General features: G+C 34.0%; 4 protein-coding genes and 1 long non-coding RNA gene across 10 annotated transcripts in view; 3 read left to right on the forward strand and 2 right to left on the reverse strand.

Annotated features, from left to right (window-relative positions):
• The window catches only part of LOC125667097 (uncharacterized), a 73,710-nt gene extending 63,139 nt beyond the window's left edge, over nt 1–10,571 (reverse strand). Inside the window, exons 1-13 of the mRNA XM_056154127.1 lie at nt 10,469–10,571; nt 9,646–9,767; nt 8,643–8,809; nt 8,255–8,439; nt 7,785–7,910; nt 7,068–7,289; nt 6,187–6,335; nt 5,520–5,631; nt 4,852–4,973; nt 4,435–4,629; nt 3,956–4,187; nt 3,517–3,636; nt 125–292 (exon numbers count right to left, since the gene is read on the reverse strand). Coding sequence (XP_056010102.1) covers nt 125–292; nt 3,517–3,636; nt 3,956–4,187; nt 4,435–4,629; nt 4,852–4,973; nt 5,520–5,631; nt 6,187–6,335; nt 7,068–7,289; nt 7,785–7,910; nt 8,255–8,439; nt 8,643–8,809; nt 9,646–9,743 — 1,896 coding nt within the window. The 5' untranslated portion in view covers nt 9,744–9,767; nt 10,469–10,571. The remainder of the gene's footprint in view (nt 1–124; nt 293–3,516; nt 3,637–3,955; nt 4,188–4,434; nt 4,630–4,851; nt 4,974–5,519; nt 5,632–6,186; nt 6,336–7,067; nt 7,290–7,784; nt 7,911–8,254; nt 8,440–8,642; nt 8,810–9,645; nt 9,768–10,468) is intronic.
• Nucleotides 10,572–10,912: 341 nt separating this feature from the next.
• On the forward strand, nt 10,913–34,626 carry LOC125667102 (beta-secretase 1-like). Its single transcript, XM_048900460.2, has 11 exons — nt 10,913–10,962; nt 13,452–13,803; nt 15,242–15,330; nt 15,557–15,773; nt 16,691–16,825; nt 19,426–19,560; nt 20,883–20,984; nt 25,169–25,327; nt 28,371–28,455; nt 30,536–30,682; nt 31,610–34,626. The coding sequence occupies exons 2-11, from the start codon at nt 13,537–13,539 to the stop codon at nt 31,837–31,839; spliced, it is 1,566 nt and encodes a 521-aa protein (XP_048756417.2). The 5' UTR covers nt 10,913–10,962; nt 13,452–13,536; the 3' UTR covers nt 31,840–34,626.
• Nucleotides 34,627–42,483: 7,857 nt separating this feature from the next.
• LOC125667057 (inversin-like) lies at nt 42,484–115,789 on the forward strand. Of its 6 annotated transcripts, XM_056154135.1 has the most exons (32): nt 42,485–42,632; nt 51,341–51,394; nt 51,525–51,651; nt 52,770–52,936; nt 54,232–54,405; nt 54,631–54,696; nt 55,566–55,667; nt 55,936–56,034; nt 57,654–57,729; nt 58,035–58,141; nt 58,786–58,951; nt 60,489–60,696; nt 60,921–61,001; nt 61,344–61,440; nt 62,626–62,732; nt 65,375–65,492; nt 66,904–66,995; nt 67,796–67,993; nt 70,315–70,317; nt 76,100–76,228; nt 79,295–79,441; nt 87,596–87,733; nt 92,691–92,794; nt 93,143–93,229; nt 93,732–93,869; nt 96,764–96,811; nt 104,698–104,930; nt 106,274–106,461; nt 107,600–107,722; nt 112,311–112,406; nt 114,065–114,335; nt 114,430–115,789. In XM_056154135.1, exons 1-31 carry the CDS (start codon nt 42,606–42,608, stop codon nt 114,294–114,296), a joined length of 3,732 nt encoding a protein of 1,243 aa, XP_056010110.1. In that variant the 5' UTR covers nt 42,485–42,605; the 3' UTR covers nt 114,297–114,335; nt 114,430–115,789. The 6 variants fall into 6 exon arrangements, with proteins under 6 accessions (XP_056010106.1, XP_056010110.1, XP_056010105.1 ...); XM_056154131.1 differs by lacking the exons at nt 70,315–70,317; nt 76,100–76,228; nt 104,698–104,930; ... (3 more) ...; nt 114,065–114,335; nt 114,430–115,789 and adding an exon at nt 77,277–77,327 and having other exon boundaries at nt 42,484–42,632; nt 96,764–98,796; XM_056154130.1 differs by lacking the exons at nt 42,485–42,632; nt 70,315–70,317; nt 76,100–76,228; ... (4 more) ...; nt 114,065–114,335; nt 114,430–115,789 and adding exons at nt 48,938–49,055; nt 77,277–77,327 and having other exon boundaries at nt 96,764–98,796.
• Nucleotides 65,968–79,296, reverse strand: LOC125667059 (uncharacterized). The gene is made up of 3 exons (XR_007367000.2): nt 77,411–79,296; nt 66,605–66,673; nt 65,968–66,150 (listed from the first exon to the last, which is right to left on the reverse strand). It is a non-coding gene; the product is annotated as an uncharacterized LOC125667059 (long non-coding RNA).
• A 1,763-nt stretch (nt 115,790–117,552) lies between the features above and the next one.
• LOC125667016 (uncharacterized) lies at nt 117,553–119,307 on the forward strand. The gene has a single exon (XM_048900296.1). It carries the CDS (start codon nt 117,553–117,555, stop codon nt 119,305–119,307), a length of 1,755 nt encoding a protein of 584 aa, XP_048756253.1.
• Nucleotides 119,308–125,055: the final 5,748 nt, after the last annotated feature.

Genomic DNA, 125,055 nt, shown 5'->3' on the forward strand with positions numbered 1-125,055 from the left:
TCTGAGACACGAACATTTCCAAATATGATGGCCTGGGACAAATAAACATTGTACAGATCCACTGTCCGAGTTAGGGAGAGGTGTATCAATTTCACTTTCTTTCTCATGCTTTATACAAACTGACCTTGATTCTCTCTTGCAGTGCTCTGACCCAGAACAGACGACTTGCAATGGGAGGCATGTTGGCATGCAGAGGTGGGCTGATGCTGCGTTCATCAAACATATTTCTAACGGTCTGCAGCTCTGCAGAAAATGCCTGTACTAATTGATGGTCCTTGTCTTTCAAGTGGACCTGTTAAGACATAAAAATGCAAGAATATATAGGCATCTGTAGGCATCAGGACCCCTGAATAAAAGCATTACTTTAATTGTAGTGATCATTTGGTTAGTAAACTAGAATGTAAGTTAAAACATTTATAGGGTTATAACTTAAAACAAGGAAACACTCAAAAGAAAAATCACATAATATACACAATTAATCAGATTGTTTCACAACCATTTCAATGTTTAAGCTCCCATGAATTGTCCATGCCATTCAGAAATCGATACTAGTATACTGTGTAACTGATTAAGGACATACCCAGATTCTAGTCCTGTTCTTCTATTGTAGCCAAGGAATGAAGCAAGGTTATATAAACATAATCATGAGCAGGTACACCAACAACAGCAATGTAAATCACTGGGATATTTTTATTCTCTATTTGTTAATTCTGTATATGTACAGTATATATGACATTTTAAGGTAATACTTATTGTCAATTAACTTTTATTTCACTTTAAAAGATCTATATAATCTAAATATTTCATAAGTTAAAAAAGGATTCATATCATAAAAAATTTACAAGAAATTCTACACTAACTACATCAACATAATAAACATAATGCACAAAAAATGTGATACTTAAAAGTAAGGAAAAGCTAGATACATGTATAATCAGAAATTGTATAATAAATAACACTTTTTATTACAATATTCGATATTTACTATCTAGTTGTATTTAACTTGCTTTGCTCTTTTGATAGTTCTGTAGAGAAAAATCTCTAACACAAAACTACTTGTGGGATAACGTACCACTGTACAATCATATACTGTGTCAATCCTATTCCCACCCTTTATGTCAATCCCAGGCTCTCCAAACATGACAATCCCAATCCCACTCTCCATGTCCACCCCAGCCCCATCCTCAATGTCAATTCCAGCTGCACCCTCCGTATCAGGTCCAGCTTCACTTCTATGTCAATCCCAACCCCACTCTCTGTGTCAATCCCAGCTCCACCTTCTTAGTCAATCCAGCTATACCATTCATAACAATTCCAGCCCCTACTTCTCTGTCAATCTCTACACCTGTATTAATATCAGCCTCACTCTCCATGTCAATCCCAGCCAAACTCACATGGCAATCCTAACCCCATCTTTCATGTCCCTCTGAGTCAATCCCAGCCTCATCCTCCATGTGTATCACAGCCCCACCCATAGTGTGAATCCAAGTCCCATCTTCCATGTCAATCTTAGCCCCACCATCCATCTGTGTCAATCCAATCCCCACCTCCTGTTTTAATCTCAGTTCCAACTTCCATGTCAATCCAAGCCTCATCCTCCATGTCAATCCCAGCCCCAACCTCCATGTCTATCCCAGCCCCTCTCTCATGCAAATCCCAACCCCATCCTTTATGTCCTTCCGATCCTCATCCTCTGAGTCAACTCCAGCCCTACCTCCATTTCAATCTTAGCTTCACCCTCTGTGCCCATCACAACCTCACCCTCTGTGTCTATCGCAGCTTGAACATCCAAGTAAATCCCAGCCCCACTCTCCATGTCAATCCCAGTCTCACCCTCATGGAAATCCCAGCCTAACTACCCATATCCATCCCAGCCTAACTACCCATATCCATCCCAGCCTAACTCCCCATGTCAATTCCAGCCCCAACCTCCATGTCAATCCCAGTCTAACTCCCCATGTCAATCCCAGCCCCACTCTCCATGTCAATCCCAGTCTCACCCTCATGGAAATCCCAGCCTAACTACCCATATCAATCCCAGCCTAACTACCCATATCCATCCCAGCCTAACTCCCCATGTCAATTCCAGCCCCAACCTCCATGTCAATCCCAGCCTAACTCCCCATGTCAATCCCAGCCCCAACCCCATGTCAAGCCCAGCCTAACTCCCTATGTCAATCCCAGCCCCACCTTCCATGTCAATCCCAGCCCCAACCTCCATGTCAATCCCAGACCCACCCTCCATGTTAATCCCATCCCCATGTCAATCCCAGCCTAACTCTCCATGTCGATCCAAGCCCCACCCTCCATGTCAATCCCAACCTCACCCTCCATGTCCATCCTGGCCTCACCCTCCACGTCCATCCTATCCCTACCCACTGAGTCAACCCCATCCCCATTCTCAATGTAAATCCCAGGCCTATACTCCTTGTTAATTCCTGCCTCACCATCCATGTCAATCCAAGCCCTACCCTCCCTATACTGTGCTTAGAAAAACTTTTTTGAAAGTCAAAGTCATGAGATGAAATAAACATACCAAACAACATTACTAAGAGATCAACAGATAAAAATGTGCACAAGCTACAGATGTGTGTGTGCATCCTATGAATTGTGGATGTAACCCCTGTCGAAACATTCATCAAAACATAAAAAAAAAAATCAAGTATTGCTGACAGTGTCTAGATACAAACCCCATTGTTCTTTCAAATTGATTAAAAATAGAATTAAATCAAACCTAAAATGTATGTACTTTGACAAATGATTACATGAATATACATTTCCATGTGATGTGCTGTTAAATTGATTACTGATTGTAACACTGGACATGTGTTCATGCAACAAACATAAATTTGCCAATATATTTGCAATCTGAAGACAATCTTCAATATTTATACCTATTTACCAGTTAGTCTCCTCTATATTCTTTTCATAAAAAAGTAAATTTTAAAAAAGGTTTTAACATGTTTAAAGATGTGATTCATGAAAAATCTGCAAGTAACACTGAATTCATATCAAAGGACAAACATGTGTAAATTTCAACACAACTTAAATATGTGACTTTCATTATAAAACAATTGCACAAATATTTCCTTTTATGACTCTGATTGCTATGGTAACCATATTTTCTGCTTTGAAATTAGGCAAGCAGTTAAAAAAATCACTGTCGGTCATGATTTGTTAAAGTGACATGACCAGCCACAAGTCGGGTTCATATTCTAGTTACATTAAACTGGTTCTGTTCTTGATTATAAAAATATGTTATAATAATCCTGAGAGAGAAAAAGTACAACAACAAAAATAATTTTGGTATGATCCACCAAAAGTATGAGGAAGTTGCAAGGATATTGATACATTAATATTATCATTTCTTGATTAATAGTAAGAAACATAGATATGCATAAAATTCTGTTACATTGTCGTCAAAAAATGTATGCGTTGATCTTGCAAGTGTTTACTATAATGAAAATTGCCGGTCATGACACTTTATGTTTGTTGAGACTGGTAAGATATTGATACCTGTACAAGCTCTCGTCCACTGACTCCCTCAAACACTTCAAGCAGCCTCAGCTGAGATTCAACAGTGGGACAGTGGTTGTAAGACAGACGCAAGATCTCTGCTAATCTCTTTTCCAAAGACTAAAATTGAAGTAATTAGATAAGTTTTGATATGTCTGAAATTAATAGAATAATCAGATAATATGACTGACTTTTAATGGACCTGGTACATTAATTCATTGAAAAAATGCTTTCAGGAAATCTAAAATCATGATATATTCTAGTAAAATTACATTGCATCTGAATTTATGAAAACTGTTGATGCACAGTCATATCAAATATCTAAAAAGCGACAAAATGTTATCCCCTCTCTCAATTTTTGTCATTAGGATGACATTTTATTAGGAATATAATATATACCAAGTGATGTATTCTTAATTCATTGCTCAAAATGACATACCTTGACCACAGTTCTAAATCTGAAGAAAGCCCTCTCAAAATTCTGAGTTCCATCTATACTGAGGACATTGTCCACTACAGCAAAAAACTCCCTCATGGCCTGTGTATACTTGACATGGATCTCCTTGACCAAGGCATCCAAACTCATACTACCGGCGCCACCTATCTCAGCGGCATCTGCAAGCAGACGGAAGTGGCGAGTGGTCTCCACTAGCTCCAGCACATCATTGCACCTGTTCAAATTAAGTAAAATTAGTTTGATTTAATACTGATATCAGATACTGGATCTTATAAAAGAAGAAAATACCTGACATCAACAAAGACCTTTTTTATTTTCAATTTTATGTTTACAAGACATCTTCCTATGACAAGGGGAAAAATTACATCCATAATGATTTATCAGTTGGCAGACTTCAAGACATTCAAACATGGTCAAAGTTTTAATACAAGAAAACAAGTTTCAAAAATAAATTATGATACCTTTCCATAAAGCTGTTCAGCAGATCAAAGCAAGGGGCATTTCGTGGAGGCCAGGGGCTGTCTGTCCACAGTTCGTCATCATTCAGGGAGTCGCTGCTGGAGTGACCATCCCCATGCCTAAGGCCATACCTGGGGGTGTAGGCATGAGGGCCGTACATTTTGGTCAGGAACAAAGTGCCCTGTGGTCTTGATGCCCTAAATTATGAAGCAGATGTAACATTGTTAACGTAAAATAATACATATACAACATAAGAAGCATAATTTACTGTAAAATATTTAATGAAATGTTGAATGCATATTTCCGGTACACAAATAATCACAATAAGTAAATTTTCATACATAAATGAAAGTTCTATTTCTATAATTTTCCCCCCACAAATTTTACTGATTCTATCACATAAAACAACAAATATTTACAATCTTTCAGCGTTTTCAGCAATGTTTTGAGCATTTTTGTCATCAGCCTTGTCTTTGAAATCCAGGTAGGTTCCTCTAAATGCAGCACAGACCCTTAAGGCCTCCTTCAGTTTGGTATATGACTACAAAAAATGTACAGTGTAATTCCTTTGTTTATTGAAGTATTACTTAGATAACATGATGAATTATGAAATCATTGTACTTGTACATGTATATAAGCACTGATTTTTCATCTTATGCTAGTAAAAATATTGGTATTAAAATATAAAATCAGTTTGAAATTCAATTTTATAAACTATACTTTTTCCTTACAGAGGTATTACACACTAGAAAAACTACTATGGATGGAAAGTGGAGGATATGTAAAACAATATTTTGAAATTGAAAACTTTAGAATTTACTTTATTTACTGAAAAAATATAGTTTTAGGAGAACGTCACCTATGAAAAAATTAGATACCTGCCCCTGTGAGACTCAAATTCATGATCTACAGATCGGTAGCCTCACATTAACCCACTGATATAGCCAAGGCAATAAAATTGAAAAAGAATATGTCACTGATATCATGATTTATATTTTAGAAGGAAGTCAGCCATTGCCACAATGCGTTATTCCTCTTAAAACTTTGTTTGAATATGTCTTGCATTTTTCTTTATTTTCTAAACTACCTCCAAAGGTTCTCTGAGAATGTCCTCTCCGACCATAGCAATTGCTCTGTGGACCACTTCATTAGACAGAAGTCTCAGAAGGTTGTGGAATTTGTCCATTTGGTGGTAATACCTGATAACAGAAGAATTATCTTTATAGCTACAGCTAAATTCACCACATTAGTCCTTGTCACATTACAATATACACATTTATTCAAGAAATAAATTTCATTTTTGAAAATACATGAGGATATGAAGTGTGATGCTTTGGGCCGTCATACTTCATGAAGTGCTTATAACGCTGTCAGAATTGCCAGCTGTTACAATAGACTCTAGATTCATATGTGCATTGTTCAGAACTGTATCCCATTTATGAGGAAATGGTTATCATTACAATTGGTAATGATATCAAAGGCAAAAACTTTATATATGTGATATCTCTAGTATTTGCTTATATTAATTCTGAAGATAAGTCCAGCTTAGTAATTGGGATTAAGTAAAAGTAAACCATGTTGAAGTCCTTTTATGTAAAAATGTGATACAAATACTCTAAGCTGAACTAAATTGAATTTCTTTCTCTTAAATCTATAATCAAAATCAAAATATTTTGTATTCAACAGATATACATGTATCTATACTTGCAATCATTTCAAAGAAGTTTTGTTTTTTCCAAAATCGAAATACTTACACAGAATGTTGCCAAACTAAAAAGAGAACCTGCATCAGAGGTTTGAACAACTTCAGCATATGACAAGGGTTCAGGCTGCTGTTCAAGTCCTCAAACAACCACTGCATGGTGCTAAGGAATCGGAGGGTCCTGTTAGTCTCTGTTACAGCCTACAATGATATTGAAAGAAACATTTAACTATGGTATTGTCGCAGTTACACAGCTTCGATCCCCAGTGGCCAGATAGCTCAGTTGGTACAGCACCTGACTAGAGATTCAGGGGGCCTGGGTTCGAATCCTGGTCTGGTTTGTTGCATTTTCTCCCTTCCTGTAACATTTGGTGCCATGGACCAGCCCTTGGAACAGACAGGTGAAAATGCCTGCCTGGGGATAAAGGTCCTGGGTTGATGTTCTCAAGGGGTGATATTCAAGGAGGGAGGAATGTGGCAATCAGAAGGGCTCAATCACTGGTAGCAAAATAGCTAAGTTGGTAGAGCACTTGACAAGAGATTAAAGGAGGCCCAGGTTCTAATCCAAGTTTGGTCCTTTGTAACTTCTCCCTTCCTATTACAGTATATTACATGTATCTGCATTTCTACCTCATTTATGTTCAGTAATGGGTCTAGAAAAGTTTTCAAATGGGATCAACTGTCTTAAAATTCAAGAATCAAATGCAATCTCATCTAAATTTCAATTAAAAAAATCAAAATTGGCAAAAAATTTCTATCAGCTATAAATTACAAAGGTGTAGAGAAGTACAAGATGGAAGACTAAAATAGTTCCAATAACCACAAGGGAGATGTGTAGAAGTACAAATATAGTAATGGTAGTCATAATCTCAGAAGGCATGAAGTTATGATATATATTTTAAAATCTATCCTGAATACAAATAATATCCATACCTTGTTGACATCTTTCCTCACATGGTTGAATGAACTAGAGTATTGACTCTGAGCCTGGTCCAGATTTTGAAGGATGTCCTTTGCAACAGGGGATTCCAGCTGTCGAAGAATGGAGTGCAGCCGTCCCAATTGTCTCTCCCACATCTTGATTTCATCCAGAGGTCCTGGTTCTGGTCCATAGTGGTGAAACAGGTCTCCTATTGGGTTGTGTTTTAATACTCCCTGTGGATAAAAATAGATCATCGATTGGTAAAAACATCAGTATCTTTGTTTGGTACAACTGATTTATAAAGCCATTCAATCATCTTATTGTATACAGATCAGAACATTAACACTGTGACACTGAAAATGCCAGTATAAAAATACTGGTAAAATAAGTACATGTGGAAATACACAATAATAAATATATATCATTTTTTAAAAATACACTCTTTAAAATGAATTCTTTCTTTTTTTATTTTTAATTTTTTACAAATTACTAACTCAGTTGCAAAATTAACTATTAGTATTATTTACTAATTCATGAAAGGATTTTGTAGTATACTTGATGAGAATTTTTTCGGTGTGTGTGTATGTTCTGTTTCTTTGACTACATGATCTATTTATCCGTTGCATAAACAGTACCACATGAGAATCATTTCTAAATATTCTAAATACCTTAAATTTTTATTATTTTACCTAGGCATAAACATGTAAGTGACCCTTTTAACTAGGTACCTTAATTTGTTTGATCCATGCCAGCACTGTGGTTTCCAGGACATGTAAGACTGCGCCTCGTCTGTTTGGTGTAGCTGCTGCTTCTGCTAAGACTTCTATGGAGGGCAGACTCAAAATGATGCGCCCCTAAGATATTGTAAAGATTGATCTATGGTATTTCAAGAACTTTTTTTTTTATATTGGGTATTTCCTTTCTGTATGTGAGCAGCTATGGTACACAGGAGGGAATATGGCAATTATCTCCTTAAGACATCTTAAATGTGCTTGAGAAGCTCAAGAGGACATCTTGTCATATCCAATGTTATAACTGATCTCATTGTAACCCTGATTGTTATTATTAAAGAAATATGAAGGGATTGAACTGGGCTCTAATATAATCTCGTACATATAAGTGGTGTCTCGTTCTGTTATATGAGATCCACCAAACATGTATATATCTGTACACTTTATTTTATCCTCAACCCTCTTACCTCAACATGTCCTTGTGACACCTCTACAACCGACATGAGTCTGTGAAGGATATCCATTACTTTGTCTCCTCCTGTGGCAATTTTGCCCTGATTTGTGCACATTAATGGGAGATAAACCTCTCTGATAAGTAACTCCAGATGTTCAAGAGGTATATTTGTGCAGTCAATGTAAAAAACTTCATTTCCTGAAATGAATACAGACATTATACAATATGTTTTCTACTATAATCCACATCAAGTGCCGTGAAGAGAAAGGAAAATATATTGATTATATACATGTATAACTCTTGTAATCTTTGGCAAAATTGACACTTACAACAGAACCTGTATAAAGACATAAAAAAAAGAGCTAAATTTTATAATGGAAAACTCAGATACATGTACTTACCAATATTTTCTTTTGTAAGTTTTGTTCCAGCATTGCACTTGAGGAAGAAGATAGATTTGTATTTCAGATCAAATGGTGGAATCAGTGAAGCAACAATCTGTCTTTCCTTGCTATACACAAACAATTTCCTCACATCTTCATTGTTTATAAACTCATAAAAGGCAAGTCTGTAATGACATTGGGAAAATAATGTGCTTATGATAAGAGTTAAATTTTGTAAATCAAATTCATTCCATTGTATATATTCTTGTCACAATTGTCAATTAAATGAATATTTTTGCAATTGAATATATACTGTTAAGCATCAAATGCAGCTAATTTTGTGTGAATATTAAGTATGAATAAGCCATACATGTGTGAATATTTTGTCATCTGATGTTCATATTTTTGTTTATCCAGATATTATACAGCTGACTGGCCGCTGCTCAATATGCATGTTATCTAACTCTCATGCACTATATAAAGTGTAAATCCCACCAAATTCAAAACCCCTATCTTAAAGGTGATAGATATTCTTGTAAAATCTATTTACCATATTCTTTCTTGATGTTAAGTAATTTGACTTTATTGAATCTGGATACCTGGTAAGATATTTGTCAAATACTATTAACATTGTAAAACACTGTTTTATAACACAATATACTGTTTTATAAAGTATTTGGTAGCAAAGTTCATATATTCCTTAATCATTTATTTCCTTAATTTGTTTGCATGTCTAATGTCTAGTGTATTGTGTTTTTGTTTATTCTTATGTGTTTGTGTTTTAAGTATATTTTCTTCATATGTTTTTACCTATTCCTTAAATAAATATATGTAATACTGAACAATAAATCCAGTCTTGAGCACTTTATGACGATCACCCTGTGACATTCTGATCATCCTTAGAGCCTTTTCTTTCACAAAAATTATGATATTGTGGTTCAAAAATATGTTACAGAGCTATATGATTGCTAACATGAAATGTTTGTACATGCATGGTATACATGTATTGTCTTGCGTTTACCTGTTTTCATCATTGAGAAACATGTTCTTAAGGTCCTCATTTCTGGGTCGTAATGAGGAGCTGATCCTCAGTTCCAACCACTTCAGCCGCTCATCCATTTTGTATGACTACTTTATGTGAATCTGAAATGAAAATAAAGTACATAATGTACATGGTGAATTTTCCACCGTGGGTCATCAACATGGCAAAAGTGCACGAAAAATTTATGCCTGCATGAAAAACAACAGGCTCATTATAATAAACATGATTCAAAGTAATGCACATATGAATTAAAATTTGACATGCTCATCCCTTCCTAAAATTGTAATGAAACAGAAATAGGGTCTGCAGGGACATCTGATTATTAATTTAAGACAAACAATCATAATTGCTTAACAACAAATGCTGCAATCTAGACAGGGCATCGTCAGTTGTCACCCCTTGTGACAGTTAAAGGATGCAAAGTAGCAATAATCCATTGGACTTGTTTTAAATAGTATGCCAACATGGAGTAATCATTACCACAAGCTATTCTGTAGTGTAAAAGCAAAAAGATATCACATAATCATTTTGAAGTTTGAGGGGGGAAATATCGATGATATCTGCCAAAAATTGAAGAAAAAATTCGAATGTGACTATGAATAACTTTGCTTTTCTTAAAGCTAGAAGTATATCGCTCGATATTGTCAGCTCCTTGGATTTTTACTTTAGATAGCTATCTAGGCTAACGTTAACGTTGACCGGGCATAGGCTGCGGGCGGTGAAAAAGAAGAGAAGTATGAATGTTAACTTTGATGTTCTACAGACTCCTTCACATTAAATTGTCTTGAATATATAAGCTTACCTAAACAAGCGACAATAATCTACAAAAGTACGTAATGTCAATGGTTTCTATGTCCATGAGCATTCCTGTTGTCCGCCATATTGTTTGGGTTGCCAACTCATTTGCATAACGACAAAAAACAGGTGGAATAAAATAATTTGTAGTTCTAGTGTTATGTAGTATTCCTTTTTTATTTTTTGAAAAAATATGGAATCAATAGCCAAACATTTTTCAAACCCTTGTAATTCGGTAATCTTCGAGATCTGGATTTGTGTAAAAGTAGAATCACGCTGAGACTAACTAGCAAGGTGCTTTCTGAAGTATAGGCCTAGTTCAAATAACCGATAATAAATTAACATTATGAAAATTTTAAATGAAAAAAATTTATATTATTAAAATTTAAACACGACAAGAATATCAAATTTATCTTAGACCATGTCTAATACTGCAAGTTCCTCTGTACCCAACATTTTACCCAACACTTACTTTCGATTTACGATTGGCCAAGATTTGAGGTATTTACTATTTATCATGTTTTTTGAGGGGTTATTTTACACAATATATTGTAGTTTCTTTGTGTTGGAAATTTCGATGTGTTTGATTTAAATAGGTGATAGAAAATAACTGCGAAAAACGGGTGAAAATGTGAAAACAGTGAATGATACAGAAATTGATAAATTGCATCTCATAAATCGATTTGTAACCACAGGAGCGTCTTATCCGCTCTGTTCTCTATCACACATATAATAGATACATTTATTTATTAAATGTATTTATCATACGTGTGATAGAGAACAGAGCGGATAAGATGCCCATGTGTTGTAACTTTTTCTCCAAACTACCGATATGTTCATTTGTTTTTATATACTGTGACAGGGTTAGAGAGTCTTCTTATGTGTTTACTCTTCAGTTGGGTAGGTAGAGCACTGGATTGTTGTGCTAGAGGTCCTCGCAAATGAGACCTAACTCTTGTATGCTGATATGATGCTCCTTTCAGTGAGATTTCTAGAGCTTCTAATTTCTGTAGGTCACCATGAGATCCTTTATACAAAAACATAGGGGTTTATCACAAAAAATCGGTTGATGAGCACCTATTTTCTTATTACATTATAAAATATGTAACATTTTTGAAAAATAAACTAGGTAGTACACTCGTGTCACTTGGAATACAATTTATTGCAAAAAGGGATTTTCGCCACTTTAAATTTTTTTTTTCGCCATTTTTGAAAAAAATTCGCCATTGGCGAAAATGGCGAAGCCCAGCTCGAGCACTGCATAAATCATAAAATTTTCTATTAGTATAGATGAAACTTTAGGAATATATGTATGAACTAACACTCTATAATAGATGTTTTTGATGATACATTCATATGGTGTTTTTCTGCACTTTTGGGGATGTTTTTGGTAGTGGTTATCAAGAAAGGAAGATAACATTTGGGGGCCAAAGGTCAAGGTCACTACAAGATTTCACAGAAAAAGCTTGTAGGCACTGTACAAGCCACATTTTTTGCTCAATTGATTTGATACTTCACATTTAGCTTTGTTATCAAGAGAGTAAGAACCCTATTGATTTTGGGGTTAAAAGATCATGATCACTAACAGGACTTTATAGCAAAAACTTGAATTTACTGATTCCCTACATTGCGAGGGGATGTCCCGCTCTGTGGAGTTCCTGTTTAGCCTTATGATATTACAGGCTGCATTCAGAATTTGAACATTGATATGTGAATACTCTGTATATTTTGATGTGAATTGGTGGTCATGGCCATATGTACAGTCCTTTATGAATGATTTTTTAAAAACATCTGATATCTTGAGCATGGTAATCTTAAACACTCTGGATATCTTGAAGTATTTTCAGGCTGTCTAGTGGCTCTAAAATTCCTTTTGAAAATCCTTATTTTCATTATTTTTTGTCAGAAAGTGCTGGACAGCCTGATTTTTCCCAAGTGCTGGATTTTCTTGCTTTATTTCGCAGTCGGGACAATTTTTTAGTCTGTCAAGCAATTTTTCCAGCCCAATAATTTACCCTTGTATCTTTAAGTTGGTTGAAATGAAAACATTGTATGCTTATGCTATTGTCCACTGATCACTCCTTACAGGTTATAGAATATTAAACAAGTGATTTTTAAATGTACTCTTGATTGATAAACAATTTGATTATAATCAATAATCAGCACGTGCAGTCTCCTGACTTTAAGTAAATAAGCTCACACCATCAAATTAAATTAAACAACAAAAACTTTTGTATAAGTCCACCATATTTTGTTCTCAATCTTTACAGCATAATCATGCATGCGACTGAAACTGGTGCATTATACATGTATATGCAAAAATTGAGGTGCTTATGTTTTTTGTAAAAAACATACAGACAATGAATGAAATTGATAAAAGATAGTTCAAGTATGATTATATATTGTTTCCTGCATTATATCAGTTCGTGCTAAATGATATGATCTATGTGGGAATTACACACATAATGAGTAGTACCACACATGGTAAACATGGTGAAGTTGCGAATCAAAACAAAGTTAGTTCAATTAGTTTTAACTCAAAGTTATTTTTTAAAGCCTCATTAACTTTGACATACAAAGTTACAACTGCATTAAATTTTGAATGTTAACTGGCAGAATTATATCACGAAATTACACAAGCATATCTTTTATACTTTGATATATGCAAATTGACAACTAACTGTCAGTGAATTCTACAATAAGAATATTCACAATGAGTAATTTGAGAGCTAAAACTTAATACTAAGAGTACTGATGTTTTAATTATCACCAATAATTGATTGTCTGTCACTATTTAAAAAGTGTCTGTCTTTGTATAGTTAGGAGAGTTGTAGACAGAGTGTATGTTAATAATTTTGGAGAGTTGTAGACAGAGTGTATGTTAATAATTTTGGAGAGTTGTAGACAGAGTGTATGTTCATAATTTTTGAGAGTTGTAGACAGAGTGTATGTTAATAATTTTGCTTCAATGTTTCGTTCTTACTTTCCAGTATGAAGCAATATGACAAGCACCTGTAGAAATCTTGCCCAAGTGAACACCCAAAAGCAAGTCTCCACAAGGAATGCACCATTGAGATGAAAACAGCCCTTCACCACAACAGAAAATCTATTACCGTAGCAGATATAAATAGATGGATCCTAATTTTTGCATTATTAGTTGACATTGCACCAGTCTTTACAGAGAGATCACTAACACCTTTCCAGGGACATGGCCTTGCCTACCACCAAGCACACAGTAGATACAGAAGATATGATCAATTTCAAAGTCAGAGAAATAACCTGAAAGGGAAGCCGGGTCAGGGTTACTATTTAGAGATGGACATCGGGACTCCGCCACAAAAGGTACACCTTAGATGAAACTGAAATGTCTGTCGAGGACCTCAAATACAAAGTTATATCTACTGGACTGTATCTTGTAGGGGAAGTAACTGTTATTCAGTCTTTCAAATTGAACAATACACCAATGGCAGTGACATCAATTTATCAGTGTTATGTAATGTCTTCTTTTTAATATTTTTTACATTTTCAACTTCTTAAAAAATCATGGGGCCTCCTCCAAGGGGAGATGATTAAGAGATAGTGAAAATAGATGGTGTTTTTAAAAACTCTTACCTAGAACCACTGAACCGAAAAGGTAATAACTTTTATGAAACTTTTATATACATTATGTAATGAAGATTCAAGTTTATTTAAACCATCAGTCCTGGGGTGAGGATGGGGCCATAATAGAGGTTCAAAGTTTTACATAGAATATTTTGGAATTTTTTTTTGGAAAATATCCCCAGGAAGCACAAGCATACAGTATGTCAGATTGATACGTAAGTATCCTTAATGTAATGTAGATTCATGTTTCTTCACACCAAGATTCTCAGGGCTAGGATGAGGCCATGAAATAAGCTCAAAGTTTTACGTAGGAATATTTTTTGAAAATCTTTTTATGTGACAGTGATAAAATGTCAAATTACTGTGCATGCATCATTTAGTGTAGGTTCAAATTTATTCATATCTTGACTTTATCTTCCTCACAAGAACCACAAGGTTACAATATGTCTAATCAATATTAAAGCATCCTCAATTAGCATGGCTTCAGGTTGCCCATACTATAACTCCCTGGGTCAGGATGAGGCTGCAAGAGGGTTTAAAATTAAAAAAAAATATATAGTTAAGGTACACTTTCAAATCATTATGCAAGCATCCTCAAGTAGTGTAGATATATATTGTTCACAGCATGACACATGGGCTAAAGGAAGGCTTATATAGGAAGTTTCGGGTTTTACAAAGGAATACATTAGGAAAATTCTTTGAAATTCCTTTCCTCATGAACTGTAAAAATAAAGTTGTAAATGTAGAAAAAGTTGCTACATCACTACCAGACAAACTAGATCGCTCCCAGATTTTTCTTCACTACCAGGATCAGAATTTATTGTTAAATAAACTCTCATTATAGCAAAACATTACAGTAGCAATTTTGCTTCCATTATAGATGATTGACATGTGGAGCAGTGATTTTGCTTCCATTGTAGATAAAACATTTTGATTGACATGGGGAGTAGCAATTTTGTAGTAATTTAACTTCCATTGTAGATAAGCGTTTTGATCGACACAGGGAGTAGTAATTTTGCTTCCATTGTAGATAAACGTTTTGATTGACACAGGGAGTAGTAATTTTGCTTCCATTGTAGATAAACGTTTTGATTGACACAGGGAGTAGTAATTTTGCTTCCATTGTAGATAAATGTTTTGATCAACACAGGGAGTAGTAATTTTGCTTCCATTGTAGATAAACGTTTTGATTGACACAGGGAGTAGTAATTTTGCTGTTGCTGCTAGTCCAGATCCTGACATTGACAAATTTTTCAACAGGGAAAAGTAAGTCATTGACACTCTACTTCAAAGATCAGAAAAATGAAAAACAGTACTCAGTTATTACTTATGGTGTGAAATCTATGTGTGTACACATATTTCACTCAACCAACACCATGAATCCTTGTTCATTTTCTTGATGTGCATGACTCATGGCAGCTAGATATATATATATTGCATATTTCTAGTGTAATTTTATTAATTGCTCTGTAAAATTCATCTTACTTTGTAGCTCTACTACTTATAAAGTGGTAGGAACCTCTGTGTACGTGCCATATACACAAGGAAACTGGAAGGGCATGCTGGGAACTGATCTGGTGACCTTGACCTCGCTGCCTAATGTCACAGTGACAGCCAGTATAGCATTTATTACTGAGTCGAAGCAGTTTTTCATCAATGGATCTAACTGGCAGGGCATTCTTGGGTTGGCGTACAGGAGTATAGCCCGGGTAGAATACCTTGATATATAGAAATATGTCCTTATTTATAGCATAAGTAGAATACCATGATAAATGAATATATTTACATAAATATACTTGGTAGAGTTCCGTGATGCAAATATATGTACTTTTATTTAGGCTGTGTAGATTAGCATGGTATGTTAATGTATGTGATTCTATATACATGTAAAGTACTATGACACGTAGATATATGTACTTATATATAATTCAGGTAGAGTACCAGGATACCTAAATATATGTACCTATATATAGCCTGAAGTACTGTGATACATAGATATATGTACCTATTTATAGCCTGGATATTGTACTGATACATAGATATATGTACCTATATATAGCCTGGATAGAGTACTGTGATACCTAGATATATGTACCTATATATAGCCTGGAGTACTGTGATATCTAGATATATGTACCTATATATAGCCTGGATAGAGTACTGTGATACCTAGATATATGTACCTATATATAGCCTGGATAGAGTACTGTGATACCTAGATATATGTACCTATATATAGCCTGGATAGAGTACTGTGATACCTATATATAACATGTACAATGCACTTACCTGTACATGAACATAAAGAATATTACATAGTTAAATCTATATTATATGTCATGTCAGCCCATATAGTGAATGTTAGAAAGAGCTTGAAGGCCCGAGTTCTGATATTTGCCGAGGGCTGATATGATATACTGCAATTTTCAGATGATTGACTGCTGTTTTATTTGCGCAGTGCTCATTTTTAGCCTAAATTTTGGATGAAACCTTAAACTGGCGACACTGAGTGTACATTTTCAGGAAACATGCCACAGTAGTGGTGCACAACTCTTGTTAATGTACAGTGATTGTATGTGATGATAAAATCAAGATATTGTGTTTAATTTCTGTCGTATATTTCCAGCCTGATGATTCTGTCACCCCCTTCCTAGACTCGCTGATTGACAACACGGGCATTAGTGATATTTTTGCCACACAGCTCTGTGGTGAGAAGTTTGAACAACAGATTGATCAGGATGTTGAAATGGGAGGCAGCATTGTAAGTTGAAAAATGAGAAGTCTTAGCTATTTCTTATGGAGAAATTTTCAAAAACTGGGTACTTGTTAAAACCAGACATTAGCTAGTTGTTTTTTTTATTATGCGCCCCCCCCCCCCCCCCCCCCCCCCCGCCCCCCCCCCCCCCCCCCCCTTCAAAGAAGAGGGACATATCGCTTTGCACCTGTCGGTCAGTCAGTATGTCGGTCAGCAGACCGCATGTTGTCTGCTCAATATCCTAAGAACCATTCACTTGATGGTACTGATATTTCATATGTGGGTTGGTTATGGGTATCCACTCTGGACATAGGAAGAGACTGTCCACTCAATATCTTGAGAAAACTTTCCTTGACAAACATTAAACTTGGTACACTGATACATTGTTAAGAGTAGATGACCCCTATAGATTTTGAGGTCACATGATCAAGGGTCAAACTAGACATAAGAATATACTGTCCGCTCAATGTCTTGAGAACCCTTTGCTTGACAGACATCAAACTTGGTACACTGGTGCATCTTTAGGAGAAGATGACCTCTATTGATTTTGAGGTCACATGGTCAAAGGTCAAGGGTTAAACTTGACATAACAATATACTTTCTGCTCAACTTGGTACACTGGTAGATCTTAAAAAGTAGATGACCCTTATTGATTTTGAGGTCACATGGTCAAAGGTCAAGGGTTAAACTGGACATAGTAATATATTGTCTCCTGTATTTTAAGAATCATTTGCTTGATCGACACCAAACTTGGTACACTGATACATGTACAACACAAGGAGTAGATTACCCTTATTAATTTGCGGTCACATGGTCAATCCACTCTGGACAGAGGAAGATATTGTCTGCTCAATATTTTGAATTGGTTTGGCACTACTATCAATTAAATGACGCATGTGTATAACCCTTTTCAATTTTGCACCATGGGGGGCATATATGTTTTACAAACATTTCTTGTTTAAATAACAACCTTTGTCCCTCACAAAACCGTCTACAGTTGGTGAGCATGCAGGAAGCTACATGTTATAATGCCCTTGTCGGAGGTGTTAATTACCGACACACAGACCTTGGATGAAATAAATGACAAGATTATTCAATAAGTGTTGGAATCATTATGAATATTGACAACTATTGACTAATACTTCCTAATCTATGAATGCACATAGATTGTGAGGTTTAAAAAAGATATGATGCAACACACTGTGAAATCAGATGTAAATGGTGTACGAAATGTTTGACAAGAAAGTTTAATTATCAGGGTGTGCTAGTTTGATTTTGTTATTGGGTTCATTATAACTTTATCAAGGTGAATTTAAACAATTAGATGTAGATGATTGAGAAAAATAATGATAGCAATAATAATAAAGTGTCTACTGAATGATAGCAATAATAGTAAAGTGTCTACTGAATGATAGCAATAATAGTAAAGTGTCTACTGAATGATAGTAATAATAGTAAAGTGTCTACTGAATGATAGCAATAATAGTAAAGTGTCTACTGAATGATAGCAATAATAGTAAAGTGTCTACTGAATGATAGCAATGATAGTAAAGTGTCTACGAATGATAGCAATAATAGTAAAGTGTCTACTGAATGATAGCAATGATAGTAAAGTGTCTACTGAATGATAGCAATGATAGTAAAGTGTCTACTGAATGATAGCAATGATAGTAAAGTATCTACTGAATGATAGCAAGAATAGTAAAGTGTCTACTGAATGATAGCAATAATAGCAAAGTGTCTACTCAATGATAGCAATAATAGTGTAAAGTGTCTACTGAATGATAGTAATAATAGTAAAGTGTCTACTGAATGATAGTAAAGTGTCTACTGAATGATAGCAATAATAGTAAAGTGTCTACTGAATGATAGCAATAATAGTAAAGTGTCTACTCAATGATAGCAATGATAGTAAAGTGTCTACTCAATGATAGCAATAATAGTGTAAAGTGTCTACTGAATGATTGTAATAATAGCAAAGTGTCTACTCAATGATAGCAATAATAGTGTGAAGTGTCTACTGAATGATAGTAATAATAGCAAAGTGTCTACTGAATGATAGCAATAATAGTAAAGTGTCTACTGAATGATAGTAACGTGTCTACTGAATGATAGCAATGATAGTAACGTGTCTACTGAATGATAGCAATGATAGTAAAGTGTCTACCGCAGGAAACACTCTGTTTCTTTAGAGTTTAGGTTTTTAGGTAAGTCATTGTGGAATGTTTTAGAAATTGAATACACATGTAGAGCTCCACATGGTTAGCCTCTGTCAGTATCACTGCCATCTCCTTATGTCGAGATGCCACTTACTTTGACCTACTAAGAATAGATACATGCATTTCTGTACAAATTTGAAATTAGAGTATTCATTACTTTTCTATCTTTTATTTTCAAAAAGTAATGTCACAGTAATGAATTTGCAAGTTTAAGTATGATATGTACAGCAAAGGTTGTTGCCGGACGTTGCAGGTAATATGAAGAAAATTAACAAATCATTATTATTGATGACATTTACATGGTTTAAGCATACACAGGATAATAACTTTATTCAGTTGGTTTTTCCTGTATATACACATTAATGATATTAACATGTTTTACTGTAGACATTTGGAGGGGTGGATCCAGTCCTTCACAGTGGCCCTGTGTACTACACTAACATACACAAACAATGGTACTATGAAGTAGTCATCGTAGACATGGAAGTTGATGGAAAAAGCATCAATCTAGACTGTAAAGAGGTGATACATTTTCTTACCTTCAGATTTTATCTAGATTTGTCCTGTTGTTGTGTTATATAAAGAGCATGATGGACAGATGATTGTCCAGCTCTTGTCCATTCTATCTGTCTTCCTTTTAAGACAGCCATCCATCTGTCTAGGTGGAGTTACACTATTGCCATAAACACAACACATTTGATATCCAATCATATCTTGTCTTTCATGTATTTAAATATAAAACTCCCATCACTGTTTAAAAAACATTTATTGTTAACTTTTGTGAAGTTTTAAATTAAAAAATGAAATGATAAAAAAATCATAGTACAAAGCTTTCAAAAAGAGTTCATTATTCTCCTTTCTATAAAGAAGTTCACCATCAGTTATTATCCTTTCTTTGTCTCTTAATGTACATAGTAAGACATGTGATGTGTTTCTCATTCTTGTCTTCTAACTTCTCATCGTTTCCATCCAATTCTAGGTCATCTGATCTGTTGAGATCTGTTTTTGTTTGTCATCTTGTATCGACATTTTAACATTTTCAGCCACAGCATGGTACATATTTAAAGTTCAATTTTCATAATTATTTTTATCAAGGCCCTGTATTGGAAAATTTGGAAAGAAGCCTTTTAGGAATTATTTTGTCCATCATTTTCATTTTTAAAAGAAGGTTTTCATAGTTTATACAAAGGTAGTTCACCATCAGAGGAAGACTAACAGATTTTCGGGACAAAGGTCAAGGTCACAACAGATCTTCAATTTTTTAACTTTACAGTAACTATGCTTTCATTGTGACATAATATATTGAAACATCAACATAAACCTTTCATGTTTTATAAAAAGGTAGTTAATCATGAAAGGAAGATACCTGTAGATTTTTTTGGTCATGTGGTCAAAGGTCAAGATTACAGCAGACCCTCCCCCAAAATTTACTACATAGAAGCAGAAATTCTTCTGTATGAAATTGATGAAAGAATTAACAAAAAAATTAACAAACCGGAAGTCACCCACTTTTCCAAGTTAAATCAGCATTGGACTTATTTACAATCTTCTACTGAAAATTCCAATAATTGATGCTAAACAACAATAAAATCATCCTAATGCATTTATAAACATTTTAGATGATATTTTAATGAAAGGATGTGTTTATTTTTTTGGAATTCATACTAGAGAGGGGTACAATGTGTATACATCTTTTTTTTTTTTTTCTTTTTTTTTTTTTTTTTTAGATATTCCACCCACTTATTATATCCATAAGTGGGGAACATAAATTTGCTGAATTAGCTTCTTCATCACTGGCCTTTTATTATACACATAGTCTCATGTCTGTATGTTATTGATTTCAGTACAATTTTCCGAAGACCATTGTTGACAGTGGGACTACAGATTTAAGATTACCTGTCAAAGTCTACACATCTGTGATTGACCACATCAAGAACTTTGTCCAGGTAATTATTGAGTTAAGGACCAGGTAATTATTGAGTAAGGACCAGGTAATTATTGAGTTGAGGATCAGGTAATTATTGAGTTGAAGATCAGGTGATTATTGAGTTCAGGACCAGGTAATTATTGAGTTAAGGACCAGGTAATTATTGAGTTGAAGACCAGGTAATTATTGAGTTGAGGACCAGGTAATTATTGAGTTGAGGATCAGGTGATTATTGAGTTCAGGGCCAGGTAATTATTGAGTTAAGGACCAGGTAATTATTGAGTTAAGGACCAGGTAATTATTGAGTTGAAGACCAGGTAATTATTGAGTTGAAGACCAGGTAATTATTGAGTTGAGGATCAGGTGATTATTGAGTTCAGGGCCAGGTAATTATTGAGTTAAGGACCAGGTAATTATTGAGTTAAGGACCAGGTAATTATTGAGTTGAGGACCAGGTAATTATTGAGTTAAGGACCAGGTAATTATTGAGTTAAGGAAGATGGTTAGAAAGAACCACAGGAACACAATTCATATCTAAGCATCCTTATGTAATTTAGATTCAAGCTTGCTCTCATCATAACCCCCACCCCCCATCCCCACCTCAGGACTGAGGTAAGGTAATAGAGGGATTTAAAGTTTTATATCAGAATATCTTCATGCAGTGTAGATTTAAGTTTTTACCTACCATGACACCCCCCCCCCCCCCCCCATTTTTTTGATGGGGCCACAAGTTTGGTTTTAAGTTTTACATAGAAAGATATAGAACAAATTCTTTAAAAAAAAATTCTTCTCAAGAACTACAAAAGTGTAGTTTTTCAAATTAATGATCAATGTCTCTTCCTGCAGTGTTGATTCAGACTCGCACCATGACACTCTGGCCCAGGGTGGGGATATAATACGGGTTGCAGGTTTTACATAGGACTATGGGGGATCTTTAAAATCTTCTTTCGAATTGATAGTTATTTATCCTTATATAGTAAGATTTAATTTTGTTTACACCATGACTCTTGGGGTGAGAATGGAGCCTTAATGGAACAATGGAAGTTTATTGTTTCACATAGGATTCGATGATAGGAATATATAATGGAAAAGTCTGTAAGAAATCATTGCAAGAAGCACAAGGGTGCGCTGTTTGCCAAATGAAAAGACAAGCATCGTCATGTAGACTGTGTGAAGATTCAATTTTTTCCCCACATCATGACCTTTTTATTCTGGATAGGGCCATGATAGTTTTTTTTTTTTAAAGACTTACATTTATACATGTACAGTGGAGCCTCGGTAATCCGGACGCCATTAATCCGGACGCTTCACCTTCCGGACGATTTTTCTAGGGAACGGAATTTTTATATGTTATTTTGCATCATTAATCCGGAAATTCGCGTTCCGGATCCGGACGGTCACTTTTTACTACAAAACGTTATAATGCATTGAAAATTGTACCGTTAATCCGGATGGTAATTTTGTTTAGGGAAGGTCTGTGCCGGACAATTTTAGCAAGGCGTAAATTATAAAGAAAACAAGCCAAACTGTCTAATTGAAGCGATTACCTGTACCCTGTCAACACCTCCCTCCAATTAGATGGTGTGTGATGATAAGTCCGTTAGATAGCACGTGCCGATCGAGACATTGTATTGCCAATTTTCGCACATAAGACCTTTATTGCGTGTAGTGTAGAATTTTGTAAATAAATCTGTAGCATATTAATTTATAGTCTTGATCAATACCCTAATAGTATTAATAAATTAAACATCATACCGTAATGATAATTTTTTAACTGCTACACATATCAGTTGTACTGATTCGTAAATTGATATCGGCTTATTCAAATCTAAAGAGTGTAGATTATACTTCTAGATTCTGGATTTTATACCGTTGATTGGCGTGAAATATACATGTATGTTCATGCACATGTAGTATAAGTTTTTAACGTTTAGAATGTCACGCATGTAGAATGTACCTGTGTACGATTGATTCTTGTTACGATGTTGTAGCGCTTTATTGCTTTCGAATTTTTAAACTCTGGGTAGAAGTGAGAAAATTACCATTTTAAGGAAAATGACAATTAAATTTTGTATGTACCTGTAATGTTAGTTTCACCCGAGTTTTGTTCCGTTATTATCGCATCATGAAAATAATAGATGCGCGTGGCTAGATCAAAGCAGTAGTAGGTCTTGATATTACGAGCTTAAATGATTTATGTTTTCCCAATATTGTCTTGGATAATTATAGAACAAGAAATTTAAACTCTGGCAGATTGAATTTTGGTTAAAGAATGTTGTCAACTGACATGATAATCACGAAATTTTTATATCAACGATAAAGATTGTTTTAACAGACCGCTGAACCCGTGAATCGTGACAGATGGAAATTACAGGCCTCTTTAAGAAGTAAAAGTGTGATGAAATGTTTGAAGTGTAAATGATTATGTTAGTTACTAATGATTAATTTACTTATAGTTACACACAGTGCTTCATTATTTGTTTTAGTGCATACGGTACACAATTTTTTATATTTATTTGTAGGGCTCATATATATGTACAATGTAAGCACAGGCAAATACGCTGAACACGTACATTAAATTTTAGTGTTTTGAAATACATGTAAATGTTAACATCATCATAATTTATTTACTAATGCAAATGGTCAAATCCAATGATAGAATGTGTTTAATTCACTATGCATCAATAAAGTAGGCATATATTGGTTACTTATGTAAAGATAGAAAATATGCGATTCAATTATCCGGACGCTTCATTTATCCGGACGATTTTGCTGGGAACCAAAGTGTCCGGATTAACGAGGCTCCACTGTATATAGGAAACTTCTTTTTATAAAAAAGAATGATGTTTGTTCAAATTCTGAGGCCAGGGTAGGGCTACAAGAGTGTTAAAGGGACTGGTTCACGTTTTTCGAAAGAAATATTTTTCATTTTTGATGTTAAAAATTAAAAATATAACTCATTTAAAGTTGACAATCAAAATTTGGACCATCTGAATGCAAGGATAAAAGCAATATTTTAGCTTTGATTCTGTGTTATGTAAACAAAGACTCAGTCTTTTCATGTAAACAAACAAACCAATGAAACGTTAATTTGTAATTTAAAGCATCTTCATTTTGTACAATTACAATTTTAACTTTTAAATGACACATTTTACCTAAAGTATACTTGAAATGGGATATATATGATAAACTTGGATCAATATCCATTTATTTTAAAACTTCGAAAACAATAACACACCTCAATCTTTGTTTTCAAAACAAATAATAAACTCTCTATAATGAGCTTCTGTCATGATGAATAACATTAATTTTATTGTGAAACCTTCTAAACATATTAGACTGTAGATTTTGATCATTTAAAGTGAAAAACAAAATTTGGAGGAAAATCGTGAATCAGTCCCTTTAAGGTTGTACATAGGAATATATAGGATAATGCTTTTAAAATCTTCTTAAGAACTACAATGGCACATTTTTTGAAGTAATATGCCAGCATCTTCACGCAGTTAGGTGAAGGACATCCATAAGAAATAAATATCATGAATTACCTTGAAAAATTAGTACATCATTGATATATTTAAAAAATTTATTTGTTTATGATATGAATGATGAAAATCAAAATAAGTTTGATAATATCTCCCATGTGTTTTGCAGTTTTTACCTTCCTTGCATCAGCTATACATCACATGACAAGCAAATTTGCAGGAATTGAAAAACATAAAAGTTCAATGATATATGTACATGTATATCAATTTTATTTCAATAGTATACCAATTAAAAGAAAACAAATTCCTTAACCTAAAAAGTGCTGAGAGCAAGTATCTTGAATTTGATAGAATATGAAGTTGCGTCTGTAATGTGCTTATCACTGGTAAAACCCACACATACACTAAGAGTATGTTATGTTCTAAAATCAAGCCAGCACAAACATTGAGGTCCTCATACTTTTTGAAAATACAGAATTTTGACTCTATGTGTTAAAAAACCAGAACGATCGGTGCAGTGGATATTACTGAACTTTTGGAATATTTGGTGCAATATGTTAATAGTCAAGCATGTTATAGACTCGTGCAATATTGTGTCCTTTTATGCATTTACAAAATCTCGAAAAAATGTAACACATAAAACACCATGTAAAAGATAGTAAGCATTTGATTATAATGTATTTGTTACAGAGATAGTAATCATATGATTATATTGTTACAGAGATCCCCTCAGGCTCCACCTGTCACTCTGGGATTCTGGAGTGGAGATATAGATTTATGTTACAAAGATGGAGCCATCCCCTACAACATTTTCCCATTTGTTGCCTTGGAGTTTGCAGAAAATGATCGCCAGTCATTCAAAATCTTTGTAGCTCCACAGGTAATATAAAACCAAACATATGTATGCTTCAACATGGAAGCAGTCTTAATTTTCATATTGAAACTTCAGAGAAGATACAGTACTATTTTTATTTCATGTTTGTTGAATAGTGCAATATTCTCATGACTTCAGAGGAGCAAGAAATTTTAATTATAATAATTAACGTAGGAATTAATTGTAAACATTCATTTTTAGCTCTTTTGAGCCAAAGGCTCAAGGAGCTAATCATATGGCCATATGTCTGGCGTGCGGTATGCGTCAACTTTTTGGAAAAAGGGCTATATCTCAAGAACCCCTTGGTCAATTTTTGTCAAATTTGTCACAGGGTATCCTTGGCCCAAGATCTTTCATTTGTACTAAAACTAGGGTTGTGACCCTTTAACAAGGGGAGATAATTAGGAAAATGAAAACAAAAGTAGTGGTTGCTAAAAAATCTTCTCAAGAACCACTGGGCAAATTATCCCCAAACTTATTCATAAGGATGAGGATAGGGTGTAGATAAAAAATTGTTCAAGGCATCATCCTGGGGCAAAGGGTGTGGTCTCAAGGTCACTTCAAAGTTGACCTTAAATTTTGTTTTTTAAAAAATTTTATATTTTGCTTAGTATAAGGACTAGGATCATCAAATTTTGTCAGTTGATGCATCTTAGGACCTAATATCATGTTGTCTCAAAAGTAGGTCATGGCGACCTACTTTTTGAATTTCGCAGGTAATTATTATGAAATGGATTTTGATGCATATCTTGGACACTTTTGAGCCTATGATCATCAAAAGTTGTCAGTTGATGGATCATGAGACCTTGAAGTGTGTCATTTGAAAAGTATGTCACCATGACCTACTTTCTGAATTTTATGGCTTATCATTTATGAATACATTTTAGGTTGTTATTTCAGATACCGAGAGGTTTAAAGTCATCAAACCTTGTAAGTTGATGCGTCTAGAGGCCTTAAAACATATTTATAAAAAAAAGTAGGTCACAGTGACCTACTTTTTGAATTTTGCAGACATTCAAATTTCACATTTTCAATTTTAGATGCATATTTTGGACACTATGAAAGCTAAGATCATCAAACTTTGTCAGTTGATGCATCTTGAGTCTTCAGAGTTTGTCGACCAAAAAGTAGGTCACCGTGACCTACTTTTGGAATTTGACGGCTATATTCTAATATTTCAGATACTATTTGACTTACAATTATCAAACTTTGTCAGTTGATACATGTTGAGTCTTCAGAGTGTGTTGACTAAAAAGTAGGTCATCGTGACCTATTTTTGGATTTTGACGGCTATATTTGAATATTTCAGATACTATTTGACTTACAATTATCAAACTTTGTCAGTTGATGCATCTTGAGTCTTTGGAGTGTGTCGACCAAAAAGTAGGTCACTGTGGCCTTCTTTTGGAATTTGACGGCTATATTTGAATACTATTTGACTTGTCAGTTGATTCATCTTGATTCTTCAGTGTGTCGACCAAAAGTAGGTCACCGTGACCTACTTTTGGACAGTTACATGCAAAACTTGTACGGTACCAATTTTGATGCACCAGATGCGCATTTCGACAAATAATGTCTCTTCAGTGATGCTCAACCGAAATGTTTGAAATCCGAAATAATAATGAAGTTTTAGAGCTATTATAGCCAAAAACAGCGTGCCAAAAAAGTGGAGTCAAATTCGTCTAAGGATAAGAGCTATACATGAGGGAGATAATCCTTAATTTTGAAATGAATTTCTAAATTTTATAACAGCAATTAAATATACATCCGTATTTTCAAGCTAGTAATCAAATCTTGAAAAAAGAGTAGCAAATATGAATATTTGTAGAAATGAAATGAAGTTCGTATTCCTGATGAAGCAGTGAATAATGAGCTCCTAACATTTTAAGAACTGATATTTATGAAATGTTTGAAATCCGAAATAACAATGAAGTTTTAGAGCTATTATAGGGAAAAACAGTGTGCCAAAAAAGTGGAGTCAAATTTGTCTAAGGATAAGAGCTATCCGTGAGGGAGATAATCCTTAATTTTGAAATGAATTTCTAAATTTTATCACGGCAATTGAATATACATACATATTTTCAAGCTACATGTAGTAACGAAGTACTTAGCTACTGGGCTGTAGAGACCCTCGGGGACTAACAGTCCACCAGCAGAGGCCTCGACCCAGGGGTCATAATGTAAAACTTGTACGGTACCAATTTTGATGCACCATTTAAATTTCCAGGTACTATTTGACTTAACATCATCAAACTTTGTTAATTGATGAATCTTGGTTAGTGAGAATTTTTGCCTGTTCTACAATGTATCAGAAGAGCGATTCTAGGCCCATGGGCCTCTTGTTAACTGTGAATTAACCATTTTCAAGTGGAACTGTAATTTGTGTCAACAAACGACAAGAAAAGAATTGGGTTTAAAATATGTATTATGCCCAAAAAGTGTATATACATGTACATAAAACAAACATATTTGCAATGGGTCAACCTCTGCTATGCAAGGTACCTTTGAAAGAGAAACAGAGCAGTAGAAAATCTTTACCTTTTATATACCACACTCCACCTATTCATGGACAGTAGGATGCACTATTCTGCCCGGTGGTAGTAAGCTACAAACTGAGTGTATATTAAAAAATTAGCGTTTCAACAGTTAAATGCTTGGGTCCAAGTCGGACTGTGCCTTTGGGCGTACTCCACAAACTCTGTGAGTATAAGCTATACATGTACTACAAGAGCCGGATGTTGAGCAAAAAGTGAACTAGTGCATGGGGTTCTGCATGACTTGACCGCCGAGATGTAATGCAAGTTACATAATGCTGCATTGAACTTCAAAGGGACAAGACCTGTAATGAATGAACATTTTATAGCAGAATCGCATAGAATTTCATAGAATTAACCATTTTAAAACAGAATCACAGTGAATTAACCATTATAAGCAGAACCCTTTTCTTTTCACATAATTGTGAAAAGGAAGCAAGTGATGTATATATTTCTGCCATATACATGTATATACTAGATCTATCAGGTTAATTTATTTTTTTTGTTTCTTTCAGCAATACATTAAATCTGTTGGGGAAAAAGATATCAGCAACCCAGATGAAATTTGTTACAAGCTTGGTATTGCAAGCTCAACATCTGGTAAGTCCTAAGAGATAGACTAGTGCATGAAAACAGAATTAAGTAAATATGTCTTTGTCATGATCTCTTAATTTTGCCCCTCCCCCCCCCCCCCCCCCCCAATGAATTGGAGGGGGAAGGGTTAAAATGAAATCACTCTGTCTGTCCATCTGCATGTCTATAGACATGAAATTAAAGTAAGAGTTTAGGTCTGTCCTCATCTTATGGTAAGTGTAATACATTTGACATGCCTTGGTGTATTTCTTCCATAGTGCTGCATCTGACCTACATTTTAATCTTCCCAGAATCTGGTTATAAGTTAGCTCATTTCCCAACATATTAATGTATAAGTGATACATTAACAAACTCACTAATGGTTACAGGTGGTCTGTTTAATGCATTTAAACATCTTATTGCGAGATTAATCCAAAGGTGTCTTTTGGGTAGAAAGTATGTCAAGTAATTTAGAATACTTTAAAGACAGAAGAATTGGGACATTAGATTTTTAGTCCCCTACCGACGAAGTCAAGGGGACTTTAGGTTTGGGCTCCGTCCGTGCGTCTGTCTGTCAGTCCAGTTTTCCGCACTTTTTTCTCTGTTCTTGCAGATATATATTTTATATTTGGTATGCGGCTTTGCCATAACAAGTTAAAGATCAAGTTCGAGCTTTGTCTCGGTCCGTTGATTTTTCACTTAGTTATGGCCCTTGGACTTAGAAAAATAGTATGAATTATCAGTTTTCCGGACTTTTTGGTTGTGCTTGCAGATATTCATTTGATATTAGGTACATTGTTTTGCCATAACAAGTTACAGATCAAGTTTGAATTTCATCTTGGTCCGTTGATTTTCCATTAAGTTATGGCCCTTGGACGTAGAAAAATGGCATGAATTGTTAGTTTACATCCAAGTTTCTTATCTCTGTAGATAAGAATTAAGAATACTACACTCATTAAAACTTCTAGCATAGTAATAGTACAATATAGCTAAATTATTCATGATCATCTACATGTCACAGATTATTGACTTGGTTAAAGACCTAAACCTAATTATAAATTTGTCTTTTTTCTTGGTCTAGTCTCTACTTGAATAGTAGTTGATTTCCAACCATTCCTATCCTGGTTCCCTAATTTTCCCTTTTACCATAACCTACATAATGAACTTTGAATATTATTGTGGTACAGTGATTTTTGCAACCGGTAGGGGACTATGTATTGCCATGCAATACTCTCAGAATGCTCGTTTATATGAGCATGAGGACTGTATCATTGATTAACAGGACTTTATCAGACATTCTACCACAGTTACTGTAGATTCTTTATTTTACGCAAGTACAAGTACTTAATATCGCAAAATGACTCGTATACGTCAAATCGTGAGAACATAAATTCACAAGTACTCTGGTGATCAAGAGTCTTTACATATATTTTAGCAATATAAAAATAAAAGCGAGTAATTTTAATTCGCGAATGATGCTTCTCGTGAAATTACGTGATAATAAATTCCTCACGTATATTTCGGAATATACAGTACTGCATAGATCAAAGAAATGCTATGTCCATTATTCTCCCATTCTACCATGGTTATTGCAGAGATCAAAGGAATGCTGCAGTTATTATTCTGCAATATACCTTCATACAAGAATGTAAGCAATCAAGGAGTGAAAAACATTGGATACATGAGCCAACGTTTCTTTAATTAGTCAGTATATAATGGATATAGTGACATGTATTTTTCATTTTCATATTTCATACTCAATTAAGACATTTAAGGTGAATATAGAGAAATGGCTAGTGTCCGACTTTCAGGAGTGGTTGGTATTATGAGAATTTCTGTGTAAAGTACATAAAGAGTTTGGCTGGGACTTGAAAAACTTATTGATTTTGAGGGGAGCCAGTTTGTTTGGTGGGGGGTGTTAAGAAGTTCCATTGTATTAAATTGCTTTTAATTTTAATTACAAGGGGAAAAAATTCTGAGGAAGCATATAGTGTTGAGAGAAGATCTTCTGTTTATCCATTTTGCAAGAAATAGAATTCATACATCATGTTGATAGGGTTCTTTTTGCCCCAAATACTAATTTTAAATACACGTTTATTTCTTGCAGGCACAGTCATTGGAGCAGTGGTGATGGAAGGTTTTTACGTGGTCTTTGATCGACAGAACAAAAGGATAGGGTTCTCTAACACAACCTGCCCAGCTGTATCTCAACAGTTCAACAAGTCACACGTGTCTGGCCCATACCAATTTTCAGGTTCATCCATTTAATGTCATCTTTTACGCTTCTTCTTATCATTAATGGAAATAATATTTCTTATCAAAATGAATTATTCACCAACTTTTTACTTCTCCATACAATATGTAGGTACTTAATTTTGATGAAATACCAACAAGATACGCAGTCTGAGTCATGAACATTTGTTTTGTAATTGTGAGTGTGTAAACCTGAAATAGAAATGAATAATTTTTGGTATGCAGTTTACCAGTTGTATTATATGATATTGTTGTGGTTTGGGCTATATGGACTGTGGATATTGGCCTGGATAGCTCAGTGGTTAGAGCACCCGACTAGTAATGCAGGGGTCCCAGATTTGATTTTATGTCCAGCCATAGAGTTTCTTTTTTGTTGCATTTGGTGCTGTTGACCACTTCTGAACTTGCAGTTAAGTCTTGCCAGGGGTAAAAGAATATGGGTTGTGTCTTCAAGGGAGAAGACAATTTAAGGAGGAAGAAATGTGGTTTGGGCTATATGGACAGTGGATATTGGCCAGGATAGCTCGGTAGTTAGAGCACCTGACCAGTAATGCAGGGTTCCGGGTTCAATTCCTTGTCCAACCATAAATTTTCTCCTTTCCTGTCACAATATGTAACTTTATCAATCTAATTAAAATTATATCTTCTCTAACCATTACATTCCAGTGTAATGGTTAGAGAAGATCTGATTTTAATTAGATAGTAACTTTATCTTCCTGATGATTGTATGCAAAAGCAGTTACCAGGGCATGTTTTTATATTTTCAGTATAAAAATTGCAATGAAGTGCCAACATTTCTGCTTTTATTGATTTAAGAAAAACAACAACACTGTAATATATGCTGTATCGCCCATGCTTACTCTCAGATGCTCTGTAAAGTTTCACTACACTGGGTTCTTATACTGATGTTTTACTTTACCTATTCCAGGTTCAATTGAAAGCTGTGCCTATGCCAAGGTAGAAAAATCCAACAAGACTCTTACTATTGTAGCCTATGTTTTGGCTGGGATCTGTGGGGCCTGCATTTTGCCGTTGTTCGTTCTCTTTATTCAGTATCAGTGGCGGTCCTCAAAATGCTACCAGAAGCTGAAGCGACAGAATTCTGACGGGGACTCTAACGATTTGATTGATGAACCATCATTTATGCACGACTCTTAAATTCGCATTATGTTTGTCTCAAAAGATATGGATTTAAAGATTACTGTGCAATATTAAAAAGACTGAGGATAGGAAATATCTGAGGGAAGGTCAGAAATACACTCAGGTTTAAGATTGGGATTCACATTGTTGTTTACACTTCTTTGGCATTGTTATATCTAGAAGTTTGTTATGATAAATAGTTTTGATCAACCAAATGTTAATGTATAATTATACCAATTGCTATCTGTAATTGTCTGAATAGTTTGTAAACTTTTGCGTAGAATTAAGTTTCTTGAGCTTTGTGAACACATTTGTAAACAGCTTTAAACTCACATTTGGTTATTATAGTGGGTTTTTCGTATAATTGCTTTTCAAACTTCACATTTTTTATGCCCAGTCTATATAATTGTTATAACTAAATTAATTTCATAGTGTTTTCCTTCAGAAAAAAATAGCAAGAAAAATGGTTCCAGGAAAAATATGGCTGCATACAGTAATCATACAGTGTAACTTCAGGAAATTAATACAATGTATTTCAAAAATTGTAGTAGGAGTTAGCATTTAAGGATGGATTCTTGTCATGATGCAGACAAATTAGACGATATGCGACGTGTGTGCATGTATTTTTGTCCGTTATGAAAGATGTGGGTCATGAAGCCACATAATTTTTTCTCACTCACATATTACGTATAAACATTGAACGCTTAGATGGCATCTGGCGAACTTGAATTATATGGGGACTATAGTGTTAGTGGAATCAACAATGTAGTAATTTAGAATATCAATTTATTCCCTCATTTTAAAAATTTTAAAGTGTTTAATACTGATTTTTGTCTGCAGTAAATCATAGCAGGAGAAGGTTTTCAAAGCTTTAGGAATAAGTTGTAACTGATAAAAGTAACAGAGTATAGTAAATTTGCTTGGTATTTTGAACTTGCTATTCCTCTTAAGGCCAAATCATTATTTCATTCTTACATACATGTATGATCCAATACTCCTACTTTACTTTTTGTAATTATTTACTTTATTTCACTAGTATTATTAAATGAAAAAGTCCGAAAGATCAAATTAGTGGGTTTATGACAGAAATACAATTAATATGCAAAAATGAAACATAGTCCTGAAGAGGAAATTCAGTCTTCCTTATATTGAATTTGCCTGCAGTGTATACTTTTCTTTGCAAACAACCCATACATATAGTCTTAACCATTGCTGCAAATTAGGACAGAAGTTGTAAGAAATCACTAGCATAAAAAAAATAATGCCTGGCTGTAATAGAATTTCAAGGGACCTTTGGTGTGAAAATATTGTGACCTTGAACTAACATTGACACAGAAACAAGAACTGTGACAAAATAGCTGTTGCAAGAAAGTGTCACATCCAATATGAAAAGAATCCATCCTTAGCAAGTGCACAACAAAACAGAAATGGTGAACATCTGACTGCTATTAACATTACTTCAGAAGGAATTATGGAATCCAGATAGATTTCCATTATTTGGTTTTTTTGAGGGAATATATATTATATTGGAATCATTATGATAACAATGCATTTACTTTTTCCAGTCTACCAATTCTATACTTTGCACGATATGGGAGTGTATTATTTTATTCTTTTTCTTAATACTGAGGTTTATATAGTCTAAATGGAGTTAAATTAGCACGTTAAATGATTTTCTATGTATTACTAATTTACACAAACACTGGTGTCTGAATAGTATTATTTTGTAGATTTACAGGTCATAGTTTTCCAGACCTTTTCATCCATTTTGAAAATTGTTATTTACTTTTGTTATCTCATGTTATATTTTCATGACACTGCTGTTGTTTTCATTGTGAAAATATGCCCAGTCACATGCCATCACATGGTCATACTTTGCTTGTTAAATTTAGTCAGAGTAGATTTATGGAAGTTACAAGGTGAAAGTGTTTTCTTTTAGGCAGCTATATAACATAAATACATGTTTGTCTAAGTATATCTAAAATGTTCATTCTGATTATAAATTATAATGTTATGGGATTTTAGCATAGATTCTGTGTAGTACTGAATAGCAGAACACTGGATAACAGCTATACTCCTATAGATAGCACTGGATAGCAGATACTCTTGACAATACTACATACATGTAACTTATCTGTAGGTGTTATATACTGGTATGTAGATATACTGGTATGTAGAAATTCTGGTAAGTTGAGGGAACTAGTGATTCAGAAAATTGATTTTGATACTCCTATATATCTGTTGAATACTGAAGTTTCCTTCACTGTGATATTTTATTCACAGTTATACAATTGTTAGTAGTTTCTTAGAAAATTTATGATAGCAGATTGAGGGAGCCTATTGTCTTATTTTGTCTCAATTTCTGTAGATTTCTAGAGGTGTAACGGTTATTAGTGTTTAATTATGAATGATCAAAAATTATGCATATATGTTGACCTCTACATTGATGTAAATTTACATGAGTGTTTAAAAACTGTTGTTAAAATATGGGTGTTGTAATACTTGTTTCATAGCTAAATAATTTGTAGTAGAAAATATTGAATCCATTAAACTGAAGAAGTTGTATATTTATTGAAGTGTAGAAGTGAGATTTGTGTGTAATGTTGTTCAGGCTAAATTGCTCAGTGTTTCCATTTTCTTTGAGGTGTAGGATGAACATATTAGGGATACATACATGTATGTCTAAATGCTAAATTTGGATCAATGGATGCAAAATATACTGAAGCATTGCTTTATACATTGTATGTATTGGTTTCATAAAATCTGTGTATTATGAAGGTGTCTTAGATAAAAGGAGAAAATGGGTGTCAATTCTTTTATTTGTAGTTTAGTCAGAGCTTATATGACGTATAATAGCAAGTGGGCTCCTGACAATGAAGCAAGCTCAAATGGTAACACATGTATAAGGGGAAATTAGCCAAAATGTTCAAATTAACCAAATGAATTACATGTATTATGACCAAAAAATGTTTAAATTAACAAAATCAATTATATGTACCATGACCAAAAAATGTTCAAATTAACCAAATGAATTACATGTACCATGACCGAAAAATTTTCAGATTAACAAAATCAATTATATGTGCCATGACCAAAAAATTTTTCAGCAAAACATGAGTGCTGTATTTGAAATTTTTCACAAAGAAACTTCAGACTGAACACTGTGTTCACCTCTGATGACTAGTAACCCAACAGACTGTAGAAATCAGACCAAACACTGTGTTCACCTCTGATGACTAATTACCCAACAGACTAGAAACTTCAGACTGAACACTGTTCACCTCTGATGACTAATTACCCAACAGACTAGAAACTTCAGACTGAACACTGTTCACCTCTGATGACTAATTACCCAACAGACTGTATGAAGAAACCAGACCGAACACTGTGTTCACCTCCATGATTGTTGTAACATTTTGAAGAACAAATTGATTGACATATATGGCGTTTCTCAATATGTTTCGTAACATTTCGGGAACAATTTATTTGCATACAATCTATTTCTACAAAAAATAGGAATATATTCCTAGTTTTGTTTTAGAGTTAGCAAATTTTGATAGTTCCTGGTTGTGGTCAGTTCTATTACCAAACTCTGTTAATCAGCCTGTTTATCTCAGTGGTTACATCACCTAACTAGTAATGCAAGGGCACTGGGTCCAATCCCCAATTGATCCATTTAAGATTTTTCTCCTTATTGTCCATATATTTCTAAAACCTTTTGTAATACATGAGAGCTGACTTAAATTTTACTACAATATCAAATTTAAATCATACAAGAACTCTTGATAAAGAACATGAAAATATGATTATAGAAAAAATGTCAGAAATGTTGCTTATAACTTTAATGTAAATTTGAATTATATTATAAACTTAAGTATTTTTTGATACTTTAAGGAGGAAAACAACACCAGAGAAATTTTACTACAATATCAAATTTAAATCATGCATACAAGAACTCTTGATAAAGAACATGAAAATATGATTATAGAGAAAATGTCAGAAAGGTCGCTTATAGCTTTAATGTAAATTTGAATTATATTATAAACTTGAGTATTTTTTTGATACTTTAAGGAGGAAAACAACACCAGAGAAATTTGATATGGATGAAAAATGGAGGATATGTACAACAATTTTGAAATTGAAAACTTTCAACTAATTACTTTAATTATTTAGTAAAAAATGCAGTTTTAACAGAAAGTAATCTGAATTTTTTTTTAAAACCCCTTCTGGACTTAATTGAACGCGTTATCTACAGTTCAGCAGTAGTACTGAGCTAAACAACTAGGCAATTAAATCTAAAAGGAATAAACAAATATTGCTGATATTTATATTTTCATTCATGTTTTAAAAGGAAGTCAGCCATTGTGATGATGCAGTATACCTCCTTGAATGAATATGAGCTAGTGCTTTGATCATATCACGATGGAGTATTTGTGATGGCTGTCACTGTCTATATCTGGGATGTCAGCTAGCTAGTTATTGAACATGTTGAGTTGAAGGTATCTCTAATTTGCTTAGTTGCTCTCTATAAAAGAATTATTGCTCTCTTTAATTTAATTAATGATATCATTCAATTGAAGAGAGCAATAGTTCAATTATTTTTTAAAGTTTATGCATTAAAGTAATTCCACCCTCGTGTGACGTCATAGGTTTTTGCAAATTCTTTATTTCATTAAAATTTGTGCATGAAAGAAATATATCTTATTTAAATTCGTTGGTTATTATTAAAATCTGGTAAACAATTTGATATTAAAAAGGTTTATATTTTCTATTAATTATAATAATCAAAAAATTATTATCTATATTAAAAAATGTTTTCAAGGGCAATAACTCCTATGCTGGTATTTCTCTATTGCATGTTTCAGGGGTGTGATTTTTCCTCTTTTCAGAGGAAATCCTCTGATTTGCTCAATTTTCGAAAAAATGAAACACTCTGGATTTGATCTGAAGTGGCAGAAAATGATATTTTTCCAGGTAGGGTGAGGTGTTTTCCTCCTTTTTGACCAGTTTTTCTTTGATTTCTGAGGAATTCAGTCACATCCCTGATGTTTATTATACAATGATTTCCTTGATATCCACATTCATGTATATTTATAAAGCAGCAGTTTTTTTGAAACTTGAAATTAGAATTTTGTCATTTTAACCAGTTTTTATGTATTTCTAATATGCTGTTTAATAAGAATGTGTGATTTTCTGATGTTGAATACAAATTAACTTTTTGTTTACTACTACTTTGAACCATTAATTTTGAGAAGTCCCATGTCAGGGTGGAGCTACCTTAATTGAATCATTGCTCTCTTCAATTGAATTGTAGCGCACATCAATTCAATTGTTGATATCGGGATCATCAATTCATTTGAAGAGAGGAGCAATTCTATTATAGTGCGCATCAATTCAGCAAAATAATTAATGCCATCATCAATTCAGTTAATGTGTGCGATAATTCAGAATTGAAGATATCATTAATTATTTGAATAGATCTTTAATTGAATTGTTGTGCGCATCAAGGGCAAATTTGTTTGCGCTTAAACTAGTTTTAGTTTTGAATCAGTTTAGTTAAAACAATTGCCTTTGTAACATTTTTACATCCAGTCCTCTATGGAGCGCCAAATTAACATAAACTCAAATAATTGAAGATATCTTCAATTATTTGAAGATATCATCAATTCATTTGATGCGCGCAACAATTGAATTAAAGATCTCTTCAAATAATTAATGATATCTTCAATTCTGAATTATTGCGCGCATTAATTGAATTGATGATATCATTAATTCTTCAGCTGAATTGATGCGCGCTTTAATTGAATTAATGATCTCTTCAAATGAATTAATGATATCAACAATTGAATTGATGCGCGCTACAATTCAATTGAAGAGAGCAATAACTGATATAATGCACGCATTAAATCAATTGATGAGAGCAATAATTGAATTGATGTTTGCATTAATTCATTTGATGAGAGCAATAATTGATTTAATGCGCGCATTAATTCAGTTATTGCTCTCTTCAATTTAATTAATGATATCTTTAATTCATTTGAAGATAGCAATAATTCTTTTAGAGAGAGCAACTATATAATTAAAGATATCTTCAATTCAACATATCCACAATTGAATTAATGATCTCTTTAATTGAATTATTGCTCTCTTTAAAAGAATTGATGCGCGCATTAATTCATTATACAAAAGCATTGTAAATGATTTAAAGATATCTTCAATTGAATTAAAGAGATCATCAAATTATTTATACCGAGCTCTAAATTAATTATTGCGAGCAATATTTCTACTAAATTGATGCTCTCATCAAATGAGTTGAAGAGAGCAATAATTGAATTAATGCGCGCATCAAATCTATTATTGCTCTCATTATTTGAATTAATGCGCGCATCAATTGAATTGAAGAGAGCAATAATTGAATTGAAGCGCGCATTAATTCATTTGATGAGAGCAATAATTGATTAAATGTGCGCATTAATTCAATTAAAGAGAGCAATAATTGAATTGATGATATCTTCAAATAATTGAAGATATTTTCAACTATTTGAGTTTATGTTAATTTGGCGCTCCATAGTCCTCCAGTATATGCATTTGCACTTTGGTTTTAATGGTTCTATCAAATATGCATTTTTAATTTACTCATTTCAATTACCAATTATTAATTCTTAGTTGCATTTTTTTGTTATCACCAGCACAAAATGATGTACAGGTGACTCTCAATAACTCAGAAATTCAAGGGACCTTGATAAAACTTCGAGTAATCGAGAGATGAAAGGCTAAGTCAAATTCAGAAATTAAAAATCCATCAATTATGGTTCAGATTTTATAGTGCATTTTTACAACATCCTGGCATTGTTCTGAGTCATTGTCTTTCATATTTTTGGGCAATTTATTTAGCATGGCAAGCCCTTTTGCCATTTATTCGTAAAATAAAATATCTCTTTGAATAAGAGAGATATCTCTATTGGTTATAGAAATATCTCTGTAAGTTAGAGAGATATCTATTAAAGCTAGGAAGATATCTCTTTAACCAAAAAAGATATCTCTTTAACTAAAAAGATATCTCTTTAAACAAAAGAGACATTTCTTTAGGCTTGGGAGGTATCTCTCTCTTTGAGAGATATCTCTTAAAGCTAGAGAGATATCTCTCAAAGAGAAAGAGATATCTCTCTAGCATAAAGATACATCTCTCTATCAATGTAAAAAAAGATATCTCTTTAAGTTAGAGAGATATCTCTTTAAATTTTCAAAAAGAGATATCATTTTAACTTAAAGAAAGAGATATCTCTTTAACTTAGAGATATCTCTTTAACTCAAAGAGATATCTGTTTAGATTTCCCCTGGTTATCATAATGACTTCTCCCTGTTGCATTGCCATTGATATGATGTATAAGCCTATTTTTAAACCAATCAAAATACTTCTAGTGTTCAAATGGCGGAAAAGGTTGAAGAGGTGGTTGGGGTAACATCAAGTTGCTGAGAAGCTAAATTCAGTCTAGGTCGCATATTTCATCAATTATTTGTCTTTGTATTTTGTTACTTGTATACACTTCACATATGGTAAACGCAAAATCTTCGCCCGGGATTGCAGCCATCATGGTAAGATTTGCTTTGGTGGGCTTCTGGTTTAGGGAGAATTCCTTAAGTATTCAAACTAATAAAAAACATTGGAAAAAGATATCTCTTTCTCTTTGAGAGATATCTCTTTTTCAACAATTAAAGAGACATCTCTTATACTTTGAGAGATATCTCTCTAGGAATTCAGAGAGATATCTTTTTAAGTGAAGAAGGTATCTCTTTAAGTGAAAGAGATATCTCTCAAAGTGAAAGAGATATCTCTTAAAGTATAAGAGATATCTCTCTAAGTGAAATTGATATCTCTCAAAGTGCAAGAGATATATCTAAAAGTAAAAAAAAATATCTCTCTAAGTGAAAGAGATATCTCTTTTGTAGAGAGATATCTCTTAAAATTAAGAGATATCTCCCATTTTAAAGAGATATCTCTTTAATTTAAAGACATATCTTATCTTTCGAATAAATAGTACATACAAATTACTTGATTTTAACAGCACAGAACTTTATCTTGCATAGATAAAAAAGGATTTTTAATTTAAAGTTTATGTATTTATTTCTTCTTTTCTCATATTAAGATTGACATACATGTACATAATTTACAAGACAAATTTCTTGAACATATAAACGAAGTTTCCCAGTCACTGAATACACAGCACAATTTTCAGTCATTTTACGCAAAGCGCACATTCTAATAATTAACGATGTTTTCTTGCCATGTCTCAAAATTATATTCTCCATATTACTGTCTCATTGTTAAGTCCAAACAATTAAGTTGTAAATTTAGCTATAGTTGAATTAATATAATGAAAAGAAAAAAAAAAACACAGGGGGAAGGGCTGAATTTACCAATTAAACAATTAACTATGCATCCTGAAGGAAAATGCAAGCAAGGTGTGACCTAAATAAACAACCAATTAAAATGGTGAACTAATCTCAGACGTCATTCACGTGCCGTTATCCAGGTACAGACCTTGGACAAAAGTATTCGCACGGTAATGGCCGACGCGAACGTCAGTCTGAAAATCAGTATTTTTCTTTACGGTCTTTTGTTGTTTTGACACTTTTTTCAGCGTGCACCGTTGAATGTAGGTATAAGTAAATAGTCATAACTTACGTCATAATTTTTTTCCCTTCTGCTAGTCAATTGTAAACAAAGATATTTGGAGATTTTTAACAATGGGTCGCAAATCGTCCGAACTGAGCACTGGTTGTGAAGAAAAGATCATCACATTGGTCCAGAAGGGTATAAGTTATGGGGAAATTGGCAGAATGCTAAATATTCCAAAGTCAACAGTTTTCAGTGTTTGGAAAAAATTTAGAAGGCAAGGGGGCGTAGAAAATCAACACCGAAGTGGTCGGAGGAAGTGCATTGATGTTCGAAGTGCGAGGAAGCTCACGCGACAGGTACGAGTTGATCGAAAGTTGATTCTATCTGATGTCACAGCAAAATTTAATGAAAATAATGATGTTCATGTATCTAAGAAAACAGTTTGGTGTTGTTTGAAGCAAAATGGTTACAAGAGATGCGTATGTAAGAAAAAAATCCGGGTACGAAGTGAGAACAGAGTTAAGTGGGTAAGATGGTGCATGGAGAAAAGGACATGGTCTGTAAACAGTGAATGGAAAAAGGTTATTTTTTCTGATGAGAGCCAAATCGTGATTGGAACTGATTGCCGACTTTATGTTTGGCATAAAAGTGACGAAACTTGGCTGCCTGAGTGTATTTCTCCTGGAATAAATAAAAAATTGAGTGTCATGATTTGGAGCTGCATAACGTTTAATGGCGTTGGTACAATTTGTAGAGTGGACAGCAATATCAATTCTCAAAAATACATCGACATTCTAGAAAACAATTTATGGCCGGTTGTTGCTAGACATTTTCCGAGTAGTGATTATTTGTTTATGGATGACAATGCCCCTGTACATCGGTCTCAAGCCACAAAAAATGATAAAAATACCAACCAAATATCTGCACTGGATTGGCCAGCCCAATCGCCAGACTTAAACCCCATCGAAAACGTATGGCTTACCATTAAGAGAAAATTACAATCTCATACACAAGCAATAAATACTGTGCATCAACTCTATGACAATATTTTTGACATTTGGACCTCATTTACCATGGAATACATACAAACTTTGTACATGTCACTACCGGAGAGAGTTAAACGGGTACAGAGGGCCAGAGGTTATATTACAAAATATTAAGGTAAGAACATTTTTATATTTAAAAAATACGAGAAAAATATTTTCTTCAATGTTTTGACATCTTTTTTTCTCCATACACGTGTATTTGTTTCCATTTCTATGCTTCAAAATGTATATTTTGATTATGTCAGCTGGTGTCTGTTGAATGTCGACCATTGTGCAAATACTTAGGTCCAATCAGAAATAATTGTAGATTGTAGTGAAGGTGTGTATACATATACACTATAGGCTATCTCCACTTTGAGAGATCAAGAGTGAAAAAATAATGAAATATGTTTAATGGGACTCTAATTTCAATTTGAGAGATCGAACGTTTGAGAGATTGAGAGTAATATAATTAAATATAGAGAAAGAAAATTATAGGACTGTGATTTCACTTCAAAAAATCAAGATTAACTGTATTAACTGTATTGTCCTGGCACAAAAATGCATGCATCATAATTTCTCAATGTGTTGCCCTTTAAGGAGTGTTTAATTTGAGGAATTTATTAAATGTGTATTTATATAGCATTCAACTGATAAAAAAAAAAATGCACTCATGTTCCTGGAAAGGGGTGACACTGGCCTAGTCATTAGGTAAAATATATAAATTGCAAAATACGTGTACATGAACTGAACAACATACTTCAATATCAAAATTGCAGACAAAGATCCCAAGAAGCATGTTATCCTCTTTCCAGTACTTTCAGTACTTTGATTATTTTAAATTCTATTTTAGGCTTATGTGAGAAGGGAGAAGGTATATTTTAGGTTACGATTTAGATTTTTTTTATCACTTTATTTACTGAATGTGCATTGCTTAAAAAGTAATATTTTATGTCATGTTAGTTAAAAACCAAATGTGAAATAAAGTCTTGGAGTTGAAATGCATTGAGATCGAATTGTATGGGCACCGAAAAGTCTTCAGCGCGGTTGGTTCGTTGCTGCTGTAAACATCCGCTACACACAACAGATATGTACCGAACTTATGAGTGGTTTGAAGAGGCAATCTAAACGCCGATGTTATGAGTGACATCTATTTAGACAACAAGGTACTTACTTATCATATTTTTTCATCTTATTTTGATCGCCACAGAGCGCGTCGATTATAGAAATGACAGAGGAAATGCTGATTTTAGAGTACTGGCCATAATTTATTTTAATGAAAAGTGCACAGTTTTTAGTATTTGTGTATGAAAATGATTCATAATTGGTGTGAGGAATGATGAATTTCTGCTAGGTCACTTTTTGCTGCTGTTGGGTTCTGTTTCCCTGAACGCGAAACATGGCTTGCTGGGTGAAAAAAAAAAGGGGAAAAAAACAACAAAAAACAAAAAAAACAACAATATCTATACGTACCATACCACCCCCTAATAAGAAATCTATCTAAACTCCTTACGTGAATTCCGAAAGAAAAAAAGTTTCATACAGTAGTATCTTTCAATCGAGCCATTCTATGATAAGCTATTAATGCAGAGATATGAATTTTTTTTTTACACAGACATAGAGTTTTTATTTTATATATAGAATAAGTATCTTTGCAAATTGTAATGATAGCAATTAATTTCCACATGTGCTGCAGTTGTGAACTGTGATGTACATATATGAATATTGATAAATATAGTATGTTAATATTTCCTCATCTGGAAATGAAAACAAAATGTAAATATAAGAAATTAATTTTATTTTTGAAAATACATGATGTTATGAAAGTTGCAGTGATTCATGCCTGCATATAACTATGAACATATGCTCAACAAATATGAAGTACATTGCTGATTTATAGGAATGATGGACAATATCATAATTTCTTATCAATATGAAGTAATTAAAACATTGTAATTCATATTTTGTATATAACATAATATTTAGCATTAAATGATATATATATGATTATCATTCTATGGGAAATTCATAATGATTTGACTCAAACAATGTATGCTGCAAGTGCAAACTTCACCTGAGGCAAGAAGTATTTCCGGAAGCAAGAACTATTTTTTGAGGGCTTGCTTGAGAAAATAATGCATATTGATAGCATTTAATTGGTACATATGACATACATTTATGTGAGAATAACATATGTGCTGTACTTTTCAAATAAAGCAACAAATAAATATTAACATCCTGGAGGATGCTAGTTCACCTGCTATATGCTGTTCAGACAATGGAGTGTGGTTTTGTTGTCATTATTAGGAATATGATGATCAACAGCATTGCAGGAAAATTTAATGATGTGCATAAGCATGCTGTGCAAATTTTCATACAATATGGTGACCATTATATCTCGTTCCTAATAGTACGGTAATGACAGTAAAACATATTTTGTTGCTGTTGGGTCTGTAACAAATACACATTTACAGTCATGTTACACGAAGTGAGAATATTAAAGGGAAAGGCAACCCAAAAAATTTTTACATGATAAATGATAGAATTAATTTAATTATTATTATATGATAAAGATTTGTTGTATTATTCTGTTGATATACGGCCTAGATAAGCTTCAGTACTAATTTGAAAACGTTAAAAATTGAAATTCTCGGTATCTATAGAGGCTGCCATGATATGGAACTCTTTTGTATGCAAGACCACAAAAATCAATAATTTTGATGTCATACCAACTGGTTTTGATTATCATCAAAGATATGCATGTGGTAGATTTTACGAATACATTGTAAACAGGTCGATGTCTTCCTGTCAAGCAGTTAATTACACTAATGCGAAGGAGAGATGTGGAAAAGTTTTTTTTTTTAAATTCTCCTGACCCAACCAAGTCATCTGAAAAGAAAAGACTATGTAAACTGTGGATCCATCATTTGCGTAATGACAAGTTGAGGTTCGAGATATTTGTGTGGAGAAACGTGTCCCGTCTGCCTGTAATGTTTCTTTTGGGTTTGTGTGATTCACTGGAAAATGCAGGTTCCTCTCGATGGCCTGAACTTCAATCACTCGAAGTATATCTTCCAGTCCAGATTTTTTAAGGAAGGAAATATACTCTTATTCTCTCAAACTTTCAATCTTTCAAAAATCCTCATCTCTTAAAGTAATTATATTGGCACAAAATAAGATAGATACTAAGCGAATAATGTTAGGATAATCAAAATTAGAGTAAGAAGTCTACTGACTTTTCAAGGTCAAGGTCAAACTTAAATGGATAATTTTATAAATACAAAACAAGACAGAAGCAGTTCTACTGAGGCTAGGATACTTAAATTTGATTATCATTGTCAACCATCAATGATCATAGAAGGGTTTAAGCATATTATGGTATGGTGAAGTGCTTATAAATATGTGTTCAAAATGTCTGTTACCATTTCATTCATCCATCAACATATTTTTGGAAAGATAAAACATGTACTAATAAGGCTAGGATAATCAAAGTTGAAATCTGGTACACATGTAGGATGTCCCCCACAGTAAGAGGAAAATCTCAAGGTCAAGGTGATACTTTTGTGAGTACGGTATTCATGAAAGAAGAAAGAACAGTGCCAATAAGATCAAGATCATCAAACTTGTGCACATGCTCCCCATGCTGTTGGTACCAAACACATTTTGAAAAGCAATAATTTTACCTCTTTTATAGTTATACTTTATTAGAGTGAAATCTTCCTTCAATTTGATACTTAACAAAGCCATCTTAGAACTAAAACATTATAATGATATTCCTCAGTATTAGAGAAAGTGTTGAAAGAACTCTTGTCAAAGCCATTTTTTGACAAAAGCATGAATTATTTAGATGCTAGTATTTTTTTTATTAAACAGCATTACTGAGTATATCGTAAGAGCATATTTTGCAGTGTGATAATTGCTCTTGTTGTGTATGTACATTGCTAAAATGACTAACAAATGTTTTAGATCATAGAAAAGTGACACCTTGTATTTTGATGTTTTGGCAGTCCACACTTGGTCTGTCTGAATCATATGGTTCCAAGTTCTGTCAACTGCTTTATATACATATGAAATCAATACTCTACAACAGGGTTGATAAGGAAAAAAGCTATTGAAGGTTAGTATTTAAAGGAATGTTGGCACTATAGTGAGATGATCTTGTGTTAGAGGGATTTAGATTGTGTTCAACCTGTTCAAACTTAGTCCTGTCCATCCTCAATGTTTCCTTGGGTTGTCCCTAAGCATATTTCTTTTGACTTCTGGTGATCATGTTAATTCTGGCATATTTGATTTTCTTCAGCCTTAATCAGAAAAATGTTATTTCTTCCAGCTTTTTTAAGCAATATTTTGGTATTCCATATGCTGTTGAATAAAAATCATCAAACTAATCAGTATTTTTATTGTGTCCTAAGTCTTAGCTATTTTTGTCTTGTTCCTTTGGATTTACAACATACTGATCCTGATTTCCTTTTTCTTTCCTTTAATGACGTCATTTGTTCTCAGTATAATCTTAGTATTTATCAGAGATATTTTTGTAGAAATATGTTCAGCATGTTTTTGACTCCTTTTATCATTTGTCCAAATATTTCTCCAGTTCTGAATGCCAATGCAGATACATGTACAGTGGAGCCTCGGTAATCCGGACGCCATTAATCCGGACGCTTCACCTTCCGGACGATTTTTCTAGGGAACGGAATTTTTATATGTTATTTTGCATCATTAATCCGGAAATTCGCGTTCCGGATCCGGACGGTAACTTTTTACTACAAAACGTTATAATGCATTGAAAATTGTACCGTTAATCCGGACGGTAATTTTATTAAGGGAAGGTCTGTGTCGGACAATTTTAGCAAGGCGTAAATTATAAAGAAAACAAGCCAAACTGTCTAATTAAAGCGATTACCTGTACCCTGTCAACACCTCCCTCCAATTAGATGGTGTGTGATGATAAGTCCGTTAGATAGCACGTGCCGATCGAGACATTGTATTGCCAATTTTCGCACATAAGATCTTTATTGCGTGTAGTGTTGAATTTTGTAAATAAATCTGTAGCATTTTAATTTATAGTCTTGATCAATACCCTAATAGTATTAATAAATTAAACATCATGCCGTAATGATAATTTTTTAACTGCTACACATATCAGTTGTACTGATTCGTAAATTGATACCGGCTTATTCAAATCTAAAGAGTGTAGATTATACTTCTAGATTCTGGATTTTATACTGTTGATTGGCGTGAAATATACATGTATGTTCATGCACATGTAGTATAAGTTTTTAACGTTTAGAATGTCACGCATGTAGAATGTACCTGTGTACGATTGATTCTTGTTACGATGTTGTAGCGCTTTATTGCTTTCGAATTTTTAAACTCTGGGTAGAAGTGAGAAAATTACCATTTTAAGGAAAATGACAATTAAATTTTGTATGTACCCGTAATGTTAGTTTCACCCGAGTTTTGTTCCGTTATTATCGCATAATGAAAATAATAGATGCGCGTGGCTAGATCAAAGCAGTAGTAGGTCTTGATATTACGAGCTTAAATGATTTTTGTTCTCCCGATATTGTCTTGGATAATTATAGAACAAGAAATATAAACTCTGGCAGATTGAATTTTGGTTAAAGAATGTTGTCAACTGACATGATAATCACGAAATTTTCATATCAACTTTGGACGATGAAGATTGTTTTAACAGACCGCCGAACCCGAGAATCGTGACAGATGGAAATTACAGGCCTCTTTAAGAAGTAAAAGTGTGATGAAATGTTTGAAGTGTAAATGATTATGTTAGTTACTAATGATTAATTTACTTATAGTTACATACAGTGCTTCATTATTTGTTTTAGTGCATACTTTACACAGTTTTGTATATTTATTTGTAGGGTTCATATATATGTACAATGTAAGCACAGGCAAATACACTGAACACGTACATTAAATTTTAGTGTTTTGAAATACATGTAAATGTTAACATCATCATAATTTATTTACTAATGCAAATTGTCAAATCCAATGATAGAATGTGTTTAATTCACTATGCATCAATAAAGTAGGCATATATTGGTTACTTATGTAAAGATAAAAAAAATGTGCGATTCAATTATCCGGACGCTTCATTTATCCGGACGATTTTGCTGGGAACCAAAGTGTCCGGATTAACGAGGCTCCACTGTAATAACATTTAAAGACTTGGTAAATCAATAACAGAATTTTCCATTTTTGAAGAACCTTTGATTTTTTAAAGAAAATTAATGAGCATGATTTTCAAAAATCAAATAAATCTTAGACGATTGTTTGAATTTAATTGACAGATGAACATACCATTTGGCCTTATGTTTTCTTTAGCGAAGTTGAAGTTGAAAATCAGGATCACAGGTGTGATTACTCGCACTCCAAAATGATTTTTTTTCTACAAATAATTTCTTGTATTATATAGTTATGATAAATCAGTAGCACAATTTTTTCCTTAATTTCTTGTTTAAGACTTTTGAAGCTAGACTGAAAAGAACAAACTATAGGCAAATAGATCATGCTTGTAACTTAAATTTGCAGTTATTGTATAATAATTATTGATATTTCTTTTATTTAATACATTAAAATGAATTATATAATATCAAGAGTTTATCTCCCTTTATATCAGTGATTCAGACTGTCATCATTTTCTGTTAACTTCGTATGCTGCAATGACGTAAATATACTCAAAAGAGGATATACTTATAAAAATCATGAATCTATATCAGAGCTGTATGAATTAATTCTCGTGAAAAATCAACAATGCCGTAGAGATGGTTGGAGTCCTACCCTCATTAGCTCAAATGAACATGAGGCCTCTACCAAGATTGTAAATTCAAACTCCTGCCTTAGTGGTTCTGGTTCCATGATGAGAATCATAGGACTCTATAGTTTATAAACTAAATCTGCATTATATCATTTGAAATTACTCTTACTCCTAAACCATCTGCTCAGAACACTTCTATTTTGTGGGGTATGTTACATGATATTTGTCCATTGAGCCTCTTGGTTTGATTCCATTGCCTCTGACAGTGTTTAATCTAACTTATGTGTGAAAAAACGCCAACATATCTTTTCTTATCAGATATAGAAGTATGATATCAGAAGAAACAAAAAAAGAATCTCAATTAGAAATGAAAATCCTGAAAGCCAAAAGTTTAAATAAACCTTAGATAATGACATGTTCACAGAGATGATGCTATATGCTGTGCATTTGTTCCTCTATGTAGCATCCCCATTCTCATGGAACTATACTTTTGCATAACACTGTATTTATCTACAAAATTGGTTACCTTGGCAACCTGTAATATTTGTCTCAATATAAAAGTGTTTCATTGGGATAGAAACAATAATACTAAATATTTTTTTTTTTTAAATGCCACATAAGTAAAGACTGTCAAAATTGAATTTAAAGTTTTGCTCCTTTCAATTTTGCACCATGTTGAATTGGTTGCTGAAGTTTGGAGAGTGTTACTCACTTCCTGTTCCAGTGAAGCATGACCACTGCCTACTTGCTGTGCTGTATCAGATGTAGATATAGGTTTCAGAACTCCTCTTGCAGCAGCAGTTATTTGGTAAAACATTACAGATGCAAATATCGCATGTATATTATGTTAAATCAGACTATGAAGAAAATTTATTGGCCCATCCTAGAATTTCACTGCACCCTCATTGCATTATTTTATATCTCATATTTAGACAGCAAGGGCTCTCATTAAAGAAATAAATCATGCATGTGATCTTTAGGGATGTCATTTTGACTGGCTGATATTGTTTTTACAACAGTTGTGAATTTGAAGAAATATAGAATAATTCAGTGAGAATTCTTAATTTTTATAAATTTGCTCTTAAATTCACTCCAAAATAAAGTTATTGTACCTCTGTGTCAAGTTCCATCATTTTCATTTTGTATGTCTGCCAATATTGCAAGACATGTACTTAATGAATGGATGAATGCAACTTACTTTAAAATCTAAATTAAAATGAGTTTGTTGCCAACAACAGGACATACAGCAAACATTGTTAAATCGTTGAATTTTCTGATACAATGCAGGGATAGATATCTGACTTTGTTCGTATGTTTGTTTAAAAGGAAGGAACAAGAATGATAAACATTAAAAGGCACAGGGATAAGTCAGATCTCCAGCAGCTAATCAATTTATACAGAACTTATATTAGTAAATACTATGACAAGAAATATTGGAATTCTTTTATTTTCTCTCCTTGATTTTTAGGCCGTAGCTCTGCTCAAATATGTTCATTTTATCAATTTTTGCTCCCAAGCATAGAATATTTAATGCATGCAATTCTGAAAGAATGGAAGTAATTCTCGGTGCTTAACCAATTGAAGTCTTCAGCAAATATCAGAAGACTTTAAAAACTTCTGCACTGTGTATTGTGTTTCTCAGAGGGTCATTGTATGACCTATTTAAATATTCTATAGGTATATAGATTGACTCTCCAACACAAACAGTTACGGCTTTATCTCACATCTTGCTACAAATTTAAATTCATTCCAAGCTATTAATGTTACCTGTCACACTTTACAATTCAACAATGGTCTTTGATAAGTGACTGTCCAAATTAATGTACATTGTTATTTTTTCTTTATCGTAGATAGATAAATCATGTTTTTAAGAATGAAAAAACATTCGGCATGTGGCAAAGAACAAACCCAGCTATGTTAGTGAAGAAAAAAAAATATTCGATCAAAAACCGCCTCAAACAGTTTAATATTTTTAAGGTGGATGTGTTAATAAGGATTAAGTCGATGGATCAATATATTAAATGAACCTAATTGAATGCAAGTGGATCTATTTAGTGAACGTTTGTAAAGGTCAAATGCCTTAATCTGTTGCTGTTTTTCTTCTGTTGTTCTGTAATCGAGGTACTCTACCCTATTAATCTATAGGATAGATATCATAAATCATTTTGTGTTGCTTATAAAGAGGATATTGTTTGATAAAATGCCGGGGACTTAATTTTCTATCAGCAGTAAAAATGGGATTTGAAAATCAGGACCAGGTGAGAGATTCTAAGTTTCACTGTTCTATCAGTTTGATTATTTTTGGTCTGAATATATACTGATCCCTGGCTCTCCGGACTACTACATGTATACTGAAATATAAAGTGAATTACTATAAGAGAAACGTGTAGCTGAACACTCTTATGATTTTGATTTGTCCTCGAAGGCAGTAAATATATATTTTATTATACTTGATATCAATTAAACTACATAGAAACATATACAATTTAGTCTTTCTTGGAAATTAAGTGATATACAGGGGTAATATGGATTTCAACTATTAAACATCACATTTTGATAACATGGGGTAAAGGTGTGGCTATGATATCGCATTGCCAGTAAATTAGTTTCAGTTTTTCTGGTATCCATGCATTCTTAGGATTTTCTGGCAGGTGAAATAGTTGATTTATTTGTGATTGAAACCTATATCATTGTTTATTTTGAACAAATGTAGATGTGTAAATAAAAGTGTTAAATGTATGGATCTGGCTATAATCTTAAACATTTTGATTAAGATGAAAACATTCCAGATGGACCTGGTGAAATGGCTATGCAGATTCTTATAATCATTAATGGCTATTTGAAGTAAATTGTAACTTGTCATTTTATGTATAATTAATTCCTTGTGTTGGATGTCAGTATGGTATCTATAATCAGATGTGTACAGATGTTTGGGACATAAAGAAATGTATGTTTAGATAGAATTAGTCATGATAACTAACGAAGGTTTTTGTCCTGACAGAAGAGAAGAGCAGAAATTAATGCATTCTCTGATTTCAATCTAATCATATAAGTATCATATAAGCATGAAAATATTCAATTTTTTTTTTATAGATATCAGGAAATGACTTGACATCAACGGGGCCAGAAAGGGCCCCTAATCAATTAGTAAGTTGACAATTTTGATAATACACATGTATCTTTACTTTAAGAAATTCCCTATTGTATAATCTAAATTGGGTAGAATGAAATTTTATTTGTTTGAAAACATTTTAAGCAAAATATGACCCTTTCCTAGATGGGTGAGAGTACCGGTGAGACTATAAGAAAAGATGACCAGGATCTCAAAAGACCAGACTCTGTCACCCAGATGCATGCTGCTGCTGTCAATGGTGACAAAGCCCTGCTGGCCAAAATCATTGTCTGTGAGTAGTAGTGTATTCTAACATTATCAAAATCAATTTTAGCTCAAGTGAGCTTTTCTGATCGCCTGTTGCCCGTTTGGCCAATTTCCACCAAACTTGGCCAAAAGCATTCTCGGTTGAAGGGCTTTCAAGTTTGTTCAAATGAAGGGCCATGCCCCTGTCAAAGGGGAGATAATTGCAAAAATGCAAAAATAGGGTGGGGTCATTTAAAAATCTTCTCAAAAATCACTGATCCAGAAGTGCTGAAATTTACATGAATGTTTCCTGACATAGTGCAGATTCAAGTTTGTTAAAATCATGGCCCCTGGGGGTAAGATGGGGTCACAATAGGGGATCAGAGTTTTACATGCGAATATATAGATAAAATAATTGAAAATCTTCTGCTCAACAACCACTGGGCTAGGAAAGTACAAATTTACCTGAAAGTTTCCTGATATAGTGCAGATTCAAGTTTATTAAAATCATAACCCCTTGGGGGTAGGATGGGGCCACAATAGGGATCAAAATTTTACATACAATTATATAGAGAAAATCTCTAAAAATCTTCTTTTCAAGAACCATTGGGCCAAAGAAGTTTAGATTTACATGAAAGTTTCCTGACATAGTGCAAATTCAAGTTTGTTGAAATCATGGCCTCTGGCGATAGGTTGGGGCCACAATAGGGATCAACGTTTTACGTGTGAATATATCAGGAAAATCTTAAAATATGGACCATGATGACTCAGGTGAGCAATGTAGCCAATGAGTCTCTTGTTTGTGACTAGTATTGAAATCTGACATGGACAAATGATTATTATCTGTGAGTAGTATTGTAATCCAATGTAATCAAAATCATTCTCTGTGAGGTGTAGTGTAGCCAATATAACCAAAATCATTGTGAGTAGTTGTGTAATCTGACATAGACAAAATCATTGTGAGTAGTCGTGTAATCTGACATAGACAAAATCATTGTGAGTAGTAGTGTAATCTGACGTGAGAGAAATTTAAAAATGATAAAGAATTCATTTGAAAAAAAGAAAAATTGGCATGATAGTTTTTTTCAAATGCCTGTACCTTTAATTCTATTGCACACGTCAGTTGTTTTGCATTATCAAGTCCTCCTTGTGTCACTTTTTTAGCGAGTGGACAGGAAATTGACCATGGAGACCAATTTGGAAGAACTCCCTTAATGTTCACAGTCCTTGCTGATCGACTTGAATGTGCTGAACTTTTAATGAGGGCTGGAGCCAATGTGAACTGCAAGGACAAAGGGGGTCGGACTGCTCTACACTGGGCAGCCCATAAGGTTAGTCTCCAGGGGGTTGTACTGCTCAACACTGGGCAGCCCATAAGGTTAATCTCCAGTGGTTGGACTGCTCAACACTGGGCAGCCCATAAGGTTAGTCTCCAGTGGTTGGACTGCTCAACACTGGCAGCCCATAAGGTTAGTCTCCAGGGGGTTGGACTGCTCAACACTGGGCAGCCCATAAGGTTAGTCTCCAGGGGGTTGGACTGCTCAACACTGGGCAGTCCATAAGGTTAGTCTCCAGGGGGTTGGACTGCTCTACACTGGGCAGCCCATAAGGTTAGTCTCCAGGGGGTTGTACTGCTCAACACTGGGCAGCCCATAAGGTTAATCTCCAGTGGTTGGACTGCTCAACACTGGGCAGCCCATAAGGTTAGTCTCCAGTGGTTGGACTGCTCAACACTGGCAGTCCATAAGGTTAGTCTCCAGGGGGTTGGACTGCTCAACACTGGGCAGCCCATAAGGTTAGTCTCCAGGGGGTTGGACTGCTCAACACTGGGCAGCCCATAAGGTTAGTCTCCAGGGGGTTGGACTGCTCAACACTGAGCAGCCCATAAGGTTAATCTCCAGTGGTTGGACTACACTACACTACACTGGGCAGCCCATAAGGTTAATCTCCAGTGGTTGGACTGCTCTACACTGGGCAGTCCATATAAAGGTTAATCTCCAGTGGTTGGACTGCTCTACACTGGGCAGTCCATATAAAGGTTAATCTCCAGTGGTTGGACTGCTCTACACTGGGCAGTCCATATAAAGGTTAATCTCCAGTGGTTGGACTGCTCTACACTGGGCAGTCCATATAAAGGTTAATCTCCAGTGGTTGGACTGCTCTACACTGGGCAGTCCATATAAAGGTTAATCTCCAGTGGTTGGACTGCTCTACACTGGTCAGTCCATATGGACTGATGTACACTGGGCAGCCTATGAGGTTATACCAGTAGTCTCCAGTGATCAGACTGCTCTACACTGGTCACCTTGTGAAGTTATTATTCATTCTTAAGAAAAACAGTGTCAATATTCAGTCTCTAATCACTGAAAACAAAGCTCTGATGTCTGTGAGTAATACCAGTGATATTTTCTTTTATCTCTTCACTGTTGTGATTTCATGAAATGTGATTATTATTTAATCTTAATAGAGAAATCAATGCTAGCATAAACACATGTATCTCAGTATGAGGGAGAAAAATGTTAAAGAGTCTAGAAAAATACATTTGTGTATACAAGAGAAAAAAGTAGTTGATTATGCATTCCTTAGAATTACAATACTTTCAGAAAGTATGTAAACTTACTTTTAGGGTAACCTAAGGATGCTGAAGTTACTCATGGCAAAGGGGGCCAGTATACGAGACAAGGACAATGAGGGGCAAACAGCTGTACATCTATGTACAAGACACAAATCTCCCAAGTGCATGGCTCTGTTGCTACGGCAACTGTCACCCGGTGAAATTGACGACCAAGACAGAAATAAGGTATGTGGTACATGTGCTAACCTTACTTTAAACGAGTTCTTTTTACTTGTTGTTTATGAAGAATACATATACAGGACTCTTACATGATTTCTGATAATTTATGAATAGTTATATAATGGGGATGGAACAGTTTGATGTTGATAAAAGGTTTGGTTAAATCTGAAGAGTTTTAAAAAAAAAAAACCCAATGACATCTGAAGTCAATTCACCTATTGTTTTCCACAGAGAACAGCACTTCACTGGGCAGCATCCTATGGGAATATGGAACATGTGAAGATGCTAATCAAACAGGTACCTACCTAACAATACAATGTACATGTACATTATAACTATTGAATTCCATTTCTGCTAAATTCACAAGAAGCAGTTGTCACAAATTAATAGCCACACTTTAATTTTAAAATAATATAGGATAGTTATTAATCTATCAATGCTGCATGGATTTGTGATTTGCTTTTAATATTCAGATGCAAAGATAAACAATATTATATGAATTTATAGGTATACTCTACCCATGTAAACATTGTTTTGATGCACACCCAGTTTTTAAAATTTTTCATGAATATTACACTAACACGACACCCAAGGCTACCAAAATTTGGATTGGGGTTGTGGAAATTTGATCTTGAAGTATAATAATGGGCTGCACAGAGATTGATGTGCCTTATATAAATATTTCAAATGCAGTGTGTATCTTGTATGGTCTTGAATTTACGTCAAATGTCTATCCTATTTTCATTCTCAATGAATGTGTAGTGTGTGACAGCATAGCGAAAATTCTATTGTCATTGAAAGCAAGTTTTTAAACTTGCATTGATGGTAAAGTGGTCTAGCACAATGGTCACATGCTGCTAGGAGATTTGGTTTGCAGGTCGTGTGTGCAACCCTGGGTAGGGGTGGAAGTACATATCCACTAATAATGAATTTTCTGTGCTTTATATTCAATATTTCCTCACTTAGGACAGCTTTGTTTATTTCAGAGTTAATTGCAATACCTGTGTTTTATGTAGAATACATGTATTTCAAATGCAGTGTATATCTTGTATGATCCTCTTAAATTTACATCAAATGACTGTATCCCACTTCCATTCTCAATGACCATGTAGCATGTGACAGCGTAGCAAGAATTCCATCATTTATATATATATATATTTCTGTAGGACTCTAACATTGGTATTCCTGATGTTGAGGGTAAAACACCGCTCCACTGGGCTGCGAGTAGCAGGGACTCGGAAGCTGTGAACTGTGTCAAGACAATTCTGGCAAGTACTTAATGACTTACTTCTCTTACATACATGTACCAACAAAATTCTTCCTTCCAGCTTTACACTGCCATTTCATATTGACTTCGATACAGATTTGTATAAGTAAATAAAAGATGTGTCTGCATGGTTGACCTACAGACAGTGAATTTGCCTATAGCTCTTTTTAAAAACCAACACAACACAGTAAAGTTAATGATTGATAATGATGAAATAAAAAAGCATTTTTAAAAAATCTTACCACTACAACTTAGCATTCTGTTTGTAGGACACCACCCCCAGTGTCATCAACTGGCAGGATTATGAAGGAAGAACAGCTCTCCATTTGGCTGTAGCAGACGGGAATGAGGCCATTGTTCGAGTTTTGGTAAGGTTTAATCTCCCCATGATTGATGTAAGAATTTAATAATCATTTAACACTCTAGATCTCAGTACTCCAAGTTTTTCTATCATCATATATTTGAAAATGGAAAATGTATCTTACAGTGGTAATTCATACTGACACATGGTGCTGTAGCTTCTGTAGTATTGAAATGTGAACAGAATCATGATTACTGTTAAAGTGGAAATTAGCTTGTTTCATTTCTGTCATAATTCCTAGTCGTTAAGATAGAAAATACTGTATTTATCAAGATCCATATGTGCATTGTTCACAACTACAATGCATTCATGAAGAAATGGCCATCATTACAATTTGTAAAGACATATAGGCAAAAACATTGGAAATGTAAATATTTGGATATAACATAAGATTTCTCTCTAGTCCCTACTGATCTGATTATGTAGCCTGGGTAGTAACAGCAATTTAGTTTCCAGCTCATAACTTTTATCATGTCACTTGAGTCACTCGAGTGACCTATTGTCGTTGGTCTTCATACATTGTCATGCATTGTCCGTTAACAATTTTACATTTTTTATCCTCTTGAAAACTACAAGGCTAATTGTTACCATGTTTGGTGTGAAGCTTGTTTAGGATAAGAGGAATGTAGATTGTAAAATTTATTATCTTATAGCCTCATGGGACCAAAACTGCAAAAAATGTCAAATTTTCAAAAATCATCTCTACTCCCACATATGTGGGAGAAAAACCAAATGCATGGTTATGATGTCCATGAAGCCCTTTGCCAAAATTGTGAAATTCATGGCCCCTTGGTCAGGGGTTTAGTCTCTAAGGTGGGGCCAATATGGCCATATAGTAAAGATACACTGTATATTAAATCTTCGAAAATCTTCTTCTCAACTCTCAGAGTCTGACATGTGTAAGAAAAACTAAATGCATGATTATGATGTCCATGAAGATATCTACTCAAATTGTGAAAATTATGGCCCCAGTGTTAGGGTTTTAGGCCCTAGGATGGGGCCAATATGGCTCTAGTGAAATGTATTAAATCTTAGATAATCTTCTTTACTCTCAGACATGTGAGGAAAAGCTAAATGCATGGTGTATGTATGGGCTATGGTACTCAGGTGACGATTTAGGCCTGTGGGCCTCTTGTTCATTAATGGGTACCTGGTAAACACAATAAGCTTACAATTTTAACATACTCACATAACATGTACATTGTCAGAGAAGACAATTATTGGCAAAACAGACAGACATTTTACATTTACTTTACATATACATCTGTACAAACATATAAATTCCTTAATGGGACATCCTGGAGTATATACTTGATATATATTCTGGCATCTGAACATGTGAAAGGCTAAGCTGAAAGTGCCTGGGTAGAATTTCATGCAATGGGAAATTGTTACGAGTCACATGACTGTCCTTTGATTGGTCATGTAACTCTCACCGTTTGTATGTCACACACACACATTATTTATATTGATAACAGTTATATTAAGATAGTTTATTAAAGAAAGAAAAGTGTCAATAAAGAAAGGACAGCACTTTTCTGCAATGGCTAATGAAATAGTGTTTTATATAAGTCTTCAGGTTTTAGGATTTGATTCATACTGCTCACTGAATTTTTTTTCTTGTAGACATCAGTGGAGAATTGCAATGTGTCTGCATTAGACAACATGTTCAGGACACCATTGCACTGGGCTGCTGTGTTGGGTAAGTCCCATCTCGTAAAAATTAAATATCAATGAGTATCGTATGAGCAAATTTGGAAATACAGTGTTTTGTACAAGTATTTTGTGTACCATTTGCATAATTAAGTGATGATAGAATCTTCAAATTTTCTTGAAAAATAACATATCTAAACAATGTTTTACTCAGAAAAATGGCCTTTTATTGTCTTTCCTGAGGATACCTCTCTACAAAAATTGAGTTTGTTGAAGATACTTGTGTTTGGAAATTCTGATAGGTACATCAGTGACATGTGTTTCGTACTTAATGTTTCGTACTCTGTTTCACAGGTCATTCTGCTGTTGTTGCACTTTTACTTGACAATGGTGCTGAATATTCTGTGTCTGACTCAAATGGTGCCACTCCACTTCATTATGCGGCTCAGAATAACCACCACGTAAGTCGAGTACATGTAGGTTAAACTGATGAACTTAGCAGGTTTTGCTATTTAATGATTTATAAGAATAGCAGTCTGCATTAAAGGAAAGTTTGCAAGTTCATACAATGTACCTTTATCATTGAATGTCTTTATCTATGGGTTTTTTTTTTCTGAATCATATTGTTTGCATTTTTCATTGCACTGTATTTAAAAAGTTTCAAGCATATGATATGTCCATTATTTTTATAAAATCTGTTGCTAGAGAGCTAGTCTAAAATATTTTTTTAACATGCTTTGTGTCCCATGATTTTATTGGTACGTAGAGAAGAGAAAAATATTTGATTTTGGGGGCAGGTAAACTAGGACAGTGACATTCAATAAGTGAATCACTTTTAGCAAGATTTTACATAGAACATGAATATAAAGTATAAGTTAATCAGCACAAGAGAAAAATCGGGAAAAAAGGTTGTCAGTTGGAAAAGGGGAAATGAACACAATTTTGATCTAATGGTTACTTTACTCTGAATTTTATATTCTTTATGTTATTTGTGAGAATGATCACTTTTTCATTTATCTTTTCTCCCCAAATGAAACTTAGCAAAGTGCAATAACTCATACATTGAGGTTACTTCCATACATTTTGCTCCATTTTCTTCTTTTAGGAAACAGTAGAAGTTTTCCTTTCTTGTAAAAATGTAGTGGATGAGCCTGACATTGAGGGTCGTTCAGCATTTATATGGGCTGCTGGGAAGGGTGCAGACGAGGTCATAGGAGTATATCTCAAACACAATGTTGATATACAACAGGTGGATAGTCATGAAGGAACAGGTGGGTCAATTAAGCAATAAGTAGATCTGGCCTTTATTAAACAAAATTTGGGCAGTTATATGGGAATCACCTTGTCAACCTTGTTTTTCTTGTTTGTCTGGTTAAGTTTTGAAAGCTACTATAAGCTTATGCCTGGACAGAATTGTCATATCCTGGGTGTTGTTGACATCATCCATGGAAAGCAAGTGTACGTTTTTTTTAGATTGTTTATTTTCAGTAAACTAGCTATTAGCCATACATAATTCAAACTTGTGTGGATACTCATCAATAGGATATGTATGTATGCAATTAGTCATGATTCTGATGAAGCATCAGATCTGTGTTTTCTAGATAAATCATGAAAGTTTTTAGGAGGTCCACATCAAAGAAGCTATTTACCTTAGTGGCTCATACTTGATGCATGTATATACACCTGCATATGGTGTTTATGTCTCGATTGATTCGATACGCAAGAGCTTGTTATGCGTATGGTCAGTTTTTAAATTGAGGCAAGCTACAAAGTCAGCATTTTGCAAATTATATGGTCGTTATAACTATCTAGTTTGCCAATAAAACCTATCATTGGGTCAAATGCTGTTTGACGTGTTTCATACCGATTGTTAGACCGTTCTTGGTACACTGATTTTGACTATGGATAACTCCGTTTACCTGATCAAAATATAGGGCCAACAGTGTGTGTGACCGGTTGACAGGGGATGCCTACTCCTCCTAGGCACCTGATCCCACCTCTGGTGTGTCCAGGGGGCCGTGTTTGCCCAACTATCTATTTCTATTGTTATAGGAGTTATGAGATTGATCACTGTTGTTATCTTCACCTTTCATACATGAAGATGCACACAAGCACCAATGATTCAAACGCTGCATCTGTCTGTCATTCTCTGATTGAGTGATCAGGTTGAAATATTTTGCAGCAGCCCAAGGTCAAAGGTCAAGCAAACTGGGCAGTGATATTGGAAAACGGTTTCTGAGCTTTAAATGATATCCCTTCACACCTGAAGTCGCCATATTTAAAACACAAACTCATCATGGGACAAGGAGGATCCCTAGTCATTTTTTGATTAAAAGGTTAACGGTCAATCAAACTAGAATCTGAGATAAGAGAATGGTTTCTGGGTCATAAGTGATTTCCCTTTTCTCTTGGGGGTCAAATACTTGCCATAAGATAAGGATGATTCCTAAGGCTTTAGTTTTGGCTTAATTTTGTGATATTATAAACTTGCAAAAATTTGTTTTCACAAAATATTGTTTATTGGTATGAAATTGATGACAAAACTTTTTTCTCTTGTATAAATCATCACAATGGTGTTATTACAAAATGTTGTTTCATCAAAATTTCCATATCTACTGGTTTTTTATTTCCAAATACTTGTATTACTCTTCATATAAAAATATTAATCATGTAGAACTTAGGAAATTATAGTTCATTGGAGAAGCAAAATATTGTAAGTGTGTAGAAATTAAAAACTACACTAAACTGAAATTCTAATCTCTTTGAATATAATATGTAAATGTACAATATCTTTTTTTCACTATACAGCCCTCCATGCATCTGCTTTGTCTGGTCATGCCTCCTCTGTGAAGCTTTTATTGGATCATGGTGCCCAGATAGATGCAGTGGATCGCCTGAAGCACACTGGGTTGTTCCGAGCTTGTGAGATGGGGCACACTAGTGTTGTTCAGTCCTTGATTGATTATGGTGCTAGAGTCGATGTTTTGGATTTTGATGGAAGGTCACCACTTCATTGGTAAGTTAATGATATATCCACCTTAAAATCTCCACAACATTACTGGAGAAGCAGAGTTAACTTTAAATCAGATTGACAGTGTTTAATAAAAGTAAGGAGTCTACTTCTTTTCAAACTGCAAAGAGAAAAGAAAACTGGACATTTTACCTTTAACAAGCTACAGTAAGAAAGATTCTGACATTAAGAAAGGTTACTAGCGATGATATGTGTGTTTCTTTGAACAGGGCAGCTTTAGGTGGCCATTCCTACATTTGCCAGACTCTAATCAAGTATGGTGTGGATCCAAACATACGGGATTACTCAGGGTATGGCTAAATTTCTCTGTAAAATAAGTACAGTCAAACCAGGTTATCAGAGGAACCAGTGTAACCTGTAAATTTAATTTGAAATATGGTAAAAGGTGTAACTTACATGTATGTAATCAAATAGTAACAGCTGCATATGCCTGCATTAGTCTTTCAAAAGGTCATAATTAAGCTGAATTACAGTCATCCCAATGTACACTATTCATGTACATGAATACAAACCCACTTCACTGAAATTCATGCTTTTTGAAACATTTTGCATAGTTAATTTTAGTGTTAAAACTGTCCACTGAATTTTGGTTCCTTCTGTGTTGTTAATGATTTTTTTATTTATTTATCAAGGCGTACTCCTCTGCAATGTGCTGCGTATGGCGGTTTTGTAAACTGTATGTCAGTGTTGATAGAACATAAGGCCGATGTCAACGCTAGGGACCGAGATGTCAGTATCAGTATACTAAGGACTACAAATGAATGTGTATCTGTGTTTTTGTACATATATACAATGTAGAGCTTACTTCATCATTTTTAACCACACACACACAAATATTCGCTTTGAGTAGGGCTGATTTGATTGGCTATTTTAGCTTTAGTGACCTATTCTGATTAACCTTTGTCATTTGTCTGTTGTCTGGAAACGTTGAAAATTTTCCATTGCACCAAATTACAACCAAATTTGACCAAAGGCATAGTAAAGGGGATTCAAATTTATTCAAAAGAAAGGATTGCAACCTATTTCAAGGGGATATAATCAAGAAATTGGGGAAAATAGGGTAGGGTGCTTCAAAAGTCTCAAGAACCACTGAACCAGATATGCTAAAATCCTTATGTGCAGTAATAAAGATTTGAATAAGTTGAAACCATAATTCCCATTGCCAGGGCAGGGACACAACTGGGTTTTTGAATTTTTACGTACATTGTAGGTCTTTATAGGAAAAGTCTTTAAAAATCTCAAGAACCACAAGGGTACAAATTTTCAAACTGATATTCAAGTATCTCCCCATGTAAATTTGTAGATTCAAGTTTATTCACATCATGGCCCCTAGAACCAAAATAGGACTCCATAATAGGGGTTCAAAGTTTTACATTGGAATATATAGAAAAATTGCTTAAAGATCTTCTTAAGAGACACAAAGTGTCAAATTGATATGCAAGCATTTTTATTTAATATAGAGTTCACACTTTGACACTTAGAACCAGGGCAGGTTCACAGTAGGGGTTTAAAGTTTATAGGAATATTGTCTGAAGATCTCACAATATCTTTTTGTTCATTAATTAACAAGCATTCTAATGTAATGTAGATACAAAATTGTTCAAACCATGATCTCTGGGACCAATAAGGGGCCACAACAGAATTTACTATATCATTAACCTTTCTTTTTCCCCAATGGTCAGTTTGAGACATAATGGGTTTAACGTTTTATATAGAAAGATGTAACTGCTCAGATAAGCGACATAGCCTATAGACTTGTTGTGTTTACTTCCATTATATTTTGTGTTTAGAAATGTCTTGCATCTTATTGATAATGTGTTAACTTCCATGTGGCATTGTATGAATTAATTATAAAGTGAAGATGTGAACATCTAGTTGAAAAGCTGTATAAATGCTTTTTCTTGATCACACCAGGGGATGACAGCTTTACATTGGGGTTGCAGTAAAGGACACTTAGATGCTGTCAAGTTACTGATAGAGTACCAAGCTTTTCCAAATCACATGGAAATGACAGAGGACAGGTGAGTGTCCCAGAGTCATACTAGGAATATTCATTTCATGGTGTGAGTGTCCCAGACTCATTGTAGAAACATTCATCTCAAGGCATGAGTGTCCCAGACTCATTGTAGAAATATTCATCTCGAGTCACGAGTGTCTCAGACTCATTGTAGAAACATTCATCTCAAGGCATGAGTGTCCCAGACTCATTGTAGAAATATTCATCTCGAGTCACGAGTGTCTCAGACTCACTGTAGGAACATTTATCTCAAGGCATGAGTGTCCCAGACTCATTGTAGGAACTTTCAATTATCTCAAAGTGTGAATGCCTTATACTCATTGTTGGAACACCAAATTTTTCTCAAGGTATGCTTCAGTAATGATTGTTGCAAATTCTCTCCTAAGCCTGTGTGGTATTGAGCAATGCTTTCTGTCTAGAAAGGCATTGATTGAATATTTATAGCAATAGTACATATGATATGTATATCTGCAGGAATTTTGCAAATATTTGCAGAGCTCAACACGTCCAGACTCAAACCAAGAAAGATAACTCAAAATTGTCCATACTAGCACACCTATGTTAATTTTTATCAGTAGTGTCAAAATATGCTCTTACAATGTATTTTCTTATGACATCTTATTTCAACATTTTTTTCCCCATAATCTGCTGCCATTAGGTAACTTGAATCACTCAGGTGACCATGGTGATTCGTTGTTTTTCTATCATGCATTAATATTTGAGTATTTTCAAGTTCATCTCTGACAGATACTACTAGTCCAAATTTTACCAAAATTCTTATGTAGTAGCACTGATGTAAGATGGACAAAAATTGTGAATTTCCTGAGCCCTGCCCCCTTGGAGCTGTGTGGTGGTGCCAAAACCTAATCCTCTTTACTCTTATACATTTAGGGGTTTGGTTTAGGGCAGGGCTCAACATTTATAAAGAGAAAATGTGTTATTCCTTTGAATTTTTTTGTTTGTTTCCTGGCTTGGATTTCTCAAAAAGATCTCAAAATTAAATTTGAGTTTTCTTCTATTTGAGTAGTCAAAATCTGAGTAAAATCTCAATGACAAGGTTTCAACTCAAGTTCTTTTCGAGAAATCTAGGATATCAAAAACAGATCTGAGTATATAGTAATAATGAAGAGAGAAGCCTCTACCACAATTTGAAATGTGGTCCCAGGGGTCAGGAGTTATGATGTAGGATGGGAGCTCTGTGATTCATGTAGTGAAATTGCATTACTTTTTTAAAATCTTCCTCTTGACTCCTAGAGATCAAACAACCAAACTGAGTATAAAATGATAATAAGTGGGAAATTCTCTATTAAAATGTGAAATTCATGGCCCCAGGGTCAGGAGTTCTGGTGCTAGAGTGCAGTTCTATGACTTATATAATGAAAGTGCATTATTTGTTTTAAATCCTCTTGATTCCTAGATATTTTACTGGCTGCATAGTTATAATGAGTGAAAATTGTGGGTCAAGACTGTAGGTAGTGAGATGGGACAGTATGAATCATATCAGTTGTGAGAATGAATTAAATTTGGAAAGGTCCTCTTCTTTACCCACGGAAACCAAGCAAACAGATTGTAAGTGCATTGTAATAATGAATAGTCAGTGTGCCATGACCTTGAATGAAGGTCATTTACCAAGGTCAGATCACTATTAAAAACAATATAGAATATTTTGTATGGCCAAAGTTTTTACTTGGCACTAAGATTGCTAATAAGCAAACAATATGTATTAATTGGTCTTGAACCATTGACATTTGACCAAGGTCAAGATCTCTAACATTAAAAAGTTTAGAAAGAATTGTTCTGGTTACAACCCTCTTATTACGAGATGTTAAAGGCTTTTACTTACCACAAAGATTTCTCTTGACCAAACAGTGTATCATGACCCTGAAAGAATGTTATTTGCTCATGGTCGGTGTTGAAAAAAGTTAAAAATATTTCTATGAGCCATAACTTTAACAAATTTTAAATTGGAGGGATATTAAATGTTGATAATAGGCACCAAGATTGGATATGACCAGATATTGTTTCATGACCATATACCATGCCTTGGTCAATGCTAATTAGACAAAGTCAAGGTCGAAATATTTTTCTCAGACCATAACTTTTTAATGGAAAGATGACTGAATCTCACATTTGGCACAAAGGTTGTTTATGGCAAAGCAGTTTGTTATGACCCTTAACCATAATCATTTGGCCAAGATCCAACTCACTGATAAGAAAGTTTTTTAAAAAGTCATGATTTTGTAAAAGAAAACATTTATAGAAGAAATTAGTGCTACTTTTGATTACAAAAAATGCTGCCATTCAGTTCTCAGAGTTTGAAAGATTCACCTATTGTACCAACAACTCTTCTGATGCAATATTTTTGTGTGATACTTAGGAGACTATTAAGGTCCCTAGATTTCTTGTTTATCTTGTGTATTAAGTTGCAAATCAATAATTTTATGTTCAGATATAGTCACTTTTTGATTAAATTGAATATGCAGAGCAGTTCCTGTGCATCACTTTTGGAATTCTTCACATTAATGACACCCCCCAATTAAAAATTGTTCACCGTCTTGCAGTTTACAATAAATCCCAATATGCTTAATAAGTGAAATGTTAATGAAACAATTGATGTAGTAGTATTAATTTGCCTGTATATTGTAGATACACCCCCCTGGATTATGCATTGATGGGAGAGCATCATGATGTGGCTCAGTATATGTTGGAACAGGGGGCGCTATCTATTACGGGTATTCAGGATCTCGCTGCTCTCAGCATCCAGGTAAGCAAGTCTGATATATATATATATCCATATAAAACAAGGAGCATGGTACAATGAATACCGTGGACATCGATTCAGGTGTACTTTTAGTGACAGTAATATTCAATTTTGGAGAGAAAAAAACTCCCTAGAATGGGATCCACCTTCTAAATGATTGTGGGTATGATACTTTGACTACATTTATAATGCAATTGTTATTTGCTGTAGATTATGGTGGGGGTGGGGGTTATTGCGCAAGGAGTTTAAAATATGTTTATTAATTTTCTACTGTACAATTGGAGTGGTGTGAATTGTTGTGAAATCATGAACTATGCTGTCTGCTGTTTTACTTTACACTTGTGCCAACGTGTCAATCTCGGTATAAGACTTTGTGAATTTGTATTCACTATATTGTCTTGAATAAAAATCTGATTTATATTCCAAATCTTTGTGTGTGATAAAAATCACCATAAATACTGGAAGACTGAAATCATAATGATTTACCCATGTGTATTCTTGTTTTATTTGAGTGAATATGAAATGACAATCACTTGTTTGTAGACATGTTTCAATAAGTCTGTTTATCATGGACATGTTCTATTAATGAATTTCTTTGTGGCATGGGAATTATCATCCTGCAGTTCTTCAGTAATCTTCACATTTAGTATTATCATGTGACCTAATTTAAAAAAAAAAATGGTGATTACATTGAACAATGTGCCATCATAAACAATAAACACAAGTTTGATGTGGGTTTTTTTCTGTAATACTAATATGTAAACTATTGGCCACATGCAAACTAATTATGAGTAAATGTTGAGTTATTCAACATTCAAGAAAAATAACACTAATTTCCATAAAGATGTGGAAGTCCGATGGGTTCGATTGCCATTGGCCAGATAGCCCAGTTGGTAGAGCACCTGACTAGAAATTCAGGGGGCCTGGGTTAGAATCCTGGTCTGGTTTGTTGCATTTTCTCCCTTCCTGTTATATTTGGTGCTGTAGACCAGCCCCTGGAACTGACAGGTGAAAATGCCTGCTGGGGGATAAAGATGTCTTTAATTGTGAAGACATTTAAGAAGGAGGGAGTGTGGTAGTTGGACGGGTTTGATGGCTGTGACCAGATAGCTTACTTGGTTGAGCACCTGATTCAGGGAGCCTGGGTCCGATTCCTGGTCTGGTCCATTGCATTTTCTCCCTTCCTGTTACAAAGATTTGAATTGTTAGCATTATTCAATTTTGATGATCTTAGCAACCTTGCTATGAATACATGTATTGGTTAAAAAAAAAATTGGATCCTTTCTAAAATTCCTGCTGATACAGTATACAGCTGTACTTTGCACAGTGAATTTTTTGTTGAATTATACAAATTTCTAATGATAAGGTATTTAACATTTATGGCCAGCTAAACTTTTCTATTTTATGTTTACAGAAAGTGTTCAGAGGTTATCGAATCAGAAAGACTTTCTCAGAAAGAAAGAAGTTGCTTATGAAACATGATCAGCTTCGAAAAGAAGCTGCAAGGTTGGTTATGTACTGTTACTCCATACTTGTAACAAGAAAACTGTATTGTATCTAAATACACATTCATCATCAAAATGACTAAGAAATGGCTTTTATTGATGTGCCTGTATGTTTTGGATTGAACACATCAGTCATTTGAGGGGAATACTATATAACCCTTTTTCAGAGTGATGATAAGATCACAGTATTAGATTTAATGCAGAATATTGGAACCATGATTTTGTCTCCCATTCCGTCGTGGTTTTAATAGTTTAGTATGTTCAACGAGATCTTGCTTTCTGTGTTAACTTGGGTAACTTTTCTGTAAACAAGCACACGTTACAATCAGATATAGTGAGTTCAGGCACTTAATTGCCATCGTTTTTGAAAGTTGGGGGGTGGGGAGCAAATGGAGAGAAAAGTTGCCTTTTTCATTGTTATAATGACTCAAGAAAAATCTAACAATCTGAGTACCGTAAATATCCACTTACCATAGAGGAAATACACGGTACTGTGAATTTTTTGTGCAGCCTTCCACTACCAAACATCAGAAATTCAAACTAAGAACTCATGTTTTTTGGTAAAAGGATATTCGCTCGCAACATTTTGAAAAATAATCTTCAGATCAGGCAGATATTTTTGTATCAAAAATGAATTATCTTTAGCCCTTAAGAATTGGTATACAAGAGTTGCCCAAGTGATGCAAATTTTTCATAACTTCTTTTTCTGAAGAGTTCCAAAATTTGTTAGTTTTGTTATCCTGTATTGAAATGGCTATTTTGGAGTAGATCGAATGAACAAAATTTTGAATAATATTGTAGAAAACGAGCTGTGGAGGAAACGAGAAAGAAAGAAGATATGAAACACAAAGAGGAAGTCAATAATCGCCAAAAGACTGTGTTCAAGGAAATGGGTCTGGTTGAACAGGAACCTCCTCCAACAGTCAAACAGGAAGAGGTTTTACAGGAAGAAGAAATGCCAAAGATAAAAGAAAAGAAGGAGTTCAAACAGAAGAAAAAGTAAGTATAGGTCATCTTCAATCAAACTAGTAGTGCACACTTTAAACATTCACTGCTAGTGTCATGTCTTGTGTATCATATAATTATAGAATTCAACGTCGTTTCTAAAAGAAATCATGAAATTAATTTCATGCCACACATATATATGTATAATCTGTGCGTGGTTTTTCCAATATTTCATTTAGTCTTAATATGAAATCAAAACATTGAACCATTCCTATTTATTTTATCAGGTAATCCAATAGGAAAAATATCAGACATTCACTTGATCCGAGATTTGTTTCGGTGTGATATTTTTCATACTCTCTATTATATGTGTACAGTGTACATACATGTACATTATTTGCTTGATCTAACACTAGCTTGTCTGCTGTTTTCTATGTACACGTACATTGGTGTTTTTGGAGTACTACAATTTGATGTACGACACTTTTGATGCACTACTTTTTGGAGGTACTTTTGAGGTACTCATTTTTAAAGGTACTTTTGAGGCAGTACTTTTTAGGTACTTTGATGTACTACATGTTATGCACAACTTATCTCATCGATTTTCAAGTTCATCTAATCGTTGCATATAACATCAATGCTTTATTCTTCTTTAAAGTACCGTACAATGTTCTTAAGACCTGTATATAAAGTCATATTTTAAAAATCTGCCTTTTGTTGAAATCTACGGTAAATGAAACTTGCAGTTAAAACCAGAAAATCCTGTTAATAATACTGAGTATCCCAGTTGATAGTGTAGAACTAATGTGGTATGATATGTAATGTACATCTATGTTGCTGATCAGGGTTTAATGACATTAAGGTATGTTGCTCTAAGCTCCATTCATATATTAAATGAATCTGAAAATATTGATCCTCCAGTTCTTGGAAAATTCTCTGCATAAGCATCAATTTCAAAATCAATACATAAGATATCTATTTGATGACATTCTCTGATTAACACTGATAAAAAAAAGATGTACATGTGTCGATTCTGTAATTCTCTCTTAGCTTTTCTTTGCAAGTTTAAATATTATAAATAAAGTGAAATAGTGATTTTGGTTGTTTCTGTAATTTTGTATCATTTGTATCATACTCCACAATCTATAGTAACGACAAATGATGCAGCTACCTTGTTTGAAGATACATACTTTATGTTGACACATGTACATGTATTTGAGCTCGTGACATAAAATGCAATATTGATTAGTCTAAGATTAGACTGTAAAGCTTAGAATTGTTTTCATTTATGACCTAGCTGGTATAAATTTTCAGATCATGTTGTCTGAGGCAATTCAGGTCAATTAAAAGAGAATGAAAAATCCCTGATTGATTGCATTGTTTGTGTCATACATGATTGGGTGTCTGGTTATAGAGAATATCAAGGTAAAACTATCTCATGTTATGTACTGGGAATGCTCAGGAGAATGTTGTACCTTAGAGTCAGTTAATTGATTTTTATCGTTTTCAAATTGGACCATTATCAGAAGATTGGAGCATTTTATCCTGAGGGGAAATATGTAATGGAATTGAAAAGGGTAGTGTTAGATTTGTTTTTCTTGGAGAATTGATACTGAGAATGTATACATGTATATGTAAATGAGTCACAGTTAGCATCTGTAGGTTCTCAGGATTTTCAAGAGATGCAATATGACAGATCCAAAATTCAACTTAGTAATTAAGAGGTTTGTTTCTGTTGTTGTTTGATTGTAATAATTGTTAATTACGTACATACATTGATTGTAATAATTGTTAATTACGTACATACATTGATTGTAATAATTGTTAATTACGTACATACATTGATTTTCTAAGACCAGAGATTCTTTGCATACTTGTCTCTCAAATGTTTGTACATGCATTGTTAATTGTACCAAATTTTAAATACATTGTATGTATAGCCCACTAAGGCCACGAAAAACAAAACATGCATCATTATTAACAAATACAATTGACATTATGTTACATTTTACAATATATCAGGAATATGTTGTATCAATTTGATATACACCGTAAGAGTTTGTGATTTATGAATCGGATAAGAATATGTCATCTTTACATAGTTGATATGAATTTTTTTTACATACCCATCTATGTATCGTTTTTTGATAATGTTGATTTCACAGAGTGTGATCTGATTTTCCGGATCACCATACTGTGGTTTTCTGATTCCGTATCAGTATCCTCTGAAACTGATGACATCACAATGCATCAACGCAATGTTTATTGTGGAAAATTTCGACCGCATCACAAACAAAACTGCATACACAAAACATAATTTCACTGCAAATCTGTGTTTTTGACAAATTATGAACGTGGATTTAAAAATGCACAAGGGGGTATATGATAAATTTAAAGTTGGATCACATCTCGTAAACAGTCATGGATTATCAGATCAAATTTGACGCTTCGCATTTTGTGTGATCTGAAAATCTGCACCTGTCAACTTGACGTGATCCGACTCTTCAGATCAAGTTGCTGTAGTAATAACATATATATATTTAAGTTAGATAGTCAGACTACAGAATGCATTAAGGGACAGTGCCAAATAAGTTTTTTATGGATTAGTAGATATGTATATATATTAACAAACTTGTAGAAATAGACTTACATACCAACTAATATCTACATTTCTCATGTTAACTGAACAGAGAGGTAGACAAGCAAAACCTACATAGTTTGATCACAACATTCACAGATTTATTTCTTCCAAAGATTTATTTAGAACTACACTATACAATATATGAGGGCTGTTCGATGTGTAATATGTATTGTACCACAGCGTGATAACGCTTTGCACGATTTCGTGGATGATGATAGCTCTATCCAATACCTTTCCAACGGTATAAACACAAGCCTTCAGCTCCACATTGTTTTAAACTTATAGTCATTTCAATAGAGCCAGTCGTTGACCACTGTTGTAAAAATGGTCGGAAACGGGTTGAGAATATTGAATGAATTAGAGCTTATATAGAAGTTGGCACAAAACTCGGTCATTCGGTAATGCAGATTTTTACTGAATTGGGGAAATTTATGGGTCTTATAAGGTATCTTAGGAGACAGTTCATATGTGGAGAAAGAAATTTCTGACTGGCACAGAGTCTGTCGAAGATGCAGCAAAATCTGGCTGACCTGTGACTGTAACAGGCAATTTAAGGCAAATGTCTCAAAAGTCAGGGAAATAATTGAAAGTGATGGCAGATACACGATTCGTGATATTGCCAAAGCTGTTGGCATATCGCAATCACAAGTGCATTTCATTTTGAAGCATATTTTGAAAGTACGAAAGATTTCTGCCAGATGGATACTGCATATATATTGACAGATGACCAAAAACAGGTACGAGTACAAACCGCTAAGCAATTGCTCAAAATGTTTCCCAAATCCAATCAAAGACAATTTGCAAACTTTGTCACTGGTGATGAAACATGGGTTCACTATTTCAAACCAGTAAGAAAAATTTGAAACAAAATATGGCTATCTAAACACTGTAGAACGCCTGTAGTTGCCAAAAGAACCGTAAGCACAAAGAAGGTTCTTTATTGCATATTCTCATGTGATAGTATAGCCGTACAAGGGCAAAAATGTTACAGGTCGGTATTACCGAGATGCTATACTAAAAACGCTCAAGAAATATTATCTTAAACGATGCCCTGCGTCAGGATTTAGGCATGTTCGTCTACTTCATGATAATGCTCCATCACATACATCTGAGCTTGTGAAGCAATTTTGGAAATTGGAGAAGGTTACTGTCTTGCCACACCCACCATACTCTCCAGATCTAGCCCCATGTGACTTTTTCGTTTTTCCAAAACTTAAAAAGTTCTTATTTGGTCGTCGTTACAAGTCCCAACAAGCCATTGGCTCAGCCATCAGTCAATGCCTCAGAGGTCTACCTAAATCAGCATACCGTGACGCATTTCAGAAATGGATTCAGAGAATGAAATTATGTATTTCAAACTGCGGAGAATACTTTGAAGGGACATAATGTTCATTTCACTATTTGGGTCGAATGCTTTTGAGATATCGTACAATACACATTACATATCGAACAGCCCTCGTATATACATAAACAAATAACAATGTTGTATTACAACTGGCTCAGTCACCCAAGTTTATGTGAATAGAAGAACTTGCTGGGTTGAAGCATCCATATGGTAGTTGAATGTACAGTACCAAGTCATTAATAAACAAGTAAACATGACTGCAGAGGTCCTCTATTTTTAAATATAAACTTGAACTTGGAATTCACAATCTGATATTACTGATTTTCAATATTGGTTAGTATTTCCACATTGTCTTAACGTAGTTCCACACTCCTGTGATGTCATAAGATTTTCCAAAGTCAATAATTTAATGACTGGAACATAAATTTTGTTGGAGTCTTTTTCAATAGTTATTGTAAAAAATCTTGTTAGCCATAAAATATTTTAAAAGTCTTAGTTATATTTGAATAGTCAATAATGTGTTTAAAAATATTGAATCCAAGGACAATAACTCTGTTTTCATTAAATTATTTATCAAGTCCATTATGCAATAGATTTCCTATATTTTTCACAAACATTTTACCAAGGTGATAAGGAATTATTATCTGTGTCTTTTCATGTAATTACATAAAATTTTAATCCATCAGTGGTTTTGAATAGCTCAGCTGTATGGTGCCAGACTTGTGTTTTTTATGGGGGTATACATACTCTGGAAGCTATAGATTTGAAATTATTAAGGAAAGGTATGGATTTTTTTTCATAAATAACTACAACAGATGTATATCTACTAATATAAACAGAAAAAATGATATGTAAACCATGCTATAAGGAAGTTGTGTCCATATTAGTTTGTTTTTTAACATTTTGGAGAATAAGACTAATTCAATAATTTTGCACTTATTATACTAAAACTTGATGAACATATTGAAAATGACATGTGTTTTAGTTATTGACATGTTTCCTGATAAATAAATGCAATTTAAATTATTATTTTTTTTTTCATTTTAAAATAACAACAGATAACTGTTTCCAATGAATTTCATAAAAATCTACATAGGGGTACATGACTTCAGTAGTGACTGTAATGAAAATTAATATGGAAATCCTTAACTAATTTGCCTTTTTTCATTACTCTGAATGTTAATCTATTGATTCCAAACAAAAAAATGCTACCTAAACCCCAAAAATTCAGGACTAAGGACCCACCTTAATTAAAATAAAAAAATTTCTAAAATAGAAAAATTTGAAATATTTTCAAATGTTAATGGCTTTTTTTAGGCAAAAAGGGTTGGAGAATTCTTCCTTCAATATGATTTTAAAACTACATGTACTTGTACCGGTATCTTGAAATTTTTTTTTACATATTGACTTCATATTTTAAAGCTATATGTGCCATATTAAACAGTATTTTTTAATGTTGGAAACCAGACCTTTACTTTGTCAGTATTTTAAACTTGTAAAATGGTAGTTTCTGACATCAACAAATCATTGATTGGTGTTAATGCAGTACTGGTCTATTCAATGCAAGAGGAAAACAGAGATTTTCTGTTGCATATCTATGAAGGGTTGACATTTATGGTGGATATGTGCAAGTGTGAGAAAAAAGTATTATTAGAAACATCACAGAGGAAGAGGATTTTTTTTTTTACAGTATGTAGTCATTAAAAAGGATTGTATATTAAATGTGAAATTTAAATCCCCTTCACACTTCTCCATTCCATGTCTGACTTTCATTTATTGCTGAACATGTTCTGCTAACAGTCTGTAGGTCATCCACACTTTTGTATCACCATAATTGTTTACTATAGATTCCTAAATATACACAAGGAATCTATTATCGCAAGATATATCACTCACAAAATGAAATTTCTCAAATTTATTTTCATATTACTAAAACATGTCAAACCTCTTGATCAACAAACCACATGTGAATTCATGTTCTCGTGATTTGATGGCTATGAGTCACTTTGCAATATTAAGCACTGGGCCGTATAAAATAAGGAATCTACAGTACTTTTTCAATTCAGCTGACAACGTTTTGTGATCATAAACATTTCAAAATGGGTTGTTTATTATCAATCTCAAAAAGTAAACTATAGATAAATAGGAATTTAGTTTGATTACTTTTTAGCTCACCTGAGCTGAAAGCTCAAGTGAGCTTTTCTGATCACCCAGTGTCCATCTGTCTGTAAACTTTCATACTTTTGACTTCTTCTCCAGGACCACTGTGCCAATTTCAACCAAAATTGGTACAAGTCATCCTTGGGTGAAGGGGATTCAAGTTATTTCAAAGGAAGGACCATGTCCCTTCAAAGGGGAAATAATCACAAAAATGCAAAAATAGGGTGGGGTCATTTAAAAATCTTCTCAAGAACCACTGTGCCAGAAGAGCTGACAATTACATAAAAGCTTCCTGACATAGTGCAGATTCAAGTTTGTTAAAATCATGACCCCCGGGGGGTAGGATTGGGCCACTACAGGGGATCAAAGTTTTACATACAAATATGTAGGGAAAATCTTTAAAAATCTTCTTCTCAAGAACCACTGGGTTAGGAAAGTACTAATTGACATGAAAGCTTTCTGACATAGTGCAGATTCAAGTTTGTTAAATTCATGGCCCCCGGGGGTAAGATGGGGCCACAATAGGGGATCAAAGTATTACAAATATATTGGGAAATGATTAAAAATCTTTTTCTGAAGAATCACTGAGCCAGAAAACTTTACATTTAATTGAAAGCTTAATGACATAGTGCAGATTCAAGTTTGTTAAAATCAAGACCCCGAGGCCCCCTACAATAGGGGATCAAAGTTTTACATACAAATATATAGAGAAAATCTTTAAAAATCTTCTTCTCAAAAACCATTGAGCTAAAAAAGTTTACATTTACATGAATTAACTTTCTGACATAGTGCAGATTCAAGTTTGTAAAAATCATGGCCCCTGGGGGTAGGTTGGGGCCACAATAGGGATCAAAGTTTTACATGCAAATATGCAAGGAAAATCTTTAGATATGGACCAAGGTGATTTAGGTGAGCGATGTGGCCCATGGGTCTCTTGTTAATCTCATCAAGTTAAATTGTATAATTTGCATAAAGTATTGTATATAACTTACATAACTTTATAGAAAAAACACATACTTTTTCCCTATAATAATATCCAAATAATGTGGCATATATAGGTTAAAATGATGATTTATATTGTTAACTAAAATCTGAACACACAATTGAAAGTCTGTTTTGGCTTCTCATGGAAATGTGTCATTCTGTTACAGTTTGATAACGCTTGAAAAAATATGGTAATGTGTACATGTATATATCAAAAATTTAGTTTTCTCTTTCTCCTATTACTATGGACTTTAATTCTTATTGTTGTAATATTTGTTATAGTTGGTGTAGAGTTGAGCGATATCTCCTTGGTGTTAAAGGAAATGGAACACCTCCTCTGATTGGTAACCCATAAACTCCAGGGCTTTTGTTCAGCAGTGAAACTAGGAGATAGTCATTGGGTCCTTTGATACCTTAAGTCTTAACTTAATGTGTTTTTTATTATTAAATTACTTCTTTATTCTGTATCTACAATTGAAAGGGGATTAAGGAAAGCAGGTTTTAAATTACCCTTTTTATGGCAAAGGATTTGAGTGTTAAAGATAACAATTTCGCTTTACAAACAGAACAAGAATTTGTGCTTTTGTTCTTCTGACTGTCATATTAGACAGGCAATTTAAATTTGAATTGTCTATGGCAATAGACTGTGAGAGGGGAAAAAAGTGTTCCATTTTCATGGAATAACCAGATTGATTTCCAATATTAATTGAGATTGAGGTTTCAGCAGTGGTAAATACCTGCAAAAAGTGGTTGGAGTTTATATGCGATATTTTTGGAAAGGAGGAATATTTTTGTTGCTGATTTGTAAATTAGAGAGAATACTAAATACACTGTTCTTATGGAATAATTGGATCTGATTAATTAAGGTACTCATTTGAATTTTAGACTTTTCAATCAATGTTCCAAAGTTCTGAGTACCTACATGATGTGAGGATTTACCAAATATTCCCCTATAAAATATATGTATATTTCAAACCAAAATGGGAGGAACTTGTGAACAATTGCCAAACTTAACTGGTACAGCTAAAAGTGTGAAATGGCAGAAGTTTACAACAAAACTAAATATTATAAGAAAGTTTGTGAATGAACCATTGAAAAACCAAAAGCCAAATGCACTACCAGCAATTAATCAAGGGTTTGCCTGGAGACGATCATCAAGGTAATATTCTCCAAAATTAAGAACAGTTAATTTTCCTAAACATGGCTTCATATATTTGGAGGTACATTGTAAGACTACTGTAATATTTCATGTTACTGAAAATAAATTTTTGAGTCTACTCTTAGATTTTTAAGGTACAACTGAATTTTATTCTAATCTTGATAAAAAAAAAATGTTTAAAGTTTAAACTTTAATTATGAATTATATACAATAAGTTTTATTTTTGTGGTACATATGGGCTAATAATTCTTTAAGTTTAATAGCTTGACTCATTACAATGGAAAATTATTTTCATGATCATGAATTTAATTTCAAGGGAAATTTGTGGTCATAATTTTTGAAAAGTAATAAGAATAAATCCTGTCTTCCAAAAATGTGGAAGTTTAAATTGAACTTTGAATACTGAATTTTATAACTGAAAAAATAATTTATATGCAATTATGCATGCACATGTAATATCAATCAGATTAATTTCGAATTTCTAAATTTCTTCAATCATTACATTGGCTTCGATTTTTACTCTCTTACATGACCAAGTAATGCCATTTGGAGTCTTTGACTATATTTTCAAAGAATATGAAATGACCAGTGAATTATAATGGCCTCTCATCAACAAATGGTGTATTCTGTTCTGTGTTATTTTATGATGCATGGAGGTTATGTCTATGTGGTTGTGTATTTGTGGCTGTCAGTGGTATTGGTTGTAGTCTTTGATTAAATAACATTTCATTGAACACATTTGGTATCATAGATGGTCAGATTTTACATACTGTATGTTACAGATCTAACATACTGTAAATCACATATCTGGTATATCACAAGAATTTATTCTACAATCTTGCCTTCTTGGATTTATTAATGAGACCTAAAAAAAATTTTGTATGTATAATTGAATTTCTTAATTATAATCATAATGTATATATTTTAGTATGGCAATAAGCTCATATATAAATGCAGGAATAAAGTTCTTGTGAATAAAAAGTGATTTACAGTGACAAAAACTTTCTGTCATGAAGTGGAATTAAACTGATGCCTTGCTGTATTTCAGAGAATTTCTCATCAGCACCAGTATAGTGCATATTTATGATGAACTGGAAAGGTAAACCTGTATGTTGATGTGATGATGATGTATTTTGTAATAACGACATATTTCATGTTTTTGTTTAAGTGTTGATTACTTACCCTTTTTAGTGCTATTCCAGCACTCCATGATCAGTGGTCCAGCATCCGCCACCCCATGTTTGTCCACTGCTTTCTGTTCTAACTCGCCCTAGGTCTTTTCCATTGTTGTGTAGGTGTAATAATTTTTAGGTCACCTGAGTAAAATTTGTCAGGTGGTGTTACATCACATGATGTAGATAGCAATACAGTAAGTCATGAATATTGAAAGATAATCAAAATTGTTTCTTTATTGATCTTGCGTTATTAAATGAAAAGAATGTGACTTCACTGTAGGCAGGAACCTACAGTGCCTACCTATACATATGTACAGTGAAGTCTGTAGGCAGTGTAACCTGTTTATAGTGAACAATGTTTTAGATTGTGAAATCAAATCCATAAATATTGAAATCAATATTGTTGAAATCTTACCAGATTTTAATCAGGCTCAATTATGATGAAGCAATCTTGACTTCTCAATGACTTTTGTTGTCAATGCTTTTATTAAATTTAATAGCGTATGTTTTGAATCTAACTTTTCTGTGTTGGGGAGAACTTAGCATGCCTTGCTAACTGTAAACTCATATGGTTGCTGTTACAAGAATGTGTATAATTCTATTTTGGTTTTTGATTATAAATATATATGTTTTAAAGAAGCTATTTACTGATACTAGTCAGAAATAGTATGATTTAATATGTACCATATGAGGGTTTAAATGTCCAATACTTACCTATTCTAACTATTCGACAGGACACCTGCTCTGACTAATTGAACAATTTTTCAGTAATTCTAAATAGTGGTGTTTTTTTTATGTACAATGTATTTTGACTGGCATGTGACAATATTCATATGTAAATGTTGAGAAATGAAATTTATGTACAGTGTATAGATTTTGGTAATTCAATAATTTCAAATTATATATAGACTTGCATAAAGCCTCCAAAATATATTAAAATGTCTCCAAGTGCAGACAAACATGATTTCAAAATACTCTTTAGCATCACTTTCTTGTTTACAATGAAGAGCAGTTAAAGTACAGACTGTAATTAAAAATTTGAATATGTTTTTTAAATACAAATTATTATATTTCCTTCATTGACCTTCAAATCAATGGTAAATTTAATTTGGGAGGTTGTCATTATTTGCTTTATTGAATACAGGATTGCCAGTTTATAAATTGGTAGTTCAATATTTTACTTACATTTATTTAACAAACATTCTAAAGACATGAACAGATTTCAAGCTTCATTGCTATTTAAATACCTTAACAAAGAAGACAGAATTTAGAAAAGAAAAGATAAATTCAGGGGGTTGATATCTTAGGACAGTGTTTGACAGCGAGGTCATTAATTGCAAAAGTAGATGCATATTATGAGCTGAACAAAACTTCGTTAAGTGAAACTTGTTCCAATGCCAGGGTTTAGGTCCATCTGCAGTTTACAATTATTGATACGAAAGCATCTTTGATGGAGATTTAACACTTATTTTCATTCAATCACTTTTGTCAATATTTGGAGGAGGAATTCGGAATTCTTTGTGTGACTGGGTAGCAGATTAGATATATTATTGAGACTGGTCAAGATTCTTTTGAAGTTTATACACAGTAACTTTTCAACATGGACACACTTACATAAATATATTGAAATTCTGACAGGATTTTAAAAACTTTTCCAAAAGCATAAGAAACTTAAGTTTTCAAATAATGACCTTATAGTGTTAATACTGCTGTGAAAATCCATATTAAGACATTTTTGTGCTTTTCTTCCTGTTTTTGGAGCATTATTTATTCATTGGTGTCTTAACGAGGGAAAATATTCAGAAATGCCTCAATTTTTCCGAGGACTATCAGCAACAATTAAAGGTTTATGGAAATCAAAACATTCTCAACAGGACCCTCAATTTTACAGGAGAAAAGAACGAGACCTTTCGGAACAGGAAATTGTCCTTCGTCAGAAAGAAAACCAGAAACAAATCAAAAGTGCCGAGAAATCTCGACAACGACAGTACAAGTTAAAACAGAAGGCAGCATCAAAAATCCAGAAAGCATGGAAAAAGCAAGTACATGAAATTGTTAAATTAGGAGATCATTAAACACCCAATTTCATTCTTAAAACTAGAAAAGGATCCTAAAATGTATTGCAGTCTTTCAAGGTTGATTTTTGTTATAAAATTTTAGTTCTACTTTATCTACTTTCTACTACAGTTATTAATTACATCAATCAGATAATTATCAGTTTTATTGTGTAGGTGTCTTTGTATTAATGGAAAGCCCCAGCTCAACAAGTTAGATTACTGTATTCTCCTTTAAAACCCATTCATGATGTAACAATCAGTAAGAAATAGCAACACATTATTTGGAATTAGTAACGACATGTAGCACTTGTAAAGTACTAAATCAATAAGAATGCTTATTATGTACTTTCAATTCCATCTCTTCTTTTTTCTTTAAAAGTTTGCGGGCATTTATCACACGATATATGCCCGGAAACATTCCGGCCCGCAAACATTATGTCACAATGAAATTACTACGCCGTTAATTTTCAAATTTTTCGTGTTTTTCATCTTTTACTCAGTTAAATGAATATAGAAATTGTTAAAAATTAAATCATTGTTAGTTTCTAAATGAAATTAGAAGTTTATAATAAAAAGGTTATAGACTTTGTATGAGAAAATATTACCTCGTTTTTTGTCGCGGACGGACCTCGCAAGCTCGATGGGTTCGTCTACGTACCAAAAACTCGGGTCGTCATGTTTTCCCATACAAAATCTATAACCTACAAATATGCATAATAAAATACATACATACAAGTTAACTGACTGAAATGACCCCCTTGTTAAATGCTGTTCTATTGAACCATATAACTGATCATAGAAATCGGTATTCAAGTCGAAATTGATTTCTGTGTAATATATTCCTTCCTGAAATGAAAGAAATCATATCAAAATTAACTACCAGACATCATTTTATGTAGTTATTGTGTCAGTTTGATTATATCCACACTTTCTAATGAAAGTTTTAGTGTATTGTTGTTACCCTGGTGCATTCGTCTGTCACACTTTCATGTTTACATACATGTAGCAAAAAATTGTGAGCTCTGCATCTCTCTTGTAACTCGACAACTGACAGTCAAATTTTTGACCTCTTGTACATGTAAGTTGACAACTGATATTCCAATTTTTGCTGACCATTAGAAATACTTTAGTATTGTAGCTGTGAAAATGATGGTAACATTTTTTTCTCAAAATCTCTTAATGGCATGGGAATACATATTTATGACCAATAAAAACATTTATTTTGTACAAATAGAAGAGAAACCTAATCAAACTACATCAGATAATTGCTTTTAGTGTAAAGAAATATATAAGGAATTATTATCTCCCTCTCTCAGAATTTACAGTCTTAGGACTCTCTCAGAATTTACAGTCTTGGGACTCTCCCAGAATTTACAGTCTTGGGACTCTCTCAGGATTTACAGTCTTCTGGGACTTGCAGAATTACAGTTTAAGGAATCTCCCAGATTTTACAGTATTAAGAAACCCATTTCTCCTGAGATATGGGATGGGGATTGAAATTTGTCTGTCAGCAGGTTGAGCATCAAGTTGACTACTTGACTGTTTAGGCAAGTCAACAGATTTCTTCCCATCTCTATCTGACACCTTTTGTTATTAAGATGAGGAAGTTATACACACTTATTTATATTTGTGTCTGGAAAGAAAGACATATTTGATATACATACAATATTGCACTAATCTCAAATATTTTACATATTAAGATGACTCTGTACCCAACGGATATAAAGCACTGAGCTTAAAATACACCCTGTAATGATATTCATCTCCACCTCTGCAAGCCTTGAAGTCTAGACTACAGAACCTAGTACATTAGACCACTCTAGTCTAGACTAGTACATTAGACCACTCTAGTCTAGACTAGTACATTAGACCACTCTAGTCTAGACTAGTACATTAGACCACTCTAGTCTAGACTAGTACATTAGACCACTCTAGTCTAGACTAGTACATTAGACCACTCTAGTCTAGACTTATACATTAGACCACTCAACTTGCTAGACAAGTTTGCTTTCAAAGGCCTATCTCAGTTTTATTTCATTGGATTGACATTGAGGTTTAATTGGCTATTTCTGAAGTACAAAAGAGAGAGATGTGGTTATGTATTATGTAATTCAATTTACTGAACATAGCTATAATTGTTGTTATATACAATGAATGTAGGGTCATTTTTTTTTTAAACTTGGGAACTCCAATGAAAATATGCAGACCAGACTGTAAGCTCTCAGCTGATTTATCTAGAAAATGAAGTTCATATTAGGTTGTACAATAATACAGAAATGTAATCCTTTAGATATTTAGGTATGAGATTTAGGGTACATAATCAGTAGAGTATTAGGCACCTCCTATTTATAGCCTTAATTTAAGTCAATGGAGATGGTGTTGTGCATAGAGCAGGTTTATTTAATATATATGAGGAACCAATATACAATTTCCTGATGAGTTAATCAAAGAAAAATGTTGGTGATCATTAGTGATGGGAAATTGAATTAAATAATCAAAAAGATTGAGAAATTTTTCACTATATAATCCATCTTTTTCTGAACTAAATAAAAGGCCTTTAAAAAATTTTCATCACCTTTATTGGCGTATTTTTTTCAAACACCACCTGCAAACTGCACAAGACTTATAGACTTAGATTGGCTTTTGTTGCTGGTCCCTCCTTTTTCTTAACAAATTACCCAAAATAGTTCCATGCGTTTGATTCATGTTATTTCCAGGATATGGAAATATGTCATGAGGCACCTTTGTATTATTATTCAGATTGGGATCAGATGGAACCGCCATTTTTTTTTTTTTACCTCAGAAGAAAATGCCAAGTCGTACAAAGTTATTTTGTTTTTTAACATCATGTTTATACTTTTTTCAAATTAATTCTTTTATGAAAATTTTAATCGATAATCAACATCGGAAGACTCATAGCGACTGACTTTCGATTGTCAGCGATAATCGGCCCATCACTAGTTATCATACAATGAATGTACAACTTTTCCAAGATTTTGAAATCATTATTAGAATGTTCACATTTTTATACCCTTTTCCTTACTGAACAACTTCATGATTGTATTGTGTATTGTTTAATGTCCCTCTCAAGAATTTTTCACTCACATGGAGATGTCACAATTGCCGTTGAAGGGCTGCAAAATTTAGGCCTATGCTCAGTGCTTATGGCCTTTTGAGCAGGGAGGGATATTTATCATGCCACACCTGCTGTGACACGAGGTCTTGGTTTTTATGGTCTCCTCCAATGGACAGCCCCATTTAGTTGCCTCTTACGACAAGCAAGGAGTACTGAGGTCCTATTCTAACCCAAATCTTCACAGGTTTACAACTTCATGAAAAAGATTTATATACACAGTAACACTAGATCCATATTTAAAGATACATCATTGACTGACAAAGTTATTAAACTGCAAATTGTTGCAGTTCATACCCTGATGTATTTTCAAAAATTGAATTTATTTCTTAGATATGCATTCTAGATCTACTTTCATTTCTGTTGAAATTCCCAACCGTTAAAATAGATATACTATATTTATCAAAATTCATGCACACATTGTTAACAAATGTAGCATGTTCATGAGGAAATGGATTTAATTACAAATTGTAAAGATACCAAAGGCAAAAACTTTGGAAATATGAATATATGGTTATGTTACACAAAAATTGAGAGTATCTCAAATCTAAAGATTTTATTTGAATTTTCACTAAAAAGTTTGAGGGGCCAAATTATTTATAGTTATTTATTGTGTGAATTCTAAGTTGAAATACATCAGTATGACTCATGTAAATGATCATTAGAATAAAATTATTGTGTCGCAAACCCCAAGTGTATTAACTTGTTCTTAGATGAAACCTAAGCATTTATCTATATATGAGTAGGCAAGAATAGGGCTTTAATTGTTTACCACAGTTACCTATCTTTAAAACACCGAGCCACTTACACACACGTTTTACCTGTTTAAAAAGAAATTTCAATCAGTATTTGTTCAAAATTTAAAGACTTCTTAGTTTCCAGTCATATAAAGCACATCAATAGATGCCATTTACTGGGTGTCATTGAGTAGTTGCCAAATATGTGATGTAGGAAAAAGGGCCTATTATCTCTAACTGTTAAAATTGTCGTGTGTTGATGCGAAGTAAAGTCTCCATTGAAAGTTTGAAATATGATATCCTCATGAGGAAGCGTTAGATTTTTACATGCCAGTGTAATTGGAAATTTATAAACAACGACCATGGAATATTGTGGTAGGAATTATTTTTTCTTTCAGCTTTATGTTTGAATATACATGTATATGTATGTGTGTGTGTGTATATATATATATATATATATATATATATATATATATATATATATATATAAACACAGCTACACAAGTAGTAGTAAGAAATGCCTTTTAATCACAATTGTAAAAAGAATCTTAGATTTGAACATTAATGTAGCAACTTTTTTGTTCACATTGAGCAATGCCATACTGTCTTTATACCTCAAGCAATAAGTTGCAGAGGTTATAATGTTTTTAACCCATCTGTCCATCACTCAGTCCTATTCTTGTCAGCACAACTCCTCTGACACAACTCAACAGAATTTCATAAAACTTTGTTGTTAATAAGGACTTACTGTGTAGATTTGCATATTTGCAGGAAATTTTGATTCAGTAAAATTTTGGGGGAATTATACCCCTTTTGAACTTAGAAGTTTCATCTCTGTCAGTCCTGTTCTTATCAGTGTAACTCCTCTAAAAATTTCATGGAACTTTGTAGTTAACATGGACATACAATGTAGATGTGCATTTCATGGGAAATTCTAATTTGATTTTTGTCTGGGAGTTATAATCGCCTTTTGAACTTAAAGGTTTGGCCAAAATTGAATATACTAGTCAAGGTCAAAGGAAATGTCAAGGTTAAAAAAAATATTGATGCAGTTGAATAGATGTCACCATTATGTATCAGCATATAAGGTTTGACAAAAATTTCTTGCTTAGTTTAATCTTTGAAACTGAGCTAAATGCAGTGTGACAAAAGGATGGAAGACGGACATGACAAACACTAAATACCCCGGCCATATTCATGTCATAATGGGCAGGGAATTCATGTCCTATGGACATATTTCTAGTTATATTCTATTTCTAGCAATAGGTACACATAAGATATCAGATCAAAAGTATTTACTTTTTAAATGATTGCTAGACATTATAAATTGTAACTGAACTTTGAAACTTCCAAGAATTAATGCTCACTTGTGTGTAAAATATCTTATTGCTACTCCTAAACAAAAAGTCATAGCAACTAGTCTGATTAAAACCAGCCCCCCATCTCCTATCGTCGATCAGATACTTTTGCCAAACAGTTCACATTGGAAAGGTTATTTACAAAACTCTTAATCCAAGGATCAGATGACCATTAATAGAAGTTATTGTCGGCACTATAAGTCCTCAGTTCAATTAAGCTTATTAATCTCTTTAGTTGCAGATACATAGGAATACCATCATTAGACCCTGCAATCCTTGACCTTGATGGTGAGGTCAAGATGAAAATGAAAGTATACACATTTTCATGGTGTTTTAGGATCTTTTCAAATACAATGAATTAATGTTTATTAACCCAACATGAAACTGTAGATCCTTTTCAACATCATGCAGTTAGGACCTTTTGATACTTTGTAGTGTTTCACCTTGAAAAGCTTTGATACTGCATTTTCAGCCTTTGTTTCTTACATATGTACAGTTGTGACCTTGAATTTGATGTCAAGTTCAAATGTCATATATAGGTCAAAGTACAGTATAAGGCACTGTGGATGACTTTGGTTTGTACCGGAGTTAGTAGAGTAAATATTCCAATGTTCTTTCTTATACTCCCATGTATAATAGTCCAACCAATCACATCCATCGTTTGAAAACTGACATGTGCAGTATCATTACAAGACTGACATATTGCTACCACACTAACCCTCATAGAAGGCAGGGTTAGTTGGGTATACTTCAAATGCCACAATATGTAAGAAACTCGTTCTGTTCTTTTACAACTCGGGTAACCTGACTTCATACCCGGGTATGAACTGAAGTCGCCCTATATTCTTTTAGAGTAATTGTTTTTGAAAGGATCACTAGTTATGTCTCCCCTCTTCCAGGGGAGACATATTGTTTTTGTACTTTCTGTCCGTCCGTCTGTCTCTCACAAAATCTTGTGAACACTTCTCCTCCTATATGACTTATAAGATAGATTTGAAACTTTGTACAATGCTTCATTGCCAATTTTAATGTGCATATTGGTGGGACAGGAAAATCCAATTATTTTCCTAAAAGCTATAGTGGATCTAAGAGGGGTGGAAAATGTAAAACAGCTTGTGAACACTTCTCCTATATGGCTTACACGTATCTGATATATTTGAAACTTTGTACAATGCTTCATTGCCGTTTGTAGATGTGCATATTGTCAGGACAGGAGGATCCAATTATTTTCCTAAAAGTTTTAGTGGATCTAAGAGGACTGGAGGATGTTTAAATAGCTTGTGACTGCTTTTCTTCCTATATGGCTTATCCAATAGACTTGAAATTTTGTACAATACTTCAATGCTATTTGCAGATGTGTATATTGTAGGGACAGGAGGATCCAATTGTTATCCTTGGAGTTATAGTGGATCTGAGGGGTGGAGGGTGTAAGATAGTTTGTGAACACTTCTCCTATATAGCTTAATTATCAGAGTTCATAATGTCTATGTTCCTGCTCATGCTTTCTCCTCCATACCATGAAAGGTGAAGATAATGAACAGTGATCAATCTCATAACTCCTATAAGCAATACAAAATAGATAGTTGGGCAAACACGGAACCCTGAACACACCAGAAGTGGGATCAGGTCCCTAGGAGGCTTAACCACTGTTGACTGGTCACACCCTCCTTGAACCCTATATCTTGATCAGGTAAATGGAGTTATCCATAGTCATGTAACTGAAAAAGATTCCAACGCACACATTTTATTGCCAGAATATCCACACACAGAATGTGAACAGAGTGAGTAAATTACTCGGGTTGTCTTTTGATCCCAAATTCAGTTATTTGTGATTACAGTTTTTTCAGAGTTTGCATGAAGGAGATTCATATTTTGTCAATTAATACTTAGGAAGAGGTTTATATTTTATGATTCCTTTAAAACAGAGTTGGATAGAGTGAGTGAATGTGCATCACAATATAAATTGCATTGGGATCCATTTTGCATTTATAGATATGCCAGTTGTGAAGGGATTTTCTATTGTGTGGGTATGACATTCCTATTGGAGAAACCATCAAATATGGAGTAAAGCCACATATGCATGTGTAATCTGTTGTAGGAGTTCAAAGTGAATCTGTATAAATTAAGCATTAGATATCAATCCTCACATTGTATGTAGTACATTTAAAGGCCTTGTGCATTTCATGTGATATAAAATTCTATACTAGTTAACAGAAGGTGATTCAGGTCAGCAGTCTGGCCCATTAACCATTTCATTGTAAATTCTATATTAGCAATAACTGCTGATTACCTAAAAAAATCAACACAAAACAAGAGTTTACATCAAAACATTTAAGTAACCGTGAATCTCATCCTGATGCTTCTTATGATGTTGGAGCCTGTGCAGTGAATAATGAAAACAAATGCCCTGACACAAATACAGCCACCTCCAATGCATTTATCACTGTTAGCAAAATATATTGAGGTAAAGTTAACCAAAAAGTTCCCATAGTCATTTGTTAAGTCTCAATTGCACATTGAGGAAATTAAACATGTGTTATCAGTGTAAAACCTGACCAGAATTTTACAACAGGTAGAGGTTTACCTTTATGTTGTTAGTTCATCAACACTTAGAAGGAGCAGCTAAATTATACCAGATTTATTTTCATTGATTTTATAGTTATCTGCTTCTTTACAAGGAGATATATTACACAAGTTTTTATCTGTGAATTATAGTTTCAATGTCTTGTACAGGTCGGAGATTTTCTGTGTAATATATCAATTGTTCTGCAGCTGTGTTTAATTCTTACCTGATATTGCTAGCTTGCAGTGTTTATGAATATATCTGTTGCCATAAAGTAACGAAGATACTAGGATAATTTTCTATAAAGTAAGGAATATACTAGGATAATTTTCTTATCATTACAGCTACAAAATGCGACAAGTAGGAATTCTGAAAGTGGCCAAACAGTCCATAAGAACCATGAGGCTGCAAGCGGGAGCTGAGGAGTTTGAGAAGTCTATAGCTGCTCTGACCATTCAGCTAGCATGGCGCAAATACTACAGGTAAAATTTCTCTTGATTGATAGCATATATTTCTTGAAACAATGATTTGATAGTGGTCAATCAAATTGAAAGCAAGTAGAAGGAATACAAATCATAGTTTATAACTGTAAATTCATATGGTTTAATCCCCCCCACCCCCACCCCACCCTCTTATCAAACTTATATCTTCAATTTACAGTGAAAAATATACATATGTTGCAAAATATAATGTATGGAATGTTTCAGAGTTTCTGAAAAATGAATAAATTTAGGATCATACTTGGATTCAAAATGTAATATTTGATGACACACCTATTCAGTAAGTCAAGAAGTTTATTCGGTATCTCTATTTTCAACAATCGAGATAACACATATCATTTTATCAAGTCAATTTAAAGATTTTTAAAAAGCCATTTCCTGTTCTACATCTATGGGACAGTTATCACTACAATGTCGATAGTTTTTTAAATGAATTATCATGTACACAAAAACCAACAGTTTTAGCTCAATAATCAATCAAGGATGTGGTGCCATGCTGTCATATCATATTCACAGGTCTCTTCTTTATTTCTGTGGAGAAGCAAATCATTTTACAAAATCTATTGGTCATATTGTTTAGACTCTTTTGTGAAACTTCATCAACCTTTAAACTTCATTCCACATTACGAATTAAAGTTGCATCCGTACTCAATGATAGCCATACAAGGCAGCCTGATACATTGATTGGATGAAGCAGTCATTGATTTCTTTATCGATGAATGACAAAACAGCATTGATGTCAATTCAGAATAACATGATAATTATTCTCTGGACTTTGGTTTTATCTTTTTTTGAAATGGTAAGGTTAATAATGTCTCTTCTACTCTATGCTTATAAAATGGCAGATAAATTACATGTATTAAAACAACAAGCTAAAGTTGTATGTGCATATGATTAAGATAATCTGGTAAGGCATGTTCAATTTATTTAAAGTTTCTTGGACATCATGTTAGAATTCAAAACAGAATTAAGACCTGGTTTTATGAGAGAAATGATAGATTCTATGATGATTTATTTCATTAAATCTATGAGTTTGTAGCTGTACTTGTATTACCTGCAGATCAACTGAGGGTGTCCTTGTATAGGTCAGAAAGTAGGTCATTTATGCAAATGAACACTGTTGCATCACAAACAGAAATATACTTACACTGACATGAAACAGCAGACTGTGTTCTGCATGGTTATAGTGTATGTAATATATAATATTTATTTGAAAATGTTGGTCGTTAGAAAAGACAGTTTAGAAAATGAGTTGGTGCTTTGTGATGTTTTCTGGTATTTGTTGATATTTCTTGAAAATTCTCCTAAAAAGTAATATGATAAATTGTTGTTTTAAAGAATCAACTAATCATTATTTGAGAGCAACATTGTATGAAACTATATCGACCAAACATGTTTTCATATTCTCAGCAAGGTTTAATGGGATTATGTAGGGCTCTGTCTGAGTGCGCGGCTTAATTGATATTGATATAAATTCTTAATGCATTTGAATGAAATCCCCTACATATTATCATATCAAAATTGATTTTTTAATACTGTTGTAAGTGACATTAGATGTCTACAGACTGAGCTAAAAGTTTGGTAAGGATTTTAAATAATTAAATCTTAAATTGTAGGAATCAGAAAATTAAAATTTTCCAGGCATTTTGTTTTGAACAGCTAAAACCTATTGTTCCATGTAATTAAATACAAGCAGCAATTGTGTTATTTATATCACTTTTTTTCAAACCATCAAGATGTTTTCTCTTGTTAATATTTGCTTCATGCTTTCCTAAACTTTTGGGTTAAGACCATGAATGTTTAAAGGTCTAAATCTGCTATTGTTCCCAGTTAATCGCAAATCCATTGCAATATTCCCTTTGTCTTCAAGTGAAAAAACACACACACTTTGGCAATACATAAAAATTCAAATCTAGATGTCATTGAATTGGTGCACGTTGCTATTGACAAATCAATTTCATCGAGATATTTTTTGAAAAGAGGAGGGTGTATTCCATTGTATTTTGAATTTGGATATGAAAAGGAAATATGATTTAATACATTCAATTGTCAAGTTCTGAAGGTGGGTTTTCATGCAATTATGTATGAACTATCATATACATATTTTATCATTTATTGTTGTCTATGATTTTTTATGTGCCTTTTGGAAGCACTCATTTCTAAATGTCATAGTTTCGAGTTAATGACCTTGATTATGTTGGATGAAATTGAAAAGTAACGATTCATTTGATCCTGATCACTTTTTTTATGAAGTTTATGTAAATATTGTCAAATTTTATCAATATTTTTACCAGATGTAAGATGTAATCAAATTGGCACTTGATCCTAGGCCCCATTCTGCTTTTTTTTTTCAAACCTTTTGCCAGACAAGATCATCCTGACGTTTGCATGCAGCTCCCCACAAACATGTGGATGCTTTGTTCAATATTTTGTCTTAATTCGGAGCGAGACTTATCAAAATTCTGACGAAGATGCTGATCAGCTAATCCAAAAGGGCAATGCTTGTGCCCATAGAAATTGTACTTTGAAGTAAAATCTAGAAATTTTAAGCATACATTTTCCACTAAACACCACCCCACCACCCCACCACCACCAACCCTAAATTTAATTTCTCTACAAAAAATGTTTTTAGACTCTTTTTCAGAACAACTATCATGCAAATTAAATGTGACACTTAGAATGATCGACCCTGGTTTAAAATAGAATATTGTCACTTACCTCTGATATTTGAGTAGTGTTGCTTAGATTTCATACAAGAAATTGACAAGTCTTTATTAAGCACTATCGCAAACACATTACCTTTCAACAGCATATTGCCATATTTTTGTTTTCTAGTGTTGTGCCATATTCTGTGGGGGGAAAGTTGTTGTTGTTTTTTCTATGGGAAGGGTCCAATCATTTGTTGGGAGTACAGTGAATACAGGTGTTGGGATGATCTAGACTATACCCAATGGCAAAAAGAGAAATATAAACATCTAGCAGTCACAGACATGAATATAGTTACCTTATATTTACACAAGGAGAAAAATTCCCTCTGAACCTCAGGCAGTGTCTGTCTAAGATTTCCAGCTTTAATTTGTTGTAATGTATGTATCAATTACCTTTAGTTGCTAGAACTTCCTGAACTTTGAAATGAAATTTGTGGAACAAGTTGAACTGGAGAGGTATGAATCAGCACATTGTGCTGGCCACTATGCCTGCCATACTTTGTCATGTAGTTGTAGATGTTCATAAAGTTTATCTATTCCATTAAAGCATAGGAATATTATTTGAAATGAAATCAATCTTACAATGTCATTTTGAACTACATGTAATCATGTTGTTGAGCAACTTGTTATAGTGTCAGGAAATCTGAAAGACACCACAGAGTCTTCGACATCTGTTTCATATTTGGATGTTTACATAACATAGACATTAAAGCAAACTAACAAGTAAACTATATGACAAACGGGATGACTTTAGCTTCATCATTAATTTCCCATATTTATGTAGCATATATGATATTCTATTATCGCCTGCATATGGTGTTTTATGTCTTTCAGCTGATTTAATACACACAAAAACTTGTTTTCTGTTAGATCAGTTTTTGAAATGAGGAAGCTTACTGACTAATGAGTTGATGTTGCAGGGATTTCAACAATCTCAAGTTGTTTCAAGTCAGCATTTTGCAATTTCTGTGGTTGTTATAAGTACATTGTATCTTATTGCAAATACAACCTATCATTAGGTCAAATGCTGTCTGACATGTTTCATACCAATTAGACTGTTCTTTACATACTGATTTTGACAACGGATTATTCTGTTTACTTGATCAAGATATAGGGCTCAAGACAGGTGTGACCGGTCAACAGGGGATGCTCACTCCTCCTAGGCATCTGATCTCACCTCTAGTGTTTCCAGAGGTCTTTGTTTGCCCTGCTCTCGATGTTGTATTCTTTATAGGATTTATGAGGTTGATCACTGTTCATTATCTTCACCATTATTTATTCCACAAGAGTTTTAAAAACCCAAATGTAAGTTTGGTAAACTGTCTGCATGAACTTACATTCAAGTCATTCTGAATTGTGGTATTGTCAGATTACCTACAGTTAGCTGACAGCATGGAGGTATGGAAACTTCCTCTTAATTTGGATGAGTTTAAATACTGAGTGTTGCAATACAAAATAATGAATGATAACTCAAAACAGATTTACTCTCCTTTTATGGAGGTTCAGCATTAAAATGCTGTTGTTGCTTTGCATGTGAATCAACACTGATCATGGATAGCAATTTGAGGGTACTTTTTGTTTGAAAAGTAAGTAAGTTTAAGAGTAAACTGTGCATATGCTTACAACACATCCATATGTCTAAAAAAATAGCATGAATGTTGTCGATAATGTACAAGTTCCATTCTGCTATATGATATACTAGAATTAATTTTTCAGCAATGAGGATATTTTGTTTAATACATTAATATCAGATCTTATATATTTTTGTACCTTCAATGACGCTTTCAATGCCTTAGGAGGAAAATGATTAAGTTTTTGTACATTTACACGAGTTAAAATCAATCATTGAATTTGTTAGCTATAATCCCAAATTGACAGCCTCCCCCAAAACATGTAACTGTCCTGTACATTTCAAACCAAAGAGTGAAATGAGTGACTTGCAGATGATACAATTAGTATTAGCAGAAATTCCTCACCGGAACCTTTGAAGGCATTGAAATATCTCTTTTAACACTATTGTAGTGGTATACTACAACAAAGCACGTAGCTGGTTATCAAGTGGGGACATTGTGGTCACTTTCTATGACCTAGCTGTCATAGGTACAAAATGAGTAGAATTGAAAATCTAAAGGATACTCCACCCTATTAAGTTAAAATAATCCAACAATACATTATACTGTTTTAACATTTTCAGTACTCTTTCATTTGGTTCTTTTTGCTTGATTTTTTAGGCGAAAGTTACTACGCCAACTACATCCAAATAAACGTCAACTTCGTATGTGGGATCCTGAAGTCATAGCCATGAAACAGAGAGCTCTTGTCAAGTCAGTGTATGGTAAGAATAAAAAAAATCTAGTTCTTTTTTTTATATATATAAACTTCATCAGTATGAAAACTACTGTAAAATGCTATTATGTTGAAAAATTCTAAGATATTGTCAGTATTGCATTTTATAATCATTTATATCAAATTAGAATTTCATTATTCTGTTGTTCTTCTTGAATGAATTCATTATAAGCAAGTATTCACAAAATCATGATTTTGTATGAACAGAACATACTGTATATGGAGAACTATATGCAAGTGCTTAGTAAATTAGGCAGAATGAACTGTCCATTTTGGATGAAGAAATGTGTAATAAAAGAAAAATTTTAAGTTTTCAAATGTTTTTTCTGTTGTGCAGGAGAGAAGGTCAATGCGCCATTTTGGCATCCACAAAAGAGGAAACAAACAAGGCCGTACTGGGCAAAGTGGATCCCCTCGCCTGCTGGTCAGTATCAAGACTTCATGCCTAACAGCATCATCACAAACCTCAGGTTATACCGTAGTCTTCATTCCAATAACCCGTGGTTTGTGATGATGTTCTAATGGATTCAATGAAACATGTTGATATGTTTTTTGGATATTTTCTTTCATTTTCAAATAAAACATGGTAGTTAGAGCACCTGCCATTTGTGTAACATGGTGTTTCTACGTAGGTTTTTCTTTGTGTATCTTGTATTAGTTCTCCACAAAAGATACAATTACAGTTTATACTCATGACCTGAATTTTTTTAACCCACTAGTACTCTGGAAAGCTGTATGAAAATGTTTCACTTCTGGTATGGATTTTAAGGGGAAAGTATTCTAATGCAGTAAAGAATGTATATGGGAAATCATTGATGGAACCATAAAAAAACTGTATAAATAAATAATGGAAATTACTTTCACTGTATTTCTTTTTATCTAAGTCAGTGAAATGTAAAAAAGGAACTTTGTTTTTCCTTGTACAGCATTATCCTATAACTTTGCTGTGGACAGCTACCATCCACTGGCCTCCAAGAAAGGATTCCTACCCACCCCATTCCTCGATGATACTGGGCACCCCAGAGATTTTGACTGGAAACCAATTGAGGATGAAGACTTAGAAAGTAAGTATAAATGAAATAATATACAAGGGGGGTGTCTGTATTTCATTATAATACACTAAGTGAAAGTCACTGGTTCTTATGGACTAATGCTGGACAATATCAATTTCAAACCCCGTTCACATACAAACACACACATACATATATGTAAAGAACCAAGAACACGAAAACTGCAGCTTTTTCAGTCAATTTAGGAAATATTTCTAGTCTGATTATTAATTTGAAGATTTAGAAGAAGACCAGTTTTTTAAAATATAGATCACACTTTACTTGCAGCCAAGTCTGCCTACAAGCAAGTCGAAAATGTAGAGTGACGCTAAGTTGGAGTCACGTGATTATAATTACTGAATGCTGATTGGATAATATTATAAAGTATTGAGTTTGGGAGAATAGAAACAAATATCTAATGTATGTTACAAAAATTCAGCTTGAAAACATGAAAATACACATTTAAACCATAAATACAATTATTTTAATAATTGTTGTTTTTGTTTAGAAAGTAAAATGCACATTTCTGAAAGTTCAGTCAATCTGTTTAAAAAATGGAAACCTATAATTGCAGTTTCTTCCGAAGAACATGTTGCATGGCAATTCATATTGGTACAACTATCAGACATTTGAGATGGATTGAAATAATGATTTTTAACATTTTAAGTTGTATTAGCAGATTATTTTTCATGAACTCGAACTGTCTAGGCTGATCAATCCCTTTTACTGAAGGTTATTGATCCTAGCATTCATAACAGTAAAAGTATTAAGGTATAATCCAGTGGATTGATTTTTACTGCATTCCTCTCTTATGGTTTAGGGATGGGGACAATACAGTCAGTGGTAAATGACACTCAGGATTGTGTTCTTTCACTTGAATGATATTTAGAAAGTATTATGGGAGAAACAGGTTCCGCAACATGTATGAGCTAGTTATTGATATCTCCAACATTTCTAGTTCATTCAGCAATTAAGCCTTATGTATTTTGTGAATTTAAAAATTAACAAGCTTGAGCAGGAGGAAAACCAGTAAATATCTCTTGGGCATTGTGAAACTTATATCTCAAATTAGAATGAAGTGTAGACTACAACAGCTTTGATTTAAAGAAATATTTTATTCATCTTGTACATAATATTATACAATGAATGGGATTGGTCAATAGGCATATTATGCCTATGATTTGAGTTCTATTCATAAATCAAGGCATAAATAATCTATTTCACATATCTCTGTTAATAATGTAAAAATGAAGTGTTTACAATTCATTAGAAATATATCCCAAAATCAATACATGATACAGGATGAGAGAGAGGGAGAGAGAGAGAGAGAGGGAGAGAGAGAGTCAATTTACTTCAAATAATACATTTACGCAAGTCTTTTAGTACTCCAATTTTAAGAGAGTTACTTTGCTCAAAAAATATTTGATTTTCACTAAATGGAAGAAAGGTTGACTCATAAGTAAGATAATTAGTAATATTTTTGGTCACATTTAGTGTAACAGTTTTTGTACACCTGTCATTGTTGTGTTGAATTATGGTATGGCAAAAAACATGCAATTTTGGATAGAAAAAGCCATGATTTTCAAAAATTTATTTTAATACATAACGCAAAAGACAGAAGTATTTGAACTCTGGATCTATGGGTCAGTAACCTGATACCTTATCCACTGAGCTACACAGGTATACAAGCCAATCAGTCAATTCAAGTAATTTCACTAAACATTTGAATTGCCATCTTGTGACACAGTGTCATAAAATGTACATATCTGGGTGTGTAGTGAGCTACCTTAAGGAGGTATGCTACACCAGAGAAATTGAATGTACATGTAGATGAAAAGTGGAGGATATGTACAACAATATTTTGAAGTTGAAAATTTTCAAATTTACTTCATTTTGTCAAAAAAAATACAGCTTTAGCAGGAGATAGGCTGAAAAAAAATTTAAAACCCCTGCTGTTGCATTACTGAATATAATGGATGGGTGTATTTTGCAGTCTGAGTATTGCTCTTGTTCCTATGGCATGCATACTGTGGGCAATGTTAAAAGATTATCTTTTGAGTAAGAAAACCACATCTTAAGCATTAAATTAGGTGAATTTGAAAGATGATGGTTATAGAAGAAAACCACATCTTAAGCATTAGGTGAATTAGAAAGATGATGGTTATAGAAGAAAACCACATCTTAAGCATTAGGTGAATTAGAAAGATGATGGTTATAGAATTGCTACTTGTGTTTCTCATCTGACAGTATTCTATATATGTCATCTTATTTCCAGAGCTGTTAATTATACCCCCCGCAACAAGTTGTGGGGGGGTATACTGGAATCGGGTTGTCTGTCTGTCTGTCCGTCCGTCTGTAGACGCAATGGTTTCCGGGCTCTAAAGCATTATCCTTTCCACCTACCGTCACCATATCATATATATGGACTACTCATGGGATGAAGATGTTCCCTATCGATTTTGGGGTCAAAAGGTCAAAGGTCAAGCGCACTGGACATCGAAGTAGCAATATGGTTTCCGGGCTCTAAAGCGTTATCCTTTCCACCTACAGTCACCATATCATACGTATGGACTACCCATGGGATGAAGATGTTCCCTATCAATTTTGGGGTCAAAAGGTCAAAGGTCAAGCGCACTGGACATTGAAGTAGCAATATGGTTCGGTTTGTCATGCCATTTGTTCTTTACACTCAGAAAAGAGGTAGTTTATACCTATTACCAACACCCTTTGGGAGATTGGGGTAAGCGGGGGATATTCTTAGTGAGCATTGCTCACAGTACCTCTTGTTGTTTCAGCTTTTTACCTTTGCTAGTGGTATTCTAGTAACAACTTTTAATTGTCTTTATTATGTTATTTTTATTTTACATCAGTTAATTTAACTCTCTCAGAGCTTTTATTTGTCTTTTCAGAAAACCTGAGAGATGTTCGAATAAGTGACAACCCCTCAAGAAAGTCTGGTCGATACTCCTACAACTTCACACCATCCCGTGGTGCTGATGTGACGGATATGTCTGGTCTCAAGAAGAAACTTCAACAAATTGAAGATGAATAAAAACATCTGTCTGGGACTAACCAATTCTAGGACTTGGGAGTTTTTGATTAATATATGTCTTATGTTTTTAAGGCTTTGCATTTTTATCTCTGATCAAGTATGATACATCTGTGTTGGTTTTCTGGTAAATCTTCTCTTCTGTGGAACATGTTACCAGCAATGGAGTTGTAGAATGTTAGAAACTTACCACAAAGTGATCCTTCATAGGTGGTACTATTGTTTAGGAGAAAAACATTTTCATCTTTAGCATACTTGTAATTTAATTGATCATATTTTTTTTTTCATCAAAGTCACTTTTAGTGCATAAGAGGCTAGTCCAATTTCACTGCTTTACTCATTTCTCATATAATAATTCATATGAGAGGAGAAAAATCATCACAGAGTATTTGAAAAAAATGTTGTAAAATGAGAATGTACATGTTTCTTCAGTGTTGAAGACAATTAAGATAAAACTCCCATTAATAGTACATGTATTGTCAATTTGTATCAATGTTTTAGCTATAAATTGTTTGCAAATTAATCATTTTGTATGCATGCATGATTAATGCTTTTGTCAAGAAATTTTGAACAGATTTTATTAGCTTAACATTTCAATATTTATGAAGCCATGAAGCATTAGGTATGGAGTTGTATGATAATAGATTCTTTAAAATGCAATCTTTTTATAATATGCAAAATAGGATTTTTAGACCCAATATTTTGCACAAATATCTGTTAAGTTTAACTATTTAACTATTTTTTGTACTACTTGATCCTGGATATACATGTTATTATTTAATTATTATATCAAAATAATTTTAAGTATTTCTCAAGTGAATTCCGTCCATTATTTATAGACATTTAGAATTTGATAGCATACATGTACATGTATTTTGAAAGATTTGCACATATCATTATTGAATTTGAATGAAAATTGTAGTGTCCACATGCCTTGCTTCTGTTAAGCCAAAGTATTTATTTTTTATTTGTAGCATTTATTTTGTGTGTTTTGGAAATGTTGGCATCATATGTGTACCAAGTTCTTTAGTTTGTCTTGAATAAATTATATTTTGTATTTATAGACACACATATGGGGATTAAACAAATTTCCATATGCAAAAAAAAAAACCACACAAACATGCCATGTCACCAAGGAAAAATATCTGAGCATTACTTGGCCAAGGAACTTTTATCAAGAAAAACTAAGACATATTTTTCCAATCTTGCATGTACTTAATAAAGTACAAATGAAAAGTGAAGACTACTAAAATGGTGGGTGTGCATCATCATGATGTTACAGTCAAATATTCTTTGTTTACTGTCTTTACACAAAATATGTGAGTCTTGGATATTGATAAAAAAAATTGTTTTGTATTAAATGTCCCCCCCCCCCCCCCCCCCCCCTCCATTTCATAGGTTAATTTAAGAAGATTAAGTGGGTGTAAATCATGGCATTTATTTAGACTAGTCTGTGTGTGAACAGATCACGAATGAATTGAATCATGTGATAATTGATTTTATTTTCTAAATTGAAAAATAAAATGAATGTTTACAAAATTCTATTTTGATGTGGGATGGCGTAACAAAAGTGATTTTTATTAGAAAGGTTCTGTATTTCCTATTTTTCTTGAGTATATGTATGATATATGAATTATTAATTGCGCCACTCAAATTAAAAGAAATATCGTGATGGGGTAACCGGCCATTATCATGTGGTTTAGCTATAAATTATGTTTAGTGTCTTGCAAATAGGAAATTGGTTCTGTAATGCTTGAGATGTCTGTGATACAGATACATGTATATATATATATATTATATATATACAGATATGTGATATATTTATAATTGTTATTGATGAACGACATGTAGGAATTGTTATTTACATTATTAAAGAGATAATAACACTTGAAATATTTGTTCTGTTCTTGATTAGGACAATGGAAGTACGTCTGAAAGATTTCATTGAACACAATAGATGCAATATCCATGTAAGAAAGGAAAATCTTTAGACCGGGATCACTTCACTGAATCACTATGCTATGGAATTCTCTAGTATAACAAGCAACTGCCACTGTTGGCTGTTAACTGCCTGTGTGTATTAATGTTAAATGCATAGTACAAACGAAACAACAGCACTGGGAACAGATGAGGATACATATGTATTTTGAGGAGGGATATGGAGCGCCAAATTAACATAAACTCAAATAATTGAAGATATCTTCAATTATTTGAAGATATCAATTCATTTGATGCACGCAACAATTGAATTAAAGATCTCTTCAAATAATTAATGATAACTTCAATTCTGAATTATTGCGCGCATTAATTGAATTGATGAGAGCATTAATTCTTCAGCTGATTTGATGCGCGCTTTAATTGAATTAATGATCTCTTCAAATGAATTAATGATATCAACAATTGAATTGATGCGCGCTACAATTCAATTGAAGATAGCAATAATTGATATAATGCGCGCATTAAATCAATTGATGAGAGCAATAATTGAATTGATGCGTGCATTAATTCATTTGATGAGAGCAATAATTGATTTAATGTGCGCATTAATTCAATTATTGCTCTCTTCAATTGAATTAATGATATCTTTAATTAATTTGAAGACAGCAATAATTCATTTAGAGAGAGCAACTATATAATTAAAGATATCTTCAATTCAACATATCCACAATTGAATTAATGATATCTTTAATTGAATTGCTGCTCTCTTTAAAAGAATTGATGCGTGCATTAATTCCTTATACAAAAGCATTGTAAATGATTTAAAGATATCTTCAATTGAATTAAAGAGATCATCAAATTATTTATACCGAGCTCTAAATTAATTATTGGGAGCAATATTTCTACTAAATTGATGCTCTCATCAAATGAATTGAAGAGAGCAATAATTGAATTAATGCGCGCATCAAATCTATTATTGCTCTCGTTAATTGAATTAATGCGCGCATCAATTGAATTGAAGAGAGCAATAATTGAATTAATGCGCACATTAAATCAATTATTGCTCTCATTAATTCAATTGATGCGCGCATTAACTCAATTGATGAGAGCAATAATTGAATTGAACAAATCTACATGTGTATTAAAATGATATTTCTACATGCGACAGAAGCAGAGGACATTGACACGTCAGTTTTTGGGTGGTCACAAAGTTTTTGACTGAAAACAAAAAACTGTCAATGTTCTCTGCTTCTATCGCACGTAGATCTACCATTTTAGTTTAGATTTGTTCCTGAAAAATTCTTCAAATGATGATAGAAGTTATGTGACAATTCGTAATTGCGAATCAATTCAGCAGAAGAATTAATGCTATCATCAATTCAATTAATGTGCGCAATAATTCAGAATTGAAGATATCATTAATTATTTGAAGAGATCTTTAATTAAATTGTTGCGCGCATCAAATGAATTGATGATATCTTCAAATATTTGAAGATATCTTCAATTATTTGAGTTTATGTTAATTCGGTGCTCCATACTGGGTTCGAATCTTGGTCTGGTTGGCCGTTGCATTTTATCCCTTCCTATTTCATTTGGTGCTGTAGACCTGTAGACCAGCCCCTAGAACTGACAGGAGAAAATGCCTGCCAGGAAATAAAAATCTGAGTTATGCGTCTTCAAGGGTAAAGATCAATTTAAGAAGTGAGGGGTGTAGTGGTCAGACAGGGTCAATCACCTGTGAACAGATAGCTCAGTTGGTAGAGCACCTGACTAGAGATTCAGGTAGCCCGGGTTTGAATCCCGATCTAGTCAGGCTGGAAACCAATATACATTTAACTAAGTAGTCTCTAGACCCATTATTGGACTGCATTGTACTGCATGTCCCAGAATACTAACACATCAGTTTGAATTTGTTGAATACTTTATTTGTGCATTCTTTGATGATCGAATCTTATCTATATATTATACCGGGACACTTGTTTCGGTAAATTAGTTATGACATGAGTATACTATAAACTAATAATCTAGCTTTTTTTTTTTTTTTTTTTTTTTTTACACTTGATGTAAAAATTCTTTACATTTATCGGTTCATTTTCCCCAAAAGAGTTATAATACAGCATGCTTGTATAAGTCTTACCCTTAATGAAAATGTTTTTGCATTAAAGATTATTTCTACGTTAAACTTAACAACAAATAAAAAGCGTTGATCACGAACTGGTTTTACCCTATTCCGGATTTCTTTTTGCTTTCTTGAACACTTTCGTTTTTAGTTTTTGAATGTAATTTCCGATGAAGAATTATTCTTAGTGATGGTGAGGTCTTGCATTTTGAATCATTTTCAATGATTATGATCAATGACAATTTTAAACTGGGGTAATGGGAGATTTGTCCCCAATATCTTGAGCATCAAACTTCTTTCACGAGTCAATTTTGTGCTACCCGAATCCCAGGGGCCTATCATGAAATGTTTATATTTAGTTATTACCTCCCAGTCACGAGAATGTACATGCATTAGGCTATATATATATATATATATATATATATATATATATATATATACAGTATAATCTGTCTAAACCGGCTATGTGTGGTTCCAAAGAAATTGGCCGGTTTGCACAGAGTCCGGAGTGCAGAATGTTGACAAGAATGAGAGTTGCTTCCCTTGTATTCACTATCTATGCATACGTGTGTAATGATTGCTAACGTTGTAATATATTACAAAAGAATTCAAAATGTAAAAATATAAATGTCAGTGTTTTATTGTCGTGCTCATTTGAAAAAAAATTCAATTTTTATTAAACAGTTTAAAATCTGGGAATTATTCGCGCAATTTTCTGTTGGTAAATTGTCGATTTCGTCTACATCATCGCCGTTATCAAGTGCTACATTATGTACGTTCGTCAAGTTTGTGTTGTGTTCGTTTAAAATTTGTCTTTCCCAGCTTTCATTGTAAATGTATCGCTTTCAACTGTCTCAATTTGTGAAACGGAAACTAATGTAATGCCGAGTGATCGACCGGACATGGCGAGTTGTGCTAACCACTGTCTGACTCGCCGTAGAGCTCCGAGAAGTCCACGAGGGGAAACCCTGCTTTTGGAAAACATAACGGGATTGTTGCCGATTTTGTTTTATTCCAAGAATGTATCGAATTCATCGATTAATTGAACTTTGTCTTTTAATGTCAGTTCTCGTCTCTGTCGTTAGGGGGAGGGCGCCATTACCTCGTGCTTGGTGCTGTCATAATTGAAAAGTGCACCCCTAAAAATCAGGTTTTATTTTAAACTGATCGTGACTGATCGCCAGTTGCACTCTTTTACTTACCTGTGGATTCCCGTGAGACACCCTTTGTGTACACCGCGTGTGATCGACCGAATACCAACAGGTTGGTCATCGTGGGGTGGCTGGTTTAAATGCGATAATTAGAGCTAATTACGAGCAGTTGGGACCTTGTGTACACGGAATACCATTGACCGCAACAATTAGGGTGGTGCATCATCGAGGGGCCGGTTTACACAGGATAATTAAAGTTAATTGATAGCAGTTGGGACTGTGTAAGCCGGCCGATATACAGAATACGCAGGATCCGGAGTACAGGGAATTATTAATAAAGGATTTGTTAAAGAAATGTTAGGGACTATATTTTGTGGCCGGAATTGACAGAGCGCCGGAGTACTCAGAGGCCGGTTTGGACAAATTATACTGTATATATATATTAGAAACATCCATTACAGATTCCTGTACACGAACGTACAATTTTGAGTTCAGACGTGTGAATCAGGTTCGACAGGGAAATATTTAAAATTTTGAGATTCATCTGACATAATGTATTTTTAATACGCTAGATCATCAGGGAGGATGGATGAAGATACACCAAACTTAAAACACCAAAGCCTATATTGATATCTCATTTTACTGAATATAGAAGGACCCAGAATCTCAACCTGGCCATTTGGTGTTATTCTTATTGACCAGGGTATTTTTTTTAAGGATCTGTAGAGGCCGAAATAAGACCCCATTCCGAATGCTGAAAAGCAGGCACATGTATTTTTCCCAATTTTTTGCATTAAAGCACAATGGAAATAAATCAAAGCAGGGTAGCCTTATTGTTCATAAATCTTCACAGATTACAATTTTTGCTTCAAAATTGTTTTGTAAACCTAATTTTTTCCCTCTGCTTAATGAGGTAAGCTTTGACCAAATTGAAAGTTAGAGGGAGTCCAATTATACCTTAATGCAAAGGGTTTTTCCCCCTTCTTTGTAAGAAGTGTTTTTTTTCCCAATTTCAAGCAAATATCGCTATTTTTTCCCAATTGGAAAGGCCCAGGCCCCTGATATCAAGACCTAAAAAAAACTTGTTGACCTTTTACTGAGACTGACAGATGAAAATATATGCCAGGGTAGAGCATGCATGGTTGTTTTCAGGCATGAAGACAAAAAGGGGGACAAATATGGTGCATATTAGATTGGATTGATTGTCATTATCAGATTGGCTCATAGAGCACCAGACTTAAGATTTTGTGTCCCAAAATCAAATACTTGGATTGCCTTCTTGTTCCTTATATTGTATATTTTTGCTCACCTGAATATGTAAATAATACTTTATCTTTTTTTTAAACAGATTACAATCTCCAGGCGATATGCAGTGTCATTTTTGGCACTGGGGAAAAGAAGTCTACCTTTAGCTGTTTTTGTGATATATATTGGATTTGTGACATTTGCATTATTTAATTATCGAATTCATTGTATTTTTACTGAACCGACAACACTTATCAAATACCACTTACTTGAAAAAGAAGAAGCTGATAAACTGTGCAGAATTCCATGGGATTCTCTAGGTAGGGGTCTAGTACAGTCAGGGAGAGGTTCAGTGGTGATACTTTTATTCTATATTATCATGTGTTTGTATGCTTTTCTTTTTATCCTTATTATACCCCCGCAACAAAGTTGGGGGGTGGGGGGTATACTGGAATCGGACTGTCCGTCCGTCTGTAGACGCAATGGTTTCTGGGCTTTAAAGCGTTATCCTTTCCACTTACAGTCACCATATCATACCATACATATGGACTACCCATGGGACGAAGATTTCCCTATCGATTTTGGAGTCAAAAGGTCAAGGTCAAATGCACTGGACATCGAAGTAGCAATATGGTTTCCGGGCTTTAAAGCATTTAATTATCCTTTCCACTTACAGTCACCATATTATACATATGGACTACCCATAGGACGGAGCTGTTCCCTATCGATTTTGGGGTCAAAGGTCAAGCACACTCCTGGAGAAGAGACTACCCAAGGTTTTGTCATGCTCTTTCTTTTTTACACTCAAGAAAGAGGTAATTTATACTTATTAACAACACCCTTTGGGAGATTGGGGTAGGCGGGGGATATTCTTAGTGAGCAATGCTCACAGTACCTCTTGTTGTGTTCTATTTTTATCTTATTCAATTTCATTTAATTTTTTTAATGCCGCTATCAAGACCGCTACTAGTCCAATAAGTCCATGGACTAACTAGTCTACAGTATTCATCGGTTTTGTTCCATACTTTTAGTTTTGAAGTAAATTTATGTCTATTGTGTTGTAAGGATGAAAATTGTTGTATCATTATTACCAGTAACAAGATTAGATGTAATCAATGTTATATCATTATTACCAGTATCAAGATTAGGTTATATATGTAATCAATGTAAGAAGATTAGGTTATATAGATAAGATAAGATAAGTTTATTCTAATTTTGGGCCCAGAGGGCATAACAGTAAGACATATATATGTAATCAATGTGTGTATTTCATAATATATTCAGATTTTTTTGTATGGAAGACATGGTCAGAGGTACATAGACGCTTTTTTGTTCTTGCAGATGTGGAAGACATTGATATTTTTCATGATCATGATTTAACTTCAATACATCATCAAAATCCATCCGTACAGAAGGGAGGTGTGGGGAAGCCTGAGGGGTGTACCTCCTACCAGAAAGTGGCCATTATTGTCCCATACAGAAACAGATACTTTCATTTAAAACTACTGCTCTCTAGACTTCACCCCATGCTGAGGAGGCAGAACATTTACTATCGAATATTTGTGATAGAACAGGTATGTACAATGTATTGCATAATTGGATTGTCTTGGTGAAGAATTAATTTTAGTCATCTTAAAATTATTGTATATTTGTTTTTTTTAATTTGGCGAATTCAAAAGAATCTTAATTAGTACGGTTTGGAAGCTTTACTAGGGGACATCTTATCTTAATTAGTACGATTTGGAAACTGTACTAGGGGGACAGCTTTGCAATCTAGGATGAGGATTCTGGAACTTCGAGAAAATTCAAAATTATCAAAATTCTAATAAGTATTCAAATGCAAAAAGTAAGTAAAGATCAAACCCAGAACTGTTTTGTGTAATCTAAAGAACCCAAGACTGCCCATGAAAAGCTACATCAAATCAATTTTGAAAAAAATCACTGCAAAATATTTTACTTCATTGATGATGCTCTATCAAAGAAAAATCCTTAATGATTTTCTTACAATGGAGAAATTGGTCATAAGAAGGTAATTATGTGGGGGAAACTCCAAAAGGTAACTGCAGCATATTAAATTGGTGGTCTCACCCTCACCCAAGGTCAGGATTGAGCCATTTTAGGATAGACTAAATTTAAAAATCTTACAAACACAAATTTGGCAAGTTTTCAAATTGATATGAAATTGTTTTTGTTTTATTACTCTATACAAAACAAGTTCGTACTACTGTAATCTTTATGTATTAATTATGATGTATAGTTCATGCAAAAGTTTAGAATCCTGTTCTTCTGTGGAGTTAATTTGATTCAGATGAGCTGGCATATCATTATCTTTTTTAACACTTAGTTTTGAATTATCTGAAAATTATAGGGTTGAATCTGAAATTATAGGGTTGAATCATGTCATATATATGAACTTTCCCTCTTTTGCACTCATCAAGTAAAATTACAAATTTCTTGTTGAACACCAATTTTCATTGTTCTTGTGGTTCAACAAAGTACAATTTCTGTTCATAAAAGAAGAATATAGATAGGTTTACTAAGAATCTTGACAAATCCATGAAATTTGATGTGAAATCTATGGACACAGTATGGAGTGCACTTATTGAACATGCTTTCATTAGCACATACAAATTGTTATGGATACAACTGTTCACAATCCAACACAAGTCAATATATGCATGTATTGATGTGTATAAGCATTGAAAAAAAATGGTCATTAAATTAGCTGGACAGTTCTGAGATAGTTTAAGTTTATTACAGGTAGATAAGTACCTGTGGGAGAGGGCCCACATAGGCTATGCCTGTTACCTGATCCTATTGAGTTTCTCACTAAATTATGATTAACTAAATTAAACTAAGTACCCGTTTCCATGCTGTATTCAGATTTCCTTGCAAGTATCCTGATTATGAATTTTAGGCCACAAATGACAGCTTTAACAGGGGGAAGCTGATGAATGTCGGATTTAAGGAAGCACTGAAGGACGACCAGTTTGATTGTTTTATTTTCCATGATGTGGACATGATCCCTGAAAATAATAAAAACATTTATCTGTGTGATGATCATGCTAGACATTTGTCGTCTGCCATAGATGAGATGCGTTACCAGTGAGTAGTCCAAGTTTGGAGAGGATTCTTTTCAAATATTTACTCAGAATTAGTAAAGAAGATAGTTTATTGGTTTGATGATAATACATGTACAACTAAATGTTTTGATTGCTAGTGATTGCAAAATTCTGTGTCTTTTAAAGATGTATATGCCGTATTAAACAGTATTTTGTTCGACGTTAAAAAACCAGACCGTGTATTTTGTCATTATGATAAACTATGAAAAATAATAAGATTTGACAACTTTTTAAAAATCATATACTGGTATTAAAGGAGTACTGGTTTATTCAATGTAAGGGGAAAATGGTAATTTCTAATGCATATTTATGAAGGAGTGATTTTTATGGTGAATGTGTGCAAGTGTGTAAGAAAATAAGAAACATCATGGGAGATGAGGATTTCATTTACAGTATGTAGTCATACTGAATGGTGATTTCATGTTAAACATGAAATTTAATTCCCTCTCCATAGCTCAAAGTGGTTCTCTCTATCCTGTTTTCCATCTGACTGTTTTTATTGCTGATTGTGTCCCGCCAACTTGAAGGCCGTCCACGCTTTCACATTGCCATGTAATTGTTTACTTTCTAAATTCATCTGGCGACATCATTTTAAAATTGGGTGTTCACTATCTGACTTTAAGAATAAATGATTAGATAGGAAATTAGTGTTCTGGATTACTTTTTAATCTGATGGAGTTAAATTTGTATATTAAAAGTGTATAACTTATGTAGCCTGATATAAAACACATGCCTTTTATTCCTATGGTAATACCCAATTAATACGGCATATATATAGCTTTAAAGATGATTGTAGTATGCTGCATGTGCATGTCGTACATGTACAGTATTTGTCATGAAAGAAATAATTTATCTAGATATTTGTCAGCTTCCTTTTTTATGCTCCCAGAATTGAAGATTCAGGGGCACATAATTTTTCCTTTGTCTTTCAGTTTTTGTGCAACAAAAAGCTTTATGTTTACTGATAACTTCTGAAATATTAAGCCTAGTCAGAGGACTTAGGCATGTTTAGTGATAATTTACTTTTTTATGTTTGCTGATAACTTGTAAAGTAGTAGGCCTAGTCAGAGGACTTGGGCATGTTTAGTGATAATTTACTCCTTTATTTTGATCTCTTTCAGTGTAATGTATTATAATTATGCTGGTGGTGTTATAGCCATGAAGAAAGATGTTTTTAAAGTCATTAATGGTTATGCCAATTCTTACTGGGGATGGGGTAATGAGGATGATGATCTCTCAGCAAGGTATGATCATATTTATTTCATTTTCAGGTACTAAGATATAAAAAAAATATGAAAATATATTTCCGTTTCTTGTTAAAAAACACGCTCTCCGGGGTGATACTGCCTAGCAGGGGAAACACCCTCAACTACATGCTATGTTTATCTATTACTCATGTCTGTAATCAGTGAGTTTTACCATATTTTATGATATCCATGTAAGGGAATATGCAAATGCACTTAGTATTGAAGGAGTGGGAACAGATATATTAATTGAACAAAAGCATAGAAACCATTCACATTTGATTTTCATTTAGAATGGGAATTGACATTAAATGCAGCAATGAATTTGTTTCAAAAGGGTGCAGTTACGTGGACTATATTTTCCCATTTTGTAGTCGACTTTTGCCCCATGTTCATGAAGATTGAGAGGTGGAAATTAAACTTTTAGCAGATTATTATTAAAAAGTTTTGAACAAAAAAGTTCTCTGTGGATCAGTTTTGATGATATTGATATTAAATGATCACGTTCAAAAGCACAAATGAAACAAACAATAAGATTTAAAACATGTATAAAACAATCTCAGTGCACATAAATGCCAGCTTCAGAATTTAAATACAGCCCATAAACATGTAATAGATGAAGATTAATACTCTAGATGACAACAATTTCTGAGGCATAATTTCATTCTCATGCTTTTGATAGGTACACTCCAAGCAAGACACAACCTAACATCATGATAGCAGATGCGTAAAACAGACTATGAGTCTACTTTGTGTCTGCTCCATAAAATTTATACCTGCTTTAGACTAGACTCAGAATACTTGGTCATGTCTGTATTGTGCTATCAGGCATGGCTGTGTCTGCTTTGTCTTACCCCCTGTGTATCTTTTCCCAGTCAACATGCACTTTCTTGATGTGGGAAAAAACCCCATATACATGTATCAATTTCTTTTCATGAACTATACCCGGTAGCTTATGGTGTCAAAATTGCTAAAATCCTTATTTAATCATTTTGTAATTTTAGTTTGAAGAATATTCAATATTTGAAGCGTTTATCACTGTTTACATGCATTTCCTCCAGTGTATTTATTTAAGAAATGTCTTTTAGTTTTTGAAAGTATATATCAGATATACATCTAGCCTCTTTGACCAGCATATTGAATGGAGTGTTAGTTTGGATTTGAATTTAGATTTTATAGTGTGTAGAGTTATTAGGTTGTACATTGTTGATACTGATCAACATTTTAACTATACTTCTCCAGCAGACAATGGAGTGAATTCCTGTGTCTGTTTTTATCATTATTTATACACTCGTCTTTTGACAGGCTGTATTATGGTATAGGCTTTCTTCTCAGTCTCATTTTTACAGAAGTTTTATTGCCAGGAGCCAGGTCATATCTTTCACTCTGTGAGGCTATCAGACTTGGTCAGTTGATGCATCTTGGGGAGTTGATGCATCTGGGGGTGGATGGGTGTTGTGACCCAAAAGTAGGTCATTGTGGCCTCAATTTGGAATTGCAATTGACAGCATCACAGCTTGTGACATCAAGCACACACTAATATATATGCATCCTGTACATGTAGTTGCAGACTTGCGTATCATGTACAGTGGAGCCTCATTAATCCGGACACTTTGGTTCCCAGCAAAATCGTCCGGATAAATGAAGCGTCCGGATAATTGAATCGCATATTTTCTACCTTTGCATAAGTAACCAATATGTGCCTACATTATTGATGCATAGTGAATTAAACACATTCTATATTGGATTTAACCATTTGCATTAGTAAATAAATTATGATAATGTTAACATTTACATGTATTTCAAAGCACTAAAATTTAATGTACGTGTTCAGTGTATTTGCCTGTGCTTACATTGTACATACATATGATCCCTACAAATAAATATACAAAACTGTGTACCGTATGCACTAAAACAAATAATGAAGCACTTTATGTAACTATAAGTAAATAAATCATTAGTAACTAACATAATCATTTACACTTCAAACATTTCATCACACTTTTATTTCTTAAAGAGGCCGGTAATTTCCATCTGTCACGATTCACGGGTTCGGCGGTCTGTTAAAACAATCTTCATCGTCCAAAATTTCGTGATTATCATGTCAGTTGACAACATTCTTCAACCAAAATTCAATCTGCCAGAGTTTATATTTCTTATTCTATAATTATCCAAGACAATATCGGGAGAACAAAATCATTTAAGCTCGTAATATCAAGACCTACTACTGCTTTGATCTAATCACGCGCACCTATTATTTTCATGATGCGATAATAACGGAACAAAACTCGGGTGAAACTAACATTACAGGTACATACAGAATTTAATTGTCATTTTCCTTAAAATGGTAATTTTCTCACTTCTACCCAGAGTTTAAAAATTCGAAAGCAATAAAGCTCTACAACATCGTAACAAGAATCAATCGTACACAGGTACATTCTACATGCGTGACATTCTAAACATTAAAAACTTACTACATATACATGCGCATGAACATACATGTATATTTCACGCCAATCAACAGTATAAAATCCAGAATCTAGAAGTATAATCTACACTCTTTAGATTTGAATAAGCCGATATCAATTTACGAATAAGTACAACTGGTATGTGTAACAGTTAAAAAAAATATCATTACGGCATGATGTTTAATTTATGAATACTATTGGGGTATTGATCAAGACTATAAAATAATATGCTACAGATTTATTTACATAAATTCAACACTACACGCAATAAAGATCTTATGTGCGAAAAGTGGCAATACAATGTCTCGATCGGCACGTGCTATCTAACGGACTTGTCATCACACACCACCTAATTGGAGGGAGGTGTTGACAGGGTACAGGTAATCGCTTCAATTAGACAGTTTGGCTTGTTTTCTTTATAATTTATGCCTTGCTCAAATTGTCCGACACAAACCTTCCCTAAACAAAATTACCGTCCGGATTAACAGTACAATTTTCAATGCATTATAACGTTTTGTAGTAAAAAGTGACTGTACGGATCCGGAACGCGAATTTCCGGATTAATGATGCAAAATAATGTATAAAAATTCTGTTCCCTAGAAAAATCGTCCGGAAGGTGAAGCGTCCGGATTAATGGCGTCCGGATTACCGAGGCTCCACTGTATCTTAGTGATGCATTTTAATGTGTCTGCTTTACATCTGCTTCCTGTTAGATTGTGTCTCATTGGGACTGCTACAGATCAAAAAAATTGGCAAAATGCATGACCAAAGCACAGTATTGTAGATATGACATGTTTAAAGACCCCAGAGCTATGACAGTACTCTGTGACTTGCTGTAAATCACTGATTGGGTATACAGTGTATCTCACAAAACCAAATTTCTGTGACCTTGCATGGTTTGAATTATTAGTGTAATTTTGATTGATTGATTGATTGAATATTGGTTAACGTCCCTCTTGAGAATATTTCACTCATATGGAGACATCACTATTGCCTGTAAAGGGCTGCAAAATTTAGGCCTATGCTCGGTGCTTATGGCCTTTGAGCAGGGAGGGATCTTTATCGTGCCACACCTGCTGTGACACGGGACCTCGGTTTTTGCGGGCTCATCTGAAGGACCACCCCATTTAGTCGCCTTTTACAACAAGCGGGATGTCTACATAGTGGATTTTGCTGATTATCCTTATTGAAATTGAAATTGAAAAAGCAAGGGGTACTGAGGACCTATTCTAACCCAGATCCCCACGGGATTGTAATTTTGAAATTGTCATGAAGTTTTCAATTGGTACATAACTACATTAACATTATTCTGAAATGAAATGATGCTGAAAAGTGAGGAAATCAATGTAATGAAGTAGGAGAGGTGGATGGTGATGATCATCCCAGAAATTGTTTTTTACGATAAATTACAATAAGTTGTGAAAATACACATGTTCATTTAAAAAATTCACAAACTTTTCCTATTTTCCATGTCATATCTGATAAGGTGAAGATAACGAAGAGTGATCAGTCTCATAACTCCTATAAGGAATACAAAATTAAGAGTTGGGTAAACCCGGACCCTTGGGCATACCAGAGGTGGGATCAGGTGCCTAGGAGTAAGTATCCCCTGTTGACCGGTCACACCTGCTGTGAGCTCTATAACTTGATTGAGTAAGCAGAGTAACCTGTAGTAAAAAATGGCCTAAATTGTTATGAGACATGCCAGACAGCATTTGACACAGGACAGGTTGTATTCGTAAATCAGATTGTTATAATGACCATAAAATTTGCAAAATTCTGAAAGAAACTCCTGTAACATCAACTTGTTTGTCAATAGCTTGCCTCAATTTAAAAACTGACCATCCACAGAACAAGCTCTTAGTGCATGCATGGGTTATATTTGTTTAAATACTCCTATAAATAACTGCAATGTCATGTACAATTTACATGTAAGATTTATACTGTCTTGAGTGTGGTACTGTAAATCAGATTATATTTGTGAGAACATTTTTTATGTGTAATTTCACAAGACTAGTCATTTTTTGAAAATTTAGTTCTCATGAATAAACTCTTTAGAATAAAAGATGCGGTAGATGCTATTTTTAAAAAATTCTAATTTTCTTCTTTTTTTTTTGTAGAATACAAGAAGCGGGGTATTTATTAACTAGGCCGCCAGAGCACATAGGAAGATACAAAATGGTGCGGCACAAAAAAGAGTCCAGAGCAGAAAATGGGTATTTGTTACACTATCATTTGATTTATCCGAATTACAGCAAATAATTCTTACCCATAATCTGTCATGCTGCTTCCACTATTGAACATTAAAAAATTTCACATGAAATTTTGAAGTTACCTGGAAAAGAAAAATTTATTGGCACTGGATTGCATTGTTAATGGTTTGAAGCATTTTGCAAGGTTTCCATGTGCATGGATGTTTTGTAAGAGATATGATTATTTTGTTTAAAAGACATACTGTATCTATTTTCATGAAGTCACCTGGGTATACTCAAATGACATATTTTGATTTTTTTTTTTATCACCTTGGAGAGTGCATTGCTCATTGTGCATTAACATTTCAGCATCTTTTAACTTCTTCCCAAATACTACTGGGCCAATTTTAAGGTCGCCTGAGTCACTCAGGTGACCTATTGCCATTAGTCTTTGTGTGTCGTCCATTAACAATTTAACATTTTTAACTTCTTAAAAACCTCAACGCTAATTGTTACCATTTTTAGCGTGAAGCTTCTTTGGAATAAGAGGAATGTAAATTGTGAAATTTATGATCTTAACTCCTCCAGAGCCTCATGGGTAGGGCCAAAATTGCAAAAAATGCCAATTTTTCAAAAGTTTCTTTTCTACTCCCACACATGGGGGGTGGGACCAATATGGCGATATAGTAGCGATATATTAAATCTTGGAGAATGTTTGTTTGTTTTGCTATATTCTGCCACACTCAACAATTTTCCAGTCAATTGTATTCTCTACTCTCAGATATGCGTGAGAAAACCTAAATGCATGGGTATGATGTCCATGAAGATCTCTACCTAAATTGTGAAAATCATGGCCCCTTGGTTAAGGGTTTAAGCCCTAGGGTGGGGCCAATATGGCTCTCTAGTGCAATTGAATAAAGGCTGATTTAAATGCTTCAAACTTCATTTTTCTTTCTTTTGTAATAAAATGGAAATTGTATGCATATTTAGAAAGATCTTAACTATGTACATGTATGGGCTATGGTACCCAGGTGAGCTTAAATGCCTGTGGGCCCATTGTTTTTTTACTAGAATTGGAATGTAGCATTATTAAGGCAAGGGGAACAAGATTTTTGAATTTCATGTCCTTGGGGGCTGGGAGGCAGGGCCAAAACCAATCTGATGTTTATTCCATTCTCTGGGTTTGAAAGATACATGTATGCTCATTGCACCATCAACATGGAACGCTTACTATATTTATGTATATATACTTGTAAGGTTTTTGTATACTAAGGAGACCACTAAGGCCTACAGGCCCCTTGTTGATTTAAGGAATACATAAACATATTATATGATATTGATTTAAAAAAAAAAAGAACATGCTACAAACCATTTTATATTGTATAAAGTGGTTCAGTATTGAATTCATTCTTTTTGATTTGATGAAACATCTGAAATAGGTGTCAATATAATTTATTTGTCTTATCAATACATTGCCATTATCTAAAGCTTACAAAAAAAGCGTGAAATAATTACATGAATTGAAAGAGAGATGAGTTAGACAGGGAATCCACACATTTTGGAGATATATCGCTTAAAAAAAAATTATAGGGGTTGGGGGTAAGTAGTATCTATACTTGAGGTGCCTGTGGCATTTTCTGGGCTGTACAGTAAAATTGACTTTGTATGTCTATTTTTTGTAGGTACGAGCGTTTTCTGGGCTGGAGGGGCAGATGGTTACAAGATGGTTTGCACAGTCCAAAAACAATGACCTATAATGTCCTCAGTAAAGCAAACAATCCACTATACACCAACATCACCGTGGATCTCCTCTACGATAAATCCAAGGAGATCAATGTGGCTGAGGACACTACAAAGGAATCTCTCTGGTGGTATGTGTGTGTAAATTCACCAACAACATGGACCAATTACTGATGTGTAAATTCACCAACTATATGGACCAATTACTGATGTGTAAATTAACCGACTACATGAATTTTTAAACCCAACTTGTGCCAATATTCACAATAACCCTATAATATAAGAATACACTTCTCTTTATTTGCAGGTTTTTGAAATTTTACTTTCCATAAATTTTCACACTGAGACTGAGAGCATTTACAAAGCAAAATGAGAAACTAATTGGCTTACCCACAGAAAATTTAGAAAGCATGTAGGATGGTGCCACCTGATATCTACAAGAGTCCAAGTCTTTCATTGGATGTGTTGTATGAAGTCTGAAATCAAGTGTTGTTCAAAATTACACTGCATATTTTGTCAATGCTTTATACAACAGTGTTAGTAAATATTCATGATAAAATGCTCATCATTTTCATGTACATTGTATATTTAGAGAGATTTTTATCTTGTCGTAAAAAGAAAGCATGTTCTCTGATAGATTCATATGCACAAGTGCCATCGTAAACTAAGAAAATCAAATCAATACAGAAATTATGATGAATTTGAATTTTAAAAAAAGTTTCAACAATCTCTAGCAAAAAAAGTAGATAAAAAAACCGGAAAGTATTTAATGTGAAAGTACTTTCTATAAATGGATTTGTGAAGACATTGCCGAACTGTAGTAAATATTTATTCATAATTATATTGCAGTGTAATGCCCTTTTCTAAATATTATAAAGGACTGTATATGATAATATTCTTTCTTGGCCCATGTAAACTCGAGGTTCTAAATCTTTATGATTAAAGGAAGACTAAGTCTCTTTTAGTAAAGAGATGATACCCAATACAGTTTCACATAATTTGTTCCAATATTTACAGTCAGTTGGAGTTCATAGCATCTAAAGTGATGCAATGTCTTCATTTTAATCAGATTTAATTAAAATGTTAATTTTAGTGAACATTTTTCTTTTAGAAAACATACAGTGCAGCTCTGGACAAATATCTTTTTTTTTATCCTAGAAAGATGACTCTGGTTTAAATAAAGTCTGTCCATGCCTGCACTCAGTGTTTTCTAGAAGAAAAACTGGGGGGGAAAAGCCATTTTATGTCGAAGTACAAAAGTAGCAAGATAACATCATCTTTATGATGTCATAATTCTATTTCTTCATCGTGATCAAACATCTTCGCAACCCAAGTGTCCGATTCGCTTACTCTTATCAATCGGACACTTGGCTTGTGAAGATGCTGATCAAATTGAAAACAACAACTGCATTGCATAAGGATCCTTGCATAAAATGCACTTTATTTTGAAACAAAAGCAAAAATGTTCATCCTAGTGGGCAAATAAAGCCCTTTTCATACAACTTTATGTACATATGTAACATTGTAATGACTTATCTGAAATGTACATTTACTGTTTGAATGTATGATTCAATGACTATTTATTTTACCACAGAAATTGGTATGTGATATTGCAAGTAAAGTGTAATTGTACTTTTGTATTCAATGAATAAAACATTGTCAAACAATATGACTTCTGCTTAATGCACTAATTTAATTTTGTTTTGGTCTGGAAATTATATTAAATAGGGAAAAAAGAAGCGCCCCCCCCCCCCCCCCCCCCCCCCAAAAAAAACAACTAAAAAAACACAAAAAATCCAAATAAGTACAATAATGAATTCAAACACAAGCTTTTAGATTTTCTAAAAGTATTAGGTAAAGCCCTCTATCATGAACTTGTATGAGTAACGTGGTGATCAGAACTATTCTGTATTGGATATATGCGGAATACAGTTCAGTATGAAAAATATCAGACAGTTTGAGGCCCTTTAGGGCCGAAAACTTTCTGATAAGTAATGGTTATCTTCTAGCATCCTCGTAATATTCACATTATCAAATAGATGGGCGGTCCTTCTGTCACGAGTGCGCGGAGCGCAGGAGTGAGAGAAGAACCGCCCATCTCTTTGATAATGTGAATTTTACGAGGATGCTAGAAGATAACCGACTTGTCACATATTTCAAAAGCTTCTCATTTTACCTTTATTGAACCATACATTCAATACAATGGTAGATTGCTATATACCATCGTCGGACGATACATGTGTATATAAAATTCAATACGCTTTACCCGTAAAACAGCAAAACTAATTTAAAGGACACATCTCATGTTTTCAAAGTATACAATATTACATGCATTTTGTCTTCTTTATGCTTATAGTAATTAATTCTAATAGTTCGTTCGCCGAAATTTTGCGATAATTAACCACAATACAGACTTAAATCTAAGCCCCGATTTCAAAAAGGTAGGAAGTCACGTGGTACAGTGACGTCACATGCGCCCTTCAGATTGTGAAAGTACTGCGAGATATTATTAAAAACTCAACTTTTAGGGGCCTAATTCATTTACCATGGGCAACATTTAAATCGATGTTGACAAATTGTCCGAGTTTTATATGTGTTCGCCACCAGTGCACACATATAACGACGTAAATACCCAAATATAGCGAGTAAAGTGTGTATGAAATCGGCAAAATTGTGAGTAAATAATGTTTATATGGGTAGCTGTCTACAAACTGTTTTGGGGATGTTATTCCTTTATACATCTGTAATTGGCGCTGTTTTTCTAAAATAAACAGTGCAATCATTATTTATTTTTGGATTAGACAAATTATGATACGTTAAATTGTTGACAACTAGGCCCCTATGCCAAGCTATTGTCACGCGTGCATTTCGGAAAGAAAGAAAAAGACAACGCACACACAAATCAATAAAAATATTCAAATTTAGAGTGGTAATCACATTATTTTATTTTGATAAAGCAATCTTATTAATATTTTTGAATTGTGATCTGCACGTCTTTAGGAAGTACGAAGTAGCCTACTGACGCACTCAAGATGCTACGAGTTCAATAAAGAAATAATTTTATAATTCAATTTAAAGTTAGGAAATAAAATATTCTATTATTTGTATAATTAAAAGTTCAATTATTTTGTATCTTTATTTTTTGTTGTAAATCTACCAGTTGGTAGAAGTTACATTGTATCGTCAATATATGTTGTTACAAGGTGAAGGTCAGTTGATCCGAGTGTGTATTGTATTTGAAGAGCAAATCAGAATGTATGCTATAGGCCTACCAGTGCTTATAGCTTCGATATATCCATTTTTTCGCAGTTTATCAGGGTCTCTGTCCAAGCGATGTTTGAAAAGGTGACTGGGTGTGTTTTTTAAGGTAAAGTTCTTGTTCCAACAAAAAAATTATCCACGTCTTTTCTCTCGTACCTTCCTTCGAAAAATGAGACCTGTGTTGGACCTCTCTTTTCTGAATCAGTATCTGGTGATTCCACATTTCAAAATGGAGACCAACAGGTCGATCAGAACCTCTCTCCATACAGGGATGTGGACGTCTTCTTTAGATCTGACGGATGCTTATTTTCATGTCCCTATAGCTCCGGCTTATCGGAAGTTTCTTCGTCTGGTCTGGGAGGGCAAGGTATATGCTTTCAGGGCAATGCCTTTTGGCCTATCTACTGCTCCACTAGTGTTCACAAAAAATTTTCAAACAGTGGTTGCGTATCTACACTCCCAGTCCATTTTCATCCATACATATCTAGACGATTCTCTGATCAAGAATTTTTCTTTCAACCTTCTTCATCAACATACTCATCGAGTTATTCATCTTCTGTTGAAGCTGGGTTTCCTTATTTCTTGGGAAAAATCAGAGATAGTTCCCAGTCAGAGTTTCATTTTCATAGGGGAACAATTTCGAACAGATCTTGGGATAGTTCTTCCTCCAGAGGAGAAATTTCTCAAGCTTCAGTATCTGTTGGATGAACTACTTTCAGTCAAACAGGCTTCAGCTCGCCAGTTTCTACAACTGATAGGTTTTCTGATTTCTCTGATGGACATAGTACCTTTAGGTCGTCTTCATATTCGCCCCATTCAGTGGTATCTTCTGGAATTTTGGGTACCAGCCTCACAACAGTGGGAAGCTGTTATTCCCATTCTTCCCAGATTGTATCCTCATCTTCTGTGGTGGTCAGTGAGAGAGAATGTTATGATAGGTTGCTCGCTAGACCCCCCAGTTCCTTCTATGACCCTGTTTACAGATGCTTCTCTGACAGGCTGGGGAGCTACCCTGGAAGGCAGAGAGGCATCAGGTATATGGTCCGGTCTCCAGTTGACAGAACACATCAATTTACTGGAGATGCGGGCTGTTCTTCTGGCATTGAAACACTTTTCCCAATTTGTTCAGGGTCAATCTCTGATGATAGCCACAGACAATACAACAGTAGTGGCTTATCTGCAGAATCAGGGCGGCACACATTCTCAGTCTCTTTACCTTCTGTGCAAAGAAATTATGTTGTTTTGCCGTTCCCTGGGAATTCGCTTGTCAGTCAGGCATGTTCCTGGCAATCTGAATCTAGTAGCGGATGCTCTCTCAAGGTCACTGCATCCAGTGAATACAGAATGGGAGTTGCATCCAGCAGTCTTTCAGGAGATCTGTCTCAAGTGGGATCGTCCTCATATAGACCTCTTTGCTACGCATCTGAATTGCAAACTGCCAACGTTTGTCTCTCCGATTCCAGACAACAAAGCTTTAGCAGTGGATGCAATGTCTTTCGATTGGAAGGGGATGTTTTCTTACATGTTTCCTCCTTTTCGCCTCCTTCCCAAGATTTTACACAAAATCAGGGTAGAAATTTGCAAGACCATTCTTATTGCTCCAGCATGGCCAAAACAATCTTGGTTTCCAGATCTTCTTCAACTGTGTTGTGCGAGACCAATTCTTCTTCCTCTCAGGAAAGATCTTTTGTCTCAATTCAAAGGCAGGAAAGTTCATCAGAATCTTTCCAACCTCCATCTACACGCATGGTTACTGTCAGGGAATCTTTCAGACAGGATGGCTTTTCTGACAGAGCAGCCAAACGTATCTCTAGTTCAGTCAGAAAATCTACAGGAGCAATTTATGACTCTAAGTGGAACATCTTCTGTTCTTGGTGTCGTTCAAAGGAAATTGATCCTCTCGCAGTTACTGTCCAACAGTTAGCTGAGTTTTCAGTCTATCTGTTTGAAGACAAAGGTTTCTCTCCCTCTACTATTAAGGGCTATCGTTCAGCTTTATCTAGAACTATAGCTTTGTCAGGAGGTCCTGATTTTGGGAAGAATGAGTTCTTGTCCCTCATGGTCAAGAATTTTTGTTTGGAACGACCTAGACAACGTAGGTTGGTTCCATCCTGGAATTTAGCTTTGGTTCTTAGGACTTTACAATTTCCTCCTTTCGAACCTTTATTTTTAGCTCCCTTTAAGTTTTTGACCTTGAAGTGCTGTTTTTTATTAGCTTTAGCTTCTGGTCGTAGAAGGAGTGAGATTCATGCTTTCTCCATTGCAGATTCTTGTCTCAGATTTTCTGCAGATAATTCTTCAGTTACTCTGTTGACAGATCCATCTTTCTTAGCCAAGAATCAGTTATCAGACAAAGGTTCTGGACCTATTGTTATTCCTGCTCTACCTAAATCATTAGGTAATCAGGATTTATGTCCAGTGCGTACACTTTAGAAATATATTTCTGTTTCGTCAACGCTCAGACCTTCTGGTTCTACTAGACTTTTCATTCCTATTAAGAAAGGTATAAGTGATATTTCGGCTAAGACTATTTCTACTTGGCTTTGTCAGACTGTTAAGATGGCTTACCAATCTTCATCTCCAGAAGCCTTGTCTCGTGTTCAAGTTCAGGCACATGAAATTAGAGCCTTGTCTTGCTCCTGGGCTATTTTCAATTCCTCCTCTATGTCGGAAATCATGTCAGCTGGTTATTGGAGGTCTGATAGTACCTTTTATAACCATTACCTTAGATCTATGTCCCTTCATAGTGACAGTTTGTTCTCGCTTGGACCTCTAGTTTCAGCTCAAAAAGTGGTTTTTCCTCCTAGTTGCCAATCTCAGGGGGATTCAGCTCTACTTTGAATTCTGCTTATCTAAATTTATAAAGGTAACGTATTTATTGTGATAAATTCTAAATTTTTAGTATTAAAATTTGTATTTGTTAAATAAATACTTACCTTTATAAATCAGAGGTCCCAACCCACCTCCCCTTCATCCCCCTTCTAATTTTTTGTTTTATGTCAAAGAATAGATGATACCGGATGTTGGTTTCTGAGCATGTCAGAGGTGGCGGGTCACGAAGGGTGCTTTTTTGTTTACATGGTTTTTTTCCGATACAAGACTGCAAGCAGGTGAATATCTAAATTTATAAAGGTAAGTATTTATTTAACAAATACAAATTTTAATACTAAAAATTTAGATTTTTGTCGATTAAATCTAATCTGTTTATGAAATGGCTAATAGATGTTTTCAAACCCGAGGGCGCATATGACGTCACACAAAATGGCGCGTAAACTAGCGAAAGAAAATATGCATATCGCAAGATTTGAATTTCATCGCTTTCAAACTCGAAAACTACGCAAAATATTTCATTTAAAACACATTTAAAGTAGTTTTAGGCATAAAAAGAGTTAATTGCGGTCACCCAGCCAAGTGCTGATCACGCTCGCCGTTGCTTAACTTGCGTGATCAAGAGAGACACTCAACCACATCACTAAAAAGGCTAGCTCTCTAGCGAGGCAGTACAAGTTCCCTCTTATACTTTCCGCTACAGTACTTTCAATTTACGCTTCAAAATGAAATGCACCTGCGACAGTGATATGCCAACAGCTTTGGTAAAATATCACGAATCGTGTATCTGCCATCACTTTCAATTATTTCCCTGACTTTTGAGACATTTGCCCCGCATGTTCCAGTCACAGGTCGGTCAGATTTTGCTGCATCTTTGATATTCTCTTTAGAGAAGTCGAGAGGCATAGCCTTCATGAAGGCTATGCCTCTCGACTTCTCTAAAGAGAATACATCTTTGACGGACTCAGTGCCAGTCGGAAATTTCTTTCTCCGCTTACGAACTGTCTCATAAGATACCTTATCAGACCCATAAACTTCCACCAATTCAGTAAAAATCTGCATTACCGAATGACCGAGTTTTGTGCGAACTTTTATATAAGCTCTTAATTTATTCAATATTCTCAACCCGTTTCCCAACCATTTTTACAACAGTGGTCAACGACTGGCTCTGTTGAAATGACTATAAGTTTAAAACTATGTGGAGCTGAAGGCTCGTGTTTATACCGTTGGAAAGGTATTGAATAAAGCTATTCAAGAGTATCATCAAGTACGAAATCGTGCAAAGCGTTATCGCGCTGTGGTACAATACATATTACATATCGAACAGCTTTCGTATATCCCCATTTTTGCTGTGAGACTAAACACATTCATACTTCATTCCTCCCATAGGATATTTCGACAATGAAAATATCACAGACATTACAAGTATATTGCATGTATAATTGAACAAAAACAGTACAAAGAAAAGGGGGAAAAGTTACAGAAATAATCTATGTACATATTAGAAAGGAAAATGAGCGAGACACGTACTTGTATCAGCTGACCTTCCTAGAGGTGACTAACTCTCAGTTGAGCCAATGTCCTGTTGTAGTGAGCTGCAGCAGCGCGAACAAGCCTGAAGTTAAACAAACGAAAGGGGACATACTCCGCCTCCTGCAGAGGAGTACAGGTGTGACCGCCAGGCAAAACTCTTGAGCTGACATAGCTCTGCAGAAAGACGTACACCAAAGACGTTCTTAGGTGAGACATCCCACCAGACGGCGCCTAGGTGACATCCCACCAGCCAAGGTGACATCCCACCAGACTGCGAATGGATTTAGTGAGTGAAGAGCTAAAGAGTGGCAGATTCTAATGCAATTGGGTTTCCCTACAAGTCCAAATTGACAGTTGTACTTGAAAGAGGACGATCTAAATGTTTACATCATAATTGTTTTTCAAAACTAGAAGTATGATGAAAAATTGACATGGGACTCCCCATGATACCAGTAATAAACTAAAGAAAACATTTAAAGAAAGAAACGCATAGTAGTAATTTTTCGCTGAATCTTTTCAAATGATTTTTTCATACTTTTTTTTTGGGGGGGGGAGGTCTAGAATGAATCGCCTGATCACTATTTGTTACATGTAATGCTATTGTTTACTGGATAGATACTAGTATTCCATAGAATTTCGGGACACTAAAATGTATTTTCACAAAATCCTGAAATCGGTCTCTGTAACTCGAGATTGTTGCAAGTTCCTAATCCACGTGATTCAGGCACCAGTAGTCTCAAACTTCTACCAGAGTTTGTTTGCTCTATATGTAGGTGACGTAATGAGGCATGGACGGGGATTTTGCTGTAGTCTGTCAAGTGCACGAGTTCTCGATCTTTGATTGCGTTGTCCTTGAATGTAACCGATTTTTCAGAAACGCAGCGTCTGAGTGATGCTCAACGCAACAAAACTGAAAGCTGGTGTGTCGCAATTTGCAGTTGCAAGAAATTTCAATGTTGCACAACTCTAAACGATGAAATACTTCTTTCAAATCACTGCACCAATTGTTTCTACATTTGTTTTTGAAAATAAGGTAGGGATTGAAAAGTGAAGATAACGAACAGAGACCAATCTCATAACTTCTAAAATGATTACAAAATAGAGAGTTGGGTAAACACGGACCCTTGAATATACCAGAGGTGGGATCAGGTACCTAGGAGGAGTAAGCACCCCCTATCGACCGATCACATCCGTCGTGAGCCCTATATCCCGATCAGGTAAACGGAGGAACCATTCGTCAGAATCAGTGTGCCAAGAACGGCATAACAATTGGTATGAAACAGTATTTGACCCAATGACAGGTTGTATGGACAGAGTAGATTTTTATAGTGACCATAGAATTTGAAACCCCTTTAACATTAACTCGTTTGTCAGTAGCCTGCCTAGATTTTAAAAAAAACTGATCATATGCAGAACGAGCTCCTGTGAGCGAATCAGTTGAGATATAAACACCATATGCAGGTGATAATGACATATTGTTGCATAAATATGTGAAGTTGACGATAGAGAAGCTGAAATCATCCCATTTGTCATAAAGTTGAGTTGTTAGTTTGCTGTTTTAACATCTATATTCAATAAAATATCTAAGTACCAAGCAGATGTGGAGTACTCTGTGGTGTCTTTTATTTCGAGTTCACTGGGATATATCGAATTGACATACATTGTATGAATGAAAATGGTTACTGTTAAAACGTCGTCGATATATTTAAATGTTGAGTTGAAGGCCACAGCAAAAGAATATTCTTAAGTCATCTTGCTGTTTAACCCCAGTTTTACAACTAGATCACTTTGTAAGTTTTCCATTAACTCATACCCATGATTCTGAACTTCGATAAATATTTTTACCGATATAAATACTTTACTATCTATATCATGCAATAAAAATTTTTATTTAGTATCATATCTCTATTGACAAAATCGAAATACTTTTAAGGATCAATAAATGCATCATAATGATTTTTATTGTTTTGGACTAAACTACTTATCTCTCCTTTCCAATCTCCTAAAATATCACTAAATTCTCTAAGTAACTCGCAATTCTTTTGTTCATAAGTTCTAATACATGACAACAGACTCACACCACTGTAATTCATTGGAAGGCGTTTGTCTGATGAAGGATCCTTATGAATAGGACAAATTATTGCTTTCCGCCAAACCGAGTAGAGGGAATTTTAAAATTGTGTTTGTGTCAAAAATGTGTTGGAAAAGATGACGTAACGTGTTGATGACTGAATTTCATTGAACCCACAAGCGGCCTTATATTTTGCACGCGCATCACTGTATCAGAGATTTCCTGAATATATATATCATAATTTATTTCTTTGGTACACTGATAAAATTGTTCTTCCATATAACTTTCTCTGAAGTATTTATCTGACTTGGAAAGATTATAGTGGTCGTTAATACAAATTTTCAAAATTAACTCTATATTTATCCAGGACATTCCATTCCTAGGATAAAACATTTTCTTCATCATCCAAAACCTTCATTGATATATTGTATTTATTTCTTGGACCAAAAGTTCGAATTTGTTCCAGAAATCGTTTGGATTTGTAGAGCTCATATCTTCAATATCGTTAACAATTGATTTCATTTAGGCGCGTTCAGCTCGTCCAAAAGCTTTATCATATGTATCTCATGCTTTGATATATTCCCGTCTAATGGCCAATTTGACTTTTCTTTCCCTTTTTGTATCGTATAAAGTTATTTTCTGCTTCTCGCGTGGCGTTCTATAGGTCTGTTAATTGATCCGTCCAGTATGGTTTATTATTTCTTAAACGTTTATTCTTGCTTTTAGGTTTATTTTGGGAATCGTGGGTCTTCCATTTCGTTAGAAGTTACTTCACGTAAATTATCATAGATCTCGCCAATATTCTCCGAGTTGTTCGACTGTTTTTAATCAGATCTATTGTTGCTATCAGAGCAGACGTTCATAATTCATTAGCCATTAATCAGTCGGGATCCCATTGAATTAATTTAAGCGGTTTTGATGATGTTCAAATTTTTGTTGTCAAAGGCTAAATAATAATCGGAGACGTTTAACTCACACTGAATGATCCCGAAGTTTTGAAACATCCCCCCCCCCCCTATTCAGTGGTTCAAATTCCTCCGCAATGTTCTGTACAGTGAGTTCTTAACTTGTCTAAATGCATATATTGGTACACATATATAATCTACTACGGGTTTACTCTTCCTTGAAACGCATGTAAAGTTAACCTCTGGGAATCTATTGCACCATTCAGTACACAAAAACTTGCTTCATTTACGAAGTCAATTACTTCGTGGCCGTGTTGATTAACAGCACCATCTA

Source organism: Ostrea edulis, chromosome 2, assembly GCF_947568905.1.
Source record: "Ostrea edulis chromosome 2, xbOstEdul1.1, whole genome shotgun sequence".
Taxonomy (NCBI): domain Eukaryota; kingdom Metazoa; phylum Mollusca; class Bivalvia; order Ostreida; family Ostreidae; genus Ostrea; species Ostrea edulis.

What these genes read in the sequence shown, in the direction of transcription:
- LOC125667057 (XM_056154135.1), top strand. Translation starts at nt 42,606, where the DNA reads ATGAGTGACATCTATTTAGACAACAAG. An exon ending in AAAGGGCCCCTAATCAATTA is followed by an intron (nt 51,395 to 51,524) that starts GTAAGTTGACAA and finishes ACCCTTTCCTAG; the next exon opens with ATGGGTGAGAGTACCGGTGA. An exon ending in TCAACGCTAGGGACCGAGAT is followed by an intron (nt 61,441 to 62,625) that starts GTCAGTATCAGT and finishes TGATCACACCAG; the next exon opens with GGGATGACAGCTTTACATTG.
- LOC125667016 (XM_048900296.1), top strand. Translation starts at nt 117,553, where the DNA reads ATGAGACCTGTGTTGGACCTCTCTTTTCTGAATCAGTATCTGGTGATT.
- LOC125667102 (XM_048900460.2), top strand. Translation starts at nt 13,537, where the DNA reads ATGAAAACAGCCCTTCACCACAACAGAAAATCTATTACCGTAGCAGAT. An exon ending in AAATTTTTCAACAGGGAAAA is followed by an intron (nt 15,331 to 15,556) that starts GTAAGTCATTGA and finishes CTTACTTTGTAG; the next exon opens with CTCTACTACTTATAAAGTGG. An exon ending in ACATCAAGAACTTTGTCCAG is followed by an intron (nt 20,985 to 25,168) that starts GTAATTATTGAG and finishes ATATTGTTACAG; the next exon opens with AGATCCCCTCAGGCTCCACC.